Source organism: Ipomoea nil, unplaced genomic scaffold, assembly GCF_001879475.1.
Source record: "Ipomoea nil cultivar Tokyo-kokei standard unplaced genomic scaffold, Asagao_1.1 scaffold1280, whole genome shotgun sequence".
Taxonomy (NCBI): Eukaryota; Viridiplantae; Streptophyta; class Magnoliopsida; order Solanales; family Convolvulaceae; genus Ipomoea; species Ipomoea nil.
The window spans coordinates 3,222-146,649 of NW_017617708.1; the positions used below are offsets into that span (position 1 = coordinate 3,222).

At 35.8% G+C, this 143,428-nt stretch overlaps 12 protein-coding genes across 19 annotated transcripts in view; 7 read left to right on the forward strand and 5 right to left on the reverse strand.

Moving 5' to 3' along the window:
- Positions 1–9,126: 9,126 nt before the first annotated feature.
- Positions 9,127–16,501, reverse strand: LOC109184685 (RNA polymerase II C-terminal domain phosphatase-like 4). 3 transcript variants are annotated; one of them, XM_019334711.1, is made up of 9 exons: positions 16,262–16,501; positions 15,650–15,879; positions 14,040–14,125; positions 13,692–13,807; positions 13,168–13,339; positions 12,225–12,514; positions 11,416–11,604; positions 11,277–11,315; positions 9,127–9,643 (listed from the first exon to the last, which is right to left on the reverse strand). In XM_019334711.1, exons 2-9 carry the CDS (start codon positions 15,865–15,867, stop codon positions 9,332–9,334), a joined length of 1,422 nt encoding a protein of 473 aa, XP_019190256.1. In that variant the 5' UTR covers positions 15,868–15,879; positions 16,262–16,501; the 3' UTR covers positions 9,127–9,331. The 3 variants fall into 3 exon arrangements, with proteins under 3 accessions (XP_019190256.1, XP_019190255.1, XP_019190257.1); XM_019334710.1 differs by having other exon boundaries at positions 15,650–15,867; positions 16,262–16,498; XM_019334712.1 differs by lacking the exon at positions 16,262–16,501 and adding an exon at positions 16,009–16,254 and having other exon boundaries at positions 15,650–15,867.
- A 7,801-nt stretch (positions 16,502–24,302) lies between these two features.
- LOC109184672 (cucumber peeling cupredoxin-like) lies at positions 24,303–26,483 on the forward strand. The gene is made up of 2 exons (XM_019334693.1): positions 24,303–24,579; positions 25,839–26,483. Exons 1-2 carry the CDS (start codon positions 24,405–24,407, stop codon positions 26,324–26,326), a joined length of 663 nt encoding a protein of 220 aa, XP_019190238.1. The 5' UTR covers positions 24,303–24,404; the 3' UTR covers positions 26,327–26,483.
- A 1,397-nt stretch (positions 26,484–27,880) lies between these two features.
- Positions 27,881–33,605, reverse strand: LOC109184683 (SUMO-activating enzyme subunit 1A-like). 2 transcript variants are annotated; one of them, XM_019334704.1, is made up of 11 exons: positions 33,484–33,605; positions 33,159–33,259; positions 32,359–32,410; positions 31,559–31,754; positions 30,391–30,470; positions 30,181–30,297; positions 30,001–30,051; positions 29,800–29,866; positions 28,572–28,678; positions 28,392–28,496; positions 27,881–28,313 (listed from the first exon to the last, which is right to left on the reverse strand). In XM_019334704.1, the coding sequence occupies exons 2-11, from the start codon at positions 33,239–33,241 to the stop codon at positions 28,167–28,169; spliced, it is 1,005 nt and encodes a 334-aa protein (XP_019190249.1). In that variant the 5' UTR covers positions 33,242–33,259; positions 33,484–33,605; the 3' UTR covers positions 27,881–28,166. The 2 variants fall into 2 exon arrangements, with proteins under 2 accessions (XP_019190249.1, XP_019190250.1); XM_019334705.1 differs by having other exon boundaries at positions 33,159–33,265.
- Positions 33,606–36,347: 2,742 nt separating this feature from the next.
- Positions 36,348–37,483, forward strand: LOC109184673 (uncharacterized mitochondrial protein AtMg00810-like). The gene is made up of 4 exons (XM_019334694.1): positions 36,348–36,503; positions 36,601–36,894; positions 36,984–37,122; positions 37,188–37,483. The coding sequence occupies exons 1-4, from the start codon at positions 36,348–36,350 to the stop codon at positions 37,481–37,483; spliced, it is 885 nt and encodes a 294-aa protein (XP_019190239.1).
- An 841-nt stretch (positions 37,484–38,324) lies between these two features.
- On the reverse strand, positions 38,325–41,645 carry LOC109184681 (calcium-dependent protein kinase 34-like). Its single transcript, XM_019334703.1, has 7 exons — positions 40,733–41,645; positions 40,502–40,645; positions 40,269–40,421; positions 39,859–40,142; positions 39,088–39,215; positions 38,875–38,974; positions 38,325–38,791 (listed from the first exon to the last, which is right to left on the reverse strand). The coding sequence occupies exons 1-7, from the start codon at positions 41,445–41,447 to the stop codon at positions 38,687–38,689; spliced, it is 1,629 nt and encodes a 542-aa protein (XP_019190248.1). The 5' UTR covers positions 41,448–41,645; the 3' UTR covers positions 38,325–38,686.
- Positions 41,646–60,007: 18,362 nt separating this feature from the next.
- On the forward strand, positions 60,008–66,706 carry LOC109184684 (transcription factor TGA2.1-like). Of its 3 annotated transcripts, none has more exons than XM_019334706.1 (9): positions 60,008–60,285; positions 61,678–61,845; positions 63,161–63,226; positions 63,306–63,365; positions 64,196–64,273; positions 64,411–64,462; positions 65,337–65,608; positions 65,923–66,168; positions 66,258–66,706. In XM_019334706.1, exons 2-9 carry the CDS (start codon positions 61,780–61,782, stop codon positions 66,402–66,404), a joined length of 987 nt encoding a protein of 328 aa, XP_019190251.1. In that variant the 5' UTR covers positions 60,008–60,285; positions 61,678–61,779; the 3' UTR covers positions 66,405–66,706. The 3 variants fall into 3 exon arrangements, with proteins under 3 accessions (XP_019190251.1, XP_019190252.1, XP_019190254.1); XM_019334707.1 differs by having other exon boundaries at positions 61,727–61,845; XM_019334709.1 differs by having other exon boundaries at positions 61,733–61,845.
- A 959-nt stretch (positions 66,707–67,665) lies between these two features.
- Positions 67,666–69,175, forward strand: LOC109184676. Of its 2 annotated transcripts, none has more exons than XM_019334697.1 (3): positions 67,666–67,739; positions 68,575–68,847; positions 68,930–69,175. In XM_019334697.1, exons 1-3 carry the CDS (start codon positions 67,719–67,721, stop codon positions 68,972–68,974), a joined length of 339 nt encoding a protein of 112 aa, XP_019190242.1. In that variant the 5' UTR covers positions 67,666–67,718; the 3' UTR covers positions 68,975–69,175. The 2 variants fall into 2 exon arrangements, with proteins under 2 accessions (XP_019190242.1, XP_019190243.1); XM_019334698.1 differs by having other exon boundaries at positions 67,683–67,736.
- A 6,877-nt stretch (positions 69,176–76,052) lies between these two features.
- On the reverse strand, positions 76,053–82,350 carry LOC109184686 (T-complex protein 1 subunit eta). Its single transcript, XM_019334713.1, has 14 exons — positions 82,196–82,350; positions 81,493–81,753; positions 80,715–80,840; positions 80,390–80,593; positions 79,624–79,793; positions 79,340–79,475; positions 78,852–78,968; positions 78,589–78,708; positions 77,887–77,985; positions 77,710–77,799; positions 77,085–77,172; positions 76,801–76,889; positions 76,646–76,720; positions 76,053–76,356 (listed from the first exon to the last, which is right to left on the reverse strand). Exons 1-14 carry the CDS (start codon positions 82,208–82,210, stop codon positions 76,267–76,269), a joined length of 1,680 nt encoding a protein of 559 aa, XP_019190258.1. The 5' UTR covers positions 82,211–82,350; the 3' UTR covers positions 76,053–76,266.
- Positions 82,351–93,635: 11,285 nt separating this feature from the next.
- Positions 93,636–98,741, forward strand: LOC109184679 (F-box protein At2g32560-like). Its single transcript, XM_019334701.1, has 5 exons — positions 93,636–94,829; positions 94,924–95,003; positions 95,699–95,877; positions 96,578–96,652; positions 98,275–98,741. Exons 1-5 carry the CDS (start codon positions 94,161–94,163, stop codon positions 98,460–98,462), a joined length of 1,191 nt encoding a protein of 396 aa, XP_019190246.1. The 5' UTR covers positions 93,636–94,160; the 3' UTR covers positions 98,463–98,741.
- Positions 98,566–103,225, reverse strand: LOC109184680 (protein N-lysine methyltransferase METTL21A). 2 transcript variants are annotated; one of them, XR_002054853.1, is made up of 10 exons: positions 103,090–103,225; positions 102,943–103,010; positions 101,924–102,043; positions 101,243–101,316; positions 101,112–101,166; positions 100,931–101,032; positions 100,583–100,694; positions 99,616–99,787; positions 98,740–98,762; positions 98,566–98,655 (listed from the first exon to the last, which is right to left on the reverse strand). XR_002054853.1 is itself a non-coding variant. In XM_019334702.1 (8 exons), exons 1-8 carry the CDS (start codon positions 103,182–103,184, stop codon positions 99,664–99,666), a joined length of 750 nt encoding a protein of 249 aa, XP_019190247.1. In that variant the 5' UTR covers positions 103,185–103,225; the 3' UTR covers positions 99,463–99,663. The 2 variants fall into 2 exon arrangements, 1 of the variants encoding a protein (XP_019190247.1); XM_019334702.1 differs by lacking the exons at positions 98,566–98,655; positions 98,740–98,762 and having other exon boundaries at positions 99,463–99,787.
- Positions 103,226–111,713: 8,488 nt separating this feature from the next.
- LOC109184677 (3beta-hydroxysteroid-dehydrogenase/decarboxylase) lies at positions 111,714–119,682 on the forward strand. The gene is made up of 12 exons (XM_019334699.1): positions 111,714–112,063; positions 112,292–112,381; positions 112,485–112,618; positions 112,759–112,929; positions 113,306–113,431; positions 113,913–113,992; positions 114,809–115,007; positions 115,183–115,288; positions 116,323–116,497; positions 117,823–117,979; positions 118,788–118,854; positions 119,114–119,682. The coding sequence occupies exons 1-12, from the start codon at positions 111,829–111,831 to the stop codon at positions 119,260–119,262; spliced, it is 1,689 nt and encodes a 562-aa protein (XP_019190244.1). The 5' UTR covers positions 111,714–111,828; the 3' UTR covers positions 119,263–119,682.
- A 20,460-nt stretch (positions 119,683–140,142) lies between these two features.
- The window catches only part of LOC109184678 (hydroxymethylglutaryl-CoA lyase, mitochondrial), a 4,942-nt gene continuing 1,656 nt past the window's right edge, over positions 140,143–143,428 (forward strand). The window contains exons 1-6 of the mRNA XM_019334700.1: positions 140,143–140,270; positions 141,021–141,204; positions 142,189–142,303; positions 142,434–142,613; positions 143,047–143,127; positions 143,214–143,377. Coding sequence (XP_019190245.1) covers positions 141,038–141,204; positions 142,189–142,303; positions 142,434–142,613; positions 143,047–143,127; positions 143,214–143,377 — 707 coding nt within the window. The 5' untranslated portion in view covers positions 140,143–140,270; positions 141,021–141,037. The remainder of the gene's footprint in view (positions 140,271–141,020; positions 141,205–142,188; positions 142,304–142,433; positions 142,614–143,046; positions 143,128–143,213; positions 143,378–143,428) is intronic.

Below are 143,428 nucleotides of genomic sequence, written 5' to 3' on the forward strand. Positions count from 1 at the left end.
TCGGTATAGCTTGAAGATAAATGGATCTGCATGCACTGGAGGTATAGAGAATAACCGATCGGGCCGCCGCATGCAAGCGGTCGAGCAATCACCGATCGTACATACATTAATTCTTCCCGCTCGCAGGCGGTTTAGTAAATATTTACAAACATTGAAATTTAATTACAAACGACGACCGAGACCTACACGCAGGTCAAGCCCCCACTTCGTCCAAAGATTACAAAAAATAGGCTTAATGCCTAAACATAACGAGGTGCTCGAAATTCCAAGTCCCCTCGATTACCCGACCAGTTGTCGTCTCCAGTCGGTATGTACCCGGCCGTATGATCGCGCTGATGATGTACGGCCCTTCCCAGTTTTGAGCTAGCTTTCCGCCCTCTAAAGGTTGACTGGCCTCCCTTCGTCGTAGAACGTAATCTCCAACTTGGAAGTAACGAGGGTTGACCCGAACGTCTTTCGAACTCTTAACACGCTTCTGGTACTCGGCCATACGCCGAGCGGCTAGCTCTCTTCTTTCTTCAACTCCGTCGAGATCCACGACCATCGCATGTTCATTTTCCTCCGCGTTGTAGGTTCTTTCTCGATCGGTCGGGATCCAAGCCTCGATCGGGAGTCGGGCTTCCGCTCCATAAACCAGGGCGAAAGGGGTCTCCAAAGTAGCTTCCCTCGGGGTCGTCCGATAAGTCCACAACACATATGGCAACTCATCGGCCCAACTACGACCAGCCGAATGTAGCTTCTTTTTCAGACCTTCCAAAATCGTCCGGTTTGCATTTTCCACTTGACCGTTTCCCTGCGGGTAAGCCACCGACGACCGGACGTGAGTCGTCCCGATCGTGGCCAAGAAATTCTGGATATATTGGCTTACGAATTGGCGACTGTTGTCGCTGATGAGATGCACGGGCACGCCAAAGCGGGAAACCACATTGCGCCAAAGAAAACGAGCACATTGCTGAGAGGTGATCGTGGCTAAGGGCTCGGCTTCTATCCACTTGGAGAAGTAATCAATGGCGACAATCACGAATTTTCTCCGACCGGAGAGCTGAGGGAAGGGGCCCAAGATGTCTACCCCCCACCTAGCGAAAGGAATTGCGGTTGTGACTGGCTGATAGAAGGTTGCCGGTCGTCCAGGCATCCGGGCGAACAGTTGGCACGTCTCACATTCCCGAGCTAACTTTTCACAGTCTAGCTGGAGGGACGGCCAATAGTACCCGATCAGCATGATACGACGGGCCAGGGATCGGCCTCCTTGATGTGAAGAGCAAATTCCCGAGTGCAGTTCCTTCATGACTAAATCGGCCTCAAATGCGGTCAAGCAACGCATAAGAGGGTTTCCATACGATCGCCTGTAGAGACGACCGTCAAAAACTTGGAACCTTGGGGCTCTAAGCTTGGCCTTCCGAGCACGCTGTGGGTCGTCTGGGAGGCGACCATGCTCGAGGTACTCTTTCAGATCGGTGATCCAATTGTCTTCTACCGGTTGGATTGGATTGACCGGTAGACGATGAATGCTGTGTCTCAGGATCACCAAAATCCGAGCTATCTTCGACATGTGTTCCGGGGCGTCTTGAGCCAATTTAGATAAGATATCTGCGTCGGCATTATCCAATCGGGGTATGTGTCGGACGGTATACCCCCTGAACTGAGCAAGCTTCTCCATGGCAAGGTCTCGGTACAGTTGCAAACGCTCTCCATTGACTTCATAATCCCCGAGGATTTGCCCGACCACAAGCGCGGAATCTGTTTGAGCTCGGATGTATTCAGCCCCCAAGTCCCGAGCGCACTGTAAGCCATTAACAAATGCTTCGTATTCGGCTTCATTATTGGTTGGGTGGAACTGATACATGAGAGCAAAATAAACCTTGAATCCTTCCGGGCTCGTGACCACCACTCCTCCCCCGGCTCCTTTCTTGCTACTCGACCCGTCAGTAGCCAACGACCACCACTCAGCCTCGGGATCCGCAACCTCGGGGGGTCGGGTATCCCGGGCGGTGCACTCGACCAAGAAATCAGCAAGGGCCTGACCTTTGATAGCCGGTCTCGGTCGGTATTCGATCGCGTACTGGGTCAGCATTAACGCCCATTTGACTAAACGTCCGGATGATGAAGCAGTTCGGAGGACTGGCCCGATCGGCTGATCGGTCAACACGCGGATTGCTCGACCTTGGAAATAGGGAGCCAACTTCTTTGCGGCAATGTATAAGGCGTAGACGACCTTCTCTAGCCGGGAGTACCGAGCTCGGGACCATGTAGCGCGTGGCTTACATAGTACACCGGTCGCTGGACCCCTTCCGGATCGGTTCAGCACAACACTGTGCTTACTGCACGATCGGACACGGCGAGGTACACGTCTAGCTCTTCTCCGAGCTCGGGCTTTCAGAGCACAATTGGTGACATGAGATACTCCTTCAGCTCATCAAAAGCCGCTCGGCATTCTTCGTCCCAGACGAATCCATTGACCTTTCGCAATACCTTGAAGAAAGGTAAGGAGCGCTCGGCTAACTTGGAGAGGAATCGGCTGAGGGCTGCCAACCGAACGGTCAATTGCTGGACTTCCCGAACGGTAGAGGGTGGTTGCATGTCCAGAATCGCTTTCACTTTCACCGGGTTGGGCTCGATTCCTCTCTTGGTCATCATATAGCCGAGGAACTTGCCGGTCTGAACCGCAAATGTGCACTTAGTCGGGTTCAGCCGCAACTGGTACTTCCTCATGATCTGGAAACACTCCCGGAGGTCCCGAGTGTGGTCGGAACGGTCCCGACTCTTGACCAGCATGTCATCAATGTAAGCTTCCATCGTTCGGCCCAATAGGTCGGCAAAGAGCATATTGACCATCCTCTGGTAAGTCGCTCCTGCGTTCCGGAGGCCGAACGGCATCACTCGGTAGCAATACAGCCCGTCCGGGGTCACGAAGGCTGTCTTGCTCTCGTCTTCATGGTGCATCATGATCTGATGATACCCCTTGAAGGCATCCATGAAGCTCATTAACTCGGCCCCGGCCGTCTCGTCGACCATCTGGTGAATGCTCGGTAGAGGATACGGGTCGAGCGGACAGGCCTTGTTGAGGTCGGTAAAATCGATGCACATCCTCCAAGCTGGGGGATTAGGAACAAGAACGATGTTTGCTACCCACTCGGGGTACACTACCGGACGGATGTGCTCGATCGCCGCCATCTTTTTGACTTCTTCTCTCACAAACTCGCGGCGATCGGATGACAGGTGTCGTGTTTTCTGCACGACCGGCTTGGCTGCGGGGTCGACGGCCAATTTGTGACAAATGACCGATCGATCGATCCCGGGCATATCTTCGGGCCCCCACGCAAAGATATCGGCGTACTCCCGGAGTATGGCCAAAACTTCCGCTCGAAGCTCGGGGGTGAGGGCTCGGCCAATCTTGATCTTCCTATCCGGGCGGTCCTCGGATAGGGGAACTTCTTCTATTTCTTCGGAAGGCTCAGGTTGTTCCTTCCGATCCTTAGCCTCCTCTTTGGCTATGGTGTTCACCCGGGAAGATGGACCGGAATCACGTCTATTAACCGCTCGGGTGTAACATTTCCGGGCGGATTGGACATCGCCACGGACCACACCGACCCCATTGGGGGTGGGAAATTTCATGCACAGGTGGGGCATAGAAATTATCCCACCGATCTTCATAATGGCGGGTCGGCCCAAGATAATGTTGTGGACGCAATGGAGGTTCACCACAACAAATTCCAGCTCCGTTTTGATCGACTTTGGGGGTGCGCCGATCTCGACCGGGAGCGTTATTTTTCCCTCGGGGTAAATAAGAGCCCCGGTAAATCCTGACAGTGGTACACCGACCGGAGTCAGCTCCTTCCTGTCGAGGCCAAGCTTCTCAAAGACGTCCAAGTATAGGACGTTCACACTGCTGCCCGTATCAACCATAACCCTCTGGACGTCCGTCCCCATAACGTCAATCGTGACCACGAGCGCCTCCATGCCGTGGTCACTGCTGGTAGGTTGGTCTTCAAGGGTGAAGGTTATGGGTTCCATCTTTTGCCTCTTCCCGGTTTCCCGAGAATCTACTATAGCGACCGGGCAATTACTTTGCGGTCGGGAAGCGTCTTCCAATCCAACGAAAATGACGTGGATGGTCGGCTTTCCTGCCGGTCGGCTGCTAGACGGAGGGTCAGGGTCCCGTCGGTCATCGCGACGATCATCTCTTCGATCGTCTCTTCGGTCCTGACCTGACCGATCAGAGCGGTGATGAGAGCGCCGCTGTTCTCTTCGATCGGTATTCCTCTTGGGGTCCTCTCTCCTCCCCACACACTTGTCCAACTTCCCTAGATTGAGCAAATCTTCCAACAGTTGGAGCAAGTGGGTACACTCTTCAGTGTCATGCCCAGCACATCGATGGTAAGCGCAATGCTTACTCTTGTCAGGGCCATCTCGATCGGGATGGGGAAGCTTGATGAGGTTGCATGACTGGGCATACTGCATGGCCTCCGCTGCGGATCGGTTCAAGGCCGTAAACTCACCAGTCCTGGTACGGGATCGGGGGTGGTCATCACCCGATCGGTGTTCCGCCCGTCCGGCCGGTTTACGAGATAAAGACCCGACCTCCTGCGAGCGCTTTACGGCGTTCGCCTCGCCAGCGTTGGCATAATCTGTGACCCTTCGAAGGACCTCTTCATACGTGGCCGGGGGGTGTAAAATGAAGTCCTGATATAAATACCCCGCTCGGAGAGAGATGTGTAACATGTGGGTGGCGGTGGCATCGTCCATGTGCTCTACCTCCCAGACCGCCGCCTTCCATTTGGTGAGGAAATCGGTCAAGCTCTCGCCTTCGAGTTGCTTGGCCTTCTCCAGATACATATAAGACTTCCTCACCACTTTGGAAGTGATGAACTTCCTCACAAACTTGACCGCCAGGGTGTCAAACCTGTCGATCGAACCCGGCTGTAGAGTTCGGAACCACTCCGCCGCTCGACCGGTAAGCGTGGAATAGAAAGCCCTGCACATCACGGCATCTGACACACCCTTCAGCGTCATATTGCTGTAGAAATCATTGACGTGAGCCTCAGGGTCCGTCCGACCATCGTAACTTTTCTCTCCAAAGACCTTTAAATCGAGCGGGTAAGGCTGAGTCATTACTGCCGCTGTGAAAGGCGTCCGGTGCAGGGTCGGTTGTCCAACCGGGGCTGCTGCAGGGTGCGCATTTCTGAATTGCGCAAATTCCGCCTGGAGGTTATAGAGTAATCCTCGGGTCTCGTTGAGCTCAGCGGCTTGGGCGGCTTGGGCTGTATCCCGAGCGCGTCGCCGTCGGTGAGATCTCGACCCACTATACCCAGATGAAGCATCCTGGCTAGCCTCCTGCATCTGTACGTCTTCTTGCCCGCGGTTCGGGTCTTGGGGTCCCAAACGCTGGCGCATCTCCGGTCGAAGGCGATCAAAGGCTGCCGCTCGGGCAGTTTCTTCGGGGTCCTCCGCTTGGACGGGAACCTCGACCGCTTGCTGGGCCTGCGCTGGTGCCTCCATCGCATCAGCACCCCCCGACCCCAACCGCGAATGAGCCGAGCGTCGAGCCCGAGAGGCTGATCAACGCTGCGGCTCTACCTGTGCGGTCGGCTGTACTGGAGGGGCGGCGGCTGGAGCTGTGTAAGCAGGCGTATATGGTGGATAACCAACCGGGGGAGTGTAGTACATCGGTTGGCCTGGCCAATACCCGTACGGCGGAGGGGGGCCGGGTATGGATATTGACCGGGATACATCATCGGCTGCTGCTGATATGGTTGGCCGGGTGTTGGGTATCCCGGTTGTATGTAGTTCACCGGTTGTTGGGCGACCGGGTATGTGTTAGATGGGTGCGGTGGTGAGAGATTGAGATTCAGCTCTACCGTTTGACCCTGCTGTTGGGTGGCATGGTGCCCAGATGAGCTAGCTGCATCCGCCTGGTCGTCGGCGAAGTTGTTTTGAGCCCACGGATACATGATTGGAAAGGGAGCGGTGCTCGTCAAGACGTTGCTTTCTCGCACGGGTCCCCACAGACGGCGCCAAAATGATACTGCTAATTCTACGCAAGCAATATAAAATAAACCCGAGACCAATTAAAGCAAGTAAAAGATTTTATTGATCACGGTAAAGGCCCTAAGTACAATCTACTTGGTTGTTCTGAGTACCGACTGACTGCGGTCGGGATTCTCTAGTAACAACCTATCGATCGTCCCAAAGTCCCTTACACTGTAGCTACTATGGGTATTTATAGCCGCTATGCCGGGGACAGGATTCCAGCCGTTCGGCATGTCCTCCACGTAGCCACCACGTGTCATCCTCCCGGGTGCCCTGTCTGTCGTCGTAAAGAGCCGCCACGTGTCCTTTTGTCAGCTCTCTTATCAAAGGGCTACCGCTCGGCGGTCGACACCGATGCTCGGGCAATTCCCGGTTGCTTCCCGACCGGGTTCTTCATAAAAGCCCAACCTGTTACCTGCAAAGACAGAAAGACAAAGACAAAGGCAATCCGGTCGTGGTGGAGCTTATGTCGGTCGGGATATTCCCTACCAAATGCAAATAATATTTTTATTCCACGATAATATAAAATATAACAACTATTACATTTAATTTCGGATGTATTTGTTTAATATTATGAAAAGTATGCTTTATGTACTTTAATTTTTAATTAATCTATATATAATATTAGCCTTGTTTTAATCGTCTTGATGAGATACTTCAAATGGTATAATTTATTTTTAATTATTCAAAATTGATGTTTATGTATTTAATAAAATATGTAAATCCATAAAAACAAAATAGGGATACAAAAGAAATTAATAAAAAAGACAAAGGGCAAAGTTGAGATTAAAATGATTTACACCATTTTGGCATAAAGCTACAGTGCAACGGCAAATATGGCGCTGCACTGTAGACAAACGGCAAAATGGTGCACAATTTGGCGCCTTCACTGGAGAAGGTTCAACGCCAAATTGTGCACCAATTTGCCGTTTGGCGCCTTCACTGGAGGCAGTCTCACACCACCCTGATCAAATGTAATTTACAAGATTCTATTAATATTTTTTAATTAAAATTTTAAAAATTAAAACATTAAAAAAAAAACCTCGCCTTCTCCGGTGAGAAGATAGCCAGTGGGTCCCCTCCTCACCATAGAAGGTGACCTAGGTTGCCTTCTACCTGGATCACCTTCTCATCGGAGAACGCGAGAGGTTATTTGTTTGTTTGTTTTTTGTTTTGTTTTGTTTTTTAATGTTTTATTTTTAAATTTTTAAATAATTATTTAATTTAAAAATAAATAATAAATATTTTAAATAAAAACATAATGTTTGACTAATTTTAATGAAGGTGGTGCAAATATCAATTTTATATTTATACCACCTATAAAGCTAGCACACATATCGAAGGGTACTGTAAATTCTACTTCCTATTTTTAGTCTCTCACTCAAAATTTTGATATTGACATTTTTTTTTTTAAAACAAACGTTAACATTTTTCTCGGAACTCACAATATGAAGATAACTTATCATCTCTTGTAGGTAATTCCTACCATGTTAATCATAATGTTGACTTGGTAGTTGGTAACCTCAAGGTTACAAGTTTGACTTCCAGCAAGAATGACCTATTGACCTTGTTGGTTTCAACCGGCCAACTATTGACAATTTAGGTCAGTTTACCTCCTTATAGTCCTATGTCAATTAGGGTCACAAGGCAGGCTTTACCATGCACATCTAGGAATAGTGACTGCGAATTTTCCTTATCATTCAAAAAAAAAAAAAAAAAAAAAATCACTTAAGAAGTACTTCCAACGATAAGGTGAGAGTTCGATTCCTACTACAGACATTGAAAATTTGGGAATTGTACTCCTCTATTTATCTTTCCATGGGCCTTGGGCAAGTTCATGGCGTCGAAGAAATGCTACTTCTCAACTTGGTTTAAAGAGTCTAAACCATACAAAATTTTGTTTTGAATAATGTGACTTTTTTTTTTTTTTTTTTTGGAAACAAAATAATGTGACTTTATATTTCATAATATTTATTATTTACATATAAACTAACCAATCACTATAAAATAATTAAACAAAATCATGTATTTTGGGATGGAATTTTTGTATGCAAATATAAAACACACATCACTATGTCACTATCATTTACAATATACTCTCAGTTTTCACTTAATTTCTTCTTCTTCACAACAATGTCTATGTGAGTTTATTCACATTTGTTTATCGCTATAACCATTTATTTATTTTGGTACATGCTACTAGAATTTATTACACACACATGCGTGTATCTTATTGTATTTGAATATAAACTGGAAAACAAAAAATAGAACTTCTAAATATTTATTTTCCAACTTATAAAGTTTGAAAAAATTTATTTATTAAACTAAATTGAAGATTAGCATCCCATAGTAAATAAATTAAATAAAATGTTAACTTGCCAACTATTGTGTAGTGTAATGGCACCGTTGTTATCATTCCAAATGAGTGATCATAAGATCAAATCTAAGTAATGAGGGCAATGATTCTTTGGCCTGAAAAAGTTTGAGACCATTTATTAATGGAAAACTGTTTTTTATTTTCGGTTTTCACTCTCTGTTTTCTAACACATATTTTTTAACATTTACTTTGCTTTTTTAGATTAACGTTATAAAATTAGCACAAATTTAATTTCGAGTGATTTTTAGATCTTATATTTAAAATATTTTTACATATGTTTGGTTTAAATGGAATAAATTTATTATTATTTTTTTACTTTTTTTTAGAAGATTTTTTTTTATTTTTTACTTTTAAGTCTAATATATATAAGATTTTTACATTTGATATCCGTGATAAGGGAAAGAAGATGATAATAAATGTTATCATAGTAATGTGGTTATAGTAGTGATATATAACCAAATAAATTATAGATGATTCTGTTTTTCATTAAGAAAAATAGTTTTTAAGAATGTTCATGTTTTCTAGTAAACTGAAAGATTATTTTAAATTTTCAAAATAGAAAACTGTGCTAATAAACATATTTTCGTTTTCTATTTTCCAATTCAATTCTCCTGGACAATTAGACAAAATTTTTTCCAATTCTCCTGAACAATTAGATAAAATTTCCAGTTAATAAACAGCCCCGTATAAGTGTTTCAAAAAAAAAAATGCAAATTTCCTTTCGCCCCAAAAAAACATACTTTTAGCCTTGTAGGTAAGTTCAAAGCCTTGTTCAACTAAGTTTCCGATTGGTTAATTACGTAACCTAGTCGTTAGACAGCAGAATAAACCAATCAAATGTTGTTTGTAAACAAAATGAATCGCTATCAATTACTCCGCTTAACATTTACAATTCAGGCATTTTCACGGATTCGACAAGGTTAACTATTTGCTGTTTGTTGTGCTAACTGGGAAATCCTCCTCGGGTTGCTTCTTCCATAGGTAGTTGGCAGCTTCGATCCATTTTGGATGGACTAAAAATTTATTCTGCTTCAGTGCCCAGCGTGACTTTTCAGTCCCGGCATCCAGTGAGACCACATGTGTGACAGACTGGTCGACTTCGGTGCAGCATGTGGCTCCTAGTTGCTCAGCCATTCTCCAAAGCTGATGACTTTCTGCCTTGTATTTAGTTGGGAAAACCCGGCTGAAAACGATTTTGCAACCTTCCAATACTTCTTTCCGGACTCCTTTTAGCACCTGTCATGACAATCGGAGAAAGAAAGGCTGGGTAAGAAACTTTTTACAATCTTTACAGGAAAAAATAAGTGTTTTAGAAGGCGCTTAGAGCTAGTCGGGCACCTGAGGGTGCCTAGAGCGCTGCCTAGGCAGGCAAGTAATAATAATAAGAAAAACAAAGCAATGTACACATTGCACACCAAAAATAAAAAACACTCGGCCAAGTTGGAAGACTCAAGAGCTGAGTTTGGCCGACTAATCAGCCGGCTGACTATGTTGGCCTAAGGGTAAAACCCCCTTGGCCTAGGGGTGCCAAAGTGGCCACTTAGGCAGATTTTTTCAATAGTGGAAAAAACTCTAAGGGGTCGTTTGGTTCACGGAATGTCAGATTACCTTAGGGAATGTTAGATTGCTGGATTTTTTATAGATTACTGGGAATGTTAGATTCCTGTGTTTGGTTAAAATTGGGGTATGTAATATAATCATGTTTGGTTTAGGGTTATCTTTTATACACACTATAATATCTTCAACATATTTTCATATATTTTAATAAATTTAAAAATTAAAATAAATAAATAAGATAGCGGTATCATATATAATTACATAATTTTAAAATATTAACTAAAATCTTGAACTTGAGAAACAAAATTATTTTATATGCTAACATAACATAATAAAAATAAAAAAATATATAATTACAAAAATAAATAAATAAATAAATAAATATATATATATATATATATATATATATATATATATATATATATATATATATATAATAAACTAACATAATCAAGGTTATCTTACATTACCTAAGATTTTGAAGGGAATCACATTCCCTTCAAAATCCCATGTGGAGGGAATGTGACATTCCTTGGGAATGTTATTCCCTAAGATAATATGAACCAAACACCGGAATGTGAGCTTTGGAATGTCACATTCCCTTAGTTATGTTATATAACCTCAACCAAACGCCCCCTAAGGGAGTGTTTGGTTCAAGGGATATTTGAGGTACTGTAACATTCTCAGGAATCTCATATAACCTAGAGAATGTGGGAGAATGTGAATTAAAAGCAAAAATTGGAAATCACACATTCACTTGAACCAAACAAAGGGAATCTAATATTACCTTATTCACATTTCTAAAGTTATATGGGATAACTTGAACTGAACACCCACTAAGAAAAAATTGTTAAGCAATACTTAGGCAATTTGTACAAGGAAAAAGCTGTACAGAATGATTCCTAAATAAAATGCTTTATGAAGAAATGCAGTGGACCCACTAGGCTTCTAGTCTATACTGAAACCCTTAGCAAAAGGTCTCAAGTTCAATTCCCCCAACCCCACATTAGATGCACCAATAAAAAGACAGTGTTGAGCATATATATATAATATATAAACATAAATGTGCAGTTTAACTATTAGACTAGGCTTCTAGTTAAGATGCAACACATCATTCAATTTGATATCAAAGCCAACCTCATGCCAAAGGCCATGGGTTTGACCGCATCACCGACAAAAAGAGACTAAAGTCCACATGTTGCTTGGAGCCCGTCAGTTGAGACGGTAAAATATTTTGTGACATGAATCACAAAAGGATAGAGCCAACTACAATTCATAAGTAATCAAAGTTGCACCACCAGAGACTTCTTACCTCTCTCACATCACGGTCTAGCATATTGTCTCTGCGTTTCTGAAAAAGAGGTTCAGACCAGTTTAATTAAGTGAATAAACCTTACGTCAAAAAAATAAAATTAAATACAGAAACAAAAGGCAGTATATATATAGGATACCTGGTCAAAAAAAATACCATGGATCCGTTTAAGAACTGCAAGAACAGTGGCAAGTGCTCCACTATCATCACTTTCATCAGCCTTCCTTTGTGAAAGTGATTTAGAGTCAAAGCCAAATTGCTTACAACTTGAAGCAAAAAAATGATACCTCTCCATAAGTATTAGATTCTCCTTGTGCTTTCCCCATACCTACAACAAAGAAGAGAAATTGTTCATTACTCTCATTTTGGCTTAACAAAAACTAAATTATGGAATGATGCTATTTGTACATACAATTTTATACACAACTATAACAGGTTGACTTGGCAAAGTCAAGTGTCAAAAGTATTCATAGAAAGTATCGTCTTGCATGCCATTGTTATGCTATCATTGGCCTATTACATGCCCCACATCTATCACTAGAGAAAGCGGTGCCCTGTGCACAATGGCTCACATCTCCCTTTAATTATTAATTAACCTGTGGATATAATAGTTTGTATTATATTGTGTACTTGTAAAGGATGAATGGGAAGGAAGATACATGAACAAGTTTTGATTTATAAACAGATTATGTAAAGCAAATTTGGTGCGATGAAGAGAAGTTTGAGGTGTAAGACATTAATCTACATGACTTTGCCAAGTCAGCTCATGTATTATTGTGCAAGCAAATAGCAGATTTCTAAGTTATGTAAGTAACACCACATACTAGATTGTAAAAGCTCATATACACTCAAGGAAATAGATTTTGTTGCAAGTTTCATATCCAAAAGTAATAATTTTAGCCTATGACACAACATTACAAGATAAGGCTTAATTATGGGATAAATTACCATTTCAGTATCATCAAGGATCAGGACAGCACTTTCTTGCCCTAAAACAATATCAAGGCCCTTTTGATGTCTCTGAGTTGAATCTCCCTGTGCAATCACTCTAGAATGGAAGTATACATCTCCAGGGTCAAGCAATTTTGCCATTTCTAGTGCATAAGGACGCTCACCCATTGTATAGATATACATCTCAAAAAAGTCACTTGCTTCTTTCAGAAAGTCGTGTACAAAGGGCCTCAACTTCGTCATCATGTAGATCCTGTCTAACCTAAAAAGGCTGCTTTTCAAAGCATCTGTTCATTGCAAGTTGACAATTAGTTGATAAATTCATCAATCTGGAATTATACATTTATACTAAACTGTACCGTCGTTTAAAAGACAAATATCTTCAAGTCTAGAAAGGGTTGGGATGGGGGGGGGGAGATATAAAATCATCAATTACTTGAATGGCCTATAGGTATATTTGGTTTATGGGATTAGAGGGGATTGGACAAATAATCCCTCCTCCCCACAATCCCATGTTCAGTTTATTTTATGCTTGGGATTATGTTAAAGAGTGGGAGGCGAGTCTTGGATATATGCTTTTGAAGAAGTTTAGTGAAGGGTTCATAATTCCCTCACTGAGCAACTTGAACAAAACAAGCCCTAAGAAAAGTAGAGAACTATGGAAAGTCCAGTAGCCATCCTTCAAACCAGCACTTGTGTAAGAAAATGGATGGGGCATGCATTTGCTGAACATGGTTTATTTTAACTTTTAACCATACTTTTCATCTTCGTATGAAGACGGGGAACAATTTTCATCTTTTAAAAGTACATAAGATCCCATGTTGAGGATAAAATCAACCTTATCAAAGTGATATGAGTAAATATATGAAGAAATAACTATATAAACACATAAAGGCAATAGATTACAAGAGGAGCACAAAAACTGAAAAAGAGGCCACACCAGGAAGAGCATTGTTTAGGTATTCTTCTTCAGCTGAAATATCTGAGAGCCTAGTTGAATTCAGTAATGTGTGATCTAAATCAAGAATCAAATACAGTTTTTTATGCTGTAGCAGATTCTTCAAGTCTTTTTCACGCAGTCTAGTAACCTCATCATGAGCGAGCCTTAAATTCTGCAAAGAATTGTTAAATATGAAAATCAGCTTATTTGATCAGCTTCAAAAGCATGAGCAGGATTTGCTAAAGTGCATGTATTTGGCTTACCACATCACCCTGGATACCCTAAAATATATGTTTTTGAAAATTTTATAGATTCCTAGTTTTGCTCTCCTTACACATGATATCCATATCATAGTTAGCATGGAAGGTTGATTACTTCATCAAAGATCTTTACAGCAGCTTTACAAAAATATGAACACTCCATGTTTATATGAAAAAAAAAGGTCTACCAAGAGAAAGAAAGAAACAAATTGCATAAGACATCAGTTTGATCAGAATGGAGATACCAAACTATCCAACAAATACCTTATGGATGTACCCAAATGAAACACCAGATTCATTGTCCACTAACTGCCCACATCGTATACACATTCCACCCATAACACCAGGATGTGTACACATATCCGTCTTAACTGAAACACCTGCAATCATTTAAATATTATGCAAAACAATGTCATCCACCAAACATACACATAGTTAATGACTTGATGTTAACAGGAATATATAACACTTTGTTATTCCCAAATAAATAGAATACTATGTATCAAAAGGATACCAGAAAAGTCTCGCATGAAAAATATTTTTTTTAATCTCTTTGAAAGTTTCATGGTGCTAAGACCTAATTTGATTCATAGAAGAGGGAAGCATGCCCACGTGAAGTCTCAGCTTGTTCTCTGTGAGATGTTGAACTCTCTGGATTCCCTGTGCCTTCATAGATTTCCACCTTGAGCCTTTTTATCCTACATAAACACAAATATTGAAGAAACAAGGAGATATCATTACAAGTAGCAGAATCATTGTAACCGAACATATCAACCCAACTCCCCCCAAACTCCTTAAAGTTCTGAAGCACTAACTAAAAAACAAAAAGCTGCACACAGGCATGACACAATAGGATTAGGTCTTACTGAGGGATTGCATAAGAAAAGTTCTATTAACAGCACTACATCATTTGAATTCACATCCAAAAAATGTCACTAATTTGAGATAAGGTGTGAAAAGACTATTTATTCGAAATTCAGTTGCACAGTTGCACTGCATCAAATACTTGTGTCATTCCTTGTAATGCCCCAGAAAGCAAGAATATATTGGGCTATACAATAAGTTTGGCTATTCTTTCAACAAACAAGCGAAATTAGTAACAATTCCGTAGAAAGAGCATTAGTCCTAAGGATGTGAGCAAGGTTTTAAAAGGCGGAGGCGTGCCTTGAGGCGTTTTGTATTTTGAGGCGAGGCGTAAGCCTCAATTTTTAGCCTCAGAATATATAGTAAGTTGTAATCCTCTAAATTAATCCTATCACAGTCCACAGTAGCACTACTGCCACTGCGGCAGTGATAGTGAAATGAGTGAATGAGTCATCTAACATAATATATATATACAAACTAGGGTTGATTTGGGTTGGGTTTTTTTGTATTGGGCTTAAAAAAATAACATTTGGACTCTGAAATATAAAAGAGCCTAAATAGCCTCCATTACCGCCTCAGACACGCCCTAAGGTGTGCCTGAGGCGTACGCCTCGAAGGGCTGAGGCGTCCTCTCACTTTGCCTGAGAGGCGGAAGCCTCAATGCTCAAACCTTCCGCCTCGCCTTGAGGCGCACCGACGCACCTTTTTAAACCTTGGATGTGAGTAATAGCAGTGATCAATAGGACAAAAAATTGGCTAGCAGAATGTCAGTAAATATGAATCTACTAAAATTTCAAAAAAAAAAAAAAACAGAACCCAAACTTAATAAACCTATCTGGTACACATGACCTTCCCCTGGGAAGGTTTCTCAAGACACTATATCAGTATGTCACTATGTCTGAAGCATTCTTTTAAGTAATACATGCCTAGAGGCAATGGATATATTTCCTTCTAGTCCATCCCCAAAACATTACTGTCATTAGCTAATTATTAAAATTTACAATCCCTAACAGAATTTTATCGTAAATATCACTCTCATATTCTCTATGAATTTGATGTGACATCTTTTATTCACTTTTTGTTAAATAAACTAAGTAAATCCGAGGGTTGTAATCATGGACCTAGCCAAACTGTACATGTTTTACACAGGGAAATACATTTAAACCTTTCTTCTTACACACATTTCAATTTACTCCTCCCAATCTAACAATTCATTTAAGAATAACTCAGACAAAATCCCAATCTATTATAAGACTCAATTTGGTTTCAAGCATTTAGACACTTTTTTTTTGAAATATGAACACAACTTTTTTTTAAAAAATCCATAATCAATAGAAGAGCAAAATATTTTCCATTACCTAGTAGTATCTGAGTTGTCTTTACTGCCATTATCTTCTTCCTGATCTTCATTTTCTTCTTCATCTTGTTCCTCTTCATCATCCTTCCATTCTTCCTCTTCCACTTCTGCTTCCAGCTCAGATGATGTGCCAGAAGCATTTTCCAACTCTTGATCTAAGAAGGCAGCAAAGTCATCGCTGCTGGACGAGTGCGCAGGGGAATCGGCCGCGAGACTCATCTGGCAAAACACCTCACACACACATTACGTGAGAACCTCACACTATAAAAGGCAGTTAATGCAACTAGTACACAGACGAACTCCATAACAAACTCCGAGAAATCCAAATTCAAAACACATCAAAGGCTCATACGCGCTTACAAATGAGCAGATGATCCCGGACTAAAACATATACGCATTAAAACTATGATAACGAAGCCATTGTCACCTTCACGGAATCAAGAGGTTTTAGGAATTTCACTTCCTTTAGCAATTACAGTCCATTTTTGTGCATGCGAAATTATAACAACGTCGAATTCCAATGCAAGCATAAATCAGTACACGGATGAGGATTAAATTGGTGCGATATACATGCGCAAACAGTGTCCAAGAGCTTGGATTTTGCAGGTCTTACCTGAGCCGAAGAAATCCAATTGCTCCGATTTATGCGTATAGAATCAAATCAAATGCTTGAGAAATGTCGGAAGAGATTATCCGAACAGGCCTATTTACATTTTACAGCCTATAGGGTTTGTGGGTCGTCGTATAAACTTCCTAAATTCGATTGGTTTCAGCTGGATTTTAACTGGATTATACTGTGGGCCGGGTATGAGAAGCAGGCTCGGCCCAATAACCTAGCAATTACTAATTACTAATAAGGTTAATAGTACTAAACATGAGTATGGCCCAAATAGTTAAAGGGGGAACGTTATGCTCGAATCATTATTATGTGGACCATGGTCCACACAAGTTGTGAGGACCATATTTTGTCTAGTGTAAAATAATGTATACTTAGTAAAAAATAATGTACATTCAGTACAAAAATAATGTACATTGTATTTAGGGGATGTATATTATTTTTGTTCTGAGTGTACATTATATTGTATAATGTATATTCAGTACAAAAATAATGTACATTTAGTATATTAAAAATGTACTTTTTGTTATGGTCCACATAACATTGTATGGATCATGGTCCACACAATAATTTGCCGTTATGCTCAATGGCAAATTATGTTGTGCATCCGTATGCACCATGCATGGTGCATACGGATGCAAAAACGACGTCGTTTTGCATAAAACGCGCGCCCTATTTAAAAAAAAAATCAGTTTTGATTCCCAGCAACAACATTATGTTATTCATTTTTAGTTCATTCATTTTGGATTTTTTAGTTATGAAATTCTGGAAGTGTAGTTATTCAATTCTGGAAGTGTAGTTATGCAATTATGGATGTGCAGTTATGAAATTATGGATGTGTAGTTATGCAATTCTTGAATTATAGTTATGCAATTCTGGAAGTGTAGTTATGCAATTCTGGAAGTGTAGTTATGCATGGTGCATACGGATGCACAGCATAACGCTACATGCTCAATCGTTATGCTATGGACGCGTGTCCAGCATACATGCTGGACACGGTTACGATGCCGTTAGTGGCACCGTTCTCTTCTATTTTTTTATTTTTTTTTTTTAATTTCAGACCACTTTGTTATAGGAGTATATGTTCATAATTGTATCACTATATGTTCATAATTGTAAGTTCATAATGTCAGAGATTTATGTTCATAATTGCATAAGTGTACATTCATAATTGCATAACTGTAAATTCATAATTTTCGAAATTCTATGTTTACAATTTTGGAGCTCTATGTTCATAATTGTAAGTTCATAATGTCAGAGTTCTGTGTTCATAATTCCATAACTTACATTCATAATTCCATAACTGTACATTCATAATTCCATAACTGTACATTCATAATTGCATAACTGTACATTCATAATTCTATAACTGTACATTCATAATGCCACAAACAAATAACGTCGTTAACGGCGAGACAAAATCAATTTTTTTTATCTGGAAGGCCGCGCTTTCCCTTAAAACGACGTCGTTTTGGACTCAGCATAATTTGCCCGTTATGCTGTGCAACCATGTGCACTATGCAAGGTGCGCACGGTTCCAATTTATAATTTCTATAATGTAGATTCATAAAATCTATATTGTAGATTCATAATTTCTAAATCGTAGGTTCATAATTTAAATATAGTAGATTCATAATTTCTATACAGTAGATTCATAATTTCTATACTGCAGATTCATAATATCTGTACAGTAGATTCATAATTTATGTACTGTAGATTCATAATTTCTAAACTGTGTAGTTATCAAATTATGAACATATAGTTTTGTGATTTGTGAATACAAAGTTCAACAATTGGGAATATGAACATCGAAAATTATGAACATAAACTCTATAATTATGAACATATAGCTCTATCACATGTTCACAAATCTAATACTGTAGATTCATAATTTCTATACTGTAGATTCATAATTTAAATACAATAGATTCATAATTTCTAAACTGTGCGATTGCGAAGAGAGAATGGAATGTTTGAATGCGAAAGGAAACCGCCTAACGCTGTTAACGACAATGAAAAATGATTTTTTTTTTTTTTTATATTAGGAACGACATCGTTTTGCAATAGTGTGCATCATGCATGGTGCACACGGTTGCACAGCATAATTTGCCGTTAAAGGGCAGTCATTATGCTTTGGAACCGTGTCCACCATGCAAGGTGGACACGGTTCTATGTTCATAATTACTAAACTATATTTTCATAATTATAAAACTATATATTCATAATTTTTGAATTTCATATGTATAATTATTGAACTCTATATTCATAATTACAGAAGTCTATGTTCATAATTACTAACTATATGTTCATAATTTTAAAGCTATATATTTATAATTTTTGAACTTCATATTTACAATTATTGAATTTTTATATCATAATTGTAAAACTGTATATTCATAGTTATGTTCACAACTCTATGTTCATAATTATAGAATTATATGCTCATAATTTTTAAACTATATATATTTATAATTGTGAACAATTTTGGAACCGCAAGGTGACACGGCTCCACACCATAATTTGCCGTTAAAGGGTAAGTGGTAAACTTTTAAGGCTCACTCGCAAGTAGTTATGCTGTGCATCCGTATGCACCATCATACGGATGCAAAAACGACGTCGTTTTATTAAAAACACGCGTCTCCCCTTTAAAAAAAAAAAATTCAGGTTCGATTCCTAGCAACAACATTATGTTGTTCATTCATTCTGGAATTTTAGTTCATAGATTATGGAATTTTAGCTCATTGATTCTGGAATTATAGTTCATCGATTCTGGAATTGTAGTTCATCGATTCTGAAATTTTAGTTCATAGATTCTGAATTTTTAATTTATTCATTCTGGAATTTTTAGTTCATAGATTAGATTCTGGAATTTTAGTTCATATATTCTGGAATTATAGTTCATCGATTCTGAAATTATAGTTCATCGATTCTGGAATTTTAGTTCATATGTTGTTGCTAGGAATCGAACCTAATTTTTTTTTAAGGGGAGATGCACGTTTTTAATAAAACAATGTCGTTTTTGCATCCGTATGCACCATGCATGGTGCATATGAATGCATAGCATAATTTGCCCTCACTCGCATCTCATAATGATTGCATCTCATATCTTTCCTACTACGATGTGAGTATGTGCTATGTGGAAAATTAAGGCCCAAATAGTTACAAATAGTTAATTAAAAGGCAATACTCTGTCTGTCTAATTTTAGGTGTATGCTTTGATTAACAAGGTTTGGTTTTAATTATTTACATATTAATTATTAAAATATTCAGTATTAGTACATAAAATTTAAATATTTAGCAATTATATTAAAAGTAACATTAAACATACCAAACAAATAAATTTATAAATTATAAGAAAATAAGTAAAGAAAAAAATTTGTCTGACTACTAAATAATAAGTATGACAGATAAATTAATATAGATGAAGTAATTTATAACAATACTTCTCTCAAAATAAATTGTTTAATTAAATAGACGAATATATATTTATTGTTGGAAAGATTATTAAATTTTTACATTTTAAGTTGTTATTTTGATCGAGGTATTAATTTAAGGGAAGTGTTGAAAAAAATAGTTTAAAATTGCATAAAATGGCATATTAAGTGGTTATTTTTGTGGTACAATTATTAGTGGGGTCCACTTCCGATTTGAGTCGGGTCAAAGTGGATTTGGATTCTTCGTAGTGAGACGAAGAGATTGATATATTATACGCTCAAAACGAATAATGAGTGAATGAGATATTGATTCTCAAAGTAGACCCATTTGAGTTGAAAAAGTGAAGGAAAAAAGCTTGAGAGTAGCTTTTTGTCTCACATTGGTTTGGGAAGTGAATTTGCACCACTATTTATACAATAGCATTTCTAAGACTTATTGAATTATATAGCATGGAAGTTCTCTCTCTCTCACGCATGGGTGCAAATCAAATTCCAAAGTGAGCCTCTAAATCGAGTTGGAGGATTCGGCCAGTTACAAAATTAATTCTTTATTAATTACAATTTTAAAATTTGAATTGAAGTCTTAGTTAGTGGCCATGTTATTTCAAGTGTTCCAAAAATTGGCTTTATGTCAATTTTAATGGCCATAATGAAAGCTATTTAACTCCTTCAACCCTTCAGGGATCAGAGCAACAGAATTTTCATCACAAGAAATCATAGTTTTTTCCAGCTCCAAAATCTCTGCTTCTACTCCATTCTTAGTCTAATTGTGTTCGAAGTCTTGCTCTAGTGCGCTGGGTTCAAAGATTGGGTGCTCAAACGATTGAACCGTAGTACGTTTTATCCTCAGAAACCGAGACTACAACGCTCTTAGCACTTGTGGGAGATAGCAAATAAGGTTTTAATGAAAGAGTGTTTCATTCGACTCGTACCAAACATCTTTCCCTCGGTATCCTTTCGTTCTTCCCACCATATCTGATCATCCTTCTCAAAATTTCCATAAAAATAATAATCTTTTCGTAGGATTATTATTGGGATTTTTCAATGATATATCCAATAGAAAGTCCACTTTAAATTTGGGTCGAGTCAAAATGTATTTAGATTTTGTCAATTGAGATGATAAATTTCATGAATTTGATATGTTATATGCTCAAAATAGACAAATGAATGATAATTCATTCCAGAAGTGTACTAATTAAAGTTGAAAATAATAAAAACTGAGAAAACTTTTAATCATTGTTCTATATTGAAAAAACTTGTGAGTTTGCACTAATAAAAATATTAAAGAGTTAATACCCAAAATCGTCCTCGACTATAGTGGTTTTTCTCAATTTCGTCCTAAATGACTTTGGTGACCTAATATCGTCCCAGACTTTTGTGTTTCGCTCAATTTAGTCCCAGACTTTTGTGTTTCGCTCAATTTAGTCCCAGACTTTTGTGTTTTTGCTTAATTTAGTCCCTCATTTGTTATTATGTCCATTTGGTGTTAAATAAATAGACAATTCAGTAATTTTAATATTGACATCTCTTTACTCATAGACATGTGAACTGCGAAATTCCTTTTTTTTTTTTACGAATTACTCCCAGAATTACTCCTAAAATTGCGAATATAAAATTTGATTTGCAGGTCCGGGAGTAATTCTGGGTGTAATTCGTACAAGAAAGAGGAATTTCGCACTTCACAAGTTGAAAGTAAAGAGAAATCAATATTGACATTACTGAATTGTCCCTTAATTTAACACCAATTTGACAGAATAACAAATGGAGGACTAAATTGAGCGAAACACAAAAGTCTGGGACGATATTAGGTCACCAAAGTCGTTTAGGACGAAATTGAGAAAAATTATTATAGTCGAGGACGATTTTGGGTATTAACTCAAATATTAAATACGGAGTACTATTTAGTCAGGAAAGGCTTTTAATTAGTAATTGTCCCGCATTAGAAAAGCATTTAAGTTTACATTAATATAATTTACTCATTATGCACCTTTAAATAATAAATGCACATCCTCTTCGTCACTCAAAGGTCCTGTTTAGTAAAATAGTTAGTATATTAGTTAATTTTGACTTGTTTGATTTGGTTAAACAATTAGTGTTTGATTAGTTAGCTTTTTTAACAATTTATTGCTCCAAACAACTAAAATTCAAAAAGATGCTCAAAATAACTTGTTTGATCAATTTTTTTTTTAAAAAAATTATTTTGTATGTAATCAGCTAACAACTAATTTATTAAATATTTTTCTAAAATCAACTAATATTATCAATTAGTTAAACTCACTAACACAATCAGCTAACATGTATTACCAAACACCCCAAAATATACTAATATATCTCGAATGAGTTAATTCTAGCAATGGTCCTCCGACTATATTGATTTTCCAAAATTAATCCTCGACTTTTAATTTGGACACTTTACATCCCTTAACTTTCAATTTCTTTCAAATTGAGGTCCTTTCGTCAGATTACGGTAAAGTGGACCTTAAATAAAAGGGTAAAATAGTCATTTCATCTGCCTAATGTATAATTCTTCATATTCCTTCCTTGTATACGCGACTTCGGACATTAGATTCACTTAATTGCTTAATCCGTAATGAAATTTTATTCTTCGAGTGGATTTAGGGATTAAGCAATTAAGTAAATCTGATGTCCGAAGTCGCGTATACAAGGGAGAAATACGAAGAATTATACATTAGGCAGAGAAATGACTACTTTACCATTTCATTTAAAGTCCAATTTACCGTAATCTTACGAAAGAACTTCAATTGGAAAGAAATTGAAAATCAAGGGACGTAAAATGTCTAAATTAAAAGTCGAGAACTAATTTTGAAAAATCAATATAATCGGAGAACCATTGCTGGAATTAACTCTAATAAGGATAAACTAATACTCCGTAGTCCGTATTACATATTGGAGCAATTGACATCCAAAGGCGAAATGTGGATTTAATCGGTATTCACATGGGCATGAGAATTATCGTAGCTGTAAAGCACCGACGGAATCGGCTCCCAAGAGTGTATTTTTTAGCTACCGGGACCACAAGGGGCATTTCGCACGTGACTAGCACATGCCCCCTCAGTACTTCACGACACACGTGTCATCATCAGCAGCACTCTCCGTACTTCAACACACCGGCAAGGCGGCAACAAGCCAAAATGGACGGTTTAGTAACCTGTTACCGTAAATGGTTTGCATTTTTTTAGTTGATAATTTAATTATTTTGTTTAAAACACAAGTTCTACTTTTTTTTTTCTTTTTCTTAAATCACATATATGAATTTCGTCAGATTAATTCTTAAACTTTATGAAGCTGAAAATAAATTAAAGGTGTGTTTAATTTCCACATGTGAATCAAAATCAGAATAAGAATTAAATACTTGATAATGGTATAAGTTTTAGTGAAAGTATTTTGTATGTTTGGTAGTAAAATGAAAATGGAATGATTGATATTGGTTGTGTATGACCCTATAATGGGTATAAATATTTTGAAAATACAAAAATAAAAAATCAATACAATTGCACATAATATAATGATATCCAAAGCACCAATATGAGCAAAGAAAATCATAATACAAATCTAAAAACTCAAGTCCAAATTTAAAATTATATTATTAATAAGATGGAATGATACTTTTTTACGTTCATAATTATAATACTAACTATACTTTTGATTCCCGTTCATAATGTGTAAACCCATGAACCAAACTGTGACTTTGTTTGGCAGAGTTTATTTAGGAGCTTACAGCTTATTTTAAGTTACTAATAAGCTATAAGTTCTGTTTGATAATGTTCCCAAAATAAGCTCTTAGCTTAAAATAAGAGCTTATTTTAGAATGTTACCTTAGGTAGCGTTTCAAAATAAGCTCCTAGCTTCCTATTTTTTTTTTTTTCTATCTTTATTCTTATTATTTTAAAGAAATGACATAATTTACCCTTCCCAATTAAAATCATTTTCTCTTCTCATTTATCCGCAACTTTCACCGCAAATATTATTATTATTATTATTATTATTATTATTATTATTATTATTATGAGATTTGCAACAATATTGCTACTTCATTATGAGATAATAGATCATGATTATGCTAATAGTTTTATTTCAAAATGTTAATTTTTTAAAAGACAAAATGTTAAATTTTAATATGTAAACAAACTAATTTAAATTTTATTAAGATGTTTTTTTTAGTCTTTTTACATTTAACAACTTATCAAAAAGCTAATTTTACCAAACAATTTCAATCATAACAGCTAGTTTAACAACTCTTCAGTTTTCAGCTCCGAATTTATAGCTTTTCAGCTTTCAGCCCCTAGCTTATAGCGTTTCAGCTCCGGGGGTGTAGATAGATAAGATGGAGGACCAAAAGGAAAAAAAAAAAAAAATCCTTAAAATATGCTATATTTTGACGTTAAAACAAGGATGAGTACAAGTCACAGGTGTTAGGGGGACCACATTTGGAAAACACATGTTACCCGGCCAACTAACCCAAGACTGAGAAAGACAGTTGCGGATTAAAGCATTCACTGTCATTTTGGTAATTGTGAAGAGGCGGCAGGCAGGGCAATAAACCGATAACATCTAACACTGACACAAACTAAGTTGCCTTTATTCCTGTCTTCTCCATCCTCACACCAAATCTCATCTTCCACTCTCTCTCTCTGTGTATCTCTGCGATTTCACAGATCAGACTCCCTGAATCGTGCGACGATACGATGTTGTTCCTCGTCTTTGGTTTGTTTGTTGTTTCCCGGCTGTCGGGATCCGCCGAGGCTTACAAGAATTACACGGTGGGCGACTCCTTGGGTTGGTATGACACCCTTGAAAAGTCCTCCGTCAATTACCAGAAATGGGTCTCCGGCAAGACCTTCTCCCTCGGCGATTTCCTAAGTATTTCTCTCTCTCTCTCTCTCTCTTCATATACAAACTAACGCTTTCGTTTCTGTTTCTTTACTAATCATTAAATTTCAAGGATTTTATGATTGTAGTGTCTCAGATATATATGATGCTTGTTTGTCTAAATTTTATCTCTCTCTCTCTTTTAATTTGTTTGGATTTTTATAGTGATTTAGAAATTGTTTGGATTTTTTGTTTTTTGAAAGGGAAATTGTTTGGATTTTTATGGTTAGAAACACATATATTATTGACATTCATTATACTAGTTGCTTAAATTTTATTAGAGTTTAGGGGTTTAAAATTTGCATCTTTATTTACTAAATTGTGGAATTAAAATGTAATTTATTGAGTAGAAAAAGAGATATTAGATGTAAATTTTTATTACTATTTAGATTTTAAAAATAATAATAATCGTAAAATTTTACAAGATTTGACAACATCACTTTAATATTCAGTGTTCTAAAGAATAATTATATTAACCACAAAAAAAAAAAAAAAAACAAAAACAAAAATTAAATCACCACTTATTAAATACTTAGCAATTAAAAGTGGTGATACTTAGCTTGTAACACAAAAATTAAATTTACACCTACACCCTTTAACTTAGGAAGAAGAAATAGCAACTTTTCCTTTAAAAATTGTTACTATAGAAGTGCCGACAATTATAGTAAACTGCTTTATTACTATTACTACGTACTTTTCACTTAGATTTGGTTACTAAAGTAGTAAAGTAGTAATGATTAGTGACTGGGAGGGTGCCAATAACCTGGTTAGTGGCACGACCACAACAATTCTTGTGAGGATAATATTGACTATTTATGTTTCAATAGATTGAGAAAGTAATATTAAAAAAAAAATGACCTTCATTGATGAAACCACTAAACTTATTCCTCACTTATTGAATAACTATGACCCTGTTTGATAAATGAAGGGTAACTGATTGTGTTAATTAGAGGGTATAACTGTAAATTAGTTGTTAATTGATAGCTGTTTGGTATAATTTTCTTTCTCAAAAAACTAATTGAAAAAGTTGCTTTGAATAGTTTTTTGAATTTTAGCATTTTGAAGTTACAAAAAACCAATTAACCAAACACTTATATTGATTTTTTAATTAAATCAAAAAACTAATAATGATTAAATAGCTAGCATTGACTGATAAAGTAACTATTTTACGCTTTTTTGTCATTTGGTTTGTTTTTCTATTTATTATTATTATATATTTATTGATTTTTTTTTTTTAATTTTAAACGCAGTATTCAATACTGACACCAACCATTCCGTTATCCAAACGTACAACTTCACCACCTACAAACGCTGCAACTACGAAGACGACGATAACGCCACTCAGTGGTCATATTCCGACCCTTCCGCCACATCGCCGCAGCCGACCACCGTGCCGGTGCCGCTTATGAAGCTCGGGATGACGTATTTTTTCTCCGGCGACTACGACGGCGAGCAGTGCAAGAACGGGCAACGTTTCAGAGTAAATGTTACATACGGTCAAGGCTTGCCGCCTAGCCTCAAAACCCCCGATGAGTCACCGGCGCCGGTGAGCCCCCAATCCGGCGACGATGATGCCGTGCCGGACACCTTGGTGCCTGCTTATTTCGATAACCCCCGAAACGTCAGTGATGATGATAGTGAGCCGTCTGGTTCGGTTTCTTTGGTAGCTTTTTCTAGATTTTTTGGTGCCTGCTCGTATGGGATCTTAGTTGTCCTGGGCCTAGCTTGTATTATTTGATTGCTTTTTTTTTTTTTTGTTTTTGTTTTATTATTATTATTTTTTCCTTTTCCATGCAGGTTACAAATATATATCTATATATTCATGTATACTTGTTTCTAAGAAGATTTGGAGGGCAGAGTTGTATTGTGTTCATATTTGATATTTAATTTTAATATATTATTTTTTAAATTTTTTTCTATTTATATTTAAACTAGCATGATACCGGTGCGATATAGTTTTAAACAACAACAATAATAATAATAATAATTTTATATAATTTCTTTCGATTTTGAGCTTCCAATACTTGCTTGGTAAAGTTTCAACTTTCAAATTGAGATTGGTCTTGCAGTAGTGAAAATTACTATGCATGTGATGCTAGTTTTAAGACGTGGGAGAAAACACGCATTATATTTCTCCCCAAGTACGAATTTGATGTCTATTGCGAAAAAACTTGCAAGTACTGTTTTGGATGAGACGGGTGTCGACCCAATAATGATTGATGCAAAAGAAGAAGTAACGAGCAAGAAAACTCTTCGTCACTATATTTAGATCTACAGGTTGATGGACTAGCAACTCTCACATCAATATTATCAACTTCTCAATTGTAAAGGGAAAAGAAGTGTTAGTAAAAACTAGCACTAGATTTATTTCCCCTTTCTAGATAGAACAGACATTACAATCTGTTGTGTTTTTTTTTTACTATATGTAAAGTCACATATGATACAAGATTTTATGCTAATTGTATTATCCATACAAGTACTTTTACCTAAATATGGTATCGTTTGCTTGATTGTGTTGGCCTACAAATCTCCAATTATTAATCATGATATATTTGTCAGTTTATATTATCTGGAAGTAGGTGAAACGTCTAATGTTGGTCCGAGCTGCCAAATATCCTGCAATCCTCGCTTATCTCCGCGGCTAGTTGGTGGCCTTTGATCGGACCAAATCATCCATGTCTCCGTGGGCTTTGCTCGCCCCCCCCCCCCCCGCCCCCCCCCCCCCCCCCCCCCCCCAAACCACCGACACGACACCCCAAAAATGAAATCTAATGCATTCTTTATCATTATATTATATTTAATAAATAAAAAGAACACGAAAAATTAATGTTGCAAAAGGCGCAGGGGGACGCTAGCACCTAAGCATCTCTAGGCGGTTGAATAATTCAAGTATATTATCTCCATTTTTTTCACTCAAGTCTAGGAATTGTTAAGACTGTTACGAAATATAATCCACCAAACTAGTCAAATGCATATGTTAGATGATTAGTTGAGTACATGGTTAGAGAAATATAGAAGAGTAGCCAAACAAGAAAAAAAAATCACTTGGCCAAGTTAAGCGCCAACTCGGCTGAGTTGAGCACCAACTCGATTGAGTTAGGCACCCAACTTAGCCGAGTTATGCGCTCAACTCGGCGCCTAGGGCACCTAGTTGACCGATTAGTTGATCGGCTGACTAAAAGGCGCCTAGTGCTGAAACGCCTCGACCTAGGGGCGTCTAGCACTAAGTCGGCTGCTAGACCAATTTTTACAACAATGCAAAAAATAAAGGAAAGGAAACCAACCACGAATCTGAAGGGGAAGTATTAATTCGTTAAATTCCTTGCCAAGTTTCCCCAAGAAAGCAGTTGAAAATGTCACAGAACTTGGCAATATTCAGAAGAGGAATCAACTGTGCCTTCTTTTGTTAAGTATCTAAAAACACAACCTCAAATAGTTTGGTTCTTCTACCTTTAACCACAAGGTACAAAAACGCGTAACTAGTGAATCAGCAATCAGCATGGCTGTAATCTCTTCTAAGGTGTAACTTACAAAAACTTTCTGATACAATATTTAGTTAGGTTACAGAATACCTATGCCTAGAGAACCTCAGCTGTTCTCTTAGCCGGCAAGCATTCAGTCTTGATGTCAGATACATCTTCTATTATGCCTTTGCCATCCATGGCGTCGTAAAAGAAGAAATTCTTAATTGGATCACCTTTGCCAGATATTGCTTTAATCACCTCCTGCACAGGCAAACAATTTTTGGATCAAGAATTGCAAATATGTAGTTGCAGAAAGACAACATTTGCACCGAAGATCACCTGTCCAAGAATTCCTCCGATGATGGCACAAACTGGAGGAAACTCTCTTGTACCTCTTAACAATCGTTTCAAGAGGGAATCAGGAATTTGAGATTCACTCAAGCCCTGAAAACATAAGTGAAATAGATAATGAAATAACTTATAGTAATAACCCAGCTCAATATAGTCTAGTTCACATACCTGAGCCTCACAGAGTTCCTTCCTCAATTTTTGAACATTTAGGAGGTCAGCATCATTAGATGCTGTTTCAGGTTCGCCCCCTTCAAACTCTTCAAACCTTTCTATGACTGCAAGAAATTAATCATTCAGGAGGTCAAGTCAATTAACAAAACATATCACCTGCAGTTGTTCAGTTTATATTAGGGGTGAGCAAGGAGAAGATTGGATTGGTTTGGGGTGAATTTGATCTGCTAGGGGTGCGGATCCAATCCGATCCGCTAATCGCAAATTTGGCGAATTGGATGTGGATTGAATGGCGGATTTCAAGTCTGACTTGAAGCAATGTTTATTGAGCTTGTGATTGTGAAAGAGAGACATAAAACCCTAGGCTAAGTGTAGAAAATTAAAAATCGAATTATAATTTTAGATTTGGACTGCACCGAGACACTCAGTAGTGGGCTACTAGGCTTATAGTCTATATGTGCGTGTATACACACACACACACACACACGTTTTGGTAGCGGATTTTGAGAAGTCACATCCGCATCCCATCCACCTTAAGTGGATACTGATTGAATTGGAGCGGATTTGGTGGATCCTTGCTCACCCCTAGTTTATATGACACAATATCCAATGTGCTAAAGCTAAGTGCTATGTCATTTAAGGCATGTAAAAGTGTCTGATCACCCCTTGCAAACAGAAGATAAAAAACATAAGACCAAATGCTGTCACGAATTAACAATCCTAGCCTACCTTTACATTTCTCAAGAGCAGAGTTAGATTCAGAAAATAAAAGAAATGGTTAGGGAAATTAGTTCATAGAGAATTTGCAAATAAAAAATACATCATAGGCAGCTCATCCGCGATTCCTAAAAAGCAATTCCTGACTTTAAAGTGTTGAGTGTTGACAAGAGGCCTTTTTTTAATACCATGCAACAACACAGCAGAATGGAATGAAGAGTTGGGGTGTAGCTGACAAAAATGATGTTGAGAAACAGTGCTAAAGTGGGAGAGTGGAGTTGCAGGGTGCAATTATAGTAAATTCTATACATCAGGTTTGCTTCAAGAGTTTTTAGATACACTCTTTTTTCAGCAGTAATATTCATCTAGTCATTATACACCTCTTCATTGGATCGTTCCTTGTTTACACTTAGAATGACTTGTCAAATGAAATAATAAAAGTAATTTGCATTACCACTCAAGAAAAGTATACAGAAATCACAAGATATAGAGTTCTTTGCTATTTTACCTCTCATAGCAAAGAATAGCTTTGCCATTCTCTTAGGTAAACCTCTCCATGGGACTGCAATAGCTTCCTGTGGAAAATAAACAAGCAATTGCCATATGAATAGAAAACCAACAACTCTGAAGAATCATACTTCCACCTAGTGGTACAATATAAAAGCAAAGGTTAAAAAAAAGTGTTAATTAAACCTTCAGAAAGTGATACCTCAAAACTTGGATAGTTCAGTTGGCAATCACTCATTTCTTCAGATTTTTTCTGTCAAAGGAGAAAATTGACAGGTTATAAAGAGGTTTAGGTGTTATCTAGAAATAGCAATAATTAAAAAGTAAAGTTAGCAACTAGGTAAAAAGAGATATAATAAAAAGAGATAAGCTCATTTCTAACCTTAGAATAGGTGTAGCTCTGCAAATCAATGAAAATCTCACCACAAGAATCTCTAACATCCACGGCATAAAAAGCAATGCGCTTTGACAACTTTCGACACTTTGCATTTACAGATTTCTGTGGAGGAATTGCAGAAAGAATATGAAAATCATTTTAAAAAAGTGACAGAATTTCATATTCGATGAGTAAATGCAAATGTATAAAGAATACCTTTGTTGAAAGAGAGCAGTGGCTGATAACAACAGCGTCAAACTTATCAAAGAAATCAGCATCAAAACTTGACAAATCACCTTAGAATGTAAATAGTGTATTTGTTAGTATCGTCAGAATAGGATACTAAATTTCATTCGAGACCAGCACTTTCAATATGAAATATGAACAGCTTTATAACACAAAAATGACTTTGAAAATACATCCAAGTGAATTCAGTAAAAATGCAAAAACGCTAAAGGACTTCAAAACAAAATGTGCAACATTCTATATGCCCATACACTCTTTTTCCTTCTCAATAGTTCTCGTTATTTTCCAAAACATCAAGTTTTATATATATATATATATATATATATATATATATATATATATATATATATATATATATATATATATATATAAAATTAAAATCAGCATGTGGAAGCAACCCTCATACATAGTCCCTCAAGACGTCGAAGTCAAAATTCCTTAATATGAAGCTTCTTGGTTATGAACAGGTTGTAGGCAAACTTAACTTTGTTCTCAGAGGTGTAGTAATTTCTAGGACTTGAACCCATGACATAATTTTTCACTGGTGAGCACATGACAACTGCAACATATGCATCTTCCATAGTATCTCAAGGCCATATGAGATGAAAGTAGTAATATGCGTAATCCTCTATGTAGGGGCCCTTAAGCATACATAGGGCATATCAGCAGTATTGACTATTGAGAAATAGGTATGCCAATGCCATGCACATTTTCTCAAACATAAACAGGTAGCAATGCTTGCAATTTGATGTATACTAACAATAACATTTGGAATAGTCTAAGTAGCAGCCCCCAAGCATAGTAAATAATGGCAGTCTTGAGAAAATAAGTCTTCTATTTACATATCTTTTATGTATAGTCCTTGTAGCTTGATGTACAAAACATGTAACACTTATTGAAATATACTACGGCATGTAAATTATGTAGAACAATATGACAAGAAATTAATTAAATACAGCTAGAGGGATCCATTCTAATTCTAACATTTACTAAGAGAGTTAATGTTAGCCATATAAATTAAGCATAGTTCACCAAAAGCACAAATCTTGTCAGGTGCCTTAAGAGAAAATGCTATGCTTAAGTTGAATTGTTAATGCAAGCTGTTTCAATAGTCTCATAACTCATAAAGTGAACTAACCTTTTTGGACAGAAACATAAACCATAGGGTTGAATTCTTTCAAAGAATCACAACAGAGCTCGGCAACAGATTTCCCACCGAAAACATTTTCATCTGGGGGAATGAGGAAATTAGCAGAAAGTAATTCCTCGGTCACCATGCGATCATCATTCAGCGTCAAACTACCAACTCCAGCTAAAACAATATTTTTGCAGAACTGCAAATATAGATAAAGGAAATACTCTGCAGTTTCTTATTCAAGCAAATATAACTCCTAATGACAGTCTAAAATAAATCCTTTAAGAGTTCCAACGGCAACCTAACCGATGTTCCATACAGCATATTCCAGTTAGGAAAACGGTCAATGTAACCACAATGTACTAGACTCAAGAGTATATCACCACAAAATTATTAGCAAGTTTTTTGAAGTATGTTATGTGCTCCCGTCATGGGCAAGAAAACATAGGGAAAAAGGAAGAAAGAATAATAGTTGGAAAAAGAAAAGAAGAGAAGAAGACACTGGGTTTGCTTGAGACCCAAAACTCCCTTAGACCCTTTTTGGGATTAAACTTTTGCTTGTTATTATTCTGAATAATACTCTCTTTTTATAGGGTAAAATACAACTCATAGAATGACTAAATAAGCTAAGTAATCTGTTGAAATCTTCTAAATAATTAAACTACCTAAATTAATTCGAAGACTAAGAATAATAAGGTAACTATTTAGTAATTTCTAAATAACTATTTATTAGTTTCTAAATAACTATTTAGTAATTTATTAATATCTAAAATAAGACTTCCTCAGAGCATGTATCAAAGTACCTCTACAGCAGTCCCTTTGAGTCCACTGACAAACACATGAGCTTTACTGAGGCTGTTGCAACAAAAAAAAAAAATGTTAAATGAATTGAAGTTTGTCATTGAAAATGTAAATACCAAATAAACAAGAACCATTGGCATGTGGATAATGTGAGAGATAGTATAACTACTTCCTGTTAGCAGCTGCATAAATTGCCATTCTTTTAAGAGTAGATAATAGATGAGCACATTGACAGACTTTGTAGTAAAAATACATGAGCAAGTTGGGGTATGCAGCAAATCTTATGTGGAATTACAAGACATAATAAATTATAGCAAGAAACTATGAATAATTAAAAAAAATGCTAGCATCATTGCTACTAAACCTAATCCTAGCTATTGATGCTGAACTAAAAAGCTAAACCTCAAGCACTATTACTAGAGCGAGTATAGCTTGCTGATGGTAGTAAACAACCTAAAGTATTCTGATAGTGAAAGTGTGAAACACCAACTTTTTTCAGTTTTCTACCACTGGCGCTCTGGCAGTCTTCATAATATTTAGGGAACAGGGTTGCTTTTTTTTTAAAAAAAATACTACCGACTCTATTACATTGTAGTATTTGTTCAAACATAATTTCTCAACCTAATGAAGCACACAGAGTCAACAGCACTCAAACAGGGTTACTTTGTTCCTCTCACTTTAGACTTTGATTTTCCCAAGTCTATAGAAGCAAATAACAATTGAGCAACAGATATTAAGCACTACTAACCATTAAAAAAAAAAAAAAAAAAAAACTAAGCGAGCGTGTAAGTATAAAACATACCGTCTTTGAGCATCAACGCCCCAGACCCTAATCTGACGATCGTAGATGGCAGTTTCCTGCTCTGTCAACTCCGCTCGCTCCATATTCCCGAACAAAACAGCCTGTAACTCAAAATGGAACTCCATTTGTTCGTTTCCATAGTTTACAAATAGCTCGGAAAATAGAAAATCTAAAAATTAGGGTTTTGAATTATGAAAATCGGTAACAGACAGTAAAGCACCAGTAACAAATTTGAAAGCAGTATGCATAATTCGTAGTTCGTAGGAAAAAGGGGGCCGAATTGAGACGGAAAATTGAATAGGTAGCTTTGAATCCGACGACTTACTGTAAGAATCAAGAGTTGAGGGTAGTGCGAACCGTCTTCTTCCTTAGGCTCCTTGCTCGACAAGTCGACAGTTGCCCTCTATCCGTGATTTTCCATTTTTCCCACTTATGCCTCGTCTTATGTCAAAGTGCAAATACCAATTTTAGTCCACAACTATGAACAAAATGACATTTTTAGTCTAAATATTTAATTCCTTTCAATTTTCATACACAATTATTATTTTAATACCAATTTTTATCAACGACTATTATTTTAGTGTCAAAATTTATCACCCGAGTCACCTCTTTGTTTAACAAATGCCAAAATATGAAATTATGAAGGATATTTTCATCATTTTCAAATTAAGATCTCAATTTGAGCATAAATAAAGGGATTTAAGCCCTACGGTTTATCTCAAATTCGCAGCTCTCCTCCTCAAATTAAGGTAGAAGAGGAAGAGAACTGCGAATTGAGATCAATCTTAGGGCTTAAATACCTTCTTCTTCTTTTTTTTTTGAAAACCAAAGAAAATAACTTTATTAAACCAAATGCTCAATACAAGAAGGAATAGTAAACAACCAAATGAAAGGATTAGTATGAGAACAAGTCGCCATAACTAACGCATGAGCCGCTTTGTTCACTGATCTAGAAATGAACTGAATAGACACTCTTTCAAGGTGTCGTTGAATATCCCGACACTCACTGATGATACATCATATAAAAGTATAATTCGATGATGAACCTTCAAAAAACTTACACACCGTTTGACAGTCATAATAAACCATAATCTTCGTGAAACCCCTTTCTTTAACCCAAGAGATCGCCTCTTTAATAGCAATTGCTTCCACTAAATGCGCATTCTTTAACCCAAGAGAGGGCCTCTTTAATAGCAATTGCTTCCACTAAATGCGCATCACTCATGCACGGAATGGGACCTTTTTTGCCGCCATATAAACGCCATTAGCATCCTTCATAACAACACCAAAACTAGCTTCATTGGTCTCTGGAAATACGGCAGCATCCACAAATAAACAAATTGTGTCTTCTGGCACTTCCAATACATTCAAATGCGGTGGATGAGGAGTTCGGTCACTGGAATTAGTGTTTGCCATTTGTTGCCAATCATGCAAAATGACGAAAATGTCCTTAAAATTTTTAGATTCCGACATGTCTAAATGGAAGGGTGATCAGCGTGATGAATTCTAGTACCAAAATAATGAGCAAACACCAATTTTGATCACACGAGTATTAACAAAATGACAGTTTTGGTCCACATACTTAATTCCTACCAATTTTCATCCACAACTATTGTTTTAGTACCAATTTTCATCCACGACTATTATTTTAGTGTCAAAATTCATCACGACGGTCACACATCCGTTTAAGGCATGCCGAAATTTAAAAATTTTAAGGGTATTTTCATCCTTTTCAACTTAAGATCCCAATTTGAACATGAATAAATGGATTTAAACCCCTAAGATCGATCCCAGTTCGCAATTCTCATTTTCATCCTACCTTAGTTTGAGGAAGAGAACTGTGAATTGTGATGATCTTAAGGCGTAAATCATTTTATTCATACTCAAATTGGGATCTTAATTGGGATGATGCGGTCCGGTCGCATGACCACATTGCCAAGCCGCTTGCTGAACCGCCAACTGCACCCGCTGCCGTGCCTAGCCAGTCCAGTCCCGAGACCGTGGTCGAGTCTGAGCGGACTGTCACGGAGCAGCCGACTGCTCGGCCGTGTGGCCGTCCGCGCGGTCGGTCTCGTCATCCCGTTTCACCAACTCGTGCTCGGTCTCACGGTATGGCTACACGGAGCACGGGGCCACATGATCATGTCGCACTGTCCGCTGATGTTACTACTGAGTAGACCTGGCAATTATGGACACGACACGAAACCGGACACGAAAATAACGGGTTAGTGTTTAGCCTTAACGTGTCCCGGGTCGATAACGGGTTGACCCGTTATGTTTCGTGTCTTAACGGGTCAACCCGTTAAACATATTAAGAACCCGTTTAACCCGTTAATATTATCGTGTTAACGGGTTAACACGAACCCGTTTACTAAACCTGTTTATAACCCGCTAAGAATCATTGTTATTTAGGTAAGAACCATTGTCATTATTGAGATTACAAAAGATATTATGAACATGATGACTAAGGATGAATTTACTACATTAGGCCAAGATCCTTCACCAATTAATTGATATTCAACAATTTGAAATTTGAATTTTTATTGTGTTCAATTTTATTCTAAAAACTTGTATAGACTCCTTTAATTATGATATTTGGATGTTATTTTTTTCTTTTTATGAATGTTATGAATTGAATATTTTTAGTTTGTTTGATGAATTGAACGGTAGTTTTTATTTATTTATTTATTTTATAGAACTTAACTTTTTTTTTTTTTGAAAGTTACTGGCTCTATTACATTGTAGTATCTGTTCATATACTTTCTCAACCTACTGAAACACAAAGAACCAATAACGCCTCCACTGAGGCTCGAACTAATTTTAGTTTTTTAAATATATTAATGGAAATAGCGGGTTTAAACGGGTTTCGTGTCATATCGTGTCGACACGACTTGAAACCTGTTAACAAAACATGTTTATCGTGTCAACCCGTTAACAAATCGTGTTCGTGTTCGTGTTAAAATTTTAAACCCGTTAACCATAACGTGTCGTGTCCGTGTTTAGCCTTATCGTGTTCATGTCGTTTTCGTGTCGACCCGTTAACGGACCCGTATACACGAATTGCCAGGTCTACTACTGAGCCCACGTGCTACTCTCAAGCGGTCAAATGAGTGGCTTGATGCAATGGACTTGGAATTTAATGCCCTGGTGCTTAACAATACATGGTAACTTGTTCCTTATAAATCAGGTATGAATGTGGTTGGTTGCAAGTGGGTGTTTAGAACCACAAGGAAAGCTGATGGTTCAATTGAGCGTCACAAGGCTCGATTAGTTGCCAAGGGTTTTAATCAGGTGGCTGGTGAGGACTTCTTTGAGACTTTCAGTCCCGTGGTTAAACCGACTACGGTACGTCTTCTCTTATCTTTAGCAGTTTCTCGTGGATGGACTATTCGACAGTTGGATATCCACAATGCTTTTTTGAATGGCAACTTGGCTGAGACAGTTTATATGTGACAGTCGCCTGGCTATGAGGACAAATCTATGCCTGGGCATGTGTGTCTACTTCAACGTTCTCTGTATGGGTCTCAAACAAGCCCCTCGTGCATGGTTCACACGTTTGCATGATTTTCTGGTTTCTGTGGGCTTCTCGCCTTCCAAAACCGATGTCTCTTTGTTTATTTACTCACGTGGCAATATTCAGCTTTATTTTTTGGTTTATGTGGATGACATCTTGGTTATGGGTTCTAATTCAACTCATGTGGCTACTCTTATTGATAAATTGGCTCTTGAATTTAAAGTTCGTGATATGGGTGTGCCTTTTTTTTTTTTTTTTTTTTTTTGGGTATTGAGACTGTTCCGGTGTCTGGAGGCATGCTTCTGTCTCAGCAACGGTATATGAAGGATATTCTCAAGCGAGCAGGTATGGTGGATTGCAAGCCCGTTGCCACGCCAGTTTCCACCACAAAAGCCGTGACAAGTGATGAGGTTCCGTATGCTGACCCCACTCAGTACCGCAGCCTTGCAGGTGCTCTGCAGTATCGTACGGTAATCCGTCATGATCTCTCTTATGCTGTTAATCGTTTGTGTCAGCACATGCACTCTCCTACTACGGCGGACTGGCGGCTTTGAAGAGAGTTTTACGGTATGTGAATGAGATACTCAATCTTGGTCTCAATATTTCCTCTTCTACCTCTCTAGATATTCATGCATATTCTGATTCGGATTGGACCGGCAATCTGGATGACCGAAAGTCAACTAGTGGTTTCGCTGTGTTTCTGGGGAGCAATCTTGTTTCATGGGTATGTCGAAAACAGCGCACCGTGGCTCGTTCCTCAACTGAAGCTAAGTACAAAGGGCTGGCTGATGTTTCTGCAGAAGTTACTTAACTTGTTTCTCTGATGAAGGAAATTGATTTTGCACCATCTTCTGCGCCTAAGCTCTGGTGTGACAACCTTGGAGCCACTTATTTATGTGCTAATCCGGTGTTTCATGTTCGCACGAAGCACATTGAAATCGACTATCACTTTGTTCGTGACAAAGTAGCAAAGAAGGAGTTGCAAGTTCATTTTATTTCTACCAAAGATCAAATAGCAGACATTTTTACTAAAGCTCTTTCGTCCTTACGTTTTAATTTACTCCGTCGCAAGCTCAATGTTTTGGCTAGCCAACCTTGTGCCTGAGGGAGAGTATTATTTGAACTATATTATTAGCATTAGATTGTGACTACCTTATTCGTGTTAGACTAGGATTCTATCTAGTATTTATATAGTATCTTATTTACCTATCTTAATTTTAAACCAAACACAGGAATCTAACCTTGCCAGTAATCTAACATTCCCTATGGTAATCTAACATTCCATAAACCAAACGCCCCTAAAAGTGATATATAGACACAATGACATCAAATTAAATTGGTTGCTAAATCAAGAGTGAACCTTAATTAACAGCAATTCATGAATTTAATTAACAAAAAGGGAAAAAAAGTAAATAAATTAAAGGACAAAAATGGCCAGGAACGACTTAATTAAGTACTATAAATACTGACAAAATTAAACATCCTTAACAGCGTAAAACGTTAATCAATGAATCTTTTTTTTTTAAATGAAAAGAAGTTTCCTCAAGTCACCAATGAAACTTCCGGATGGCTCTCTGGAAATGGATTCATTCATAATTACAGGTACGTAGGTTTTGTTTTGTTTTGGTTTTTGTTTTTTTGCTCTTTTTTTTTTTTTTTAATAGAACGTTGTTAATATCCGGACTACAATCCTTGACTTCGTGGGATCTCATCATCATCATGATCTGAAATTTGTTCCATCCATCCATCCATCCATCCATCCATCCATCTATATTCACATTTGTAGTATATATATGTTTGATCTTCAATTCCCTCGCCAACAACAAAGCTAAAATAATCGTCATCTCACTAACTGTACGTACTGCGGGCATTTCCTCTCTTCCAATAATATATATAATTCTCCGATCCTTAGCCACCTCTGCATGCATGCATATATATATGTACGTGACAACGTAACCCCGGCCCATCCTTCGACGATATTAATAATAATAATGAAACATTTTATTTTATTTTACTATGAGTCGAACGACACGTCTCTTCTTTTCTTTGGGTTCGCTGCTGCATCCGGGTTGCCTTTCTTCATCATGGCCACAAACTCGTCGTAGTTAATCCTCCCATCCTGCACACATTATGTTTTCAAATTAAATACATATAGTTTTGAATGAAACCCGGATTAATGTGTTTTAAGTTAGTTGTACTTACATGGTCTGAGTCGACTTCAGAAATAATTTCTTTTATGTCCTTGTCGTCACCCATGCCGAATTCTCTTAGAGCTTGCTCTAATTCCTCGATTGTAATGTAGCTGCAGGTTACAAACGAATTGAATCATGGGTCACATCGAGACTGATCATGTTTAAACTGGTTGAATATGATAATGGTAGCAGGTAGCTAGGTTTAAGGTTGTTTTTTACTTACCCACTATTGTCTTTGTCGAAGTACTGGAATGCGATGTATAGATGCTCTTCTCTGTCCATTCGGTTCATCTGCATTGTTGCTGTAATGAATTCTTCGTAGTCTATTGTGCCGTTTCCATCAGCATCAGCCTGGTTTCATTTTTGGATAGATTTCAAATAATAATAAGTCAGAAAAAGTAATTATTATTATTATTATTATTATTATTAGGATAAAATTAAAGAAGCTTTTTTCTCCCAAAAAGTGGAATCTTCAATCCAAAGGAGGTTTGAGAGAATGTAAATTACGATGACTCAATGACTCGGTCGGCATGGCCAAATGGCGGTGCACACAAAAATCTGTCCACTTAGACATAATCTCCACACTATGACGGAATCGGTCCACTTTGGACATAATCCCTATACAGGCTGAATCAACTGACAACTTTAGCATAATTCCACATTCACTGTGGCAGAATCTGCCCACTTTAGACATAATCATCACACTCATTGTGGCAGGATCTACCCACACAATCTGTCCACTTTGGACATAATCTCCACACAATTTGCCCACTTTGGACATAATCTCCACACAATTTGAAGAATCTGTCCACTTTGATTTGGATATAATCCACACACTGTGACAGAATCTGTCTATATTATGATTATAGAGGTCCAAACATTGATCTCTTCTTCCAAATACGGTCAACTGAACCAGTCAGCTAAAATTAACCAGTCAGCTAAAATTAAAGAAGCTGAACATAAAGTGGGAGATGGAAGGATGGACTTAGCTTACAGCTTCCATGAGTTGCTTGACTTCGTATTCGGACAGTTTTGTCCCTTGCTTAGACAGGCCTTGCTTCAATTCCTCGAGGGTAATCGTGCCACTTCCGTCGGTATCCATGGTTCTGAACATATCCTTCAACCCCATGATTTCTTCCTCGGAGAGGCAACCTGCGATGACCCTGAGCGCAACTTTCTTGAACTTGTTCATGGCTCTGAACTGCTTCAATCTATCCAAAACAGCATTGTCAAGCGGCGTGTCTGGTGCTTCTCCATCCTCCTTGATCCATGCATGATCTGATCATCCATCATTTCATTCACATTATTAATTACTCATATATATTTATATCTATATCTATATGATGGATCAAGAATATATATATATATATATATATATATGGGCATGCATGCATGCATGCATACTTAGAACTTCCAATGCTGTTAATCTTTGCTTGGGGTCGGAATTCAACATTTTCTTGACCAGATCCTTTGCCCCAGGCGAAATCGCTGGCCATGGGTCGCTCGAAAAATCCACATGCCCACGCAAAATTGCATTGAATATTCCATTCTCAGATTCTGCACCCACGCGTATCAATTAGCTGAAAGCTGATTGGGTTAGCTGATCTGACCAACTAATATAATATAAATAATAATACCTGCCCAGAAAGGAGGAACACCACAAAGAAGAATGTATAGCATAACACCAACGCTCCATATATCAACCTCTGGCCCATAGCTTCTCTTCAAGACTTCCGGTGCAATGTAATACGCACTACCCACAATGTCCTTGAACACATCTCCTGAATATATATATATGAATTCAAGAATGAATCCCGACAGAGAATATGGTCTAAGATGATGTAAATCATGGTAACTAACATAGATACCTTGTTTGTAGAAGACGGAAAGACCGAAATCTGTAGCCTTGAGAGGGGCATCTTCGTCTTTGCTGAGGAGGAGGAAATTCTCGGGTTTGAGATCTCTGTGAATGACGCCCATGGAATGGCAAGTGTGGACGATCTGGACGATGGTTCTGAGGAGGGACGCGGCGGCGCGTTCCGTGTAGTGCCCCTTGGCGATGATGCGATCGAAGAGCTCTCCCCCGGCGCACAGCTCCATGACCAGATGGACCGAGTGCTTGTCCTCGTACGCCCCTTTTAGCTGTACGATGTTGGGCTGTCCTGTCAGGTGGTGCATGATCTGTACTTCCCGTCTCACATCCTCGATATCCTCCTTGTTCACCAGCTTCCTCTTCGCGATTGTCTTGCACGCGAACTGCTCTCCCGTCTGTTTATCCGTGCACAGGTGGGTAACCCCGAACTGGCCCCTCCCCAGCTCCTTCCCGATCGTGTAGTTCGTCCGGACGTCGCTCATCGGCCGGCCGAGGACCGGTCCGATGGCCGTCGGCTTCGAGGAGTGGCCTGGAGAGGGAGGAGTCGTTTTCGTCGGAAGATTACCATTCCCGTGCGCGGAGCCGTTTTCGCCGCACCCATTCTCGCCGCCGCCGTTGTGGGACGCGGATCCCTCCGCGTTCTGGTCGGCGGCTTTGTTTTCCTGCGCGGCGGCGTCAGGTGCAGCTTCCCCCGAGCAACAGTTCCCCATTTAATGATTAATTAATTGGTAGATCAGAGGCCCGGCGGCGGAGGAGGAGGAGGAGGTGTGAGACGTCGAGAATGCCAAAAGGGGGCGGCGGGGCGGTCAGCGGTGGCCTTCGCGGCGCGCGGGCCGGGAGGGAGGGGAGAGAGCGAAAGCGGACAATAGTAGGGGGGCTGTGGGAGTGGGGTAGCTAGAAAAGATTGTTTAGGCCCGGGGAGTGGAGAGAGAATAGAATAGTATTGGTGTATACAAGAGAGAGAAAATGAAGGAGCTAATTTGAGGTCAAGAAATATTTGGATGCCGCATCACACCTTCTCCACTGGTCAAGGATTTTTGTTCCAACAGATTTTCTAGGAGAAGCATTTCTTCTCTTTTTTTCTTAATTCTTTTTTTTTTTTTTTAAATTTTCCCTCTAATTAATATATCATTTTATTTTATACTTAAAGTGAGAATAATCTGGATTAAATCTAAGTCATGTTGCAAAGTTTAACTAAAATTTTGCCCATATAAACATATTACTATATTTTAAAAATAAAGAGTTAATCGAGTATAGTAGTTTTATCACGTTTAATCCTAAATTTTCAAATTAATCACATCATTTGACTTTCAAATTGTTAATATTTGTTGTTCAAGTTAACTACTCATGGTGCTTCAACTTTCAAATTCAACCAATTGTGGTCTTCATGAAAGGACCATGGGTGGTTAAAATTTGATATAATTAAAGGATCATGGGTGTTTAACTTGAACCATGGATGATAACAATTTAAAAGTTAAAGGATTATGGGTGATCAATATAAAAGTCTAAGACTAAACATGACAAAATCATTATATTCGGAGGACCACTTATAGTATTAACTCAAAAATACAAGTAATGGAATATATTTATAATTTTTTATAAATGAATTATTGAATGTGCATCGCTTCATTTTTGGAGTGTGTATTGTGATTTCCTGTATATTCAATAGGCATCTATATGTTGAGACTATTATATTATTTGTGTAAAACAGTACTGAACTATAATTCAATAAAGCCCTCTCATCTATTTTATATTTGTAACTTACCAAATTGTTGTAGTATTTTGTCTCTCTTATTTTGTGATTTATTTGATTTAAACAAAATTATGATTTATTTGGCAATATATTATAACTAAAGATTTCTTTATTTGGAACAAACGGTAAGTTTACCACAAATATTTGGATGCATCTTGCTGTAGGGAACTTCATGAAAATATGAAGAAATAGAGCCTATGAGACTAATTTGTGAAGATTTTAATTTTAAACATGGATAAAAACATGAAAAAATTACTCTCAAAGGACATTTGGTTCAAGTTATCTAAGATAACAAATGTTATATTTGGTTAGTAATGTAACATTCCTATGTTTAGTTAGATTTATATAATATTCCCATAGAATCAAAGATAACCTCCACATCCGTTTTTTTGAGGGAATGTGATTCCCCCCTCTTCCTTAGGTAATATAAGGTTCCCTTGATTATTATTATTATTATTACTAGTATTTGCGTCTGTGCGTTGCACGGAATGAATTTGTTATAATGTTTTAAAAATATTTAGATCGATATACAATTGTATAAATTATAACATCGAATATTATAAAGTGCATTATTAATTGAAGAATTGAGTTAGATCAATTATGTTTTCTAATGTTATCATTGCTTGAATTCTAGCAAATAATTACCCAATTAATAGCTAAAGTGTAGATATACGCATCCGGTGTTGAAACTTGAGAGGTTTTATATATCAGAGTTTAGGATTTGTATTAATTATGCTAATTAGCTCGTTTTCTAGCAACTTAGTTATAAAAATTATTTGTACAGAATATATATTTTCTATGTAGATATATAGCAATTTTGTCATCTTTGTATAAAAAGAAAACATAATATCATTTGTTTGAACTACACATTATTGAAAACCTCTTTGTAGAAAACATTGGTAGTAGTAACAAAATTTTGTCCATCATCTTCAGGCCATCAGGATGGGTGACTCGGGAAAAAGTCACATACAAATGACTGTGATTAAAGACTGATTTTTTCAACAATAACCCAATGTGAGTTAGTGTTTGGCCCTGACTTTTGTTGATATATAGTCACGGCATATGCAAGCATCAACGGGAATTATTTACGCTGGAATTTGAAGGGCAATCTCATATCAGAATGGGTGAAAGACATTCGGGGGATAAGAACTTTGGTTTTCCGGCCTTGATGTGTCCCATTAACTATTCTTGCTTCGACAATGTGATCTGTCAATATTGTGACGATGAGGCGCGTACCGTTGCAAAGACCAAGAGAGTGGTCTATATTCCGCAATAACATAACAGGTGCACCAACCTTTAATGTCAATGAATTATTAGGAAGTCCAGACAATCTCAAACTATTTAAGAATTCAGGAGTGTGTACTTTCTATTTTTCCCCCCTTTTTAAGAACATATTGACTGCAATGGTTTACTATTAATTAGTATTCAAAAAATTGGAAAAAGAATTCATCTTTAAACAAATAAGATGGAAAAGGAATCTTTCATTTTTATGCAAATACAAATGGGATTGTAATATATTAGTTAATTACCGTACACTAATCTATACCAATATGAATATTAATTAACTGGTTCCTCCCAAATGCTCTGTTGGGCGGGGTGTGGGGGCCCTTAGGGTTGGGGTTCAGCCTTTTGGAAGAATGAATATTAATTAACTGGTAAAAAGAATTAATAAAGCTTAATTCTTAACAAAATTTTATATGGAAATTAACTAATATCTAATGAATTGGAAAAAGAATTAGTTAATTAATGATAGGGAAAATAGCACTTTTTCCCCCTGAGTTATGTACTTATAGCACTTTTTCCCCCTGAATTGTTCAAGTGGCTGTTTTTCCCCCTGAAATGTTAAATGGACATATTTACCCTTAAAATAAATATTTTATTTATTTTTCTTCTCCAACAAATTATGACCATAATTTGGTTCAAACCAAACAGACATTATAGCAACTAAACCGAAATATTCCAATTACAATTTAGAATCGAAATTCGATATTTAGATTTTATTAAAAAATCGTGAACCGGAACGGCTGGTTCATGTTCCAAACTGAAAAAATAAAATACATTTATTGCTGAATTCAGACTATTTTAAAATAAAAATAAAATTTTAAAATAAAAACGGTTCAAAATCGCGAACCGGATCCGGAACCACCCGTTCACGGTTCAAGATCTAATTTTTTTTAATTCATAATTTTAATAAATTGAAATCCAAATATTGGGTTCTAGATCTGAATCATAACCGAAAACTTTTAATTCGATTGCTATAGTGTCAGGTTCAGTTCGAACCGAATCGTGGTCATCCGTACGTATACGCAATAATTTGATGGAGAAGTAAAATAAATAAAATGTTTACTTTAAGGGTAGAAATGTCAATTTAATATATCAGGGGGAAAAACCACCACTTTTAGAATAATTGAGGGGGCTAATGTGCTTACCTAAGTAATTCAGGGGGAAAAAGTGCTATAAGCATACAACTCAGGGGGAAAAAGTGTCATTTTCCCTTAATGATATGAAAAAAAAAAAAAAAAGAATTTCGTTGAAATTTTAATGAATTTGAAAAAGAAAAATTAGTTAATTATTGACATGAAAAATTCTAAGAAAATTCTAATATATTAGTTAATTTCCATATAAAATTGTAGTCAATATATATTATTAATTTTGTAATACAAATGAGATTCTTCATTCACTATCAACTCCTAGTCAAAATGTTAAATAATTAAAAAATATAATAATAAAAATTAAAATACTAACTCTACATGTGTGTGTCAATATATACTATTAATTTTGTAATACAAATGAGATTCTTCATTCCCCTTCAACTACTCCTAGTCAAAATGTTAAATAATTGAAAATTTTAATAATAAAAATTAAAATACTAACTCTTCGTGGTGTGTGTGTACTGACAACATTAATTACATATACGTAATTAATTAATATTCTTATTAGTTTGAGCGAAAAATTTGAAAAGAATGGTTTTACTTTTATTAATAATATAGATATAGATTACTAATATTCATGTAATTATTAGTTTAATTACTATATTAATTATTAGTCAATTATACTACTAATATATATGTAATTAATTTCTAAATTACCATAATAATTATTTGGTGATTGTATTAATATTGTGAAATTATATTTTTATATGTTAAGTATAAAAATATATATAGATATTAACATAAAATTACCATAATAATTTCATGAAAGAATGTAAATGGACATTAACATAAACTTATTATAATAATTTCTGGGTATTTAGGGGTAATTTTGTTATTCAATTTTAAGTTAAAGTTTCAGTTTTTTGAGGGCGCTTTTCCCCCGAAATAGATATGTTTAATTTTTTTTTTAAAAAAATAAAGTTCGTGCCTTTAGTTACTTCAATTTGAAATTTGATTTTGCTCGATTTTGGTGAATTTTCTATTGAAGTCTAGACTTCAATGGAAAATTCAGAGACAAAGTTGAAGATAAAAGGTAAAAAGATCATCAATTTCAATATATAGATCTATACAGTGAAATTATTGATGATTTTTTTTTTTTACCTTTTATCTCTTTATTACTCTTTTTTACGAATTAATTAATATTCTTATTAGTTTGGACGTGAAATTTGAATAGAAAGATTTTACTTTTATTTAATATATAGTATAGATAGATATAGTTTTTTATTTAAAAAATATCAATATAATAAAATATAAATATACTGTTCTATTTATATATCAGGATTGCAATAAATATTGATGTTTGATAAGAAATTAAGAATTACTGTTTGATAAAAATAAGTATTAATATAGATATTAAAATTTAAAGGTATAATAATTATTCGTATATACTTGAGTGTATATGTTTAAAATAATAAATTCAAATATTCAATTAAAATAACATATATAATAATAAATTCATAAAAAAAAAATACAAACACAACACCATAACAACATTATAAATATAAAACCGCAAATTAAATTATAAAGTCCAAAAAACATCCATATACATTTAATTATTTTTACATATATTTGGAATTTTGGTTAACTGTTCAATTAATTCGGTTAACCGATAGTTTCGAACCAAATTAATTGTTAACTGAAATTTTACAAATCATTTAACCATTAATTCACCAAAAATTTTTCACTTAAAGAACAGGTAACCAAAATTCTTCGATTTAATCGGTTAAATAAACTTTCATCAAAATTTGCATATCCCTATAAACAATAAATAAAAAAATTCAAATAAAATCAAACTATTTTAACATGACACGAATAATTAAATTCTATCTTATATTTGAAAATTTAAAAATAGTTCAAAAATTAATTTAAACACATATGATTACTAAACAATTATTAATCTAAATTAAATGTAAAATAATAATCTTTATCACATCCTATTTTTTAAAAAAGCACTTTGTATCACACCAAGACACAACCTAATCCTACCGATCTTCTCTACCACCCTTACACATCACCACGCTATGAGCCTCTTGCTTCTATCATCGTCACTCTCTGTGTCGAAACCTCTCCAGTTCCGTTTCTCCACCCTAGGCGTCTTCGGCTGTCTGCCCTCAGCGCTTTCAAGTTCGAAGCCCCTCCCATAGCATACCTGTGAGAAAATCCATTGAACATGTGGTGTGTTTGAACCGCCTTATTGTAAAATACATGTTTAGTACATGTTTTTATTACTCCAAAATACTTGAATGACCTATGTGCATTTATACTAAACAATAAATCACGTTTCTGGATATCGAAAAAACAACGACACTGAGAAAAGGATAACTTTATTTTAAATATTTTGTATTTTTCATTATGTATATGTACATATCAACAATGATAATAAAATGTTTCCAATAAAATATATGGATTTTTTTTGCAGGTTTTTAAGATTGAACATGATAAAAAGGTATAGAAGGATTGAATAAGTGATAGCTACCATTTTTAAAGTAAGTCTAGTTAATAATTGATTTAAAACTGTAAAATTAGATAGGCTTAGAATGGTACCTTTATTTGCATACATATGCTCCTTCTTCTTGCAACCTATGTTAACTGATCCCTTCTTCACGACTATTTGTACTGCATTATCACTTTTGGAACATGCTTATTTTGCTCGTAAAACCAAAGATCACATTAGTAAATGGTGCCATCATTAATATGGAGCATGTTTATTTTGCTAGCCATTTTCCCCTCTATGTTTTTTCTTTTCTTTCCTTTCCTTGCGTTTTCACCCCTCATTGGGGTAGTGAGATTTTAGTTGTTTTAACCTTATAATGAAACTTCAAAATACAAAATGACACCACATCACACAAAATTACATTCTCATAGCCTGCAAAATATAAAATACCTTTTATATTGGCTTTTGTCTTAGTTTCTCAAGTTCAGGTTGAACATCTTTTCGGGTTTTTGATGATTTAACCATTGGAATGAAACTTCAAAATAAAAAATGACACCACATCACACGAAATTACATTCTCATAGCCTGCAAAATATAAAATACCTTTGATATTGCCTTCTATCTTAGTTTCTCAAGTTCAGGTTGAACATCTTTTCGAGCTTTTGATAATTTAACCATTAGAACTCCTTCAGCAAACTTCAAATTTTTATTGAGAATCTCCATTAGTGAACAATAAGGAGAAATAGCAGAGAAGAATAGAAAACAATGGATGGTAGAATTGTTTTGGATTAGAAGAGTATTTATAGTGCAGAATAGGTGGTTGGTTATGGAACATTATTATTTGTAGAAATAAAGATGATTTTGCAAATTATGTGGCCGATTATAAAGAAATGTCCATGTACAATTGCGAAAATATCTTAAATATTCTTTTCCTTATACTGCGAAAATGTTCTTTTCCTTATACTGCGAATCCCTAATTTAATCCCTTCCTTTATTAATTATTATCCTAAATGATTCCTTATCTATATATATGTGCAGAAGATTCTACGGGGTCAAAGCAAACCACCAAAGGCAGACTTTTAAAAGGAAAACAACTACTAAAGTTAAAATTATATACGGAAGTAACGCTGGATTACATATATATGCATTAGGAGAATTTGGATTACATATACATGCATTTATGTTTAGGCATGAATAAAGGTAATAATAATATATTTGGTAAGCTTTGGTAAGTAAGCAAGTATACAATATTGAATATACATATATACACGTAAAAAATATATAATTTGGATGTTGTTACAAAAATGCCTCTAAATTTTGGGGGGAAAATTTGGCTCTTAGGATTTTATTTATATATATATATATATATATATATATATATATATATATATATATATATATAGATATATAGATATAGATTATTATTATTATTATTATTATTATTATTATTATTATTATTATTATTATTATTATTATTATTATTATTTTTGAAAAATCCTTGGTTATTTACTTACTTTACCTTTGCCTTTGTTGAGTTTTTAGTTTTTGAGTGATAATAAATTATATTATTATAATTACATATTTCAGTATATTAATAATAATAATAATAATAATAATAATAATAATAATAATAATAATAATAATAATAATAATAATAATAATAATAATAATAATAATAATAATCTTAATTATAATAAAGTCATATGGTCTTGTGAAAATTAAATGTTGATATTAATGGTTAAATGTTGGTATTAACAACATTTATTTTTTCCTACAAAAAAAAACATTTAATTTTCACAAGACCATATTGCTTTAAGAAGCATGCATGCACACCACACTTGCAATCCTAAAGTCCATAAGTTTGAAATTAATATATAGCATAGCTAGGCGGTTTAATATTTAAGATTGTTGATGTGCATATCGAGGACTACGGAGACAAAGATCGATGCGTTATTCGTGGATTCATCGGATATTATCCAACAATACTCTCCAACTTAATTGACGTGAAGTAGGCTTAGTAACATTAAGATTATATTCTCGAATTATTAGTTATCATCTTTTATTGATTACACACTTAATTCGATCGATAGTATTTGGAAGAAAAAATCAATGTTCGAACTAAGATTGTGATTGTTTGGTCTTTAAAGGTCAATTGTATGTTGCTACATCTAGAGTTAAAAATCTCAAAGGTCTAAAAATTTTGATCCCGGTGACTCTAAAATTGTAATTCAATTACTATTGTAGGTTACTAAGTTCTTAAAAATTGTATAAAAAAAATAAAAATTACTATTGTAGTTTACTAAGTTCTTAAAAATTTGTAATATTAAATACTATCTACTAAATTTTTAATATAGTTTAAGATTTGTAGTAATCACCCACCTTAAATATTATTTTAATTGTAAATATATTTATGTTCATAATTTTATCATAGGAATTCACACATAATAATTATTAAATAACAAAAATTTTATATATGAATAAACCTCATATAGAGTATATTTTTATAACGTATTTTCCGTGCACCGCACGGGAAAAATACTAGTAATAATAATAATAATAATAATAGTAGTAGGTGCTGCAAAAGCATCACCTTAGAGCATCCACATTTGTGCATATTATGGGAAGATTTCAGAATTAATTCTTCTCAATGGGGATAATAACAAATGTGGGGTGGGGATAATTGTGGAGATATTTATCTTGCAAAATTGGGGAGAATGGCAGAAAAAGAAGAAAGAGAAAGAAAAGAATTAACACGGGCGCGTCAGGCGCGCCTGACCCTTTAATTTTTTTTTTTATTTTTTTTTTTTTGTTTTTTTTTTATTTTTGATTTTGATTTTTTTGTTTTTTTTCCTCCCCTTCCCACATTCTCTCTCCTAATCACTCTTACATTATCTCTCAATTCTCCCCAACCATTGTGGATGCTCTTACGAGAGGTGTTGCTTTTAAGGTGCTTAATTAATTGCATCAATTATGTTTTTTATATAGGAAAAATTATATATTTGGTCCCTAAGTTATACCAAGTTCCGACTCAGTTCTTGAGTTATGATCGTATCTATTTTTACTTCCTCAGTTATGAACAAAATGATGCATTTGGTCCCGACCGTTAAAATTGATGAAAAAATTAAAAAAGAAAAAATTGCATCGTTGGTCCCTAAGTTATACCCAAGTTCCAACTCAGTTCCTGAGTTATGACCGTATCCATTTTTAGTCCATCAGTTATGAACGAAGTGGCGCATTTGGTCTCCGACTGTTAAAATTGACGAAAAATTAAAAAATATTTAAAATTTGAGGGTTAAAGTAAGAAATTCACATTTTATTCTCCTTCTTATATCAAAACCACTTTCACAACATTATTTTTTCACTTCTTAGCCTCTTATTTCAAGATTGTTCAATTCTAAAAGCATTTCAATAACTTTAGTATGACTTGTTAGGAACCTGGCTCTCGTATAACAAACTTAAGACTTAGCACAAACAAAGAAACACTCGATCATTGTCTTCAGACGTGTGAAACACACTATCCTATCAATTTTTAATTTTCTTTACTAAGCAACAAAGGTAATCAAACCAGAACTTTTGAGATACAAAATGATGTCAAATTTAGGATTGCTTTTATAAGAAATTCATCAACGAAATAACTTGAGATGACCCCGCTTTTATGAAAATAAAAATTAAATAAATTAGCCGGTCACTGGTGACTTTGGTCGGACAATTTAGCGGTAGGAATAATTTGTTATACAAATTGAATAGCCATGCACTTAATTTGAAAATGTTAATAGTCTGACCAAAATTGATACATGTGTTATAGTCGAGGGACTAAAAATGATATTTTCTCTTTTTAAAATGAGCGGGTCATTTTCATAAATATTACAAAATTTTGTTTATTTTCAATTGTTAGATCTACTAGATCAATGGTTTGGATTTATCCACAAGTTCTCAATTACATGGGCATAGTTCTCACTTGATATATATATATATATATATATATATATATATATATATATATATATATATATATATATATATATATATATATATATATATATATATATATATATATATATATATATATATATAGAGTGAAAGGTTCCCGTGCGGTTGAATGCTTCCCGTGCGGATGTGCGGTGGATTAATGTGCGTGAGATTTGTACTCAATGTGCGTGAGTGTTGTGCTTAATGTGTCTGAGATTTATACTTAATGTGCATGAATGTGTAAAATGCAGCAGAAAATATTGATGTCAGCTTCTTCCCCATCCCCAGTAGTCATTGCCCCCTCCCTGATGATGATGATGATGCGGAGGCGGACTATGGTGGTTAAGAATTATAGGAATAATACAACAGAAATCCACACTTAGCTACTGTGCAAATTTTACTGTGTGTGCGTCATCTATATAAACATTCAACTGCACTGAAGGTAGCTGATAATCCAGAATCCATGGCCAAATTGAAGGAAGAAGTAACAAGAAGCTTGGGCGTTAGTGTGCGTGAGTTTCTGTTTTGCTTCCTTCTGAGCTCGCAATTCTGAAATACTCACGCACATTAAGCACAAATCTCACGCACATTAAACACAATACTCAGGCACATTAAGTACAAAACTCACGCATATTAACATGACGCACATTAAGTACAAATGCACCTCATCCCTTCCATATATATATATATATATATATATATATATATATATATATATATATAGGATCAAATAAAAAGCTTTTACAGGTAAAAAATGCGCACAAATTCTGACCGTAGATGCAGTCCAAATCAATAGTCCAGATTGAATACTAATTAAAAAACGCGTGGTAGTATATTTGTAATTTTGATTAAGTTGGTCAAATTGTCTTTTGTATTCGAGTGTAGTTTTTTTTTTTCTTCGAGTGCACATTTTTCCTTCTTCGAAAGTGCATAATTTTCTTCTTCGAGTGCATCTGTTTTGTTTCAGTACTTAGTTTCTCCTTTAAGTGCACATCTGTGTGCCTTTGAGTGCAAAACTTTGGCCTTTAAGTGCACGTTTTTTAGTTTTCAAGTGCATGTTTTCCTTTCTAAGAGTGCATAATTAATTTTCCTTCGAATTTTCCCTTTTAGTGTCATTTTTTTCTCCCTTGCTTTCTAGTGATCACTAGTACAAAATTGGGAATGTGAGTTGCACTTTCTAAGACACCTTTACAATGGAGGTGTTGTGGATAGAAAATAGTAAAATTTTCCGAGGCACCAACTACGAAATGGTGCCTCAGAAATTATATTATTAAAATAATAATAGAGGATCGATCCTTTTTATGCCTTCAAGTGCTCAATTTAATGACTACAAGTGTATGTGTGTCTTACTATTGTGTAATTTAAATAATAATAAAAAAATACTTAGTATTCAAGTGAACCATTTTTTCCCTCAGTGCAAATTTTTTGCCTTCAAGTGCACCCTTTTATGCCTTCAAGTACACAATTCTGGACAGTATTTGTTATATTTTGTGCATTCTTTTCAATAACATATAACTAAATTTCTAATGAAATTTGTGAGATTTACAAACGATTTGTATGGGAATTAGTTTAATGACACTTAAGTTGAATAACCTCGCTTTTTGGTATTATAAATTGCATCAATTGCACATCTATTTACCTCCAAGTGTGATTTTTTTACCTTCAAATGCACATTTTTGTACACTCAAGTGCATGGTTTTGAGCTTTCAAGTACATATTTCGTATAGAATTTATTTTAAGAGATTCATTGATCATGGCTCACCGTATTTTTGCACCGAAAGTGACATGTGCACATCATCCTAAATACACACACAACCTCTCAAGTGGTGCATGCACTAGACGTTGCATCCAGCATGGACCAACATCATTCTTTTCTATTATTTTTTTCCCATTATATTATATGGTCCAACAAAAACCTTTGAAAACATCTCATCCCCAACATTCAAAAATTTCATTCTAAATTTTGCTTTGGAAAATAATCCCAAAAAAAAACCTTGGTTAGGGTTAGAGCATCCACAACAATGATTTTTTGGAGGGGTTTTAAAAAAAACTAGATTAGGAGTTTTATACGGGTGTGGGGTGAATTTTTTTTTTTTTTTTTTTTAAAGTTTTTTATCCTGCAAAGTTAAATTTTTTTGGGCTCTAGTTTTGTAGAAAATCACGTGCAAACAGCACATTTTGAACATTGTCGTGCACCAGTGTTGAAAAAATCGCTAGGCGCTCCTAGGGCGCATGATTTTTTTTTTCTTTTTTAAATCTAAAATTTTAAGACTTGAGAGTTATAAACTATTTAATAGTTAATACTAAAATATTTAATATTTAAGGATAAGGTGTCATTCCGCACCATGAACCAATTGCGATTCTGCATGCCGGACCCTTTGACCTTTCATAAGTGCTGATTCGATGCAGAAATCTTAAATATTTTTTTTTTCAATTAGTTTTTTTTGTAGGTTTCCCTGTAAACGTGATGACATGGAATCGGTCTTAATCTGACGTGGAGGCTATGTTTAACATTTCCGCCTAATTTGTAGAATTTACAGTGTATTCTCGTCTTCTCCCTTTCGCAAAGCGTATAGTCGACGACTCAATGCTCAACGTTTTCCGACGACGCAATCAGCCATTACCATTTCCTTCTACAAAGCACTGGTGTCCGATGAAGCAATCAGCGTACAAGATGTCATCATTCAAGCTAGGATTTTTTCCTTTTTTGGTTTTTTTTTTTTTTTTTTCCAGTATTTTGGTTATTGTAATTTTTTTTTTTTTTTTTTTTTTTTTTGGTTTAAAATTTTCAACTTTGGATTTATTATTATTGGATTGTTTGTCTAGGATGGAAATGGTTGTGGCTTCTTCCTTTTGAAGGATCACAGTGCAAGGAGGGGCGAAGGTGAGCATGAAGAACTAAAGAAGCTGGTGGTGTCTTTGAGGGGTAAAATAGAAAGTTTGAGAGAACTAATTGTAAATGCCTATGCTATGAAAAAAGAAAATGAATTGTTGAGGATAGTTCTCTTAGTTGTAATTGTGGTGCTTGTAGCAAAAATGTTAAGTTAGAAATTGTATTGGTTTAAGATTGTAATGAAAATTTGTCATTGCTCAGTTTCAGATTCTGGTTAGCACTTATTGTACAATTCTTGATAACAAAATCGGTTCAGTTTCAGTTTCCAGTTTGTATGTTCAATTTTTAGTGCAGCCAAAAGGCCTAAATTCTTGACAACAAAAATGACTAAGTATGTTGCAAAAAATGAGTAAGTAAAATGGCTAAGTATGTTGCCAAACAGGCATGCACATGCATAGCACAATTTCTATGCTCAACACATGGAATACTTCTTGTATGACATTAGATAAACCCTGCAAAATCAGACTTAATGTTAGCAACAAATTAAGTCTTATTAACATATTTAAAGAAGTATATAATTGAGTGTTGGCTTTACCTTTTGCTGATCACTCATCAATGTCCATTGAGTGTTGTCCACTATTTCCAGGTCTACCTTCAAAAGTTCCAGAAACCATCTCTATGAAGAGCTATTCTCAATCTCCACTACAGCCCAAGCTATTGGGTACATTTAATTATTCCCATCTATACCCACAGATGTGAGGATTTCACCATTCAATTTGCCTTTCAAAAAAAGCCACCCAGTCCAATAAACCTATTACAACCCTCTAAAAACCCCCATCTTCAAGGCATTAAAATATACATATATCCTCTCAACTACCAAAGGTGAAGTAAGAACAGTTCTAGTTGTTTTAATCTTCACAGTACTGCCTGGATTTGAATTCAAACACTATTGAGCATAATCCCTAAGCTTGTTGAACTGACTCTCATAACCTATATCCAACTTCTTTAGAATTTCAGTCACTGCCCTTCTACACATACTGACAGTCACATTAATGTTCATCTCATATTTAATGTCTCTACTCAACTCAGAGTACCCAATAGTTGGATTTGGCAAATTATTGTGTGGACCATGGCCCATACAATGTAATGTGGACCATAACAAAACGTACATTTTTAATATGCTAAATGTATATTATTTTTGTACTGAATGTACATTATACAATATAATGTACACTAAGAACAAAAATAATGTACATCCTTAAATATAATGTACATTATTTTTGTATTAAATGTACATTATTTTTATAATGAACGTACATTATTTTATAGTAGACAAAATATGGTCCACACAACTTGTGTGGACCATGGTCCATACAATAATGATTGGTTGGATTTTGCCTCACATTTTTTTTTTTCAAATTTCCATTCTAACCACTTTTGACTAACTATCCCTAATGTGAATTTAGTGTTGCATTTATTCTCCAACATAATTGCTTTAACTTGAAAACACTTGGTTCTTTCTTCCCACCCAACACTTATATGAAATGCACAGCCCTTTCCAAGACACCCAACCCTAACATACCTTAGCCTATTTTTTTTTTTTTTTTTTCAAAATAAATCTCTCTTTGTGTAAACAACATAACTTATCATAGCAAACGTGAATTGCACATTATTATCAAAGTACATACCTAATTCAAGAAAGGGTGAATCAGATTAAGGGTTGCACTTAGGGTACTTGTCATTGTACTTTGATTGAACCTCAACACCTTCCTCATTCTCTAAATCTGCATCAATTGTTGGTGGGTGGATCTTGTGAATCATAATACACTGAATCTCCCTCTTCATCTAAAGAATTTGTAGATGTTGGAGCATATTGTGGTATAGAGTTAGGATCTATTCTAACTTTTCTTTTGCTCTTCAGCCTTGTAGTTTACTGACTGAAATCTGAGTCATGCTCACTACCACTGCTTATATCAGTATCATGCTCACTGTAAAAGTCACTCCCAAATCCATAATCTTCACTCCCACCTTCCTCACCACCTAACTCTTGTTATGCCTTAACCCCTGCCCCCTTCATCACCACCTAACTCTTGTTATATCCCTTACTCACCATATAACTCTACCTCAGATGCAGCCCCCCTTCCTCACCTCCTAACTCTTGTTCTATCCCTTGCTCAAAATATAACACTGCCTCAGATGCAACCCCCTTCCTCACCTCCTAATTGACCCTCAACTTCATTCCCCGCACCTCAACTTGAACTCCACCCCGCCCCTTTCAGGCCCAGGTAAACATAAACCAACCACCTCAGACTCATTTTCCCCATATTCAACATAAATCTCACACCTTTTATTTTCACAAGCAATCTTAGCTAAGTGTAGACTACTAGCATAATCATTTAATAGTTTTAAAGTTGCAAAGGGTCCAGTGGTCAACTTATATAAGTCAGAGATGCTATTTTCCCATATCTTTGGTCTGCTATATACTTTACTAAGTGTGGATAACATATTAAATCAGGGTCCACAGTCACTACCTATGTCTCACCATTCAAATATTTCAACCTAGGCTTTTGCACGAAACTGCCACCATGATGAATAATTAATTCCACAGTTTCATTCATCCTGACAACAGAAATGCAATGCACATTTCAATATAAAAGCATTACCACACTTTATACAAACAGCAACCGCCATAAATAAGAGTAAAGAAATGCAGGACCACACTCACACCACATTCAAAGCATATTCACCGCATATTCGCATAAGAAAACAGTATAACATATACATTGTTCTACGTATACAGTTAGTTTAACATACCTTATTCGTCCTTCGCAAATATTGCCTACGAATGCCAGGCGTTTTTCCTTCGTCGTCTACTAGTAGTTGCGATGTATGGGATGCCGTCTGGGTGTCGTCGGGCTTAGGGATTTAGGGTTTGGGTGGTAGAGTGGGAGATTGGATGGTTTCATATTTCTATTGAGTCGCGACTTGGCCGGTTAGGGTGAGCAAATTCGATTTAGGGTTAGAGAATCAGGTTTCAATTTGGGTTTAAACCAGACAAGTGATGAATTGGTTGTCACCTCTACAACTTAAAACACGTCAATAGCAAACCACGTCCACATTAGCAACTCATTACCTAGAACTTGAATGCTACCTGTAAAAAAAACTAATTGTAAAAAAAATTATGGTATGTGTATTGAATCAGCACTTATGAAAGGTCAGGGTGGGGCATGAAAAATCACAATTGGTTCTTGGTGCGGAATGACACTTGAGCCAATATTTAATATTTAATATAATCTAAATTGTAATATCTATCCAAGCATCGATTATAATTGAGCATCCATTTAGTTTCCACTCCCCTTCATGTACCTTCAAAGATTCTCGGCGACCAGCTAGCAACGAGCAACGACGTGTGAGTGGTGCGATGACAGGCAGTGAATAGAGGAGTAATTAATAATTTTGATTTTTTGTACATTTTTTTTATTTGCGATCAATTTGAACAATTTAGGGTTATTTCGCTCTAAACGACATCATTTTAAGCAAAATAACCCATTAAAAAAATGAAACACTAGCTTATCAACTGACTAGGCGGGCGTCTAGGTGGCCGGCTGCCTAAAACACCAATTACGATGAAAATCTAGGCGACCGACTGGCCTAGTGCCTAGGCGCCCACTACACCAAATATAGCATTTAGCGCGCGTTTTTTTTTAATGTTTAGCGGCCTACTGCGTTTTTCGTCAGTTCTCCAACCTTGTCTAAATAGTGTGTCGCGAAGGTTTTAGCGGCGGTTTTTTACAACCGCGAGAATTAGTCCGTCAATCATTTAGCGGTTTGTACTACGTTTAGCGATGGTTCAAGAACCGCCGCGAAAAATCAATCATTTTTGTTTACATTTAGCGACATTTATATAACCGCCAGATACATTTTATTTAATTTTACCATAAATATTAGCTGCGGTTTTAAAACCGCCGCTAAAATATATTTTATTTTTTATAATAAATATTAGCGGCGGTTATCAAACCGCCGCTAAAATAGATTTTTATTTTTAAAAATTATTTTCTTATTTAATAATTTAATAATTGTGACATTTTTGAACTGCCACTAAATTTTTCATTTTATTTTTTATGATCCTCATTAAATTATTTTAAATTTGTATTGCAACCACAAACAAATTCGTATATACATTCAATTAAAAAAAAAAAAATCAATTGTTGGAGATGGGATATTGACCAACAAAAATAGGGTCAGTAGGGGGATAGCAGCCGATGATAAGTGCTGGGTTTGTGCACAACTAGTGGAAAATATTGATCATGTTTTGCGCAGCTGCCTAAAGGCTAAGGAGATTTGGAACAATTTGTTACCTACACTCAGCCGTAGTATCAACTCTCTCCCATTTCAGGACTGGTTTGTTAAAGGCATAGCACGAAGACATGATGATAGAAGTCCCTTGGATAGCAGCGTTCTGTTTGCCACCACATTGTGGTGGATTTAGAGATGGAGAAACGATGCTATATTTGCCAATACAGTGCTACCTACTTCTGTGAAGATTTCTTGGATTAAAATACAAGTAGAACAAAACATTAAAGCCTATGCAAGAGCAAAGGGTGAGCACAACCTGAATGATTATGCCTGGAAGCAGCTGTCTTGGAATAAACCGCAAAATGGCTTCGTTAAAATTAATGTTGATGGTGCTGCCAACCAAAGCGCATCTCAAGCTAGTGGAGGTGGCTTAATACGAGATGATACTGGTTCTTGGAAACATGGCTTTGCTTATAATATAGGATGCTGCTCTCCCTTAGTAGCCGAGGCTTGGGCCATGCTCAAAGGTATTCAACTGGCAGCATGGATGGGCTTTAACAAATTAAGTAATCTTTGAAACAGATTCTAGCCAAATCGCAAGCTTCATTAACTGCGATACGCCCTCTACATCAGTGGCCAAAAACATTCTCCTTGCTTGTAGAAAAGAACCGCGATCCTTTGAATCATGGAAGGTCGAGGCGGTTTGTCGAGAGTAGAATGGTGCAGCTAACTTCATGGCAGGATTAGCAACAAGGCTGCCCAGAGGGTTCCACTACTTTGCTAGGCCACCGGATGAAATTCAAAGAAATTAGATGATGATTGTTGTGGTTTTCCCCATTGGCGTGCTGTAAATAATTGTATCTAAACTTCTTGGGTATCCCCCTCCTTATGAAATAAAAAAATCAATTGTAACAAATATTTGTCAATTATTCCTTCTTGGCTGAACCCATTCGGGACTAGATCAACCAACAACTATGAAGCAATACTTTCTAATATAGAAATAACTAAAGGAGTTCTAACTGCCAATTATTCCTTCTTGGCTGAACCCAATGGGCAAGTAAGAGGAGTGTTTCTCTGGAACTTTTTCCGATAGTATACGCTGGAGGAGCTAAGAAACAGGGACTAAGGTACAGATTTTCCACATCTGTTGATACGGTATTGGTCATGCTCTGAACACATTTTTACAATATCATCAGGCACTACACGCGCTAACTAGGCATATAAAAAGTTTTTTATCAAAATTTTTATTTTCTTTTATTTTATTTTTCTCTCCTATTATTTATTTGATCGGACAAAAACCCCCCAAAAATCATGTTTTAGTCTATTGACTAAAACAAAATTTTCATACTTGTCAGTGTATCCACAGAAATAACCAAAACCTTATCTAAAAATTGCACACGTATTTCTCTGAAAATGTAATTCGTACCTTACCTTTTTCCAAAAAAAAAAAAAAAAAAAAAAAATCTTATCTAAAAATTGCACACGTATTTCTCTGAAAATGTAATTCGTAGCGTTTGACTTTTAAAACTCCGTACCCAAAAAGTACGTACCTCTGCGGCTATGCGTATCTCAAAAGTCAAATTTAGCAATCAAGACATCGAACGCGACCAAGTAGACTACGTCACTCGTGACGTAGGTTTCCCCCATTTTTCAGCTCTCCGTCGTCGTTTGTCTTCGCCGAGCCAGGGGATTTTACCTGTTCTGAAGTCACACCGACGGCGGTTCTTCAGCCCTTGATCGATTTCACTGCTTTACTGAGCAACACCGCTCGAGGAAATTTAAAAAAAAAAACAAGTCAAAAAACCGGCCAACAAAAGGGAAAATCTCCAAGGTATTAATTTTTTTTTTGATGATTACTTGATTTCTTTGAATTGTTTTGTGTTAGGAGTTTGATTATAGTTTTGATTCGATTTATCGATCTGTGGAATACTTTAAGATGATATGCAAATGATTGCTTGATTTTTATTGACCTTTACTAATGCGAGAGGGTCTATTTTATTTTATTTTATAATTTTATAATGATGCCGAGAATAGGAATAGGTCGAGCTAAGAAATTCTTCGTGCTAGGGCTCAGAGTTTGAGCAAGAGATGGTTTATGTCTGTATCTATGCTCTTAAGTAATAATCCTGCTTTTGAAGATTATTACTGAGCAACTTTTTGGTTATACACTTCGATCTAATGATTTGTTTTGTTGATTGGTCTGATTGTAGATCCCTTTATGGCTTAATTCTACCTAAAAAACATGAGCTCCTATGGAAATTAAGTTGCCTGACTGTGTTATGTTAATGATTACTGTGAATGGGTTTTGTTTTTTTAATCAAGGTGCTTACAGAAAAGAAAATTTTGTTTTGATCTTGAGAGTTGGTTCAAAAGTTCCAGCATAAAAATCAGTCTTTGTTTTGGGAACTTAAGAAAACTTTTTCTGTTCCATGCCCGATTCTGTAATAATATGAAGTAGGACTATTATTTGGAACTTATACAGAGTTGGAAGATTCATAGTAATTTTATACTAGAGTATTATTTAGTCTAACCAAGTATTGATCTTATCTTTGGTAGTTTTGAATATTTGACTCACTGTCAATAAAATACTTTAATCTTGTAATTTTAACATTGAAGTACGTTTTATTAGATGCTTATCAGTAAGTGGCAATCTTTAGCCAATAGAATGGTCTTTGACATTTAGAATAAACTAATGACTCCAATCAGTATTGGATATGATTAATGGGAAGTTAATCTTGATGTAATGTGTGACATCACAATTTTTTTCATTCACATTCTCATTTATCTCTATGCTGTCATGGAGATTTGTGTGGTAGAAATGCATTTTAAGGAACAGAAGTTCCGTAATTTCAGTACTTTTATAAGTATCTTTTGAAATTCTCAACTCTTTATGTGTTTGTTGGAATCTTAAATTTAGAATTCTAGAGTAAGTGAGCACATCTTATTAGTGAAAACAAATTGCTTGTCATGGGGAATATCTCCAAAGTTACAGTACTTGCAATAAATATCATTTTTATGATGCTTACCTCTACAGTAGAAATGATTAACACTGAGTGAACCTAGTGTTGTATCTTGAAAGACAATTTTAATTTGGTCTTCTTTTTTTGCCGTTGGGTGTGTTGGGGTTTAGGGAAGAGGGCGGGAAACAGTAGTGATCTTTCTTATTCCTCTTTCCATCTTTGCTCACGGTGTCTTTTGATGTTTGTTCATGTTGCATTTGCAGAGTTCTCATATCTGCAAATCCATATATATTGATTTTGTGGTCTGGTTAGCTGCAGAAGGCAAGTCAAGTTCCCCACCTGAAGTGATCATTCAATAGCCCATAATGACAGACATCAGTCCTATGACGGATACATCAACTGATGCAGATACTGAAGATAAAAACTCTAGGGTAATCAAAATGCTCTCAACTACTTCATCTCAATTTTCCTAGTGTTAGTACTCTTTAACTCTTTTGGGGATGTTCCATCTCTATTGATTGACACTTAACAATGTGCACATTGTTGCCCAGTCCTCCTAAAGTTTCTTTGTTTTTCCCTTTAGGGTGTGTTTGGAAACCCGGAAAATGATTTCTGGCAATCATTTTTTGGGTTTCCAGTGTTTGGATGTGCCTAGAAAATCAAGTCAACGAAAATCATTTTCCGTTGACTTTGGAAAACATGCTTGTTTTGGAAGAAAATAACTTCCCCTTTTTTTTAGGGAAGTCATTTTCCAACTTTTACACCACCACCACTACCACCCCACCACCTCACTACCACCATCACCATCGCCGCTGCTGCAACCGCCGCCACCACCACCAGTTATTATTATTATTATTATTATTATTATTATTATTATTATTATTATTATTATATAACAAATAACACCATTACCACTACCACTACACCACCACCATCATTACCATCACCAACACCACCACCACCACTGCACCACACTACCACCACTGCACCACACTACCACCACTACTATACCACTTATTATAATTATTATTGTTGTTGTTGTTGTTGTTGTTTTTTGTTGTTGTTGTTGTTGTTATCATTATTATTATATAACAAATAACACCACTACCACTACCACTACACCACCACTACTACCATCACCACCACACTACCACCACCACCACCACCACTACTATACCACTTATTATTATTATTATTATTATTATTATTATTATTATTATTATTATTATTATTATTATTGTTGTTGTTGTTGTTGTTGTTGTTGTTGATGTTGTTGTTGTTGTTATTTTGAATTACAAGACTTTGGTTAGTTATTTTAATAACTCATTAATTATTTTTTATTATATTTAAAATTGTTATTATATTATTATATATTATTATACATGTTATATTCTAAATAAAATAATTAAAATGTTTAATTATACAATTATACTCATTTTCCAGAAAATGAACAAAATACACCAAGACAGTTTTTCAGAATGCAACCAAATACTAGAAAGGAAAATGTTTTCTGGAAAATGACTCATTTTCCAAAAACCATTTTCCATAAGTCATTTTCCTGTTTTCCAAACGACCCGGGTCAATTAACTGCCTCTTAACTACCTTGCACTTTTTCTATGCCTTGATCATATATTAAAGATAATGATATGTGGCTGAGGAATCTTTCCCATTTCCCTTCTAGTTGGTCTAGATGTTCTTTCCTTTGTTTGAAGGTAATTGTTACCAATTTATTTATGCTGATTACAGTTTCCAAGTGATCAATCTCTAGGCACTGTGGCTTCCAATGGCAGTGACAAGACAAGAGATCAAAAGGTCTACAACTTTTCAATATGAACAAGTTGTTTGAAAAATATGCAGAGATGATAATCTCCAATACTCTTCATGTGTGCAGACACTCCGCAGACTTGCTCAAAATCGCGAAGCTGCCAGGAAGAGCCGTTTAAGAAAAAAGGTAGCTTCCTCTCTATTTAATTGTCATCTTTTTTCTTCTTTTTTTAAAATACATTCCAATATATTACCCGTTTGGTTCGTGGAAAATAACTGAGGAATGCAATGTAAATTCCATGGAAAAAACAAATTTTGGAAAGATTGATTCCATTGTTTGGTTAGGGGAAAAGAAATTACTGGGAATATTTTTGGTTGGTTGGGTTTAGAATTGTAAGGAATAATGAGTATAAAGACCAATAGTTTTAGGATTTTGTTTTAGGGTTTTTTAGGCTCTAATACCATGTGAAAGAATAAAAGGGATTCTTGTATTCAGTGTAAAGAGCTGTACAGAGATCTACTATTTATACAGGTATATTAACTATTAACCTAATGGACCCATTCCTAAAAGAGCATAGGGTTTCAACAGAAGCTAGTACTTTAAACAACCTGATAAGATTAAAATAGCTTCCCAGTTAATTGCTGTTCCAATTTCTACATGGTATGGGATTTTCATTCTGCATTTGAAGTTGGCAAAGCTATCTGGTCTATTTATCTCCTACATTCAAGTGGCTTTTGCCCACAGCCCCAAGTTGCCTCCAAAAGAATCAAATTAAAATATCCAGACCTAAGTAAAGTTGAGATCAAGGCTTACTTGAGTATTGGAGTTTGTCCTCTGTGTTCACATGAATTTTCTTGATACTGGTTTCAAATTTAAAGAAAATTAACCCTTGAGGTGGGCATTTGTACTATATATATGTTTCTCAATTGGCTTTATTGTAATAATCTTTATCTCAAATGATGATGATGTGTGAAATTTTAACTCTTCATTGTTTTCCTGTGCCGTTGCTGCTGTAGGCATATGTCCAACAGTTAGAGAACAGCAGAATGAAGCTGTCACAAATTGAGCAGGAGCTCCAGCGAGCTCGACAACAGGTTTTTTTCTGAGCAGTTAATTTGGAGTTGTTACTTAGTGTTAAACTATAAGAACATGATGATGATGCTAAATTGCAGCATTACTAGTCTTTGTAACTGAACAGTTTAATTTATGAAGCATTCATTTTTCATTGAAGGGCATATTTATTTCAAGTTCAGGAGATCACTCGCAATCCATGAGTGGAAATGGTATGCATTTGTGCTTTTGAATCATGACATTAGGCTTCTCATTTTATGTTTAAAATTCTGATTTCCCTATAAAGTGCACATTAATGTAAATTATTGCTTGTTAATGCAAGGTAAATCAAATGTTTTTTTGTAGAATTGCTGAAGATCTCACAAGATGATGCAATAATAGAGACATAATATTATCCTTTTCTAAATTACTGTATTATCTGATATACTTTGGTCAAAGAGCAAAGACAATCTTTGCCTGATATGGCTAAACATAGATTGAGCATGCAAACTCCAAGTTTAAGGATGAAACTAATTATTAACGAGCGTAGGAAGTCCAAATTATGTAGTCACACACAAATCACAACACCTTATATGCTATGTTACAAACTATGTTTTGTATCTATTTGGAACTCTATGTATGATATGCGCTATTATTAAGACATGATGGTCCTGGCTGTCCAGGATCAGCAAGTTGTGCTGAAATTCAGAGTTGAATTGTTGGAGATCTAAAAGTAAATTCATATGAAAAGAGGAAAGGAGTGCACAGAAAGAGGAATATAGATCATCTATGCAGTGCAGAATATATAACATTATAACATAAGAAAAGGTCTGTGTACAGCAGTTGGTCAAATATTTGGAAATCTACATTATAAGATGCTTGTATTTGAAATACAAGGATTTTAGACCTTTGTTGTGTTTTGGGTGTAAACTAGAGTTTAGTGAAAGCATGGAAGGGTTCATGGTAACTCCTTGTGAACTTAACTTCTGTTTGGGCACCATGTTGTGTGATAAAAAGGTCTATATTTGAACCCTTTTACAACTCATTTACAACCCATTTTATGGTATCTATTTTGAATTCATGTTACATAAACTCTTATTATTCTAGGAGCCATGGCATTCGATGTAGAATATTCACGTTGGGTGGATGAGCAAAATAAACGTATCAATGAGCTAAGAGGAGCTGTTAATTCTCATGCTGGTGATGGTGAACTTCGCATTATTGTGGATAGCATCTTGGCACACTATGATGACATTTTCAGGATAAAAGCAGATGCAGCAAAAGCTGATGTCTTCCATATCTTATCAGGCATGTGGAAAACTCCGGCTGAAAGATGCTTCCTATGGCTGGGTGGATTTCGTTCATCTGAACTCCTTAAGGTATGGGCCACTTTTTATTTCCTTCTCTAAAATGATTGCACAATGTTAGTAAAGGCAGTCTTTTGCTCTTCTTCAATGGACATGTGACTTTCTAGGAATTCTTTTCTATAAAGTTAGTGTAGATTTTAGTAACTTATGTGGGAATCTTATAGCCACTGAACCTACTTAAGACATTTTTTGTTCACTGAATTGCAAGCAACATTGTAATTGTGTTGCATGTTGCATTTTTCTTGAACAATACTTGCGATGCAACTTTTATCTGTTTTCTTTTTATTTATCAACTAGTTTCTAGATTCTGACACGGGTTTTTGTAGTTGCTTATAAACCATTTGGAGCCTTTAACCGAACAGCAGTTATTGGCCATCAACAACTTGCAAGAGACATCTCAACAGGCTGAAGATGCATTGTCCCAGGGAATGGAGGCATTGCAGCAATCCTTGGCTGAGACGCTGATCGGGACTCTCGGCTCTTCAAGCTCATCAGGAAATGTTGCGAATTATATGGGTCAAATGGCCATGGCAATGGGGAAGGTTGGAGCTCTCGAGGGGTTTATATGCCAGGTGTTCAATCATTGTTTTCACTCGTTTAATACACGCCTATTTATTTCAATTTACAGCAATAGGGTTGGATGATAAGATGTTGATTTCAGGCTGATAAGCTGCGGCAGTCGACATTGCAACAACTGCATAAAATATTGACTACTCGCCAATCAGCCCGCGCTCTTCTCGCCATCAACGACTACTTCTCACGCCTTCGAGCACTAAGTTCTCTCTGGCTCGCTCGTCCTAGGGAGTAACTAAATTCCTTTACGCAACACACAATGAAGATTCATAGGGGCACTTGTATATGAGAATTGTCTGCCTAGAAGTTGTGGTCTTGCTTGATCCCTCCAGTTTTGTGACACCATTATAGCTAACTTGTTCATGTTGTACGGTTTATACTTCTTGTTTATCCGATGTTGTCTGAACATTAGTGCTACAGTTGCTAATTTGTAATATAGATAGATGTGATGTGGCTGGTGAATTGTTATATGTAATCTTTAGCATATCTAACAGTAACAGTGATGCATAATGGAAATGCTACAATGTTGTTGACCTCATGTGTGAAGTGTAATACAATTCTTTTGTGTGTGTGTGTGGGTGGGTGGGTAACATTATTTCCGGTATTTTGTAATTAAATTAAGTTTTGATTAATTTAGAGTCAGATTACTACGGAGTATTAAAGTTCATAGAATGATTAGTTATCTATTGTTGAAACTCATTTGAGGATAAGTTTCCGGCCTAGTCGTAATACGGTGGATCATGGTCCGAAAACGGCAATCCTTATATTTTAACAAATTTTGTATTTTTTTGTATTCAAAGCAAAATGAAACTACATTGTATCTAAAATAAAATTGAATAACTTGTCTCGTATATTGTGAATAAAGCTGTGATAGAATTGAAATAATGTTTTAGTTGTGTTGAAATAAAATGAAATTGAATAACATGTCTCACATATTTAGGTGTATATTGTCAAATAAAACTATAGTTGAATTTAAATGATATTTTAGTTTTGTTGAAATTAAACTACAGTATGTATAAAAAGAATCTGAATAACATATCCCACATATTGAGTGTATATTGTCAAATGAAACTGCAGTCATATCAAAATAATATTTTAGTTGTGTTGTAATGAAACCACAGTGTATATAAAATGAAACTGAATAACAGTTTCAAATATTTGAGTGTATATTGTCTCATGAAATCGTAATTGAATTATAATTATAATATAGTAGTGTTATAATAAGACTACGTACGGTGTGTATAAAATAAAATTCAATAATAGGTCTCACTATAATAAGACTATTGTATATATTAAGTCTGTTAATCAAGAGATCTAATTGTGCTATTTTTTTTTTTAAGGTGTAAATTTAACCTCTCTTTTTTTTTTTTTTTAATGCAAAATGAAATCTCATTGAAATTTAACATGTGGTAAACTAATTAATTATTTAGAGATCCATAAAAAAAGGGAGAGTGGGGGGTATAAATATGGGTGAGAAACACATATATAGGTGAGAAGAGGATTTCATCCCTAACCATTCTCCTATCCTCCATCTCCACCGTACCCCGCCATGGATGTCCATAGGGAGGAGGTAAGCAACACCAAGCTGTATTCTTTTTTATTTATTTTTCTTTATTTCTGATCCTCTATTATTATTTTTTTTAAAAAAAAATTAAAGATCAGTTTTATAGTTATATACATTCATGATGATTTCGATCGATAATGCTAATGATTAATGTGTTTTGATGTTTCATTTATTTGATAATAATTGTTTGAATGTAATTGATTATCATTTCATGTTTAATTTTGCAGCTCCTGCATATATGCATGCGGATCAATCTTAAATATATGCACACACTTTTTTTAAGTAATAATCAATCATGGATTAATATTTTTTTTTCTCATAACTATTAAACTCCTAAATATTACTCTGACCTGTACAGTTTTTGTTAAAAATATTACATTTTTTCTTATAATAACAAACAATTTATTCTTAATTAGTATTACATTTTCTTGCATAAGTATTACTAATTCACCATTGACAGAAGTTATTTCTAATTCAACTTTTCATAATGTTAAGTTTATTAGTATTATTATATAAAATGCATATATTTAGAAACTAAATTAAAAATACTATTAAACAAAAAAAATTAAAAATATTAAAAAAAATAAAAAGAAAAGAATTAATTTGTAAATCTGGACGGAAAGCGCGTAGGCGCCGCGTCCTTCACAATGATACCAAATCGAAGCATGTGCTCCATCTCAACTAAAAGCTTAAGCTGCATTTTATGCTCAATAGTCACAATTATAAGATGGTCTCACAAAAGCTTTATATATTACATATGCCTACATATATACATATATTGGATTGCATTGCATATTATATTTTTGATTGATTAGTAGTAAAAAAGAATGAATGAATACAGAGGCCTCGGAGGTCATCAGTGCCACAATTTGGGGGATGGGATCAGAAGAAAGGAGGCGGCGAGGAGTGTACAAATTACACACTAGTTTTTACGCAAGCCAGAGAGGACAGGAAGCAACACAAGAGCGAATTACCCACTCACCCACCCCCTCCCCCTCCCCCTCATATTTCCGCCTTCTCAGCCCCGCCTCCCCACTATAAACAACAACATTATCAACCTCATCATCATCAGAACACTACTTTTGCCGCCATTTCTGAGGATGCTTCTCTTAAGGTTCTCTCTCTCTTTCTCTCTCTCTCTCTCTCTCTCTATAGGTCCATTATATTACTGAAGTTGTTTTGTTTTGTTTGTGCAGAGGAAAAAGTGGTTTCTTTCCTACTTTAGCTGTTTTAGAGGGTGATTAATGTAATGTACATCCCAACCTGGAAGGAAATGGATAACATGTATGTATATCATCTATGACATGATCACAGATGTTCAAAATGCTTTGTAATCGGTAGAGATCACATCGAGCTGTATTGTATGCAGTTTTTATAATATAACATGAAATTGGAGTTAATTTCACAAGATGTCCTTTGTCTTTTGACTATTATTTTTTGGACACTTTTAGTCCTTACTTTTCTTATTTTTAGTAAGGGTATTTTTGTCTATATATATATATATATATATATATATATACTAGTATGTGCACCCGTGCGATGCACGATCATATAATTAAGCAATATAACGTAATAATAATAATTAAAAAATGAAGAAAAAATGATATTTAGCAAATTGTATTACACATTAATGAAAACTTCTCACTGAATGGCATTTTTAGTCGTATTTTAAGTATATTTTTTTTCTATCTTTAACCCATTACACAAAATTCTGTACCAAATTTTATTTCTTCACTAAAATAATTTGTTTTTCTTTACATAAATTAAGACTTTGTAATATAACTTTAAATAATTTAATATACAATTTAATTATAATGTAAAATATTATTTTATTTCGTATACCAGATTTTACACCAAAAGAAATATTATTCGTATGTTTTTACAGCTAATTTTTCATCTCCAACCCATTACATCAATATTATTTTATAATATTAAATTAACAAATATAGTACTTAATATAATAAATTCTTAGCATAAGCTTTATTTCTTTCATTTTTTTTTTCTAAATAATCTAGCCCAAAACTAACGCATTAATGTAGCCTATAACTCTAACCCAATAAAACCAATAATAAAATATTTTCTCTTAACCCTAAGACCATCTCTAACCCTCTGCACCAATTTCTACAACAGATTTTACACACAAAAAATAAAAAAATAAAAAATTCTCAGTATATTTTTACACTAAAACTCTCTCTCCTACCCATTACACAAAATTTTATTTCTTCACTGAAATAATTTATTTTATCATAAATTAAGACTTTGTATTATAACTTCAAATATTTTAATATAAAATATAACTGTAATGTAAATATTATTCTATTCCACAATAATAAATCATTGAACATCCATTACACCCATTACATTTAATTAAAATAGAGATGCAGTGCCTTTGAAGATTATTACCTCTTCATTAAATAGCTAAATAATTAAATGTAATTTGCTTAACGATTACACAATTGTATTTTTTGTTCTAAATTCTTTTTTCTAATTTACTTGTGCATTTAGTAATTCTATAACTCTAATTCATAAACAAAAACCCTTTATTTGTTTACAAAATAATTAAACTTTATTATCAATCTTAAATATTATTCAAATATAAAAAACACATTTAAGAATATTATATATAAATGCAAATGAAATATGAAATATTTAATTTCATGATTCAGAAATCAAAACCTGGTTGTTAAAGAAAATATCAGATTCACCTGAAATGCTAAGCCAATAACAATACAAAGAACATAATCAGATAACCCATTATGCTCTCAGCCCAACATCCAAGTCCGCTAACCCAACTGTAAAACATGACCCACAGACCCTAGGTTACATAACTTAGACGATTAAGCTTCCTTCCTCTCTGCTGCGCTTGTCCTTCTCGATGTTTCTTCAACCTTCTCTGTTACCGGCATGTTCTGCTTACAATAAAAGCGACACCGTCAATTTTTATCATTCGCACATCCAATCAATCCACGGCTAAAGAGCTGTTCAGATATACTCACCGCAACTTTTGGCAGTTGTGGGTTCATTTCTTCTCCAGATGCCGATCTGAAAAAACTTCCGACCGAGAGCATCTCTGTGGCTTCTATGAACATATTGTGTAAACTGCACTGCCTGGCTACCCCGTCTTCGTCATCTGTGAGTATATTTATTTCTATTTTGTATATGTATTTGTAAGCATATTTAGGGTTTTTCCATTGATTATGTTCTACGAATCTAATTATTTTCCACTAATATACAAATCAATGTAAAGTTAGTGTTAGATCCAAATCTTGTTAGGGTGCATAGATACATAGATTCTGCGGTTTATACTATCTACAAATTCGAATTACAATGCTTTGATTTTTTTTCTTTGTTGCATTTAGTGTTCATATATTATGGAATACTCTGAACATGTTTTCCTAATACAGTTTTAGTATATACATTTGTTTTTCTTCAAAACTTATTTCATATAAAATTTGAGATAAAAAGGTACATTTGAAATATGCACAGGAAATTCAATACATTTCTTACTTTTTTTCAAACTAAATAATCCATTCATGCCCTCCCTAAGTGTAAAAAAAATCTTAATTAGTATATGAATGAAATAAACTGAAAATTTTATAAACAACATCAATATGGTAGGATTATAGTATTACCATGTCTGATTCATCATTTCCACATTGCTCTATCATTTTCGAAATAGGATACCTTTCTTGATCAACATCAGGTGTAGAATGATTTCACTCATTCACTCAACATCAACATGTTTGTTGCTTCCTTTCCATCTATTTTGAGTTCCTGCATTCCAGTGAACTACCTGGATAGATTTCCGACTATTTTATATAAACATGAAAAAATACAAAGAAAAACAAAAACAAAGAAATAACATGGATATAATAGAAGATTAAAAAACAGTTTTTACCAAATCATGACATGTTATTTTTACCAGAATTTTTTTGTTTTTGCTTTGTGTATTTGCAAGTGGTTCGAATGGGATAGATTTTGAATTTGGGATTGCAGATCCCTATCAAGGGAGGTTTATATAGATGCTGAATAGTGTCTTTCAAAATTGAAGACTTTCTTAGAATTATGAAGGCTGCACAAAACGGTTCAACATCCAAGGTTACATTAACTATGCAAGCAACCTTTCACATTCCAAGATATTTAAATCCCAATGTAGTTAATAAATTATAGTTTAAATTTTTTTTTTAAACTGACAGAATTCTCTATTAAAGGGAGTTTTTGGCTCTAACGCAATTCCCTAGGGGTGTGGCTATTTTATATAGTAAGATATATATATATATATATATATATATATATATATATATATATATATATATATATATATATATATATATATATATATATTGTTATTTTTTTCGGTTTCAACTGGTTTAAGACGTTAGGGAACCTCTGATTTAAAAATAATAAAAGAAAAATATGAAGAGATAAAAATGTTTTTACTAAAAATAGGAAAAGTGATGAGAATGACTCGTCAAAATGTAATTAAACCCTCGAACTAAATAATGCTTCAATTAAACTCTTAAATTGATTAAAATTGTGCAATTAACATATTTAATAGGTTAATTTTAATGGCATGGCATCATATTCAAAAATAAAATTAAACTAATTTTTTTTTAAAAAATAGAGAAAATTACACTTTTGGTCCTGTAACTATTGTGGTCTTGTTAATTTGAGTACTTGATTTTAAAAACTAACAATTTAGTCCTGTAACTATGCAATTTTTAACACATTTGGTCCTCCCGACCAAATTGCCGGCTAAATGTCGCCGGAATATTTTTATCCATTTTAATATTTTTTAATTCGGGGGCAAATAGGTCATTTCCTTCTTCTTCCTTCTTCTTCCTTCTTCTTCATCCTTCTTCTTGGTTTTCTTCTCCTGGTCTGCAGATCTTGGAGACATGGGTCTGTAAATGGAAGACCAGAATGGTTCTTCATTTTTTATATTGCTCATTTAGTTCACATTGCATTCCATTTTCCATTTCTGTTTCATTAATCCAAACCTATAAATCCCGTATCCCAAGTTTAATTAATTACCCAATTAACTTGTATAATCCAAAGCTGCGGGCAAAGCTCAAATAATGGGTCTCATAGCGCTAAGTATAGGCAGCAAAGAAGCAGAGAGCGAAGAGTCGTTGCAGTAATTCTTCTTGCGTAGCGGTAGCGGCGGCGGAGGGAGGCCGGGAGATGCCAGAAAGGCGGAGGGAGGCCGGGAGATGCCAGAAAGGATTTCCACGACGGAATCCCGCCGGAGAGAAATTAAAGTTCAGGCTGATTCCAAGAAACATGAGGTTCTGCAACTCCGACAAGCTTTCCGGCAATGCACCGTTTATTCTCCCCGGAACAACGCTAAACTCTGTCAGCCCAAAAAGTTTCCCAATCGGGCGACCCATCCCTGAGATTCAATGTGACCACATTATCCCCATCGCAAAAATCTCCGGCGAAGCCACAGGGATCAAAAGTAAATTCCCAGGAATCAAAATGGTTGGACCCCTGCAAATCATCCAAGCATTTTTTTTTTCAACAAACAGAGCAAAGAAAAGAGTAGAAGATGAAGAAAATAAAGAATTTTTTTCCCAGATTTCTTCCTCTTCTTTGTTCGCGTAAAACATGATGCAATGACGAGGAGAGAAGCAGAAAACAAGAACAAATCTCCCCTTTTTTTAGCTTACAATGACCATTTTACCCCCATAAATAAACAATTTTAAAGGAATTATCTTTTTCCGGCAACATTTGGCCGGCGATTTAGCCGGAAGGACCAAATGTGTTAAAAATTGTATAGTTACGAGACTAAATTGTTAGTTTTTAAAATCATGTACTCAAATTAACAAGACCACGATAGTCACAGGAGCAAAACTGTAATTTTTTCAAAAAAATAGAAGTCATCGGCAGGCTTCACCGTACCGTAAGTTCATGGTAATGACGTTGGGGGATTTTCCGGCGAACAAGTTTCTGTTGGTGAGAGTAACAACATGTTTGCTGAACATTGGTGGACTTTGGCTGATAACTTGCTCTTATGGCGTCTTGGATAACTTGCTCGGTTGTCTACGTGTTTTCCGGTCATTTTGGTAAGGTTTTCTGTGTTGGGTGTTGGTAAACTCGTTATTTCTTTTAACCGGTGAGCTGTTCGATTTGTGGATTTTGGCTGATCGTTATTTCCAGTTGGGCTGAGTGCTTGGTTCTGGCGTGTGTTACGTGAAGGTTGTGGACCTTCTGATGGATTCATGTCCTCTTAATGATGCCTTGGAGTTTGGGGGCTTGAGTTCTGCAATGGTGGTTGTATGGCTGCCGGCGAACTCTGGCGTACCGTGTTTTTTCCGGTTAGTTTAGGGCAAGGCGATCTCTGTGGACGAAGAAGCCATGCATCTGCCATGGCAAGTCTTTTTTTTTTTTTTTTTAATTCAAATATAATTATTTTGATTTTATTATTTTAATAATTTTTTTAAAAATATTAATCTATGTGGCATCCATATGGCATATGACTTGAAGGTAACATGTTATTATAAGTCAAAATAATTAATTGTACATTTTTAACAAGTATAAGGGTTCAATTGAATGTTTTTTTAGTTCGAGAGTCTAATTGCATTTTGATATATAGTTGGAGGGTTTATTTGACCCTTATCTCAAAAAAAATAATAGTTTAGAATGTGTTAAATGACAAAAATGATAATCTAAGATTAAATTTGAAATTATCACTAAAGATAATGGACGTCTGACAGAATTAACTCCATGAAATTGTATTATCTTTTTATCTTTACAAGCAATTTAACTTGTCTGGATATGTGATTATAAATTAAATGGTATGTATATGCATTATTTCACCATACCATACTTCGAAAAGGGAACAATGAAAATATGAAATATATTACACATAATTATTCTTATGTTTCATTATTTATTTTTTCTAAAAAAATGTAACAATTATTTCATATGTTTTTTTAGATTGTTATGGATTGTGGTCGAAACAGGATGGGGTTTGGGTGGAGTCTTTTTTATTGGGACGACACCATATTGGGGGTAGTTATGTTTGCCAAACAAGGGACGCATACAGTTCGTGAAACCGAAGCTATGGGAGCTAGAGAAGCGTTGAGTTAGATAAAGGAGAAGGGGTGGAGGAGAGTTATTCTCGAGACTGATGCCTAGATTGTCACTCAAGCTGTCGCGGGGGGAACTAATATATGTCCCTTTGGCACTATTATTGAAGATATTCAGGAGCTGATGCGACAACTTCCTATGGTCTCTTTCCCGTTTGTACCTAGAAGGAAGAATATGGTGGCTCATACTCTTGCAAAGCATGCTCTAAATTGTGTTGGGACTCAAAGAATTGAGCTTTATGATTATATTCCTCGTTTTTTGTCTATTCCTGTTTGTAAGAACACTGCTTCTACTTGATATATGAAATGTTTTGTTTTTCAAAAAAAAAAAAAAAAGGAAAAAAAGATTGTTATTAAATAATGGAATAAGGTCAAATAAACCATCCAACTATATACCAAAGTTCAATTAGAATCTAAAACTAAAAAAACTTTCAATTAAACTCTTAAACTTGTTAAATTTTTGCAATTAACACATTTAACAAGTTACCAAAAGGTAACCGATCAACTTTACTTACATAACATCTTATGTGGAATCCTACTTAAAAATAATTTAAAAAAATATTTTTTAACTAATTAAAAAAACTTTTTGACGTAATTTGACACAAAAACTTCCGATAAGCTTCTTCGTCGATCCATGGTAGCTATGGCAAAGAAGTCATGGCAGCCAAGTTGCCATGGACAACTGGCAAGCTGCCATGGTGAGCTCCGCGGGCGGAGAAGCCCATTCTTCGTCCATGGCAACTTGTCTGCTATGGTTTTTTTTTTTTAATTAAAATGTTTTATATAAATAAATATTATTATATTAATTTTTATAAAAATATAATTTTTTAAAAATGTTAATCTAAGTGACATCTTATGTGGCATTGGTAGGTTAAATAAATTAATTGTACAATTTAACAAGTTTGGATCTAGTTAAAAAATTTTTAATTGGATTAGTTGTAATTAATTGTAAATGCTCCATAATAGAACTTATGATATAGCGCATTTTGATTAGCTACGTGTCAAAACAAAATATTTCTTTAATAATTTAATTAAACAACCAACTAGTCATAGAGTATTATGCCATGTCAGAAGTTTTTTAACTCACTGAACTCATCATTCTCAATTGGAACTACAAGAAGGAACAAAGACACACACAAAAAAAAAAAAAAAAAAAAAAAAAAAAAAAAAAAAAAAAAAAAAAAAAAAACTGTCAAAGAGATCCGAAAACAAAACTGCAGATCCAAACTGTCAAAAATTCTGATCCAGTGGACCAATAATAAGTGCCAATTCCTGAACATTAACATACAATCACACCATGAAATGAGCCAACTCAAATCCTCTCCATTTTCTATAGTATTTAACTTTTGTTTTCTTGAAACAGAAAATCAGGGGAAATTGTAAAAATTAGGTGGAGAAGTAGAGATAATTAGCTGACAAGAGATGCTTCAAACAACAAAAACTTATCGCCTCCGCATACCACGACCACGGGGTGCAAATCCACGCCCTCTGCCGCCCATGCCACCTGCAGCTTCTCCCTGGGCACTCTCAGACTGCATAGGAAGACAATGGATTATCGTTCCCAAATGGTTCGAGTATAGAAAACGTGAACAAAATAGCCGTGCTACAACAGAAAGTGATAAAATATTTACATGATATAAACTAGTTAACAAGTACATAATATATAGCCTGGACAAATGGTAGTATATGGGGTCATAACCACCGTCATCCAAAAAGAACCGATATTAACTTAAGAGGAATGGTAAAATGTCGTATTGCCAATATGTTTATATATTAGAGCAATGGAGTTCAACGTAAAATGGTAAGCCCGAAACAAATTACCTTGGGGTTCTTCACTGTTTCATCCACACTTAGGATAAGGCAAGCTGCTTCGGTAGCTGCGTTTATGGCATTTATCTGAAAAGAGATCAAGATTTGTAATTTAAAAGACACTAGGAAAGCAAGAAAGAAATAAAAACCGGTGAAAGTCAATGCACCTTCACAACAGATGGTTCCCACACAAAATTAGCAAAAGAATCGGCTATTCCACCGGTATTGATATCCACTCCATAAGGTGCACCCTCACCTGTTTCACGGACTTGCAGCATTAATAACAAACAAATCTAAAGAGGAAAGGTTATAGAACCACTATCTTAAAAAGTATATATACAAAGTTAAAAATTAAACTTAACTAAGAAACTAAATTCCAAAATAAATACCATAAATCCTAATCGGCCAAACTTCACATACCAATATATCAACTAAATATAAGTAGGCTCACCTGATTGGAGGGCATGTTTTTGTCTAAGTTTGTTCAACACATCAGTTGCATCAAAACCAGCATTGTCACACAGTTGGCGTGGAATAATCTGCATTCAGAAAAACAGAGTTTTTTTTTTTATTAAAAAAAAAAAAAAAAAAAACATGCACAAACACACAATAACAATTTTATTTAAAAAAAAAAATTATTTCAGAAAACTCAATGTAACAGCAAAAATATCACATTATCCCATAATTACATATTGTTCACACATCTATGATGAAGAAACTAGCACAGCATGGGAACCCTAACAATCATAAAACTTTTAATGGAATAATGACATTAGCAAGACAAATATGTTCAGGAATTGAAATAAGCCAGGGACAAAAAAATGGCATATATAACAAAGAGCATTCATTAATTTGCAATAATAAAACATATGGCCTGCTTTGCTCACTGCAACCAAGAAACTTCAAGCCTACACAAACACATTGGGATAGACATCTGAACATACTGAAACACTGTTTTATAAATAAAAACAATGCAGAAAAGGGTAAATAAATACTCTGTAACGCTCCAGTACAAGGCACAGATTAAACCATTCACACAACTAAAATTAAACACAAATCAGTACACGATGTACTACCTCAAGGGCTTTGGCATATGAGTTTATAAAGAGTTGAGATTTCCCTTTTATTGTGCGTGCATGCTGCCTTAAATAACGGCTAATCTCCATCTGCACCCAGCAATATATTTCATTATCAAGTTGTTGAGATCATTGAAATCAGATACGGAGAATTACATAATGGTGCTAAGGTCTTACATCTATCGCGCCACCACCAGCAACAACAGTAGAGTTTTTCATAGCTCTTCTAACAATCATAATTGCGTCGTGCAAACTTCTCTCAGCTTCTTCAATGAACTAGTATAACTCAAGAAGTCAAATTAGGATCACCAAATAAAACAAGGGCATAATATTTAGTCATTATTTTATCAAATTAAATTCCACTATAACTCTTTTTTTATCAGATCAAAGAACTCAGTATCCACACTTAGCTACACACATCATGAATTCACAGCTATTCCTATTCAATATCATTAGCATGCTTCTAATAAACGTACTAAAGAAATTTTATTAAATTATGTAATTTGACTCATTTTCAACTTTAAGATTGGACACTAGAAATTTCAAATTTTTTGAAAAAACTTAGGCATTCAAGAAGTACATTAAAATATCATTTTTAGAATATAACTTTTGTAAGAATTTAGTGAATAAACAAAATACATTAAAATACTAAAAATAATAAAAATTCAAACTTCAGAATCTTCACAATGGTAATAATACTACCAAAATAAATTAACTGTAGATTACATTTGGTGCAAGGGCATTCAATTCATTTTTGTTGGGAGTGCAACCACAGAATATGGGGAGCTAAAAGATGAATGTGAACATCAGCAATCACTCCCTTAAACAAATGCTTTTTAAGTGTCCCAAAAACATATGTTAGTGTGCAATAATATCTACCTGATCAGCTCCACCACGAAGAACAATGGTAGCAGTCTTGCCAGATGGGCATCCACTAAATATGTTGAACCGCTCATTTCCTACTTGCCTCTCCTCAAATGTCTCACATGATCCAAGAACCTTCTCCACAGAAAAACACAGTTGGTAAAACATAAACAAAAAAGGATCCTGAATATATTAGAGCATGCTTGCCATAGTATTTTTTAAATGTATGGGAATATAAAATAAAAATAAAATAAATTTAAAAAAAAAAAAAAAAAAACCTCATCAATAACGTTGTTCACAGTTGTCTGTACTGTTCCACCAGTAGCAGCTGCCACCCTCTGCAGATCCTCCTCAGTAACACGGCCAGCACAGAATATATCCCGATCTGCAAAATACTGGCCACAGAACAATTTGATCAATACATATTGATCTCCATTAGAGAATAACTTAAAATGATACAATCTTCCTTGCAAAGGCATAGTGTTTTTGGGAAATGGCAGCACCGTAGGAACACATTATAATTGAAATTTGTGGATGAATAAGGACTGAGGTAGTACAGATAATTAAATGTTCTAATATCCACATGGGAAACTTAGATTTAAATGGTATACATAAAATTGAAACTTCTATATAGCTTTGTGAATAAATACACCAAACAGCAGGACAGAATCAGAGCATAAACAAATTATAGTATGAGTGCTACTTTTCCTTTGAAAATCAAGGTGAAAAATAATTACAACTATAAGTTACAAAGCTTTCACCAAACCTGTGTAGCCAGATCACCAATAGCAAGTCGAGACAAAACAACTTTAGCCCCACTCTTGACACATTTATCCAACTTGTCATAAATGATATTCCACTCTGCATCAACTATTGATTGATACTGTGATGGATCGGAAAGCCTGTTATAGACAATGGTTATGTAAGCTAAGCACTGGGAGTTTCAATCATGTGACTTGTGATAATAATAATAATAATAATAATAATAATAATAATAATAATAACAATATTCAAAAGAAAATCTAAATATTATTTCCAAAATAATGATACCTTATCTCTGCATTTTCTTTCTCTGATTTCAGTTCCAACTCTATGTTGAGTAAAAGTATCTTGGGATTTACAAACTTCTTAGGCTGTTGTTCAAAACCAGCATACGAAAATGTCTTCTTGAAGGCAACACCATTTACAAGGAATGAATCCCGCATAGTACCTCCAGGAACCTACATATTTTATTTTAAAAGAATAAAGCGTAAGCATACATTCACATCATTAAAATAAGCATTGAAAAAGATACAGAGGCACATAAATATAAAGGATGAGAAAACAAGGTTATATTATATAATGCAACTCTCAAGATGGATCACATGGGTATCCAGTTTCAATTAAAAAATCTCCGTAATAACCTCAACATCTTCTTTTTTACACTCCCAGGCACACATAACACTTTGTGAGTAAAGCAACCATACATGAATATGTTATTAATGTGATGTCACACACTGTACCATCCACAGATCACAGTAATGTCAATTTTTAGGTTTGTACTCACAAAATAATAGTAGTATACCCTTCCCAATAATATCAAGCTTTTTAAACTCAAAACTTCAACATGAAAGAAGAATTTTCAGAGCATTAAATATGTAATGTGTCTAAACAAGCATTAGCATCAGTGAACTCATTCATGTAGCATAAGTTGTCCAAGTGTCAGAAAGCATAAATGAGGAGACCCCATGCCAATTAAGCAAACAAATCAAACCACTTCAAAGCCACATCCATCAAAGTCAGCTAAATCTAGTAGGCCTCAAAATATAAGTTATACCTTCTTGATTCCAATCATATTCAGCCTGTCTTCATTTCCAATTGCAATAACAGCATCAACAACCATGGATGCAAAAAACTCCTTCTCCCCACCAATGAGTTTTGATGATAATGTTGTCGCAGCACATTTAGCTAGCAGATTTTTCTTTTCATCCATGCTCTTTCCCTCTATGCTAATAGCCAATTCTTTCACTTTCTCAGTAGCCTATCATAGCTTAAAGGATGTTAGAAATACGCACAAGGTATCATGACCCAACCTGTTCTAACTTAAGACTGCAGGCAACAACCCCACCACATTATGGGGGAGGGTGGGCAAGAAAACCTACCAAATTGCAAGCAGTTCGGAAACTGCGAATCAGATTTTGAGGGTGCACTCCATCTTCAATAAAAGGCTTGGCTTCCTTCAGAAACTCTCCTGCAAGCAGAACAACTGTAGTTGTTCCATCCCCAACCTGCAAGAATGAAATATTTGATTAGAATACCAAAAGGAAAGCAACAGTTCTATTGCAATCACAACATGAAGGCAACAATTCTGAACTTAAGGCAAGGCATACATATAGTAGAGAAAATTACACAGGAATGGGAACAGTTCAGTACATGCTGTGTCTAAAAGAAAACCTGCATCGTTTAGTCTCTTAATGATATAAGATTCATATAAGGATCATATATTAATCATTAGGTATTCTCTATTAAGAACACTCCCAACCCACCAATTGCATTTGAAAAAATTCATGACTAAGATTAAATTTTTTATTGCTGTAGAAACTGAAGCACAGAGCAAAACATAACCACATAATGTACGCCTTGATTTAATTAATTGTTTAGATGCTACAGCCTACATGCCTCTTCGAAACATTAAAAAGGAGTAAATCCTATGCTCCCACCATTCACATTCAGCATCTCCTTTACTATCAGCCCAAAAATATGGACTACTTTGATAAAGCAAAAACCCTGATCCTAAACTATCAGTAGCATTTTGATTGGGAATCAATGATGCTACCATCACTTTTAATAGTGCAGGCCCACTCTTAGAAGAAACACCTAACAATTTTCAAATTCATCAAAATATATAGAGAGAGAGAAACAAGAAAGACCATATAATACCTCAGAATCCTGAGATTTGGCAATATCAACAAGTATTTTTGCAGCAGGGTGAACAATGTCCAAAAGCTTCATTATGGTAGCACCATCATTCGAGATAGTAGTGTTTCCCTTATCATCGTGGATCAACTTGTCCATACCCCTTGGACCAAGGGTAGTCCTCACTACATCTGCCACAGCCATACATGCATTTATGTTGCTTACTAACTGTGCCTTCCCTTGAGAAGTATCTGTCCCTTCCTTTAGCAATATGATTTGCGGTTGCTGTAGAACAATCACCACCAAATTAAAGAATAATACAATACTAAACAAATCCAAGATGCAACAACATTCAAGGTTTCACTACACAGTCTAACAGGTTGATTGGTAAAGTAATATATCAAGAAATATAATCTTCTGCCCACCAAAACATAGCTAAAGAAATTACATTTCGTATAACTGAGCTTAAACGGGGTTAAATACCAATTACATTATGAACTATTTCTACTTCCATTACCTTCCCATCCCCATATAAACTTTTAAGAAACTTAAGGCGTGCATTGAAAAATAGGAATTATACTACAAACTCGAATTCCTGAGTTCCTGTTTCCTACTTTCATCTTGCATATTGTGTCCAAAAAAAAAAAAAAAAAAATTAATACTCCGTAAATAATAATAAAATCCATGGCGTCTGAGAGGACGGGATAGGGAGAAAGAGAACGCTTACAAGCATAGCCGCCATTCTGTTGCCGATCTGAACAATCAACCTCTCGAATTACGCACTGAAAGTGTTTGGCGGAGTGTTAATACAGAAGAAAGCAGTGAGAATGACTAGGGTGTAGGGTTCTAGTTCCTTCTTCTGCAGAAGCTTGCGAAGGGAAATGAAACTTTTGAATTAATTCAACTGTGGCCCCTAAACGCTTGAGTTGTCACATTTAACTCCACAAATATTCAAATAATAATATAGTTAATGGCCAATTTGGTCCCTTAACTATAGTAAAATTATCGATTTGGTCTTCAACTATCATCTTTACCAAATTAAGTCATCAAGTTTAAGAATTTTACCTAATTTTATCATCAGTTATCATCCTACGGGCTACGAAGGACAAAATTGAGTAAGATTTTCAAATTTGATGACTTAATTTGATATAAATGATAGTCGCTAATCAAATTAGTAATTTCGATATAGTCAAGGGACCAAATCAGTCATTAACTCAATAATATATGTTACACCTTCATCCATAAAATAGTATAATGTTATTATGTGACATTTGGTTTATAGAATAAGCATGGAATTAAATAATATTTTATGAAACATGTCTATCTTGGTTTTTTTTTATGTACAATGTAAATTATATATATACTCAATAGAATGAAACAAATATATGAAATATGTCTCAGTCTAAAAAGTAAAAAGCCAAGTAAAAAATAATGATTCGTAATCTACAAAGCCTAGTGAATTCAAAACTTGAATTCCAGAGAGAGAGAGAGAGAGAGGAAGAAGAAGGAGGAGGAGGAAAGGAGTAGAAAGAGGGGAAGGATGAGAAGAAGAAGGAGGAGGAGGAGAAGAAGGAGAAGAAGAATAAGGAGGAGGAGGAAGAAGAAAAGAACAAGAAGTAAAAAAAAAAAAAAAAAAAAAAAAAAAAAAAAAAAAAAAAAACAAATGAATGAAACTTGTACAATGAAATACAAATCTTACAAAAACTAGCAACAAACGTATGTACACCAATGATGAGCTCAATTTCCTTCAAAGTTTAAAAGGAAATGTGAAAATCATCCAACAGATAAGCTATTTGTCTCATAGACAAAACCAATAGGGTGCTTCGTACTCACTACCACGATCGCTTCTGACCTTCTTAATCCTTCGATTAAGTTAATTTTCCACTTCATTCTTATAAAGAATATACTAGTTTTTTTACGTGCATTGCGCGATTGGGATAATGCCCATTTTTTTTTTAAATAAGTACTTTAAAGTATATTAAGGCAGGATTAACTAAAGAATATAATCAATTGATGAATTTGAATGTAAAAATTTTTACATTTGAGAAAAATAAAGACAATATAACTAATGAAAATATTTCTTTTAATTAATTTATTGATAATTAATAATTTTTTTTTCACTGAATAAAGACATTGTAAGGATAATGTAGCGAATATAATCAATTAATAAATTTGAATATAAAAAATTTTTATATTGAAGAAAAATAAAGACAATATAACTAATAAAATTATTTCTCTTAGTTAATTTATTGATAATGAATATTTTTTTTTTTTTGAATAAAGGCATTGTGGACACATAATTATAAATTAAAGAAATGCATATGTATTATTTTTTGTTGTAACTACTAAATTATTATTTATATATATATAATTTAATAAGAGTAAAATAGAGTACTAATAATGCCAACTTTGATTGGGATGAGATTCGAACCTAAGACCTTTTTCTATTGAAATCAATGAGTAAGTTAACGGTGAACTAACGGCAATTCTTAAAATTTTAACGGAATTAGTAACGGTGTGTGGGTATTTTAGGAAATTTTAGTGTAAAATTTAAATCTGATCAATCTTTCAATCAATCTGAGTCATTCATTTGATTAAAATCTGTGACCGCCATTTTTTCTACCCATTATAGGCCTAACTCTCTTGGGCTCTTATTAGTATAGTATATAGTAGATATTTATCGACGACTTCACCTTTGCTCTTAAGCAAATACACATAGCAGTATCGTGTGTTATCGTCAATAAACGTGATAAAATATTTATTACCACCGCGCGATTGTATTGATCTAAAATCACATACATCGCTATGAACCAACTCAAGTGGTTTCGTTTTCCTTTCAATCGATTTAAAAGGAATTTTCGTTTGTTTTGCCTCAACACAAATCTCACATGTGTTCTTATCAACTTGAAATGCAGAAATACAGGACCGTCCCTGGCCAGGGCCAGCGCACAGGGTCCCCAAATTTTGGGGGCCCCAAATATCACATACGTAGTATATATGTGCATTGTGCCCCTAAATTTTGGGGGCACTTTTATTAAAAAAAAAAAATTATTATTTTATATTTATATTTTATATATTAGTATAGGTGTAATTTATGTATAAAGAAATCAAGACGGTCTAAAATTCAAAAAAGTTTATATTCCTAATTCTTAAGGACTTGATTTACGTATAGAATTGTAGTCCTATAACTTATAGGAATTGAGACGGGCCTATTTGATTATAGTAAAAATTATTATATATAAAGAGTAAAAAATTACTCTTATTCCTATTATAATGCATAAACGCAAGATTTGTATTAACAACGCAAGAATTCGGTCCCAGTAATCATTAATTTAAAGTGCGTTGTTTCTGCCTTTTGGCATCCTCAATTTTTTTATTCTTCATGATAAAAGGATGAAGGTATGTAAATAATTAAATATTTTAATTCTTTATTTTTATTCAAAATTTTAAAATTATTAATTCAATGACTAACCCTGGCTAGGATTTTTTTTGATTGGTGAATAACAATCTAATTTCTTGTATTTTTATACTACAATTGCAATATTAATTAGTTTTGACTATTTTCATTACTGTTGTTTATGTATAAAGAAGTTTTTTAAAGTTAAAGTTGTTGAAATCTGACTTTATGACCAACTATATTGTAAAAAAGACTCAATGGATTGGTGAATAATTTTACATCTAAATATGACTGAAGAAGAATAAGAATGTCACTTTTCAAGTGAAATTTTGAATAATAAATTTTTTATAGACTATTATATATTTTGGTACAATACAATACATCTGTTATATATTTACAATTATACAAAAAGGGGGTCAATGTTAATTTTCATACAAGACCCCAATTTTCTTAGGAACGCCCCTGCAGAAATATGGTCCAAGTTAATTAATCTACGTATAGAATTAGAATTAACGTGACACAGTCTACCGTGCCACAAACACGAAGACTCAAGTAAGTAGGCTGAATTAATAATGTTTTTATTAATCGCGGTTATTGCATCGAGCTTAAAAAGCCCATCTAGCACATAACTCTTGCCTACGTACATTCCCGATTTCGACAAAACAACTCCGTTTGACTCAAACACTAATCGGAAGTCATTCTTGTTCAACAATGAACTAGAAACTAAGTTCTTCCGTAGCTCCGGTATGTACAAGACGTTGTTCAGAGTCAGCTCTCTCCCAGAGGTCATTCTAAGAACCACTTTGCACATGTCTTCCACAGTAGATTGAGCAAAGTTCCTCATTCATACCTTCCTACTATTAGTCGTCTCGAAGGTAGTAAACAACTCACGGTTGTAACACATATGTCGGGTCGCACCCGTATCAATAAACCATTCCGTTTGGTTCGAACCAACCAGGTTTACCTCGGTCACCATTGCCGAGAGGATGATTTCAGACTCATTCTGATTGACTTGCACCATGTTAGATTCCAAATAATCATTCTTCCTCTTAAGTGCTTTACAATCAGTCCACTTGTGGCCCATAATGCCACAAGTGAAGCATTTTCCGTAGAATTGCTTCTTGAAGTCCTTTCTACCCAAAGGCAACAAATGGATACCAGATTCCACTTGAAAGGCTTCACTCACGATCATTCCTTCGTCAACTTGACTTAGGACGATCCCGGAATCCACCATCTTGTATTCAAGTAATCGGCTAGTGACAAACATTTTTGCCTTAGCATCATCACTCTTATACTCCAGGTCCAAAGATTCCCACAACGAGTCACACAAACCATTTAAAACATAGTTTAGGCATATGAAAACCAAATAGTTCCAAATCCTTACTATGCTAACGGTTTGAGCGTTAGACTCATGTTCCTTTCCACTAGGAACCATCTCTGTCAAGAACCATGACATGCTGAAAATCATTAGGTTGTACAACATTTTAAGTTGCAACCCTTCGAAATTCAACTCTATGAATTGCCATGGTCTTTCGACCAATCCACAAGGTATCGTCCCGTGTGCCTTCATCATAGGGATATACCCTTTGATGTCACCACCGGTCTCCGAACCAAAGCTCACCGGGGTTTTGGATTGTGCAACTACGTTGCCGATCCGACCAAACGAATGTGCACCACGAGCAACATTCATGGTTCCACCACTCGTGGAATCCATCGATTTAATCACCAAAAATTAATCGGTTTTAAGATTGTTGGAAATTGGTGAATAAATCGATACACAAAATATATATATAACAAATATATATTTATGCCGAAAATTGGAATTTAATTTATAGAAAATTAATTCCAACCAATTTTGGTACAAAACCAAAATTACATATATATACAACGTATATATATTAATCAAATAGGTATTTATTTTATCAAAAAATAGTCCCACCACAACTAGTACGAAACTAATACAAGGAATTTAATTTCCACGAGATTAATCCAACCACTTGGTACGAAACCAAGAACAAAACATAAAACAAGAAGGGTTTCTAACCTGAGGTTTTAACCCAACGAGAAGAAAACGAAGAAGCAGAAGTCCGAGTCGTGTGTACACACACTCTTTTTAAAACCGATTCGCCACCTCCAGATGGTGCTAGGAGCGTTGTAGCGTCAGTCTCCTAAGATAAAATGGATTACGATGTTGGCGTTCGAGCACTCAAACCCAAAGCCCGACGAACAAGAACACAAGTTAAGAACTCCGATTTTTTACGGAAGTGTTGGTAGAATCTCTTTGTAAGAAATAACTTTTGAGAGAAGATGATAGAAAAATATGATTTTGCAAGTTAAAAAACCAACGAAAACATTCTACCCAACACATAGGTTTTTATAGGGAAAGGAGGAATTAGTAGCCCACTAATGACACATTAAACCAATCATAAATCTAATTTAATAATTAGATTAAAACGTTTGAAACGGTCATACTTATTATCATAATAATATCAACGGTCACGGATTTAATATCCGATTAATTCGTATCGACCATAACGACCCGTTTCAAAAATATCCGAGTGACCGAGAAGTCTGTATAAACCCGAATGTTTAACGAATTGGGACCAAAAACCACACCCAGGTAGTCAACAAACACCGAAACGGTGCAGCACGAATCAATACATATAGCATTGACTCGTACACACCAAATCTACAGCACGAAAGATGCCAAACCAAAGTTTCGTGCTTATAGAAACCAAAGCTCCAAATTGAGCTTTCAATTCGTACAACACGAATCTTCAAATCCCAATCTTCCTTAATTAAGCTTAGCTTAATCAAGCTTAATCATTCTTTAAGCTTAATTAACTTAACAAATTAAGCTACATCATCATGCCTTATTGGCACGAACCAACAACATAAGCTTAAAGATTTGACTCCTCTCAAATATATTCACTTGAGAATCAATTTCTCATTCACCTATTACCCATTTTGAGCGTACATTATATCAAATTCTTCGTATCACTACGAAGAATTCGAATCTACTTTAACCCAACCCAAATCGAAAGTGAATTTCACATATATTTGTATCACAAAATAATCACTCAAAATACCATGTTTAACTAAAAATTTCAACAATTTGTATCTTATTATTGACTTATTGTCACGCCACTCCATAGATTTGAAAAAAAACAAAAAAAAAAAACAAAAAAACAAAAAAAATAAGGAAGAAAACATTGACAGGCGCCATCTTAGGATTTGCCATAAACCTTCCCTAAGCTAGTTGTGTCTCAAGTGCTCTCCGATTCATATGCGAATGTATCATTATCAGTCCATAAAGAAACATAATTGAATAAGCTTCACCAAAGTACGTGTCGAAAGATAATCTGTGGTTTAAATTAAAGAAAGAGACTACCAAGTGTTCAATTTTATCACAATATCATACGAAGCAATTAATTTGATTGCAACATTTGTACGAGCTGCAATACACACACATATATAATACTCAGTTCTTGTGCGGTTGGGTGTGTCTCGTGTGATTGTGTGATTAAATCTAAACCATTGATCTTGTCTAAATCAACGTCCAAGATTAACAATTATTAAAAAAACGCAGTGACAATTTGGTCTTTTTGCATTTAGGTCAAATTTAAGGTGCGTGATTTTCCTTCTTAAGGTGTGTGAATTTTTTTCTTAATGTGCATGATTTGTGTGCTTAAGGTGTGTTAGTTGTTGAAACTTAAGATGCGTTATTTGTATACTTAAGGTGCGCCAGTTGTTGAAACTTAAGGTAGACCATTTTAAAACTTTAGGTGCGTGGTTTGTGTACTTAAGGTGCGCCATTTTAAAAATTTAGGCGTATGATTTGTATTCTTAAGGTGCTTTATTTTGTGCTTAAGGTGCGTGATGTGATTTGTGTACTTAAGGTGCACCATTTTAATGTTTAAAGTGCGTCTTTTTGTGTTAACCGCACAATCGCACGAAAAGTTATCTTTGCACATGATCCACTCCACACACATATATATATATATATATATATATATATATATATATATATATATATATATATATATATATATATGATCTCTAATTATTTCATTTATATATTAATTAACTTTAAAATACATGCTAACTACATCAAGTATTTAATAAATTTAAGCATAAGCACTTGTATATCAATACAGCAATACTTATGCACAAAACATTGAAATTAATATATCCATAAAAAGCAAATTAAATAAATAATAATAAATAATTTACTAAGACTTTTAGTATAATTTCTACTGTGGTCATTACTGAGATAGTCATTATACTGTGATCATTATTACAATGTAGTATATCTCCATATATACTTTCTCAACCTATATATTCAAGCACATTTGAGAGTGCTATAACTATGTCGCTTGACTATAAGATCTTTATACTAACGCCATCCACATTAGTTGATTTTGGACCATATAAGAAAAAGTGAGTGATGTGGATGAGAGAGAATAAATGAGGTCTTCTGTTTAAAAAAAAAAAAAAAAAAAATGAGGTCTTCCTGCAAACCTGAGTTTTTTGTAGGACCCGCTGGAGAGAGAAAGGGGAATGGAAAACCCTGCTCGCGTGCGGGGGCACACAGCTCGTGTCCAATTGGGCACATCAGCTAATTGACTTTTTTTTTTTTTGATCAAAAGGAGGGGGTTACCCAAAATAAACAAGAAGAAACAACGAGGTCTCACTACCCGTCACGCGGGGATCTACGACTGAACTTGGCACCAATCTGGTCCTGGAAAATGACGTCCCGTAAAGCTTGAGGAGGCTCCTCAAGAAGTTGGAGCCCGAGCATATGTGATAAAGCCATCGTCGCCAATTTATCCGCTGCTCGGTTCACCTCTCGGTACGCATGCTAAAGCGAACTTCTTCCAACGTAGCGGCCTCTTTCATGCAGTGCCCTAGAATATTACTTCGCTGCGCTACCTCATCCGAACTCTTGCTTAGGCTCTCGATAGTGGTTTTCGAGTCACCTTCAATCACCAGTCTTCTAACACCGACTTCCTTTGCCAAGCGGATTCCTAGCAGCACCGCCCAGGCTTCAGCTACTGCAATCTGGCAACGCCCAATGTTGTGCATATAGCCTCCACACCAATCTCCGTTAGCATCTCTTAGCATACCTCCGCACCCTGCCTCTCCATTACTCTTTCGACATCCATCTATGTTGATCTTGTACCAGCCATGCGGTGGTTTCTCCCAGGCTACCAAAAGCTCGACAAAATGCGTGGCGGAGCGCTCTGGATTTCTACGTTTAGCAAAAGTCTCTGCTACCTCGGAGTTGTACTTGCGAAGCCAAGCGTGCTTGTAATCCGCTGCCACCCCCTTACCGTTGAAGACTTCGTCGTTCCTCCAACGCCAGAGCCACCATAGCCGGATGCCAAAACGCTCCGGCCACCCATTATCGAAGCCATGCTAACGAATTGACTTTTTGTAGCTAGGCGTCATACCTTTCTTTTATTTTTTATTCTTTTTTTCTTCTTTTTCCTTCTTCTCTCCCCTCTTCTCTCTCTTATTAGTTGACATATCAAAATCACTCCAAATTTTTTTTATTAAGAATTCCCTAACTAAAATTGGATTTTTTGTATATTATAACTAGTTTTTTACGTTTGCGTATTTAAATAGGTAATTCTTCTCCCAAAGGTTGAGTCCCAACCCCAAGGGCCCCCCACACTCCGACCCGACAGAGCATTGTGGGAAGTTGTAAATCACGGTGACTTAATGGTTCAGCAGACAGGGCCAAATGCTGATACGCACAAGGAATCTGCCCACTTTGGACATAATTCCCGCACTGCCGCCGCCGAGGTTCAAACCTTGGTCTCTTCTCCCAAATACTACCCACTAAACCATTGAGCTAAGCCCGTGCGAGTTAAATAGGTAATTCTAAGTTTACAAATGCAAGATAATATAGTCAAGATTGATTATAATTGTCAATAAAATAATTGTATAGGTATAGTTGAAACCAAATACGTGACATAAGGGAGAACAAATTAAATAAAAATTAGGGCATAAAATATTAAATATATACTAATATTGTTTGAGGAGATTCCGACATTAGGATTTGTGGTTAAGTTCTATTAAGACTTTAATATTAGAATTAGATTAATGGTGTAGTTATAATTCTATATTAGACTTTAATATTAGAATTAGACTAACGGTGAATTAACGGAAAAGTTAAATGGATAATCATATAATTAAGGATAAATTAGAAAATCTTAAAAGAAAAAAATTAAAACCTGAACAATATGAACCATTCATTTGATTTAATAATTTGGCGGTCATTTTTTCTACCCAATGTTAATAATTGAATAAATTCGCTGGTCAAATCCGCTAGTATAATCCGCTAAGGCTAACCGCTGATTGTCAAACAAGGACATTGCGAGGTAGTTTTCACTTCAATTTGTTGTGTGATTTGAATACTCTCTTTGTCACAAAATCTCTCAAGTAGTTAATATGGTTGGCTTTATTAATTATATTTTTTTTAATTTTTTCATGGTATTAATAAAATATTTGGTAAATAAATATATAGCATTATTTTGTATTATAACTTTGATATTTAATTAGAAAAATAGTGCACAAGAAAGATAATAGATAATGTAGTGAATATAATCAATTGATGAATTTGAATGTAAAAATTTTTACATTTGAGAAAAATAAAGACAATATAACTAATGAAAAGATTTCTTTTAATTAATTTATTGATAATTAATATTTTTTTTCACTGAATAAAGACAGTGTAAGGACAATGTAGCGAATATAATCAATTAATAAATTTGAATATAAAGAATTTTTATATTGAAGAAAAATAAAGACAATATAACTAATAAAATTATTTCTCTTTTTTAATTTATTGATAATGAATATTTTTTTTTTTGAATAAAGGCATTGTGAACACATAATTCTAAATTAAAGAAATGCATATGTATTATTTTTTGCTATAACTACTAAATTATTAGTATAGTAGATTTACCTATTTTAAGAATAGCAAAGACAAGGAAAGTAGCCTAAACATAATATTTATCTAACGCAATCAGATGAGCAATAAAAAATGACTTTGTCGGATGATATTATAAGACTAGTTTTGGAAGAATTAAATTTGTCATGGATATCTTATGGTGTGACTCGTGTGAGACTTATTTAAAAAATAAAAAATAAAAAAATCCAATGCCTTTCCGTCATTTGTATAGCAAGAGATCATCGGCCATTAGGCAATCAACGTACTACTTAGATAATTATGAATATTTATGATTCATCGAATATAATAATATTACACATCGAAATATACATATATGTACATCATGCTAAACACGTCTACAATTATTAATCACTCAATTAATCATTTTTTATTGGATACATATATTCTTTAATAATTCAACTAATTAAACAACAAAAGTGTCTAATTACAATTTTGTTATAAATTCATATATTTATGATATAAAGTATTATATATAATTTTTAAAATATTGATTATATAAGCAATTATGCTATGACTAATTTGTATTAGATTTGACCTGCCTCACAAACTTATGAGCCGGTCTCATAAGAGACCACCCCTTTTCTTTTAGATGCATGGGCGAGTAAAGCAAAAAATGTGGTCAAATCTCTAAGTGCACGTCTGCACCATTAGATAAGACTATGGATGATCAGAATAGAAGGTTTTTGTGAGTTTTTCAAGCCTTTTATAGGTGGAGGAGAGGGAAGAAAATCAAATTACTACAAATGAAAGTTTTTTGTGAGACCCACTATCCAGTAAAAAAGTTGTGTTAATCACCTTAGGTGCACACACACTAGCTGGGCGCGTAAAATATCAATTTTTTTTAATTTTTATTTCTCCACACAGGCACACAACAACGCATTCATTGAGATTCGATCTCATGACCTCCCACATGAAAGAAATCACTACATGTCATCTGAGCACAAGGTGTTTGGCACCTCTCTTTCCTACTCGGACACCTCAAAAATTTTAAAAGAACTTTAACTAATGAGGTTGCTCTAATTACGCTTGCTTTTAGATCAATTCATAATTTTATCAATAAAAATACACTAGATTCCGAATTAAACTTGATAAGAAATTTTAAAGTAAATACATTCTCAGAACTCAAATTAAAGACTCTACCAACCAATTCTGCAAATTTTTTTAGTTGTGAATTGATTAGTAGCTGGAGACTTGTTAGTTTTCCTTTTCCCCCATTAATGGTCCTCTAAGCCCCACGATGTGGCTTAGCTGAGTACGCTGATGCCTTGCTTGTTAGCATCAGAGTGGTGGTTCCTTCATGGGCCCCCCCTCAGTTGGTATGCCACGCAAAGTGACCCAGACTCTCAACTCTCACCTCACCTCCATTATTAAGATTCTTTGATTACTTACACTTACACAGTGAACTGCGAATCAAGAAAAGGCCACCCAACTTTGCTTCGGAAATTGAAATCCACACAAACATAAAATTAAACCAAAATGCAAACTCAGAACCTTCATTCAACGTTGTCAGATTTAAGAAAGAAAAAAGGAATGAGCCAAAAACACACAACTTGATTTTCGCCTAAACAGTCTGTATCTCTGTCATTTCCAGAGAGAGAGAGAGAGAGAGAGAGAGAAGGGATTGCTTGTGCGGGTGGTGGAGGCGGAGGAGGGAGAAGTGGGCCCCACGCGGTCGCCACCCACTGGCCCACTCCCCGCAATATTCGTCTTCAGCCCCCAAGAGATTCTGTCCGTTGCTGATTTTTTTTTTTTTTATTATTCCACATTTTTGTCTGCACACTTACATGATTATATGTTTATTTAATGAAATCCTTACTGGTTGGATTTTCTACCTAATCAAACTTGGAAATCTCAACAACCTCAAATCCTCCTCCCTGGTTTTTGTTTCTTTGGAATGATTTTCATATTGTCATCAGAAAATCACAATTGAAACAGGGGTGGGTGAGCAGAGAAGAGAACTCACCCCTTAACATTTTTTCCTCTGGGGTTTCCACTTTCAAGGTGCCAGGGCTCTCCTTTACCTTTTTTAGTTGATGGGTTCATCTAAAAATCCATTCTTTTTCATGTGTGTATAATTTGAGTTGTGGTCAAGTTTTGTCTGGCATGTTGTTTGAAAGATCTTGGGGAGACCCACTGATTGTATTGTGTGGTTTCGTGGAACCAATCGATGTGCGAAAGCTGGTGTTTTTTGACTCCTTTTTGAGGAGGTTGTAGGAATATTATCTACCACTATATGATGTTTGCTTAGTTATTGGCTTATTGCCATTGATTGTTCTTCCAAGGTTGGTGGCCTAACTTTAGTCTTGCCATTTTCAAATGCTTTTCTTCTTGATTACTTCCTTTACTTTCATCACCCTTTTGTACAAGTCTCTGGCTTTCAAGCTAGTTCCCACATGGGCTTCTGAATTTAGATTGCAATTGTTGTTCCGCCTTTGGAAAGATTTGTCTCTCCTAACCTTGGTTAGGAAGAATTTGTTCTCTTTGATTCCTTTAAGAATGTTGGCGATGAGGAGTAAGCCCGGTGGCTGCTCCAAGGCTGATGATCACGTTGAGACAACGGTGTCCCAAATGTCGGTCCTAGATTTGCCTGATTTGGTGTTAGAGTGCATTCTCGAAAAGGTCCCTCCCGAGGGGCTTTGCCACCTGGCTAGCGTGTGTAGCTCCTTGAGGGAGCGATGCATGAGTGACCATCTATGGGAGAGGCACTTGAAGCAGAAATGGGGCGGGATTATCGGTCCTGCTGCCTATAGGGAATGGCAGTGGCATATTGCCTTGAGAAAAGATTCGAGATTGTTTAACCAAGCCAAGGAGAAAGGCTTGGGGAGTTATCTCTCCCGGTTGTGGCCTCTTTCTGTGATTGTCGGCCCAAATTTGGGCGCTGGTGACAAGAGGAATAACTTGCCCCCTATCGATTCTGTCATGTTCTGGTATCTTGCTCTTGAATCTGGCAAGTTTTGGTTCCCTGCTCAAGTCTACAACCGAGAGGTATATATCAGTCCTGTTCGTTCTTTCAACATTAATGACTTTTGTGATTGTCATTGGTTTTCATATAAGTTTATGGTGTCTTGATCTGCTGCAGAATGGTCACGTTGGGTTTATGTTATCTTGCTATGATGCTGAACTTAGCTATGATCCTAGGACCGACACTTTCCATGCCAGGTAACGTATAAAACTAACCTTGAATCTTGTATCCCGGTGATTTCCATATATGGAGTATTTGTTTCTTTTTAAGCAATATGCAAGCATAGCTTATCGTCTCGTTGTCATTCCTGTTACTGAATTCCTTAGCAATTGGAATCTTTGGTTCTCGAAGTATTGTTTTCCTATAGAATGTCTGCTAGTGAATGAAAGACCATAGTAATTAACCGCAATTTCTGACCCGAATCCTACTATCAGCATAGAAAGAGATGAACACATATCTTTCCATGCCCTTTAGGTTCGTTTTTTTAGAACTGCTGACTCTGTTACAATGTAGTATCTGCTGAAGCACAAAGAGTCAGTACTGCCACCCATGACCTCCTATTTGGGAGAGTCACTTCGTGCCACTAGACCACAATGTCGTTAACAATAAAAATTCCACACTTGGCATTAATTTTGAACTACTCGGTATTAAAATTCTTACTGCCCTTTTGTGCAGTCATAAATTTGCAATCTTTATCAATACTCGTTACCTTGTCCAGTTATCGTTTATCTGAAAGCAAAGGTAGGAAATTGATGTTTAGACAAGTTTACCGAACTGTTCTATGAAATGGAATAATGGATTATGGAGATTTAAAGAAAAGTGTTTGTCCTATAATTTGTTTTAGTATTGGGTTATTAAAGTTTTTTTTTTTTTTTTTTTTTTTCACGGGCAGATATCCACCTCATGGTAGGATGGCAGTTGCAATCGAGACTGGCGTGACATGGGATAGACTAAGAGCTCCTCTCGTTGATAACCCTGCACATGATCTTCACATCTCGGATTGCTTGTATGATTTGCGCCCCGGAGATCATATTGAGATCCAATGGAGAAGAAACAAAAAATTTCCTTATGGTTTGTTCTTGATACTATACACTCCTAATGTAATATCTCTGAGCATAGAGTTTTACTTTTCCTCAACTTCTTTTTAAAGCAAAAACATACTAAAATTTTGCAATCATTATGTGTGGGGTATTACTTTTTCATGTTTTCCTCTCTTTCAACCTTTTCACTTTATAACCTTAATAAGATTCTTTGTTTTTACTCAATGGTTCAGCAAAAAAGGTCAAATGTCGGATCTGTCCACTTTGGGCATAATCCTTACATTGTTGTCGTTGAGGTTCGAATTTTGGTCTCTTTTCCCAAATATTGTCTACTAAACCATTGAGTTAAACCTGTACGGGTAGAGGATGGGGCGGCATATTTTCATTTCAGAAAACGTGTTTAAGTTGTTGAGCTGGCTTTAATTGACTGCTTTTTGGGAGGATAGTGCAATCTTTTCATTGTTGTTAATAAGTTTGGAATATAGTCAAGAATGGTGAATGGGTATATAAGTTTTTAAAAGTATGTTTTGCTGTGTGGCCACTTTTGATTGGATAGGTAAAATGTTACATCAGCTGCTGAATAATGGCTGGTTTTAGACTGATGTGAATCACCAGTTATCTTGAAACACGACTTAATTCGATTTATTGTTTGGAGATAATGATCAAGTCTATATGTATATATCTAAGGGATTTTCAAATAATTGATTTGTAATGTGTGGAAAATCATGCAGGCTGGTGGTATGGTGTTGTTGGCCACTTGGAAACATGTGATGGGAATCAGCATTATTGTCGTTGTCACGAATGTGGTGAGTTGGCTACCCCTCCACCCTATAGTTTCCTCAAGTAGATACTTTCAACATAGCATTCTTACTTGTCTCTGCATATTTAGTACTGTTGTAAAAATTGGCCTAGGTAGTCGCTTAGGTGTTAGGCGCCCTTAGGGCGAGGCAATTTCAGTCCTAGGCAGCTTTTAGTTGGCTGGCCGACTAGGCGTTGAGTTGGGCGCCAACTAGGCGCCTAACTCCGCCTAGTTGGCGCCCAACTTGACCGAGCGGTATTCTTTGCCTGTTAGGTTGCTCATCTTTTATATTCCTCCAGTCATCTACTCAACTAACCATCTAATATATTATATATATAATTGCAGTGTTGCAAAAATCGGGCTTAGGCGCTGGCTAATCGGCGCCTAGGCACTAGGCGGTCGGCCCTCTAGGTGTCGATTTATCGCTCAAGGCGCCCTAGGCGGTCCCCAGACGCCTAGCGATTTTTTCAACCTTGTATAATTGACTAGTTTGCGAGATTATAATAGTCTAATAACTCACAGCTCTGAGTGGGAGAAGTGGAGACAATATACTCAAATTACTTGATCGCCTAAGGAGGCGCATAGACGCTCGACTAGCGCCTAGCGCCTAGTGCTTCTGCAACATTGATATTTAGAAATCATATCTTGTTTTTCTTCCTTTCGTTCCTAGCTAGGGCTAGGGCTAGGGCTAGGGGGATTCTTTCCACCCTTCCCTCACCTCACGCTATCTATCGATCACCTAGGAGTATTTATTATTTAGCCTTGCAAGGTGGTCCTTGCTAAGTCACCCGGGATTCCATGTGCCCCACGCTACTTGGGTCAGAGCCTAAGCTAGCAATTCGGGTTTGAGGGAGAGGGTGAGGATTAGTGGCTGTGATTCTCACCCATTTCATAAGAAAATGACTTCACTTGACTTGCATAGCCGCATAGGTGGAATCTGAAACTAGCATTCATTATCTCGAGTTTGACCTTTCTTCTGGGTAGGCCCCTTCTTGGCTCCCATTATTCTAAGAGTGGGGCTTCTTAGCAGTTGGTCCCTAGACAAATCTTTCTAGCTTGTCATATTTTCTCCCAACATCATAATAAGTGTTGTCTCAGTGGATCATTTAAGATTTTAAGGCCAATCAAACTGCAAGAAACATTGAATTCATTTGTTTGGCTGTGGTGCTGCTATGATTCATCAATCAGTGGCCTTATTGGTAAATGGCTATTAGTTAATAGCTGTTAGCTATTAGCTGATTGGGTTAATTAAAGGGTATAATTAGTTAATAACATTAGCTGATTGTAGAAAAGTGTTTGGTAAATTAGCTGTTTGGTATAATTTTTTTTCTTAAAAAGCTAATTGAAAAAGTTGCTTTGAGCAGCTTTTTGAATTTTAACATTTTAGAGTTGCAAAAAGCTAATTAACCAAATACTTATATTGATTTTTAACCAAATCAAAAAGCTGATAGTAGTCAAATAAGCTAAAATTAACCTATAGGCTAACTATTTTACCAAACAAGCCAGTATGTTTGTGTCTGTCATTCTTTGTTAATTAAATATGACCACAAAGCTAATAAACAATTGTGGGTGAGGGTAGATCTTGAAAAGTGAAAACCTCTTATTCTGGCCATCTCATATGCTGTGCAGATACTGTAGTGCTCGAGTTCAATCAGTATTCACCTGGTTCGCGGTGGAGAAGAACAACCGTTAGCAGAAAAGACCATCGTGAGGAAGGAAACGAGGCAGAAGGGTTCTACGGAGGAATCCAGAAAGTTGAAAGCCGCGAAGTGATCTCTACGTGGAAGCGGCTATGGCCTGCTCAAGTCCTGGAATAGATTGCCAGAACAGGCACACTTGAAATAGCAGTTTTTAGGGGAAGAATTGAAGAAATCCAATGAAGTCTACATTTTCATGAGGTTATTCTTTTTAGTGGTCAGTGGGTAAAACCGTAAAAACTTCATACCTTTGTAGGGGTGTTTGACACTGTAATTCTGTAAATTGCATCTTGTCCAGATCCAAATCCATGGACTGTAATTGCCACAGTGCACTGCAGTTGTCCAGTTAATCTTATTGAACTAAAGCAATAGATTTTAAAATCGTTCTCAGATTTACCATATATTCTTCTTCCTGGAATGCTGAAATGCATAAGAGGTGTGAAACATGTATTATGAAGCCAGTTAAAATCTATCTGTCCAAAAATAAAAAGGTTAAGGCCCTGTTTAGTAACATAGTTAGCTTATCAGCCAATTTTAACTTATTTAACCATTATTAGCTGTTTAATTTGATTAAACAATCAATATGAGTGTTTGATTAATTAGCTTTTTGTAACAACTTATTGCTCCAAAATGCTAAAATTCAAAAAGCTGCTCAACCCGATCAGCTTTTTGAAAAAATCATTTTACATGTAATCAGCTAACAACTAATTTACCAAACACTTTTTTGCAATCAGATAATGCTATCAACTAGTCAAACTTACTAACCCAATCAGCTAACAGCTATTTACCAAACACCCCCTAAATAAACTCTTAGGGTGTGTTTGGTTCGCACATAGGAATCGGAATCGGAATCGGAATGGGTATCAAATACTTGGTAATGGTAATGGGTTTTGGTGAAAGTATTTAACATGTTTGGTAATAGGGTGGAATGGAAATGATTACTAATAGTAGTGCTTGAAAATGAATAAGGGAATGAAACCCTTATTGTATTTGGGTATGAGTTTTTCAATTGATGGGGTATTCGATACCCATAGTAGTATTCTAAAAACCTATCAACCAAACAACAACAATCACTTTCATACCCATTCCTATGAGCAAAACCCACCAAACAAACACACCCTTAAACATTAATCAAAACAGCTATTTTGTTGAACTCAAGAAAATGTTTTAAAAACAACCTATGCTTGATCAAAACTTGCAATACATTTTTGTATACAACTAGAACACGATGATGATTGAAAATTTAACAACTTTGTTGGAAAGCAGAAGGCACCTGACTTCCTCAAGTTTGCTAGAGAATTCTTGTAGTCAGAGTCCAATTCTACTCCCTAATCTTTATCTCAAATATGAGCCCTTCAAGATTTTTTACCACAGATCGTGTCCCAGCTACTTCACTTATCTGCAAACCACGTCGAGTTGCTTCATTAATGACCATGGCATCCATCCTGCAGAGAGAATCAACATTCCGTGTAAGCAATACCAGAAAAACATTTATACTTTCTTTGTTGTCAATAATTTTGAATAGTTTTACCACGGGGCTTTTCAGTCAACTGGTTCAGAAGTAAAATTTATTTTATTAAATTGCTCACTGTTGACTGTTTAGGTCATTACAATCTCTGCAAAATTTTGTCCACAGAAATCTGGCATTACTTCATCAAATACTGAAATAGTTTAAACTGCCCGCATGGGCAGCTCAATTGGTCACAGGGGTGAAGTTTGAGAATAATGACCCGAGATCGAGTCTCACCAGCGACAGTGTAGGAGCAACTTCTCAAAGTGAGGGGGGCTCCTTGTGCGCAAGGTCTAGCCTCTGTGTTCAGCTGAGTTATCATGATTTACATCCTCCCAAATGCTCTGTCGGGCCGAGGCGTGGGGAGCCCTTGGGGTTGGGGATTCAACCTTTTTGGGAACAATGAAATAGTTTAAACTTGTGGTTTTTCTGCTTTTCATATTTATAATGAAAGGATTATGGTAGTCCCTATCTAAGTGTATAAGCACAGCTGTCTTCATAAATTCAAAAGTATAATTCAGAACAATAATTTAATCTGATGGACTATTTTCAGTGGTAATACCTATAATGCAGAGATAAGCTAAATTTAAACAAAGATAAAACTAGGATTACCTTGAATCTATATGCAATGATAACGAAGTTATTTAATATGGAGTATAAAAAAAATGTTTCTACCAAACTGAATTGCAATTCAGAACCATAATTAACCAAATTGCAGAGATGCACATACATTTTTGCTCGTGATACGTATGCCAATATAAATTTGCATTTGTTTCCACCACGAACTTTGAGTAGCTGCTCCACAGTATCAAAGAGCAAAGGAACATTCGCCTGCTGAAAACTTGCATATTGTCAAGGACTATTGCAAAACCAAAGATGCTTAGCATATTTAAATATAGTCTATAGCTAGCTTTATTGTCTACTTAGGTCACCCTTTCATGAAATGCCATGGTATGATAAGACATTGACAGGGATGAAATTATAATACACAACTATAGTCTATAAATGTTAAATGAAACCAAACTAACATGCTTATAGAACCTATAAAGTATAGAGATAAAAATTATAATTTGGATATAAATGTCAGCTCCAAGAACTAGATCAAATCCTTCAGGATGCCCTTGTAAGATATAACTGAGTTGATCAGTATCGCCCCATTCCAGCTTCTCAGCTTTTAAACCTGAAACAAATGACAGTAAAATGAAGGTACAAGTTCATCTCAAAATGCAATTGTACTTTGTAAAAGTTAGTTTACTAACCAGCATGAGGAATGGAAATATCAGAAGAAACATGATCGATGTTTTTCTTCAGGATCTGGAGTCGCTCCAAGGTTAGATGCTGAATAAACAAAGTGCATGAAAATAATTGAAATTCAAACACTTGAACTTGCCTTGAGGACCTCCTCATTGTGGTCTGTCATCACAACTTCACGACAAAATTTGCTGCACAGTATTCCAGTTATACCTGCACCCAAGACTCGGCAATTTATCAACTTCGTATTAAATAAGGAAAAGAGAAATAATTCTGAAAGATATACTGTTATACAACTTCCATGTTCAGGTATGCCTCAACAACTCAGCTTAACAGAACTGCATCAACACTATTGTTTAGTCCTCCAGCCTTGTTTCAATTCAAATTCTTAAAGTATCAATCTATTGATGGAGAAAAGACATCTTTGCGATGCTATTCCCTTACAATTCCCCAGAACCTTAAGCATACTAAAGTGAAAGCAATTACCTTTCAACTAGCTCACGTAAGAACATGGGTGCCAAGTAAAGTTAATGATCTTATACAAAAGATGGATAAGGAAGAAAAGAGATAACCATGTATTGATTGGATACAAAGGAGGTGGGCGAATGAAGGAAGAAGGATTTTTAACAAGACTACTATTTGTAAAACTAATTTCCAATTCTCCACTTTCAATTCAAAAATTTCACCAAACTGGTATAAATTGATTAAATGAACAAAAACTAGTTAAGTAACAGTATCAAACTATATCCATTCAAACTCATAACATTAGAAGAACAGAAAGAATAATAAAGAACTCTTAAAAAGAAATAGGGTTACTAACCAACGCCAGAGCCAAGCTCAATAACAGAACATCCTTGGAGGATGTCAGCATTCTTTGCAAGATAATCGTTCAAAAGTACTGCCCCAGGCCAAACCAACTGTCCCGTCAAATCAAAATCAGCTGTCATACCAATTGTTAGTTCTAAGTTGCCATAGACATGAATTTAGAAAACACACACTAGACACATGCAATGAAATAAATTTCCCAATTAAGCACACATAAGCATTGCACTAACTTTTTTATCAGGATTAAGAAGAGAAATCAATACAAAATAATATTTCCGTATGACTTAATTTTATAGCACACTACTAATATTGACATCAATCTTTTATTTTGTAGGAGTCCTCCTCAATGACACAAAGGGGGTGTTACATCAATCTTTTATTTTGTAGGAGTCCTCTTCAATGACACAAAAGGGGTGTTTGGTAAATAGCTGATAGCTGATTGGGTTAGTGAGCTTGACCAGTTGATAGCATTAGTTGATTGTAGAAAGATGTTTGGTAAATTAGTTGTTATGTTGGTAGTTGATTACACGTAAAATGAATTTCTCAAAAAGCTTATCGAAAAAGATGCTCAAAGCAACTTTTTGAATTTTAGCGTTTTGAAACAATAAGTTGTTACAAAAAACTAATTAATCAAACACTAATATTGAGTGTTTAACCAAGTCAAACAGCTAATAATGGTCAAATAAGCCAAAATTTGCTGATAAGCTAACTATGTAATATGCTTAAACCATCCACTCTTCATAACTCATAGCATTGTTGCACAATAAAGCTATGCACTGGTTAAGCCAACAATTATAGTCAGGCAAGGATTTGAAGAGTAAAAAACGCTAGTTTCATCCATAATGAAGCTCAAAAACTTAACTCCTCAAACTCATAATAGTGGAAAATGACCCCCCCCCCCCCCCCCCCCCCCTCCCCAAAAAAAAAAGGCACCAGATTGATCAGAGCAGATAGCAATTAGTCTAATTTGGGAATATTTATATACAGTAAAGAATTAAAAAAAAAAATGCTTACTGGAAGCAGATTGGAGGCAGTAGAGCTGAAGAACTTGAGACCCGAATGAGAATGTCGTAAGCTCGTAGCTGCACAAAAGCAACTCAATACCCAAATTTCACAACGGAAAACACATACATATATGCATACAAAGAGAAAAATGCATACTTGTCGTTCATGAAGAACGACAGGTCCAAGCAGACGATGTCTTCTTCTTCTTCTTCTTTTTCTTTTTCTTTTTCTTCTTCTTCTCCTCTTCCCATGTTCAGACAAATCGTGTAGTAGCAGCAGTGCTGACAATGAGAAATGACCTAAGACTTGAAGCAATGGTACCTTTCGCAGCAAGAGTGGTACCATGGGCCTTCACTCATAATTCTAGGGGCCGGGCCCATGTATATGAATTTGGATATCTTCACGGCCCAGTTTCAGACCCAGACGGCAAATTATACCATAGACCAAGGTCGGCAAATTATATCATGCACCAGGGTGCAAAATGCATTATGCGCCCTAAGAGTTTATATGTATTATGTTAAGCGCTTATGTGTATTACTAGTTTTTTACGCGCATTGCGCGATTGGGATAATACCCAATGCTTTTTTGTTAAAGAAGTACTTTAAAGTATATTAAGGCAGGATTATATTGAAATTGTTCATGCATAGATAATTGAAGGTTGAATAGGGCCCCCCACACTCCGACCCGACAGAGCATTGTGGGAAGTTGTAGGTGACTTAATGGTTCAGCAAACAGGGCCAAATGCTGATACGCACAAGGAATCTGCCCACTTTTGACATAATTCCCGCACTGCCGCCGCCGAGGTTCAAACCTTGGTCTCTTCTCCCAAATACTACCCACTAAACCATTGAGCTAAGCCCGTACGAGTTAAATAGGTAATTCTAAGTTTACAAATGCAAGATAATATAGTCAAGATTGATTATAATTGTCAATAAAATAATTGTATAAGTATAGTTGAAACCAAATACGGGACATAAGGGATAACAAATAAAAATTAGGGCATAAAATATTAAATATATACTAATATTGTTTGAGGAGATTCCGACATTAAGATTTGTGGTTAAGTTCTATTAAGACTTTATTATTAGAATTAGATTAATGGTGTAGTTATAATTCTATATTAGACTTTAATATTAGAATTAGACTAACGGTGAATTAACGGAAAAGTTAAATGGATAATCATATAATTAAGGATAAATTAGAAAATCTTAAAAGAAAAAAATTAAAACCTGAACAATATGAACCATTCATTTGATTTAATAATTTGGCGGTCATTTTTTCTACCCAATGTTAATAATTGAATAAATTCGCTGGTCAAATCCGCTAGTATAATCCGCTAATGCTAATCGCTGATTGTCAAATAAGGACATTGCGAGGTAGTTCTCACTTCAATTTATTGTGTGATTTGAATACTCTCTTTGTCACAAAATCTCTCAAGTAGTTAATATGGTTGGCTTTATTAATTATATTTTTTAAATTTTTTCATGGTATCAATAAAATACTTGGTAAATAAATATATAGCATTATTGTGTATTATAACTTTGATATTTAATTAGAAAAATAGTGCACAAAAAAAGATAATAGACAATGTAGTGAATATAATCAATTGATGAATTTGAATGTAAAAATTTTACATTTGAGAAAAATAAAGACAATATAACTAATGAAAATATTTCTCTTAATTAATTTATTGATAATGAATAAATTTTTTTTCACTGAATTAAGACATTGTAAGGACAATGTAGCGAATATAATCAATTAATAAATTTGAATATAACCAGGATTATGTGGTCTAATGGTATTCGGGTTGGACTTCCATTTGGAAGGTTGTAAGTTCGAGCCTCAGTGGAGGCGTTATTAGCTCTCTGTGTTTCAGTAGGTTGAGAAAGTATATGAACAGATATTACAATGTAATAGAGCTAGTAGCAATCAAAAAAAAATAAATTTGAATATAAAGAATTTTTATATTGTAGAAATATAAAGACAATATAACTAATACAATTATTTCTCTTTTTTTTAATTTATTGATAATGAATAATTTTTTTTTGAATAAAGGCATTGTGGACACATAATTCTAAATTAAAGAAATGCATATCTATAATTTTTTGTTGTAGCTACTAAATTATTATTTATATAATTTAATAAGAGTAAAATAGAGTACTAATTATGCCAACTTTGATTGGGGTGAGGTTCGAACCTAAGACTTTTTTTTTTATTGAAATCAATGAGTAAGTTAACGGTGAACTAACGGCAATTCTTAAAATTTTAACGGAATTAGTAACGGTGTGTGGGTATTTTAAGAAATTTTAGTGTAAAATTTAAATCTGATCAATCTTTTAATCAATCTGAGTCATTCATTTGATTAAAATCTGTGACCGCCATTTTTTCTACCCATTATAGGCCTAACTCTCTTGGGCTCTTATTAGTATAGTAGATAGTAGATGTTAAGAGTTTATGTGTATTATGTATTATGTTAGATTATGCATATTATGTTAGGAGTTTATGTGTATTCTACTATACAATTATATATATACGAAACAAGAGATTTTTAAGGCGCACAATCTTGGTGCACGATATAACAATTGACCAAGGTCCACTTTGAATTATGAATTCTAGTCTAAAATGATATTTAGATTATTTGTCTGCAATATTTATTATATAAATTGAAGACACGTAATATATTAACTATATGCACATAATATGTTAAGTACAAACGCATAATATGCATTTAACATATTATGTATATATAATTAACAAATTATGTTTTTTTTTTTTGAAAAATATATGGTACTTCATTAGAAATAGGTCGAAATAATGTCAGGCAGGAGAAGATCACAGTACATAGCAGCAGGTTGCTGATAAGCCGTAGTAGCTAAAGCATGAGCTAAATAATTGTCTAATCTAGGAATAAAATTAAACGAACAAGACTGAAATAAAGATGCAGTTTGCCTGCAGCTGTCAATGGCATAGCCAACGTAGGTGCGAAACATAGCGGATGGTGTAGTAAGATAGCGTTGAAGTGTCAAACAATCTGTATATATTTCAATATTCTGTTCTCCCCGATCCTTCAACCATGATAGAGCTTCCTTGCATGCCAACGCCTCAGCCATAAGCGGTGAGGAGCAATTTGGGAGTGGTGCACTGTAGGCAGAGACGTATCCTCCATTCGCCTCGAGCAGAATTGCCCCAACCGTGGCGTGGCCCATTTCTTGTAGATAGTCTGCATCGACTTGACAAATTCTCCTTGTCAGTACATATGGTTCGGCAGTGTGTGGCTCGGAAGCATGTGGTTCGGCCTCCTCCTGCACTGATGATGACGCGGCTATCATAGGAATAATTCGGGCAGCAGGTGCGGGATGCGTCTGTCTCCATGCAAGCTCGGCAATGGCAGCAGCTTTGAGTAAAGATACCGGCCGTGGTAGGTATGCCTCCCAAACCGCCCCATTTCGTGCTCTCCAAATATTGTATAGAATTGACCCTGCATATAATATCCCATCAGAGTCTAAAATATTTAGGAGTTCACCAAACCAAACATGAAAAATATTTGTGACAATATTGAGAATCGTAAGGTTGAATTGCGCCCAAATGTTTTTTGCAAACTCACACAACACTAAGGCATGCATTGTGTCTTCTTGTGATATTCCACACATGGCACAACATGGGTCCACATCCACCCTCTTTATAAACAAATTAGTAGTGGTAAAAGACCCACTAGGGGGGATTTTGAGTTTCCACAAGGCCAACCATTTTGTAAAAGACCCACTATCACTCTCATAATTACCAACTATTAGCCTGTATCCACTTTTCACATAATACACTCCTCTCGGGTCTCCATGCCAATACCAGGTATCATCATAATTCGAGGAAACAGGTAATTTCAAAATATTTGCCACATCAATAGGTTGAAATAAGTCTGTTAGAATTGAATGATCCCATGTACCAGTTTGTTGATCAATCAATCCCACCACTTTGGCTTCCTGTAGTTGTGTTGGCATTTCTGTTTGTATCATAGAGTCCTGATCATCCTGTAACAGGGGTGAGTCCATATGAGTGTAGACTCCCCGTTACCAACTCTGCGTCTTACCCCACTACAAACTATACTCTTGGCTGCCGTGATACTCCGCCAACAGAAACTGGGATTGTTCCCTACCTGTGCATAAAAAAGAATTAACAAATTATGTATCTTCAATTTATTTACAAATACATAATTTATAAATTAAAAGCACGTAATATATTAATTGATACGTAATTTTTAGAACATGGTCCATGATATAATAATAGTTTTAAAAATTAAGAGAGGAGATTGAGGAATAATGTTGACATGTGCCAATATGAGCCCGCACAATTATATGAAAAATTGGTTAATTATGTAAAGTTTTGGCCTATCAACTCGTTAGTTGTCTCACGGTGTCTGTACGGTAGTAGCCCGAGATTTGTATGTATGTGTATACTTGTGTAGAATAAGCAATAAGAATGAAGAAGGGGAAGAACACAATTGAACACCACAACCATGTAAGTGTATCATTTCATTAAGCCTTCAACTCTTTATATAATAATCCATACAACCCTTCAATTCTATAACATAACAATTGATTAAATAGAAGGGAAATGAAGGGACTAATATTTTAATGGCCATTATTCTAAATAATTATAACACTCCCCCTTGGCCATTAAATAATTATACTCATGCCTCGTTAAAAACCTCGCTAGAAAAACCCTGTGGGAAAAATCTAATCTAGGAAAAGAGTACATATAGTATCAAACATGTGTTGCATCGGTTGCCTCGTTAAAAATCTTAGCCTAAGAAAAATCCAGTGGGAGAAAAACTTAGCTAAGGGAAAAAGAGTACAACCATAAGCCTTCCGGGCATCATCTTCAAGATTTAAAAGTCTCCTGGGCCGAGTTTATCGCTCCCCCTGAAGACAACAGTCTTCCTAGCCTTCGCATCCCAATTTTATAAACATACTTCTCAAAAGTAGATGTAGGCAGGGACTTAGTGAACAAATCTGCTAGATTTTCACTAGAGCGAACCTTTTCAATTAGTATTTCACCACTCCTTTGGAGTTCATGTGGGTAAAAGAACTTAGGAGCAATATGTTTAGTAAGGCCTCCTTTAACGTACCCATTACTCATCTGTGCAACACATGCTGCATTGTCCTCATATAGGACATTCGGGGAATCAACATTCTCATTGTTCCGCATGAGCGATGGATATGTTGTATCAGTGATCTCCACCATACGCATTCGCGTGCGATTTCATATAAAGCAATTATCTCTGACGGATTAGATGAGGTAGCAACTAAGGTCTGTTTAATGGACCTCCAAGATATAGTTGTACCTCCACAAAGAAAAACATAACCAGTTTGCGATTTAGCAGTATGAGGGTCAGACATATAACTAGCGTCTGAATACTCTGTCAAAGTAATGTCCTGGTTGTTTTCAAAATAAAGACCAAGGTCTTTTGTCCCTTGGAGATATCTAAAGATATGCTTTATTCCACTCCAATGTCTTCTGGTTGGAGAGACACTAAATCTAGCAAGTAAATTCACTAAAAAGGCAATATCAGGTCTTGTGCAATTAGCCAGGTAAAGCAAGGCTCCAATAGTACTTAGGTAAGGAACTTCAAGTCCTAGTACCTTTTCATTATCCTCCTTAGGTCTAAATGGGTCATTTTCCGCTTCAAGAGACGGGACTACCATTGGGGTGCTAAGGGGATGAGATTTATCCATATAGAATTTATCCAATAATTTATTAATGTAGTTAGCTTGGTGAATGAAAATTCCATTTGAAAGATGCTCGATCTGCAGGCCGAGGCAGAAGTTGGTTTTTCCCAAGTCTTTCATTTCGAATTCTGCTTTTAAGCATGGATATGCTTCTATAAGGTCTTCCTTTGTCCCAATAATGTTCATGTCATCGACATAGACAGATATAATGCAGAAGCCATTAGATGACTTCTTAATGAATATACAAGGGTAAATATCATTTTTAACATATTCCTTCTTCAGGAGGAATTCACTCAAATAGTTATACCACATTCTACCATATTGCTTCAAGCCATATAATGACCTTTGAAGTTTGATGCTATACATGTTTCGATCTTTATCCCTCATATTGGAATTTTGAATACCCTCGGGTATTTTCATGTATATATCAGCCAGTGTTGCAAAAATCGGGCCTAGGCGCTAGGCGGTCGGCCACCTAGGCGCCCGCCTAGGCACTCTAAGCGCCGATTAATCGCTCTAGGCGCCCTAGGCGGTCCCCAGGTGCCTAGAGGGCGCCTAGCGATTTTTTTCAACCTTGATATTAGCATCTAGTGACCCATAAAGGTAAGCTGTCACTACATCTATCAACTGCATATCTAATTTCATACTTACTGCCAATGATATTAAATAGCGGAATGAGATGCCATCAATAACAGGAGAGTATGTTTGATCAAAATCAATTCCGGGTTTCTGCGTGAACCCCTGAGCTACCAATCTCGCTTTATATCTAACCACCCCATTGCTTTCATTCCTCTTCCGTACGAATACCCACCTAGATTCTACTGGGATCACATCTTTTGGGGTAAGTACGGTGGGACCAAAAACTTTTCTTTGATTAAGCGAGTTGAGCTCTGCCTCAATTGCCTGTTTCCACTTCAACTAGTCAGAGCGCTTCTGGCACTCGGTTATTGACTTTGGTTCTGGATCCAGATTATTTTGTGGAATGTTACAGGCAACTGCATAGGCAAAAGTGTCGTCGACGACTATTAAATCTCTATTATATGTTTCTCCTGTATCAACAAAATTTATGGCCGTTTCTATATTGACATCAACCAGATCATCGTCATTTCCCAAAATATTTTGATCTGGATGTTCCGCATACCCAGTGTTTGTATTATTTAGAGCACGTGCAGGTTCACTGGGTTCTCCGTCTTCGGGACGGTCGTCTTCAGGACGGTTAACATTTTTCTGGAGTGACTGAGATATTTTACCAATTCTCGTCTTCCGCGGATTTAAATCTTTTGCACCAAGTGATCTCCCGCGCTTCTGGCGATGGGGAGTGTGAGTGTGCATACTTGGTCCCACGGGGACTTGAACTCTCGAAGGAGCATTCACAGCAGGGATATGGGACCTAGTCACTCCTCTGTTATCATTAAAAGCATCTGGCAGGTTATTTGCTAAATTTTGCAAATTAATAATTTTCTGAACTTCTAGTTCAGTTTGACTAGTACGTGGGTCTAGATACTGAAGATCCTTTTCATCCCATGAGATTTCTCGGCATTTTGTTAAATAAGGTATTTTATCTCCCCCTAATGCCGGGAAATGATCTTCATAAAAAATGCAGTTTGCGTACCTCGTGGTAAATTGATCTCCTGTCATGGGCTCTAGGTATTTAATGATGGAGGGATATTCATAACCAACATATATACCTAGTTTTCTCTGCGGGCCCATGGAGGTACGGTTTGTAGGTGGTATGAGGGTATAGACTGCACACCCAAATACACGACGATGGTGATATATATATATATATATATATATATATATATATATATATATATATATATATATATATATATATATATATATATATATATATATATAATACAAAAAAGGCATTTTCGGTATTAAAGTACAAAAGCTATTTCCAAATACTTGGGAATAGGTAATACTAGGGTCCCCTAAGAATGACTATTCCCCATGCAAACGGAATAACTCATTCCCGAGAATGCTATTCTCAGCCAGGAAAAGACAAACCAAACAATGGAATAGGTCTATTCCCGAGAATGATATTCCATTCTCGACCTATTTCATGAACCAAACATGCTGTTAGTGTATTACCAAGAGTAATAAAACATAATTATGATAAAAGACAATATGGATGTTTGGTAAATAGTTGTTAGTTGATTGAGTCATTGACTTTAATTAGTTGATTGTAGAAAGTTATTTGGTAAACTAGCTGTTAGCTAAGTATATGCATGACTTTTAAAAAAAAAAAATTATCAAAAAAACTATTTTGAACCGTTTATAAAATTTTATGTTTTAGAGCAATAAGTTATTACAAAAAGTTAAATTAATTAAATACGATTATTTAATCAAGTCAAACAGTTAATAATAGTCAAATAAATTAAAATTAGAGTTTATTACCGAAATGGTCCATCGACTATTGTGAAATTACCAATTTAGTCCTCAATAATTTTTTTTTTACCCAATTAAGTCCTCAATTTAGAAAATGTTAACCATTTTTTTTTTGGTAAAAAAATGTTAACCATTTTGGTCCTCCGTTAAAATTCCATCCATAAGCTGTTAAATTTAAGGACAAAAAAAAGTAATTTCATTTATTTTATTTATTAAATCTTTTCGACAAAATCATCCGTCCGCGATATGCACGGACACACCGCCCTTTCTAGTGAGAGCATGACCATCGCTGGGAGCTTCTGGTGCAGAGCAACAATACAATCGACTGGCGCGGTGTGTCGGTGCATTTCGTGGGCGGAGCAGGTATGAAGATTTTGTCGAAAAACTTTAATAAATAAAATAAATGAAATTACTTTTTTTTTTTTTGTCTTTAAATTCTAACAGTTTATAGATAAAATTTTAACGGAAGATAAGGTTAACATTTTCAAAGCCGAAAACTTAATTGAATAAAAAAATTATTGAGAATCAAATTGATAATTTCATAATAGTTGAGGAACTATTTTAATAATAAATCAAAATAAACTCTTAAAATTAACTGATAAGCTAACAAAGTTCAATACTTAAAGGATAACCAAAAGTGAAATAAAATAATTAGCCCTAAATACAAGTTGCCACAGTTACCATCTTCAGTTCTCAACTGCTCCACTGGTTCTGAACTAAACTTTCATATTTCTTCCATAAGAAGTTAAAATTCTGCAAATTCTACTGGAGAGTAACAATGGTGAGCGGGGGAGAGAGATGGTCAGTGGTGACGGGCGGTAGAGGCTTTGCGGCGCGCCACTTGGTGGAAATGCTAATTCGCTACGACATGTTTTCCGTTCGGGTCGCGGATTTAGGTCCTGAAATTAAGTTGGAGCCACACGAAGAACATGGCACTCTCGGCCAAGCACTCCGATCTGGACGCGCAGTCTATGTGTCCATGGATCTCCGGGACAAGTCCCAAGTACTCAAAGGTTTTCTACTTAATATCTTCTGTTCTTATCATTTTCACCAGAGATGTTATACAACTTGAAGAAAATTGTTCGTTAATTGCTTATTAGATGCGAGCTTTATGTGTATTTGCAATGTCGTACTTCGAATTCAGTAGTAACATTTCCTGCAACTCATTGTTTTCTAAACTAATTTAATCATCAAGTTTGGAATCTTTACCTGCTTGCTAAGTTGCTATTCTGATTCTGCAGCTTGTGAAGGAGCTGAGGCTGTTTTCCACATGGCTGCCCCAGATTCGTCAATCAACAACTACCAGCTCCATCACTCAGTCAATGTACAAGGTAAAGTTCTTACTTAGCAGGATTTTATATCGGATCCTCTATTATTACTTTACTCTTTATTTCCTAACATTCCTTTGTTTATATCTTTGAACATTTTAAATAGGAACTAAGAATATAATTGATGCCTGTGTTGAGCTAAGAGTGAAGAGACTTATATACACCAGCTCTCCCAGTGTAGTCTTTGATGGTGTTCATGGAATTTTTAATGGGGATGAATCAATGCCATATCCTGATAAGGTATAGACTATATTGATACTTTAAGTGTGATTTGTGAATATAATATCCGGTCTGATTAGTATATAGCAATAGCAAGATTATTTTTTATTATAAAACATAAAAAAATAGCAATAATGTTTTATGTGTATCGTTATTGCCAGCACAACGATTCGTATTCTGCAACTAAAGCTGAAGGTGAGGCACTAGTCCTCAAGGCAAATGGCAAGAATGGCCTGCTGACATGTTGCATCAGACCCAGCAGCATTTTTGGCCCCGGTGACAGGTTACTTGTTCCTTCCCTTGTCACTGCTGCAAGGGCAGGGAAATCCAAGGTTATTGGAAATTCTCATCTCTTGTGCCATGTATTTACTTATTATTGCATTATTTTATGGTCTTACCTCTGCCACTTCTTCCCCAAACATTTTTTTTAAACTTATTTATTTATTCTCAATTAACATCTAAACGACATGTAAACACATCATATCTGCTATCTTGCACTTAACATCTTTGTGCCACTTATTATCAATTTCTTTATCTAGACGACACTGATTATCGGACATATACTCACTACTGTCTTTTCCCATGACTAAATGGAATTAGTCTTATGCTTTGTAAACACATCATATCTGCTATCTTGCACTTAATATTTAACTGTTGGAATGTTTATAGTTATTGCATGACTCAAAGTTTCAAACCTGAATGATGCAGTTCATTATAGGTGATGGCAACAACATGTATGATTTCACTTATGTTGAGAATGTTGCACATGGTCATATATGTGCTGAAAGAGCCCTAGCATCAGAAGGAGCTGTTGCAGAGAAAGCTGCAGGACAGGTATTGTGTCCAACTGTGATGTCTTCTGTCTTGGGATAACAATCTGTTATATAGATTTCAGTGTAATTGCGGGGACAAGGACAATGTGTTGACACAAAAAGTGTACTAGCTTTTAAGGAATTTGTGTTCAGTTACCAGTCTTTTATTTTGCTCATTTCTAGTGGGAAGGCACTACACATACTATTCAAGAAAAGCCTTGGCTGAGTCAGCTCTCGTCATTCTCTTTTGATTAGACGACATTGGAAAAAAATCATTGAGCAGTTAGATTCTGGATTCCTTCTGCTGATTTTGTAAACTAAAATATTTTCTGGTGATCATTGTAAATGGTGATTGGTGATACATTTTACTGTAGAGATTGTAAGTTTATAACTAAGTGTTCTCGGGTATGGGGACATTTCTATTTCTTAAAGAAGGTTGTAAGATTTGTTGATTCATGATGGTTAACTCTGATAAATGAAGTCAACTTAAATGGCTTCTGCAGGCTTACTTCATTACTAACACAGAGCCTATCAAGTTCTGGGAGTTTGTCTCGCTTATACTTGAAGGTCTTGGCTATGAAAGGTGATTTCTTCACACACATACCCCATGCTTCTTTTACATCCTTTTGAGATTTTGGCTCTTTGGTATCTGTTGATAATTCATTGTTATATGCCACTTCCACCAATTTATTTACTCTTTCATGTAAGTTTTAAATATTGTATGTGAGACATAGGAAAATATACAATTTAGGGAGAACAAGAGTCCCCTGTTTAAATGTTGAAGATTACATCTCTGTTAATACATAACTGTCAAGTCCTTTAGTTCTTCAATTGTGGCATAAATAGGATTATATAAGTGATACATTGATACTGAAATATCCATGATTAGGTGTGCTTTCATTAAACTTCTAGGGACCCTCTTTAGGATTTAGGGAAGTACAATGGGTTGCAATAAACTAACTCAGATTGATAAGCTTTCTAAAGTTGCCCCTTTTAACCAGTCAAATTTTAACGTGCACATTCAAGATAGGTTATGTTTTGCATACTAAGGTGTCTAGTTTCATTCTTCTGATCTGGTTTTTTTCTTGTACTTGTTGGTTGGCTTTGGACTGAAAGAATTCTAGAAATTGGTAAGGCTATTGACTGTTTTCAAAGATAGAAGTAATTATCTGCAGTATAGACTTGCTGTGTGGATCTAGAGTATATAAGGGTGGTTTTAAGGTGAAAAAGAAAACTAGCATTTCAGTTCTTGCTACGTAAGGCTTTTAATTTTGTTATCCCCTTCAATCTGTTTTTATACCTCATCTCCTTTAAGGAATAGATGTAGGTGGTATTTTTATCATTTACAGTTTCCTTTAAAATGTATGTTATCTTTATTTCTGATTTTATTAGTATGCAGGCCAAGTATTAAGATTCCTGCCTGTGTTATGATGCCAATTGCACATTTGGTGGAGTTGACATATAAGCTCTTAGGCCCATATGGAATGAAGGTCCCACAGTTGACACCTTCAAGAATAAGACTTTTATCTTGCAGCAGGACGTTTAGTTGTTCTAAAGCAAATGATCGACTGGGCTATACACCTATTGTCCCACTGCAGGTTCTTCTCATACCCCTTGGAATTACTCAGTTGGATTTGATTTTCACTCAACTCAACTAAGTCTTCTTAACCCCTACCTAGTTGTGGTTAAGTATCACATGAGGTCCCTAATTAATTAAATCATGGTTTCACTAATATCATTTTGCCTCTGATGATGTGATTTATCTTCCTGTAGGAGGGTCTTAGGAGGACAATTGACTCATACCAACATTTAAGAGCTGAAATTAAAACTAGAAAGGATGGGCCTTCCAAAGCTTCCATACTTCTTGGAAATGGAAGGGGTATGAATGAGTTGTTCTCCCTATATTTCATCTTTGTTTCTCTCTCATCAGTGTATGCAATTTGTGTGGCTTAAATTTTATGCTTGTTATGTGATAATTTTGCTTTAAGTTTTCTGAAGAAAGTATTCCTGTATGATTTTCAAGCATTTGTTAACCCTCTGGCAGAACCCAATACTTAAGGATTTTATGCTTATTGTTATTACCTGACCTGATATACCTGAGGATTCTAAGCCCATTTAGATGCTGATTATAATGTTGATGCACTTGTTAATATGGCCTATTTTGGGAATCCAAATTCTGAATTGTTTTATTCAGTTGAAATTGCTGTTTGAACTCTAAAATGGCATCTTGATTGTGTATTATTGTAATACAGTCACTAAATTTGTACAAAATGTGCCGCCATTCATGTTTCCAGAAAGTCATACAAGATCTTCTGTCTTTTGTGTTATCAGAAAGTCTTACAAGATGTACTACATTTTGTTTTATCCAAAAGTTACACAAGATGTACTACTTTGTGTTTTCAAACAACAAAGTTATCATAATTCTGTAGTATTGCCTGTTTTACATATCATTTCAGCAAAATAACTGGTTTGTAGTCCTTATGAACTGTATTACACCTTTTGCATAGTAATAAATGCGAAAGGAATTAGATTGAAGAGTGAGTTTCCTTGCCTACGGTGTACAAGGAAAAGTGCAACAAATCAAGTGGATATGCTATGATTACGTGTAATTGAGCAATTTATGAGGCAAAGCTTTACTTGGACAATTTGTCAAGCATAAAATAACTAATAAGAGTGAATCATGTAAAGGAGTTGATTTAGGAACTAAAAATTAGAGAGAAGGATGACTTTTATAGCACATGCATTTGTGCACTGAAATGAGAAATCAGAATATTGCAAAATCATTCAGTGTATCATAGGATCTGTTAAATATGGTGACCTTGATTCAGTTATGATTTCATAATTTCCAACTCTATTTTCTTATCAAGTTAGGGAGTAGATTCTAATCAATAGTTATGGCACTACATTTTGCAGTTGCTGATACACTTCTCTGGAGGGATAAAAGGCAAACACTCATTACTGCATTAGTTCTTGCAGCACTTTACTTCAATTTCATAGCAGTTGGATATTCCGTGATAACAGCAACTTCCAAGCTACTCTTAGTGGCATCTATTTTCCTATTCATCCATGGAAAGCTGCCACAGAAAATGTATGCTTCCCTCCCTCTCCCTAGCAGAACACAGATATGCATGTGGACATAATGAATTAGTTTCACAAAACTGTGGAAGTACTTATACAGATGCCCCCATTTATAAAGTCATCCACTATAGAAAGCCTGAGAAGCCTACTTGCAAAATTTTGTTTACAACTGTACTTGGTTTCACAATGAAGAAAACACAGTTTACAAGATCAAGCCTTTTTATTTTACACCATTATTTAGCCCAGTAATAAACATTAAACACCAGCTTCTAGTAATCACTTTCAATAAGGCTATAACTTGTCTGCAAATTATACCTTTTTTTAAAAAAGATTTTCTATTCTTGATATTTTCGCTGTTTGTTCTATCTGTTCTCTTGAAAAAGCAATGATTATTTATTTATTTATTTTTTGTGCTTGACATTGTCATGATATAATTTGAATTCCTTGTAGAAATGTGAAACATAGTCTTTTATTTTTGCCAGTAGATCTGCTTTAGTATTTTATCAAGCTTTCTGTGTATCAAAAAGATTCTTTATGTTGAAAGTGAATTTCAAGTTGGACCAATCTGTGAATGAGCAAGTGGTTATTCCAACTTTTATTTTATTCTTGAACACAGAGAGGTACATTAGGAAGGTGTGTTCACATGGGTCACCAATTCTGCTGATATGAATAAAAGAATAAGACAGTAATAAGATTTGCCTTTTTTTTTTTTTTTTTTTTTATAAAGTAAAGATAATTAAAACTAAAAGGCACCAAGGGGCTGCCCATGAAACAAGAAACAAAATGGGGGAGCTTCAAAAGAACTACACAAGTTTTAGCCTATCTAAGAAATCATTCAATGAAAATGCACTATCAGTACTTAACATGAATCCCAAAATAAAGACTATGTTCAAGAAAGTCCCAATTTTTCTCAAAAGACAATTCTGAGCCTTTCAAAGTTAATACATGTTTTTCTCATTCCTGAATAACCAAAGTAAGGAAATGGGGGTCAAACCCCATTTTCTGTGGAAGCTCCACCCTCTAGGCATCCTAAACAGAACATGTCCTAATCCACTGCTTGCCACCAAGGGAAAGAGGGAAATGCCAATGTTGTTCTGTTCAGTACTCCAGTTGCAATGGATTTTTGTCTTATTCTTCAGTAAATATGTAGTGTGATTTGATGAGTGTGCCAGGATGTTGTGGTTCTCCACTTGGTGTCATGGTGAGATTCATTAATTGTTTTTGTTCAATGTGTACGTTATTTGATATGCAGTTGCAAAGTCGAAAACCTTTATGGATGAAAATGGAAGATAGGTTATTTTCAGAAATTCTGATGTATGAACTCATACTCTGCAGATTTGGATACAAAATTGAGAAAATTCCTGAGTCAAAATTCATTGTCTCAGAGGAGATGTCTCTTCAAGTTGCTGGATCAGTAGCTTTGCTTTGGAACTCTGCAGTAAATAGCTTAAAATCGCTTTGCAGAGGAACAGATTGGGTGCTATTTCTCAAGGTAATTACTATGCATTTTAATATTACCTTCTAATTACATGCTATTGGTCAAAAAATCATTTTCTTTGAAGGGGGACCAAGGTGTCTAGCCTTTTGTAGATATCACCTGCCTAGATCTATGTGTGTCAAGAGGGAGAAAAAAATACGCTTAGTGCTTGTTTGTCCCAATCTATGTTGGAGCTTATACTCCAAATGGCAGAAGCTCAGCCAACAAGGAAAAGTGAAAGGGATTTTTTGAGGCTAGTTTTGAGGCAAAACCACTTTTTCCAAGAAACTCAGAAGGAAGGATTTTTTGAAAGGCATATTTTTCAAAATCTCAAGTTGGCCAAACAAGCACTAAGAACATCTTATTTAAATCCTATCATTGTCTTATGAACTCCCTCGATAGGTTGCAAAATTAACAAATTCTATTGTGTCTAGTGCCTTATAGACCTAACCATATGTAAAATGAAAATGCATTGTATCTGTTTTGTTTGTTATGGATGCATTATTATTGGAAATATATAAAGTGAAAATAATTTTGAACTCATGAGTGAAAATAATTAAATGAGATAGAAGCATGCTACTTAGTAAAAATTTGCTTGATATGAAAGAAGAAATTATGTTGATGAAAACAGGAAAATGAGTGGGGTACAGGAATTCATATACAGAAACTAAAAATAAAAGAATATGGGTCAACTGAGTAAAAAATTATGTAAATTCGGTTCTACATTTCTACTGCTGGTTATGTTTGAATTTGTTAATTTAGGTGGTTTGGATTTCATCATTTCAATCAATTTACTTGTGAACTCCTTGAATGTTGAAAACAGGTGGTTTCCTCTCTATTGATTCTGAGCATCCTGGGGACTTTTTCACTGCGTAGTTTATTTGTCATCGGTTCGTCTCTCTCTCTCTCTTTCATGTTACTATGTCTGTATGCACACTCGCTTGAACCTTTGAGATTGGCGTATCTAATCAGAATATAATATGTTGTCCCCATTTTTAATATAAATGATTTTTTTTTTTTTTTAATCTTATGTTTGGTTCTGAATTGTACTTCAAACGGAATATATGGGTGAAGTTCATAGTTGCCAGTTGGGGATCTAACCATCTTTTTTTATTTTTTATTTTTTATTTTTTATTTTCATTACTACAGTACTCCCCATTGCCTTTGTCGCTTTCGTTGTATATGAGAAAAAGGAGGAAGAGATAGAACACTTTGTTCACGAAGTTATTTCGTGTGTCTCTAAACTGAAGTCCAACATTGTCGAGAAAGTGCTCATCAGCTCCAAGAAAACACAATAGTTGTCTACCTCTCCTTTTCAATTTCTCCGGGCTTCGTGCATAGTTCTTGGAAGCTTTATGCTATAGCTGGCTCTCTTGAAGCTCAAGGACCCGATTCCATCGTGCTTCCTACAAAAACTTCTGCATTGGGGTCCCAAACGCAAAGATATGTACTGCTACCCTCCACTTTCTGGACTTGTGCCTTCATCATTTCTCTATTGTGGAACTAACATGTTATTGCATTCCTTTATTTCTATCCACATTATACTAAACTCTTGCCTGGTGGGATACGTCGTTGGTGTTGCAACACCGAGTTTGTAAACTTTATAGGGGAGAACTAGATATTGGGTTTTTTGTTGTGATGACAACCTTGTTCCTTAATGCCCCTGTGGACATTATGGTTTTAAAAGATTTATACACTTTGGTCTTTTGACAGCTACATTTTGTTCATGTACTTAATTTCCTTATGGTAATTCTTCCTCGTGGACGTTATGGTTGGTTTAAGAGATTTTTGACGGAAATTGTCTTTTCAAACTTCAAAGTACATTTTTTATGAAGGTGTATCTGTTGCTTTATTAGAAGAGTACTAGGATATGGTTAGCAAAACTGATGGTACAATTTTAGATGTCACATTATATCACATCTTTAAAGTATTTAGAAAAAGGAAAATACTACTACTACTACAAATTCTACTCTCGACATTTTCATTCGAATTCACCGGATGAAGATAACTAATTATCAATTGTTACATTGTAGTAAAATTGTCAATTCTTGCTAATTGTAGGTCAATTTGTAGTATGTGGCATATTTTTAGAGGAAATTTTAATTTTGGTCATATGACTATAGAGTTCTTGTTAATTTCAGTCTCTGACTTTCAAAAGTGTCAATTTAGTACCTTAACTATGCAATTTTGTCACTACAGTCAAATTTTGTTGGAAAATTTTAATAGTTAAAATAATGAGGATATTTTTGTCATTTCACGCCTCTTTTCTTCTTCTCCGGCGAGTCCATCTCTTTCTCTCCCGTTTTCGGCGTTCTTTCTCCTTCTAAACCCTATCTTTAATATCATCAAGCCTCCTTTCTCTATCATCTTAGTTCATTGCATTCGCCGGAAACGGGAGAGGAAGAAGGGATGTACTCGCCTAGGAAGAAGAAAAAAGACTTGAAATGATCAAAATACCCTCATTATTTTAACAATTAAAAATTTTCAGTGAAATTTGGCCGGAGTGACCAAAATTGACAAAAATTGCATAGTTAAGGTACTAAATTGACACTTTTAAAAGTCAGGGACTGAAATTAACAAGACCCATATAGTTATATGAACAAAATTAAAATTTCCTCCATATTGTGCATTGGATAAACATCACCTTGTTACTTTAGTGGGTAAAAGTCTAAGGAAATATTATGTTTTATTAATACTTTTTAATAAACAAATAATGTTTTAATTAATTTAGAGAAATATTATTATGTTTATTTATTTTATTTTTTAATAAAATAAAAATAAGGTACGAAAATTTTGAACCTCAAAATTATTCTGTTGTGTAGCACAACGCCCCAACAACTGAGATTTTAGATAGGTCACCGACAATCTAAAATCTAAATACTAAAGAAATATTACACACACATGACACACCGTCGGTCCTCAAGTTTTATTTACAATATCCAACTCTAACGCGTCATTCGGTGATGGGTAATGGAATAAAAAAAAAATCTGTCCTTATTGACTAGACTAGTACCTGAGGTGGGGTACTTCCTCGATGTGGTAGCTACCACAACTCAAATGCCATAACATTAATGTGTGGGGCAAATGCCCCTTTCGTACTTTCATATATTAGAGAGAGTATTTTATAATGTTGTTAGAATAACATCAAAAATGAAATTTTTTTGGTGATCTTTTAATGTTATAGAAGAAAGGGGGAAGAGAGATGAGAAAAAAGAGAGAGAAAAAAATTTAAAAATAAATTTATGTGCTTAACAAGACACATGCAGTAGAAAAAGTAAAAAAAAAAAAGTAAAAAGTTTACGCGTGCACGTGTCATGCTAGGCACGACAGTTCCCCACACGAACAAGCTGCGCAGTAGGTTTCTCCCAATTTTTCATTCCAGGGATCGCACAAAAATTTTGATTTTGTAGGAACCCCAACCCAAATTTTTTATTCTGAAATTTTTTTCTCAAGAATCACTATTGGTAATGCTCTTATAGTATGATGTGAAATGCATACTATTTTTTAGTAAAATAAGTATAATATTTTTTTATGAGTCAAGTTACATAAAGTATTACATTTTCACTGGTATATTTTAAGAAATACGGAGTGGTAATTAATAAAATTCGTTGAGATTTAATAACATATATTTTTTTGGTTGGAGAGATGAATCGCGCACAAATGTATATATAAAATAAAAATTAGTTGTGTTGTAAGTTTGGTAAACACAATGTTCTAAGTTTAATTCTTAGTGTGAATAACTCATTAGCCTTTTCGATTTGGGCCGGTCAGCTATACGCGGCAAATTATTGTATAGACCATGGTCCACACAATGTTATGTGGACCATAACAAAAAATATTTTTTTAATATATTGAATGTACATTATTTTTGTACTGAATGTACATTATACAATATAATGTACACTAAGAATAAAAATAATGTACATCCCCTGAATACAATGTACATTATTTTTATTTTGAATGTATATTATTTTTGTACTGAATGTACATTATTTTACAGTAAACAAAATATGGTCCACACAATTTGTGTGGACCATGGTCCATACAATAATGATTGGCTATACGCGACCTAAGTTGGTTTTCATGGCAAATTTTTATGTGGACCATGAATACAAAGTACATTATTTGTGTAATGAATGTACATTATTTGATAGTATATAAAATAATGTACTTTCAGTACTCAAATAATATACTTTTAGTATATTAAACATGTATTTTTTATTTATAATCCACACAACTGTGTGAACCATGGTTCATGGGATAATGATTGGAATTTCATCATTATGGTCTTTTATTAGGTAGAGTCACAAGACGGACTTCACCTATAGTGCAAGCAATTGAGAGCTTTCTAGTAAATAATAAAAACAAATTTAATGAGAAATGTAAATGTGGTAGTTGGATGTTTGTATTTGTGGTGATATTTCAATTTCTGGTAGTCATTCATATCTATTTGCCAATAATAATAATAATCTTCGTCCACCACCCCACCCATCCAATTGCAGATTTGGTGTGCTTCCAATCTTCCATGGCCACAATTTTGATATGCAAGATTGGAGTTTCGTATGGTTATGGAGCTGTGAGATTAAGACCGATTGGGATCGTTGCACGCAGTACAAAACATGCTTCCACATGGCAACTTCTGTGGTACTGGTACTACTCCATAAACATGGGACATTGTATTTTGTTTGTTTGTTTATTTATTTTTTATTAAATTGAAAAATGCATAACAAAAAGACAATATAAGTGACTATTTTGTGATACAAATGTATGTGGGGTTCACTTTCGATTTGAATCGGGTCAAAGTAGATTCACACTTTTCGTAGTGAGACGAAGAAATTAATATATTGTACGCTCAAAACGAATAATGGGTGAATGAGAAATTGATTTTCAAAATAGAATCATTTGAGTTGGGAAATGAAGGTGGGAAGACTTTTAGAATGAGATTGATTTGTATAGGAGAGAAGTTCTCTCTTGCGTGTAGTGGTGCAAAGGCTTTTTGGGTTGTCAACGCTATTAATTTTAGTTGCTGGTTTTACCTGCCCAAAATCTTTTCTTGCTCTCATTCCTTCTCCCGTTTTCTTGAAAGAAAGCCTGCCAACACATGCGTAAAAAGAAACGAAGTGTTCGCCTGTTGTTCATATTCGCAAAAGTTGTAATCCGTTTTATCTCGTGAGACTGACACTACAACGCTCCTAGCACCATCGAGTGATAGCGAATCGGTTTTAAGAAAAGTGTGTTACACACCACTCCGATTTTCTCATTTTTCTCGTTTCTTGTGTTGGGTTTTTATTCTAAATTATGAAATATTTTTTTCCGTTATATATATATATATATATATATATATATATATATATATATATATATATATAACACGAATAAGTTGAATTGGATTATTATTCACCACCAAAAATTACAATTGAGAATCCATAGCATCCACGTATAATGCATGTTAACCACTAATCACATTATCTTTCGTCTTTTTGTTTTTGGTTGAGTTTTTCTTTATTTAAAATTGTAAAATGTTTAGTTTCTTTCCATTTTGTGTGAATCAAAGAACGATGGGGTCATTCATCCATGTGTGGCCTAAAATGCAAAGATTATGAGAATTGTCTTAATTAAGATACTCATTTGTATTAAAAATTTTCCTCCCTGCGACCTAGGGTTTTCCTCTTTCCCCCTGCGATCTAGGGTTCCGGATTACGTGCATGCGAACAACGCCATTGGAGCAGCTTGCTAACCTCCGATGGACGTGCAGGAGATAATAACACACACGGCAGACATCACGCTGGACGACGAAGAACAAGGTGTCCGGTTCGAGGATGAAGATCTCGGCGTCCAAGCCCTACCGGCGTCGAAGGAAACCTGGACCATTGTTGGCCGGTTTTTGACGGATCGGATTCTCAAGACCGAGGTGATGAAGCGTGTTATGGCTTCGGCTTGGAAGCCTCTGATGGGTATTGAGATAACGGATGTGCAGCCCAATTTGTTCTTGTTCACCTTCTTTGATGAACCGGACATGAAACGAGTTATGGATGAGGGACCTTGGGCGTTTGAGAATGCGACGCTGCTATGCCAAGTCCTGAACGATGGTGAAGATCCACTACAGGTTAGTCTAAACACTGTGGACTTATGGGTACAGGTTTCGGACATCCCCCAGTGATACCGTACGGTTAAAGTGTTGGAAAGAATTGGAGACTATGTTGGGGTTTTCTTGCGCTATGATGAACGGAATTTTGAGAGACAATGGACTTCCTTCTATAGAGTTAGAGTCACCCATGATGTCTCAAACCCCTTAAAGCGGCGGATGAAGATGATTCTGAGAGATGGGTCCTGGACATGGATTAACTTTAAATATGAACACCTCCACATGTTTTACTCTTTTTTTTTTTTTTTTTTTTTTTTTTTTTTTTTTGTGGAAAATGGGCCATACGGATAAATTTTGCTTGCAAGCTCGCCGTTCGTTGTTGAGGCCGGAACAGTATCCGTTTGGTGTGTCGATGAGGGCGGGGGTACGAGTCCGGCGAAGGTGTTGGGGGAAAAATGGTTTCAACTAGGCCAAGAGAGGAGGCGTGAGATTGGCTATGGGAGTGAGGGGGGGGGGGGGGGGAATGGCGGTGGGAGTTGGGGTGGGAAGGAGTGGGCAGTCTCGGGTGGAGGTGACTAAGTCTACGACTGGGCTGGGTTCGGGATTTGGGGGTGTGGATGGGGTGGGCGGTGAGGGCGCTGGTGGTGAGGGGGTGGGGGTTCGGGTAGATCCGAAAAGACGGAGGACGGACATCGGGGAGGTGAGTGCTTTGAATGGGGACATGGTTGTTGATTCTGATTCTTTGATGGCGGGACCTGTGGATCAGGTCCGCCGGTCCCCATGAGTACCTTAAGTTGGAACTGTCGTGGCTTGGGTAATCCACAGACAGTTCGCGAGATTGAGGACATGGTGTCCTCTAAGAAACCCGACTTTGTATTTCTCATAGAAACCAAGGTTGACCGTGATCATGCGGAGCGTCTTCGGGTTAAACTTGGTTTTGATGGACTTTTTTGTATTGACAGTTCTGGTTTGAGTGGTGGATTGGCTCTGTTGTGGAGAGCGAATAATACAGCGAGATTGATTAGTTATTCCACAAACTATGTGGATGTTGAGGTGACTATGCCGGGGTTTGAAAAGTGGAAAATGACTGGCTTTTATGGCTTTTCACAGAGGGGTCAAAGGAGAGACTCGTGGGATCTTATTCGTACCTTAGCTGGCAGATTGAATCTACCGTGGGTGATGATTGGAGACTTTAATGATTTACTTTATCAAGCTGAGAAGCGGGGTGGAAACCCTCATCCTATGAGTTTATTGCATGGGTTCGGTGAGACTATAGAGGAGTGTGGATTAGCGCAGATGCCAATGATGGGATATCCGTTTACCTGGGAAAAAGGAAAAGGCACACCGAATTGGATAGAGAAAAGATTAGACAAGGTTTTGACTAGCCAGAGTTGGCGTGAGAACGTGCCGGATGCTAGTGTGCAAAATATATTAACCCGAAAGTCCGATCATTCTGCTCTTTTCCTTGGGATTCTGAATCTTCGGGAAAGGACGGGTGGTCTGAGAAGAGGGTTTCGTTTTGAGATGGCATGTCTGCACGATGAAGGATGCAGGGATGTGGTGGAGAAGGCATGGAATGAGGGCGCATGAAGGGGGTTGCAGGAATGTATCTCTATTTGTGGAAATCGTTTGTCACGTTGGGGAGGGGAGCGTTTTCATAAGTTTGGTGAACGGATCAGAAACCTGCGGGAGGAACAATTGCGTCTGAGGGGGTGTAATGATCCGGTCTCATTAGCTGAGTTCCAACGTTTAGAGGAGTGCCTATGTCGTATTGAGGCCCAGGAGGATACATACTGGAGGCAGAGAGCCAAGCAACATTGGCTTAAGAACGCGGATGCTAACACGAAATACTACCACAGGTATGCATCTCATCGCAAGAAAAAGAATACTATTTTAAAAATTATGAATGATAGTGGGGATTGGGTGGAAGGTGAAGCCATGAGGAATGTTATCTACAACTATTATAAGACTGTCTTTATCTCCGACTCTCCAAGTGATAGTGGGGAATTCTTTGGAAATATAGTCTCTCGGGTAACACAAGTACAGAATGAGTTGCTCTTGTGGTCCTTTGATGCTAGTGAGGTAAAGAGTGCTCTATTTTCAATGTTTCCTGACAAAGCACCAGGACCGGATGTAATGAATCCGGGTTTCTACCAGCATTTTTGGGATGTAGTGGGTGGTGATGTATCAGCCTATATTGTGAATTGTCTTAATACTCGCTCGTTTCCAGCTCGCCTAAATGATACAAATATAATATTAATCCCTAAGAAGAAAACCCCTGAGATGGTCTCGGATTATAGACCGGTAGCACTGAGTAACGTGGTATACAGGATTATGGTTAAGGTTATAACTGCCAGGCTAATAACAGATAATATATCTGACATCCAAAGTGCTTTTATTTCTGACAGGCTAATAACAGATAATATTTTGATTGCTGCTGAGGTTGGACATTTTTTGAACAGAAAACAATGTGGAATCACAGGATGGGGGGCTTTGAAACTGGATATGGCAAAAGCCTATGACCGAATGGAGTGGCCCTTCTTGCGGAGTATGATGTTAGCATTGGGCTTTGATGAAAGGTGGGTGGATTTGATAATGCTGTGTGTGACCTCAGTTTCATATAGTATTCAGGTTGGTGGAACACGAAGTGACCAGATCATGCCGACTCGTGGATTGAGGCAGGGTGATCCACTGTCACCTTATCTCTTTATTATTTGTGCTGAGGGACTTTCATTACTACTACAGCAGGCACAGTTGAGAGGAGATCTACATGGGTGCAGAGTAGCTAGGGGAGCCCCTCCTATATCCCACTTATTTTTTGCAGATGACAGCTTACTCTTTTTTAGAGCAACTGCGCAGGAAGCCAGTGTGGTAAAACAGTGTTTATCGGTGTATGAGGAAATATCCGGGCAAGCAGTGAATTACTATAAGTCAAGTATTTGCTATAGTAAGAATACCCGAGATCAAGTATTTGCTATAGTAAGAATACCCGAGATGAACACAGAGAGGAGATTGCCAGTATTTTGGGAGTGGTTCAGGCTCCGAATTTTGGGAAGTATTTAGGACTTCCATCATTTGTGGACAGGAATAGGAGAGCAGTTTTCTCATATATTGATGATAAGATTAGACAGCGGATTGGGTCCTGGAATAAGAAATTGCTTTCACAGGCAGGTAAGAAGGTCTTATTGAAAAGTGTGGCACAGTTTATGCCCACTTTTTCTATGAGTGTCTTTTTACTACCTATGAATACTTGCACAGCCATTGAGAGAGCTATGAATCGTTACTGGTGGAGATCTAAGGATGATGGGCATCTATTGGAAGGCATGAGATAAATTGTGCATCCCTAAGAAATATGGGGGATTGGGCTTTAAGGAGTTGCATGCCTTTAATTTAGCTATGCTAGGGAAGCAGGCCTGACGTTTACTCACCAAACCTGAATCATTGGTTTCCAGAATATATAAAGTCAGGTACTATCCTAAAGGGACATTTTTTGATGCTTGTATAGGGAATAATCCAAGTTACTGCTGGCGTAGTATTATGGCTGCACAAGAATTAATTTGTGGGGGAGTCAGACGCAGGATTGGAAATGAGAAGGGAACTCTTATATGGGATCATCCATGGCTTCAGGATGAAAATAATGCGAAAATAATCACTGACAAACCACCATACTTGGCGCAGGCAACTGTAATGGGATTAATAGATCAGGAAGCGGCGACCTGGGATCATGATATTTTAACTGATATTTTCATCCCGGAGGATGTGACACGAATATTGAAAATACCTGTGTCACCAGATTATGAGGATATGTGGTATTGGCATGGTGATATAACAGGAGAATACTCGGTAAAAAGCGGTTACAGGCAAATAGTGGGAAATTATGAACAGACGACAGGAATGTTTAATAAATGGCCCAAATTATGGAAGCTCAAAGTACCCCCAGATGGAAAACATTTTTATGGAGAGACTTGAATAATATATTGCCCACAACAACGAACCTCATTATAAAGAGAGTGGAGATTAGCCCAACATGTGCTATGTGTGGGATTATGCATGAGAATGTTATGCACTCTTTGGTTAGATGTGATTATACAAGGAACATATGGACACAATCTCACCTTCCAATCCCCAATACTATCACAGATATTTTCCATGCTTGGTTTAATGAGATATTAAATATTCTAGATGATGATGGAATTATTTATGCAGTAGGCCTACTATACTATATATGGCGAGCGAGGAATGGAGCAGTGTGGGATGCATACTTGCCCAGACCACAAAAGATAATTGCAACTGTAACCGCAGCGATCCGGGCATGGCAAATTGCACACCCGGACCGCCCGCAACAGCAACACGCCCCGCGTGGATTGCCCACGGCAACCTCCGAGCAGCGCCAAGGTGTGGCACAACAGCCTGCCGCCGTCCCGCCCACAAGCCACACGGCTGCCTCCCCACGGAATAAATGTTACTTTGATGCGGCCTTTTTCCATGCCACAAATAAGACCGCTGTTGGGGCAATTATCCTAGACGAACAGGGATTGTATATCACAGCTCTACAGGCGCCATTGATAGACTGCTTCTCCCCGCTTATGGCAGAAGCAATTGCATGTAAAGAAGTGTTATCCTGGCTATGGGATCGTGGAGAGAGATCGGTGGACATACTAACGGATTCTTTGTTACTACAACAGTATTTATCACAAGCGAAGGATACACCACGTTCATACCTCGGCTATGCCATTGACACCTGCAGAAACCGGATGGTTTCCTTTGATTATGTTTCAGTTAATTATGTTCCTAGATCGGATAATTGTTTAGCACATATTTTAGCCACTTCGGCCTTTAATTATTCAGCACCTATGTACTCGAACAATGGTCCGCCAGACTCTATTTCAGCATATTTCCAATAAATGCCGCAGGCTCTTTTTTTAAAAAAAAGATACTCATTTGTGTTAACTGATAAAATGTTTTGATAACTAATAATCCTATTTAAAATTTTAGTGTTACTATTATAATTATAATATAATAAAAGTTTTAGAATATATCTATCATTCAAAGATCTTATTATGTATAGAGTAATATTACATATATTTTTAAATTTTTTTATTTTATTGTTTACTCTCTGCTAGTTTGACATGTTTTAATTAATTTTAAAAAATGAGCCATAATTTTTTGTATTTAATTTCCTTCTTTAAATAAAATTATCGCATATAGTGAAAATTTTATTTATTTTTAGAGTATACTTATTTTTGCATGGGCAAACTTACAAATTAAACCAATCCCTCTTTATTTATTTATTTTTCAAAAAAATTTAAATGATGATAGAAATATCAATCGTTATGCTATGGACCCGTGTCCAGCATGCATGCTGGATACGGGTAACAGTGCCGTTAGTGGCACTGTTATCTTCCATTTTTTTTTTAATTTTTTTTTTCAGACCGCTTCGTTATAGGAGTATTTATTCATAATTTTATTACTATATGTTCATAATTGTAAGTTCATAATGTCAGAGCTCTATGTTCATAATTCAATAATTGTACATTCATACTTCCATAACTGTACATTCATAATTCCGTAACTGTACATTCATAATTCAATAACTGTAACTTCATAATTTTCGAAGCTCTATGTTCACAATTTTAGAGCTCTATGTTCACAATTTTAGAGCTCTATGTTCATAATTTTATCACTATATGTATGTCATAATGTCATAATGTCAGAGCTCTGTGTTCAAAATTCCATAACTGTACATTCATAATTGCATAACTGTACATTCATAATTCCGTAACTGTACATTCATAATTCAATAACTGTAAAATCATAATTTTCGAAGCTCCATGTTCAGAATTTTATAGCTCTATGTTCATAATTTTATCACTATATGTTCATAATTGTAAGTTCATAATGTCAGAGTTATGTGTTCATAATTTTATAACTTACATTCATAATTCCATAACTGTACATTCATAATTCCATAACTGTACATTCATAATCCCATAATTGTACATTCATAATGGCACAAATGAATAATGCCGTTAACGGCGAGACAAAATCAATTTTTTTTTAAAAAACTGGAATGACGCGTTTTCCTAAAAACGGCGTCATTTTGGACTCGTGTCCACAATGCATTGTGGACACGGGTCCAGGGCATAATTTGCCTAGAAATATGCACTATCTGGGTGGTGCATCAATCATTATACAATGGACTATGATCCAAAACGACGTTGTTAGTCCGTTATGTTCTGCGGCGCGTCCATATTTTTATAGTGATGTTGTTATGAAACTACATACAATATATGTATAAAATGAAACTGAATAACAAGTCTCACATATTGAGTGTATATTGTAAAATGAAAATGTAGTTGAATTAGAATAATCATATTTTAGTGGTGCTATAATGAATCATCGTGTGTATAAAATAAAACTGAATAACGGGTCACACATATTGAGTGTATATTGTCAAATTAAATTGTAGTTGAATAAACATATATGATATTTTAGTGATGTCACAATGAAACTACATTGTGTATAAAATCAAACTTAATAGCAAGCTAAGTCTCACATGCATATTGAAGATATATATTGTTAAATGAAACTATAGTTAAATTATAATGATATGATACTTTAGTGGTGTTGTAACGAAACTACAGTATGTATAAAATGAAATTGAATAATGAGAGATGTTTCTACATAAACCATAACGGAATTTGCCGTCTACCATTGTTAACGGAAAAAACTTCAAACGATGTCATTTTTCTACTTGGTCCACGCTACTACGTGGACCACGATTCACATTAAAATTTTTCGTGATGCATGAGATAAACCACACTTTTGTGTAATAGATTACAAAAATTACACATGAGAGGTAACGTAAATCACACTTGAGTATGTTGGAAAGACTCAAACATTCACCTAACTTTGCCACTACTCGAGAGTTAAATCGCACTAAAAAAATTCTGTATGGTACAACGGGCTCAACCAAAAAGGTATATATTAATAAAAATTGAACTTATAACTTTTATATACAAGAATCATGCTCCACCTACTGACCTACTTTAATATCCTTTTGGTCACTTCACCCAACTTTTAATGGTATAGGAAATGGTGCATTAAATGACTGCTAAATTACAAAATTAAAATTTGTCATACTATAATAATAATAATAATAATTGATGGATATATTAGCAATGGGCTCGGGGCAAACCAACTCGGAGAGGAGTTGGCGCGGCATGAGGGGCCAAGGGGGGCCCTGGCACGGATCGACCTCGGTCAAGGTCGACCCCGACTAGAGGTTGGTGTCGACCTCGGCCTCAGCCCGACCCTAGTTGGGGACCGACCTTAGCCACGACGACCATGACCTGGGGCCAGTGGCGGAAGGTGGCCCCGTTGGAGGCGTCCTAGGCCTTAGGTGTGCAAGTGGACCCGGTCAAAGGTGATCCAACCGCCCACCTTATTCTCAAGTGGCGGTTGGGCAGGAGCTTAGTATATAAGGAGGCATCCTTGTCTTGTTTGGGACATCTACTACTTCTTTGTCTTAATATTACATTCATCTTGTAATTCTCCTACAAAACATTATCAATACAAAAGTTGTCCCCGTGACACACATTCAACGTCTTTATTACCACATTATCTTAGTCCTATTATTATCGGGTTTAGTGATTAGGGCTACCCCGGGTTAATTAAACCAATCATTGGTGCTCTTGTTGAGAGTTGACGTACAAGCTCAAGCGTGCTCCATGTTCCACTAGTTATGGTAAGGTCGAGGTCTAACCACTGCAATGGTGCGTTGGTGCGTTGGCCCCCATCCTCCTCCAAATCTCGCTCTTTTCCGGGATGGGGCAGCCGCCCTTTAGTAGGCCTCAGTGACACTTGCCCGCCTCACGGAGAGGATCTAAGGAGGTACGCAAGTTGGCCTGGAGGCCACCCGAAGGGTGCCGACCCCGCCGTCGCCTCCCTCGAGAGGGCACAGCGGCCCAAGCACATGACCACCTCGCCCGCCCGGCAACCAGGTCGAGGGGCAGGCCAACTCGCCCCGACCCTCGGACAGGCAGGGTGGCACCCATCAAGATCGTCGTCGAGATGGCGATAGAGGGGGATCAACCCATGCCAGGCCCGCCCTGGAGAGGTTGGCCCGAGACAGGTGGGAACTAGGCTCTCTCCCGAGCTCTGGGCCTGCATCGTCGACGCTATCAAAGCCTACAAGGAGGTGTTTTTTTTTTTTTTTTTTTTTTTTTTTTTTTTTTTTTATGGGGACCCAAGGACATGCCGGGCCTCAACAGGGACGTCATCACCCATAGGCTCACCGTCGACCCCACAATCAAGTCGGTGCAACAACGCAAGAGGTACCTCTCCGCGGAGAAGAATGAGTTCGTTAAGAGGTAGGTCAACGCCCTCCTCGAAATAGGGCACATTAAGGAGATCCTATACCTCGGGTGGCCCGCCAACGTGGCCCTCGACCCCAAGCCGCCCACCTAGATGGTGTGCGTGGATCACACCAACATCAACAAGGCCTACCCCATGGACTCCCTGAGGGGCTTGGGCCGCGACCAGCAATATCATTGTTCCAGAAAAAGGGGTACTTGGCGACCCCACCCCTGAAGCCCAAAGTGCAGGGGGGGGGGGGGGGGGGGGCTTGACCCCGAACATCGGCATATGTTCTCCCTAGTAGAATCGGCGAAGTCTAACCTCGCCTAGCAGGCAGAAGAGTTATCAACCCATGGTCGCGATCATGCGCGCCGACCCAACCTTGACATTCCCTAACGGCAGTATCGGGGGGATGCCCTCGGTCACTACTACCTAACGGAAGAACCTATTATGGGCTTCTTTCCCCTTGGCAAGGCCGAGGTCGAGCAGGTAAGGAGAACCTACCCGCTCATCGGTGATACACTCTACAAGAAGTCCTATAGCGGCCCCATATTGCGATACCTATACCCCGAGGAGGCGAGGCCAGTCATTGATGAGGTATACCAGGGGACCTATTCGGCCCAACCCCTCAACCTTAGCTTGGTCCCGAATAAATCTCCATGATTGCCCGGGTGGACCCCGGCTTGAGGTCGGTGTCGACCCCGGTTGGGGTCGATCTCGGCCTCAGCCCAACCCTGGTTGGGGGCCGACCTCAGCCACGACGACCACGACCCTGGGGCCAGTGGCGGAAGGTGGCCCCGGTGGAGCGTCCTAGGCCTACGGTGTGCAAGTGGACCTAGTCAAAGGTGATCCAATTGCCCACCATATTCTCAAGGGGCGGTTGGGCAGGAGCTTAGTATATAAGGAGGCATCCTTATCTTGTTTGGGACATCTAGTGTTTCGTTTACTAATAGAAAACTGTTTCTAATTTTTCAGTTTTCATTATCTGTTTTTTGTTTAGAAAACTTGTTTACTAACAGAAAATTGTTCTCTGTTTTCTAATTTTTCAGTTTTCACTTAAAATTTAGTTTAGATAATATTAATATTTTTTGAGCTAATATTTAAAATAATTTTTTTTTGGATATATTCATTTGAATGACATGTATATGAATATATAACTTTTACTTTGAATTTTAATATATGTGAGATTTCAATATCCGATATCTGGACCGAACTTGTATTATGATATTATTGATATAACATAATTAAAAATATTCGAACTAATAATCTATTGAGTTCAATCAAAATCTAAAACATTATATATAATTTAATTCTTAATTTTAATAATGTAAATAATGTCTAACTTTAAAGTGTAAGCAAATAAATTATGTTTAAATAAGTAAAGTAAGTAGAAAAGATAGAAGATAATGATAAGTAAAATAAGATGATAATGAATGTAATCATAGTAATGTGGTTATAGTGACATATAACTAAATAGATGATAGATGATTCTGTTTTCCATTTCGAAAACAGTTTTTAAGTGTGTTTCAGTTTCCAGAAATTTCCAGAAATTATTTTCAGTTTTCAAAATGGAAACTGTGTTAGTAAACATGTTTTCTGTTTTCTATTTTCCAGTTTCCGAAAATTTCCTGTTAGTAAACGACCCCCTACTACTTCTTTGTCTTAATATTACATTCATCTTGTAATTCTCCTACAAAACATTATCAATACACAAGTTGTATAGCTTCCCGTGCGGTTGTACGGTTAACTCAAAAATATGCCCCTTAAGCATTAAAATGATGCACCTTAAGTACACAAACCACGCACCTTAAGCACACAAACAAAGCACCTTAAGAACACAAACTAAGCGCCTAAAGTTTTAAAATGGTGCACCTTAAGTACACAAACCATGCACCTTAAGCACACAAACAAAACACCGTAAGAACACAAACCACGCACTTAATAATAATAATAATAATAATAATAATAATAATAATAATAATAATAATAATAAAGAGGAAGAAGAAGCAAGAAACATGAGATGGCATTATGGCATCATGTCAACTGTCGGCCATTATCATTCTAATTCCTCATGTTTCATGTCAGTGTGTCACCCTTCATAGTTCATATAAATGCAAATATATTTTCAACCCAATTTGTACTAACTTTACATGTATTCTCTTTGTTGTCTCATTTGTCGGTGACCCTGTAATGTCTTCTCTTTTGTTTTTGCTCAAAAAATTAAAGAAAAATGAAATAAAATCTCTCATGTGCAATATAAATATAGATAATTGTTTTCATATTGAATATTAAAAATAGTTAGAGATAGAAAACATTTTATATTTTAACAAAATTGAATTCATTCGTTTAATTTTATCAAATTATAAAATGTAATAATCTTTTTTTATTTTAATATTTTATATTGTAATTGTTAAACATATAATATATAAATATATATGTGCAATATAATTATCAGTTTAGACTTTTGAGACGGTGCACATTATTCAACTTAGTATCAGAGCCAAACCCATACACAATGTCATTGATGATAGATTAGACCAGTTCTCACTTAAACTTTCATATATATATATATATATATATATATATATATATATATATATATATATATATATATATATATATATATAGAGAGAGAGAGAGAGAGAGAGAGAGAGAGAGAGAGAGAGAGAGAGAGAGAGAGAGAGAGAGAGAGGATCATATGAGAAAACTTGCTTAGGTGAGAACGTGAAAACAAATCGTGTGCATCCATCTAATATTTTTTAATGGTCTACATTAGATTAAGTGTATGCGAAAACGAATTAAATGTGTGCAAATGAAATTAAGTGTGTTTGCACACATTTAATTCGCGTTCGCACACACTTAATCTAATCTAGACCATTACAAAATATTAGATGGATGCACACGATTTGTTCTCATGTTCTCACCTAAGCAAATGTTCTCATTGGAACCCTACTATATATATATATATATATATATATGTGTGTGTGTGTGTGTGTGTGTGTGTGGAAGGGATCAGGTGCGGGGAGGGCTTCCCGTGTAGTTGTGCGGGTGGACGCACATTAAGCATTAAACTGACGCACTTTAAGTACACAACACACACACATTAAGCATAGAAACAAAACACCTTAAAAACACAAATCAACGCACCTTAAGCACAAAACTCATGCACCTTAAGTTTCAACAACTACTCACATTAAGTACACACCCACACACCTTAAGCACAAAACTCACGCACCTTAAGCACAAAACTCATGCACCTTAAGTACAAAACTCACGCATCTTAAAACCGCACAACTGCACGGGAAACATTCACCCGTACTGGAACTTGATTATATATATATATATATATATATATATATATATATATATATATATATATATATATATATATAGAAGGGTTCAGGTGCGTGTATAGCTTCCCGTGCGGTTAACTAAAAAAGACGCACCTTAAGCACACAAACAAAGCACCTTAATAACACAAACCACGTACTTAAAATTTTAAAATGGCGCACCTTAGGTACACAAACCACGCACCTTAAGCATACAAACAAAGCACATTAAGAACACAAACCACGCACCTAAAATTTTAAAATGACGCACCTTAAATTTCAATAAATGACGCACCTTAAGCATAAAAATCACGCACCTTAAGAAAGAAAACAACACACCTTAAGAAGGAAAACCACTCACCTAAAACTTTAGGTTGACGCACCTTAAGTTTGAACACTGGCGCACCTTCACAAATTACACACATTAAGAAGAAAAACCACGCACCTAAGCAACCGCATCTGAGAAGCCAATCACACGGAAACCCATATATATATATACAGGGACGGAGCCAAAGGGGGGAGGGGGGGGGGGGGGGGGGCGCTACCCCCCTCACCCCACCCCCACCCCCACCCCATATATTATGTTTGTATGTATATATGTATATATATAGTATAGGTTTTAGTATTAGTATAAAAAAAACTAGTAAATGTCAACAAATAAGGAGTTAGATTAGTTGGTAAGGCATATGTTTGTTAATAAGAAAGGTTTTGGGTTCAAATTCTTGCATTAATGTAGTTTTACATATTTTTGAGTCCTTCTACTATGGCTTCAACACAGTCACTTTTTTAATATTTAATATGTGTAATTTATAATGTGTTTTCTATTCAAATTATTTTATCAAATTAATTATGTTTCATATTTTGTTATGAATATTTTTATAAAGTTCCGATGTGTTTTATTTTTCACATATCCAACAATATTTAAAACTATATTTCTTAAGTAATGGTTATAAAAAAAAAATTCTTAGTTAATTAATTTATTTATTTTTAAATTATCTGATCTCTTTTGTTTTAATGTTTCGCTTTTACTGTAAAAAATTTCTGAATCCGTCATACTTCTTCGCCCTCCCTCAATCCTGGCTCTGTCCCTATATATATATATATATATATATATATATATATATATATATAGGGACGCACTCAGGTGCGAATAAGTGCCCAGGAAGGAAATGCGAACGAATCAGCGCGCGACACGTGTCCAGATCTAATAACTTAAAAAAAAATGCGGTGGCATTTTTGTAAATAATTGAACATCGAAGTGCAAGTAAAATCTCTTATAAGTGCACCTATTTCAACCTATAAGTGCATGTAATTTTGCCTTGTTAGCATTCACTTTCCGCAACCATTCATGCACCTGGGTGTGCTTATAACTATATGTGCAACTATTTATAACTATAGGTGCAACTACTTATAACTATAGGTGCAACTACTTATAACTATAAGTGCAACTACTTTCACCTATAAGTGCATGTAATTTTGCCTTGTTAACATTCATTGATCTGAGTTCAGCGGGTAGTAATACTCCTGAAAACCACTCGCAAACATTCATACACCTAGATGCAACTACTTATACCTATGTGTGCAACTTCTTAGAACTATAGGTGCAACTACTTAGAACTATAAGTGCAACTAAGTATTGATGCTCAGTGTAAATTTTTACTTGCACCTATAATACATTTTACATGCACTTGTAATACATTTTACTTGCACTTCGATGTTCAATTATTTACGAAAATGCCACCGCATTTTTTAAAAAAATCAGTGTTTCTCATCCATTAGATCTGGACACGTGGACGAACAGAATCTATTCCTATTTCGCGCCTGGGCGAGCCGTTCGCACCCGAGTGCAATATATATATATATATATATATATATATATATATATATATATATATATATATATATATATATATACATACACACACAGATTTTTCTCCCATCGTTGTCATTATGGGTTTACCTAAATCATGTCATAATGCCAACAAGCAACATGCATGGAAATGGTCACCTACATTCATGTCTTCATCCTCTAGTTGAAAGCTATAGACGACCTTATTCACATTCTCTACATTGCTCAATCACCAATGCAAGGCATGCACTATAATTTATTTAGTTTTGATAATGGTTCGGAAAATTTTACAAAATATTAATTATTATATATAGATGTCATTTTATTATTACAAGAAATGGATCAGGTGAAAGTGTATGTTCATCACGTAAAATTACAAAACACATTTTATGATATATAAAATCATACTCAATAACATGTCTATTTTATGATATTTAAAAGTGTAATTCATCAACACGGCTTCTCTCATATTGTTCCTATTATTACAAATATAAATATTTGTGATGGATTTAATTAATCCGGGGTGTGTCCGAATCAATAAATCCGGATAAGAACGTAATATAATAAGAATAATAAGCGAATAATATAGAACGATGTCGTAAAGGTCACTGGGGACCGTATATTATATTAATTGCCGTAGTATTTGGCTATTACAAAGATCCGATAGAACAAAGTGTGATATCAGTGTAGAATATGTAATGAATCGTCCTTTGTTAGGACAAGGAGGGGGGTTTTTATACAAGCTAACCCCCCAACCGCCTCCCCCTAAATCGGGGGTGGTTAGATCTCAACTTTGACCGGGCCCGGGTGGACCGGGTCGGGTCGGGTCCCGGGCTCGGGTAGGGCCGAGCTCCCCGACCCGAGCTCCACGTAGGTCGGGTCGGGTCGGGGCACCTCCATGGTGCTCCGGGTCCGTGTTGGTCTTGGGCATCTCATGGTGCCCCGTGTCCGTGTTGCTCCTGGGCTCCAATGTGGTGCCCCGGGTCCATGTTGCTCCTGGGCACCTCCGTGATGCCCCGGGTCCGCGCTGCTCTTGGGCACCTCTGTGGTGCCCTGGGTTCGTGTTGCTCTTGGGCTCCACCAAGGTGTTCCGGGTCCGTGTTGCTACCTCGGGTCGGGTCGTGGGTATAATATATCCATCAATTTGTATTTTTGTTGGAGTAAATTATGTTGTGGGACGTTATTATAAAGTACCTAGAGTTAGAGAGCACACAGATGCTTAGTAAAACAACCGTTGACATCTTCTGCTTCAAACTACACTTCACTATTATTATTAAGATTAAGTTTACAATTTTAAAGGACCAACAGTGCCTACCTTATTATTATTATTATTATTATTATTTTTTCGTTTAATAGAGGTTGCTGCTGTTAGAAATAATTATTTCTTAACAATGATTTATATAATAAAGGTTGTAATTTCATAAGATACTCACGTTGATGATTAGTGATGTGTAAAGGCAAAATTACTGGGTGAAATTCCCTCCATCTCATTTTGTTAAAATTTAAGTTTATAAGGGTTAAAAGATGTATAATGGAAAAAGACTATGAGTTTCACATTCCTAAAGGGATTTCTATTCCTAAAAGGAGGTCACATTCCTATTCCTCTTGAAAGAGGGTTTCTCATCACATCTATAAATACTCAGAAAACTCTAGAGATTTTAACGATTTTCAAGTCTCTAAGTTCTAGTCTCCGGATCAGAGAGGTGAAGCATTATGTTCTTGATTCATTCAATTTGGAGATTACATCTTCAATGGAACCAAGTAAGTTCTATCTTTTCTATTTAATTAAAAAATCAATGATCATAAATATTATTTAGTTGATTGATTTGATTTACATGTGATCATTGTTAATTGTGCTTCCGCATTCGAGTTATAGCACATAAAAGATTATTTAACATCTTCCACACTATGACTAGGCACAATCTCTTAATTGAATCTATTGCACATAGTTTTTTTGTGATTTTTTTGGGGTGTACAACAAAATTACTACGGTTACTCTTTACACTCCAAAAAAAAAAAAAAACGAATTGACTCTAGGTGTCGGATCTACCCATAATTAAAGTCTCTTCTCCCATAATTAAAGTCTCCTCGCAAATATAGTTGGCGGCAAGAGAGAGAGAGAGAGATAGAGAGAGGGAGAAGGGTCTAGAAAGAGAAGATTAAGCAACTAACCTCCAACCGAAAACAACCTGCCATCCAACACTCTTTTGCTGCAGTTCCCATCATCCCCTCCCCCTGTTTCTTGGCGATTCAATTCAAGAAACGCCATTTACCTCTCTCCACACTAGTCACTCCTCCCCCAAAAGAGACAAATCACCTTTTCTTTTCAATTAATTATTCAATTATCAAAATTATTTTATAAAAAAAAGAAAGAAAAAAGAAAAAGGAACCATGTCCATCAGCCCATGAATGGGAACAAAAGTCCAAGAAAGTTAACGTAACACCTAGGAAAACCATATGTATAAACGAAGGAATGAATGCACAAGCCAAAAATCCATTCTTCTTCTCCACATTCCCACCTACCCATTTAACCCTCCCCCACCCCCCACCCCCTACCCCCTACCCCACCCCTCCCCGGGTTTTCCGTGTCAAAATAAACGCGGGGTTGAGGAGGGGCGTTTCCAATTTCAGTTTGACTACCTTTTAGCTTGGTTTCTCTCAACAGTTCATCTCCCTGAAATTCGGGTCTGTTTTCTTTTCTTGTCTTTTCTCTTTTCTAGGTTTCTATTTCCTGAATTTTCATTCTTTTTATTGTTGGGAACTGGGGAAATCTTTTCTTTCTTTTGCTATGTTTTTTGTATAAATGAGGGTTTTCTGAGTAACTTCTTAATTGTGTGTGTAATATAACTCTGGGAATGGAATTTGCATTCTTTTTTTGTTTGGGGTTTGAAGTCTGTGGTTGATGAGTTCTATGGGGAGGAATAATTTGGTTGGTTAGAAAAATAGGAGAAATTATGTTGATGGGATAGGGGAATTGATGCAATAGATAAAGGGGAATTGAAATAAAATGCATTAAATTTTGGGTCTTGTGCGTTTAAGATCATTTGCAAGTCATCACAATGATAACAAATTGTAATGGATGAGTAGTTTCATTTTTTATCTAGCTCAGATAACCTAAATTTCAAGATTAACCCATGAAAGATGTTGGATCATGATAGGAAAGTGTTGGTGTTTTGATCTTTCCATTCCTAGGAAGAAACGATGTTTAATTCTGAAACACCTTCCTATCTTCTCAAATGTTTTGTCTTGTAGAATGATTGCTAGTTTTGTATGAGTGGATGCCTGCAAACATGTTTTTGTTCTCCAATCATTCTGTTATTTTATTACCACTCAAGTGATTTTGGACAGTAGTGGATTATTCTGGAGTGGTAGATATGCCAGTTCTTTGAAATTTTCTAAAATAGGTTCTTACGCTTTTTCCTACTTCCTAATCAGCTGCATCGACTTCAACAATGTCAAGCTTGGAGGAGCCTCTTAGTCTTGACAGGTTGCCAAGGCTGAGCAATATTGATCGGATGGACGGTAGATTCTCGTCCAATGCCTGTAGGCCCGTGGGGGACGATGGAATGGGGGAACGCTGGATTGACGGGAGAAACTGCAGCTCATCTAACAGCTGCGAGTAAGTTTGCCACCACAAATTGCATTCTCTAAAGCTGTGAGTTATGGTTGTGCTTTTTGACATTTACCATCAAACCTTTCTTTTATATTGCATACTTCTAGACCTATCTATCCCCCTGACGTGTGCTAGCCAATTACTTTTGATGGGCTCCAAGCAACACGAGATTCGAACCATGACATTTGGCATGGCTCTGATACCAAATTGAAACATGTGCTCCATCTCAACTAAAAGCCTAAGCTGATAGTTGGATTGCACATTTATGTTTATATATATTATATGCTCAACATATATGACTCATGCATCTCATCAGCTTGATGAAATGCACTTCTGACCGGGTGAATTTGTTCGTTCTCCTACACTGAATATGGGTAACTTACATGTACTTCCCCGTGTGCTTATATGCGGGTCTCATGCTCTTCACCTATTCATTAAATGAACATCGATACTTCACAGTGTGTGTGTTTTCTCCTTTCTGCATATTAATTAGCACTGTTATTGGTTATCGCAAGCAATTGAGTTTGAGGCATGCAAAAACGGTGTTAGAAGATGATTCTGATGGTTCATGTTTCTATTTAATGATGGTTTCTCGTTCATCATTAAGAGTAATAGTTACCTAATATAACTTGTGATATATCATTTTAATCGCTTGTCTGTCTAGTTTTTTATATTCAGCTCTGTAAAGTTTAAGCATTCTTACTTTAACGACTAAAGAGGGCATTTACTATATAGTACCATTCTTCTTCTCTGATTAAAGGCAGAAGCAGAATATTATAAACTACCCATGTTGAACGATATTATGTCTGTGTAAGAATACTTTACCATCAAAATGATTTTTAATTTGTTTCCTCAGTCAGATTTTGACCACACATTTGCGATACTTCTCTGCCCTTCTTTTGATGACTGATATGATATAGCCATTTAGTTTTCAGCATCAATGGTTTCTAGGTATTCCATTCACACTAACTTACAGATGCCACCTTTCAGCGAAGATTTTGATGAATATGGCAGAGGGAGCTATGGATGGAAACGACAATTTAGGGATAGGCCATATAATGGTGTCTCAAACCGAAGGAGCTTTTCCGGGGGCTGGAGGAATGTGGTATGTGGAACTCTATCTGATTCAGATTATATTCGCGGTTTTCTGTGCTTTTAAACTTTATATGATCCCACGTTGTTATGATTTCCGAATTCTCATTTTTACTGTTGTTGACTTTGGGTTCTATTGATAGTTATTCAATGGTGTACCAAAGTATGTGAAGATTGTGGAAGTTGGACCAAGGGATGGGTTACAGAACGAAAAGAATAATGTTCCTACATCTGTTAAGGTTGAATTGATTCGTAAATTAGTTTCCTGTGGATTGCCCGTGGTCGAAGTAACAGGCTTTGTTTCACCAAAATGGGTCCCGCAGGTACTACATTCTTCTTCCTGTATTTTCACCAAAATGAAAAGAACTGTAGAACCAGTTTGGTTGGCGTGAGTGGCCGTGCAGGTCGGGAGTTCGAACCCCGTCTCGTTTGAAAAAACCATTCTGGTCAGCACTTTGCTCCTTAATTGGGCTGGCCCGGTGCAAATGGGGATGAGTCTGAGTATGATACGGGCTTAAAGGTGCCTCCTACAGTTAGGGCCGGCCCGGTGCGAATATGGATGAGTCTGAGTATGATACGGGCTTAAAGGTGCCTCCTACAGTTAGGGTCTGCTCAGGACACCTCATGGCTTGACCAAAAAAGAACTTTAGTATTACCATTTGAATAATGAATAGAGAAGAAATTATCCTTTAATTGTCACTTCTTTCATTGGTATTTTCTAGATATTCTTATAACTTTTTTTTTCGTTTTTGATAGTTATCGGATGCGAAGGATGTAATGCAAGCAGTTAAGAACTTGGAAGGTGCAAGATTGCCTGTATTGACTCCTAATCTAAAGGTGGGTAAATGCTTGGAATCCTCCTATTAAACTGTTGCCCTGTTCTGTGCATTGACTATAATCGACTATCGTTTTGAATGACTTAGGGCTTTGAAGCAGCTATTGCATCTGGAGCCAAAGAAGTAGCGGTTTTTGCATCTGCTTCAGAGTCTTTCTCAAAGGCAAACATTAACTGTAGCATCGAGGAGAGTCTTGTTCGTTATCGAGCTGTTACATCTGCTGCTAAAAAGCTATCCATACCTGTTCGCGGGTACGGCTTATATTGCAGATCAATGCTTCCTATCATGTCCTTGACGAAGAA

Excerpts from the sequence above, each read along its gene's own strand:
- LOC109184685 (XM_019334711.1), bottom strand. The coding sequence starts at position 15,867 with ATGAGTCTCGCGGCCGATTCCCCTGCGCACTCGTCCAGCAGCGATGAC. Across the intron at positions 13,808-14,039 it reads AGAACAAGCTGAGACTTCAC|GTGTTTCAGTTAAGACGGAT; the intron begins GTGGGCATGCTT and ends AAATGATTGCAG. Across the intron at positions 11,605-12,224 it reads TCCTTGATGATACTGAAATG|GTATGGGGAAAGCACAAGGA; the intron begins GTAATTTATCCC and ends TCTTTGTTGTAG.
- LOC109184672 (XM_019334693.1), top strand. The coding sequence starts at position 24,405 with ATGTTGTTCCTCGTCTTTGGTTTGTTTGTTGTTTCCCGGCTGTCGGGA. Across the intron at positions 24,580-25,838 it reads CTCCCTCGGCGATTTCCTAA|TATTCAATACTGACACCAAC; the intron begins GTATTTCTCTCT and ends TTTTAAACGCAG.
- LOC109184683 (XM_019334704.1), bottom strand. The coding sequence starts at position 33,241 with ATGGAGCGAGCGGAGTTGACAGAGCAGGAAACTGCCATCTACGATCGT. Across the intron at positions 31,755-32,358 it reads TCAAAGGGACTGCTGTAGAG|TTCTGCAAAAATATTGTTTT; the intron begins GTACTTTGATAC and ends CTATATTTGCAG. Across the intron at positions 28,314-28,391 it reads TCGGAGGAATTCTTGGACAG|GAGGTGATTAAAGCAATATC; the intron begins GTGATCTTCGGT and ends TTGCCTGTGCAG.
- LOC109184673 (XM_019334694.1), top strand. The coding sequence starts at position 36,348 with ATGAATGTGGTTGGTTGCAAGTGGGTGTTTAGAACCACAAGGAAAGCT. Across the intron at positions 36,504-36,600 it reads CCGTGGTTAAACCGACTACG|TTTATATGTGACAGTCGCCT; the intron begins GTACGTCTTCTC and ends TGGCTGAGACAG. Across the intron at positions 36,895-36,983 it reads AATTGGCTCTTGAATTTAAA|CAACGGTATATGAAGGATAT; the intron begins GTTCGTGATATG and ends CTTCTGTCTCAG.
- LOC109184681 (XM_019334703.1), bottom strand. The coding sequence starts at position 41,447 with ATGGGGAACTGTTGCTCGGGGGAAGCTGCACCTGACGCCGCCGCGCAG. Across the intron at positions 40,422-40,501 it reads TGTTCCTCCTTTCTGGGCAG|AATCTGAGAATGGAATATTC; the intron begins GTATTATTATTT and ends GCGTGGGTGCAG. Across the intron at positions 38,792-38,874 it reads CTGAAGTCGACTCAGACCAT|GATGGGAGGATTAACTACGA; the intron begins GTAAGTACAACT and ends TAATGTGTGCAG.
- LOC109184684 (XM_019334706.1), top strand. The coding sequence starts at position 61,780 with ATGACAGACATCAGTCCTATGACGGATACATCAACTGATGCAGATACT. Across the intron at positions 63,366-64,195 it reads AGAGCCGTTTAAGAAAAAAG|GCATATGTCCAACAGTTAGA; the intron begins GTAGCTTCCTCT and ends TTGCTGCTGTAG. Across the intron at positions 66,169-66,257 it reads TCGAGGGGTTTATATGCCAG|GCTGATAAGCTGCGGCAGTC; the intron begins GTGTTCAATCAT and ends TGTTGATTTCAG.
- LOC109184676 (XM_019334697.1), top strand. The coding sequence starts at position 67,719 with ATGGATGTCCATAGGGAGGAG. Across the intron at positions 67,740-68,574 it reads TGGATGTCCATAGGGAGGAG|AGGCCTCGGAGGTCATCAGT; the intron begins GTAAGCAACACC and ends GAATGAATACAG. Across the intron at positions 68,848-68,929 it reads CTGAGGATGCTTCTCTTAAG|AGGAAAAAGTGGTTTCTTTC; the intron begins GTTCTCTCTCTC and ends TTGTTTGTGCAG.
- LOC109184686 (XM_019334713.1), bottom strand. Across the intron at positions 80,841-81,492 it reads CCAAATCTCAGGATTCTGAG|GTTGGGGATGGAACAACTAC; the intron begins GTATTATATGGT and ends TCATTCTTGCAG. Across the intron at positions 79,794-80,389 it reads ATATGATTGGAATCAAGAAG|GTTCCTGGAGGTACTATGCG; the intron begins GTATAACTTATA and ends TAAAATATGTAG.
- LOC109184679 (XM_019334701.1), top strand. The coding sequence starts at position 94,161 with ATGCTTTTCTTCTTGATTACTTCCTTTACTTTCATCACCCTTTTGTAC. Across the intron at positions 94,830-94,923 it reads CTCAAGTCTACAACCGAGAG|AATGGTCACGTTGGGTTTAT; the intron begins GTATATATCAGT and ends GATCTGCTGCAG. Across the intron at positions 96,653-98,274 it reads TTGTCGTTGTCACGAATGTG|ATACTGTAGTGCTCGAGTTC; the intron begins GTGAGTTGGCTA and ends TATGCTGTGCAG.
- LOC109184680 (XM_019334702.1), bottom strand. The coding sequence starts at position 103,184 with ATGGGAAGAGGAGAAGAAGAAGAAAAAGAAAAAGAAAAAGAAGAAGAA. Across the intron at positions 101,317-101,923 it reads TGAGCTTGGCTCTGGCGTTG|GTATAACTGGAATACTGTGC; the intron begins GTTAGTAACCCT and ends TCTTGGGTGCAG. Across the intron at positions 101,167-101,242 it reads ACAATGAGGAGGTCCTCAAG|ATCCTGAAGAAAAACATCGA; the intron begins GCAAGTTCAAGT and ends GAGCGACTCCAG.
- LOC109184677 (XM_019334699.1), top strand. The coding sequence starts at position 111,829 with ATGGTGAGCGGGGGAGAGAGATGGTCAGTGGTGACGGGCGGTAGAGGC. Across the intron at positions 113,993-114,808 it reads GAAGGTCTTGGCTATGAAAG|GCCAAGTATTAAGATTCCTG; the intron begins GTGATTTCTTCA and ends ATTAGTATGCAG. Across the intron at positions 118,855-119,113 it reads GCGTAGTTTATTTGTCATCG|TACTCCCCATTGCCTTTGTC; the intron begins GTTCGTCTCTCT and ends TCATTACTACAG.